Consider the following 134,663-nt stretch of genomic DNA (forward strand, 5'->3'; position numbering starts at 1 on the left):
GGCGACATAGAATCTTACCTAAAACTGCTGGCTAAGGATAAGTGTAAATACAGTAAGATTGTTATTCACGCTGGCGGTAATGACACCCGGTCACGCCGATCGGAGGTCACTAAAGTTGGTGTTGCTTCGGTGTGTGAGTTTGCTAAAGCAATGTCGGACTCCGTAATATTCTCTGGTCCCCTGCCTGATTTGACCAGTGATGACATGTTTAGCCGCATGTCATCATTCAACCGCTGGTTGTCTAGGTGGTGTCCTGAAAACGACGTGGGCTACATTGATAACTGGAGAACTTTCTGGGGAAAACCTGGTCTGATCCGGAGAGACGGCATCCATCCTACTTTGGATGGTGCAGCTCTTCTTTCTAGAAATCTGGCCGGATTTATTAGTCCTCCTAAATGCTGACAACCCAGGGTCCAGACCAGGAAGCAGAGCCGTAGTTTAACACACCTCTCTGCAGCTTCTGTACTGTTACCCATCCATTATCCTATTGAGACGGTGTCTTTCCCACGGCCAAAACTTAACAGATCAAAAACTTATCTAAAAGGAACAAATCATAAAAACCTAATAAAAATCAATACGGTTCACCTTGAACCTAAAAATAAAACAATTAAATGTGGTCTATTAAATATAAGGTCTCTCCCTCCAAAGACTTTGTTAGTTAACGAATTGATTTCTGATAAACAGATTGATTTGTTTTGTCTCACAGAAACCTGGCTACAAGAGGACTACGTTAGTATAAATGAGTCAACTCCCTCCAATTATTCAAATTTCCACATTCCCAGATCTGTGGGAAGAGGAGGAGGAGTGGCAACCATCTTTCAGTCTGATTTATTAATTAGTCCCAGGCCAATTAATAACTACAGTTCTTTTGAACATTTAACCCTCAGTTTCCCTCATCCAAACTGCAAAGCAATAAAACCTCTTCTGTTTGTTGTTTTGTATCGTCCACCAGGCCCTTACACTCAGTTTTTGGATGAGTTGTCAGATTTCTTATCTGATTTGGTGTTAAATACTGATAAGGCTATTATAGTGGGTGATTTTAACATCCATGTTGACAAAGAATGTGATAACCTTAGTGTAGCCTTTAAAACTATCCTAGATTCAATTGGTTTTGCTCAAAATGTGCATAAACCGACGCACTCTTGGCTCCATACTTTAGACCTTGTGCTGACATATGGCATTGATTGTGAAGAATTAACAGTATTTCCTCACAACCCTGTCCTATCTGATCATTTTTTAATAACATTTGAGTTTAATCTAACTGAATTCTCCACCCCCAAAAGAGGGTTCCATTATAGTAGATCTTTATCGGATAATGCTGTATCAAAACTTAAAGAGTCTGTCCCCTTTTTAATATCCTCCGTATTGCAGAAATGCCCTGTAGATGGCAGCAATGTTGTTTCTTCCAATTCACAAATAGATGTCTTTGTAAACGGTATGACTTCGTCATTGCGTTCTGCATTAGACAATGTAGCTCCCTTGAAAAAGAAGGTGATTATTCACAGGAAGCTGGCTCCTTGGTTTAATTCAGAGCTGCGTTCCTTGAAGCACAATGTTAGGAAATTGGAGAGAAAATGGCGCTCTACACACCAAGAGGAATCCTACTTAATCTGGAAGAACAGTCTATTGTTGTATAACAAGACCCTTCGCAGAGTTAGAGCAGCATATTTTTCATCATTAATTGAGGAGAATAAGAATAATCCTAGATTTCTCTTCAGTACAGTTGCCAAACTTACCCAGAGCCACAGCTCTGTTGATCCATCCATTCCCTTAGCTCTTAGCAGTAATGATTTTATGGGATTCTTCATAAATAAAATTGATTCCATTAAAAATAAAATAATTGGCATCCTCCCAAACATGATTACCTCATCCTTAGTAAGTGAGGCAGCATTGGAGGAATCCTTAGAACCTGCGCAGTGTCTGAACTGTTTAAAAGCAGTAGAGCTTTCTGAGCTATCTCAAATTTTAGCTTCATCTAAACCTTCTACCTGTATGTTAGACCCAATCCCAACCAAGTTGTTTAAGGAGTTATTCCCTCTGATCAGTGGTCCTATTTTAGACATGATTAATCTATCCTTGGTAAATGGATATGTACCACAGGCTTTTAAAGTAGCTGTTATTAAACCTTTACTTAAGAAACCATCTCTTGATCAAGATGAGTTAGTAAATTACAGACCTATATCTAATCTTCTTTTCTTATCTAAAATTCTTGAGAAAGTAGTTGCTAATCAACTATGTGAACATTTACAAAGTAATGACCTACTTGAGGAGTTTCAGTCAGGCTTCAGAGCTCATCATAGCACTGAAACAGCTCTGGTGAAGGTCACCAATGATATTCTCATGGCCTCAGATAATGGACTTGTGTCTATACTTGTCCTGTTAGATCTCAGTGCTGCATTTGATACAGTTGATCACAATATTCTCCTACAAAGACTTGAGCATACTGTAGGGATTAAGGGAAAAGCATTAGGCTGGTTTAAATCTTTTGGACAGATTCCAGTTTGTTCATGTTAATAATAAATCTTCCTCAAACTCTAGGGTCACTTGTGGAGTACCACAGGGTTCAGTCCTTGGACCAATTCTATTTACTATATATATATGCTTCCGATTGGCAAAATTATCAGACAGCATGGGATTAATTTCCACTGTTATGCTGATGACACTCAGCTATATTTATCCATAAATCCTGATGAATCCAATCAGTTACTTCGACTGCAGTCATGTCTTGATGACATCAAAAGCTGGATGACTTTAAATTTCCTGCATTTAAATTCTGACAAGACAGAAGTTGTAATCTTTGGGCCAGAGTCTTCAAAAAATAAAGTTCTTAATCAATCCCTTAATCTGGATGGCATTAACTTGGCCTCTGGTAATAAAGTTAAAAATCTTGGTGTTGTTTTCGACCAAGACATGTCATTTAAATCTCATATTAAACAGGTTTCCAGAGTTTCCTTTTTTCACCTCCGGAATATCGCCAAAATTAGAAACATTCTGTCCAGGAGTGATGCTGAAAAACTAGTCCATGCATTTGTTACTTCAAGGCTGGACTATTGTAATTCTTTACTATCAGGAAGTCCACAAAATGCAGTTCGAAGTCTTCAGCTGATTCAAAATGCTGCGGCAAGAGTTCTGATGAAAATCAACAAGAGGGATCATATTTCTCCTGTTTTAGCTTCCCTTCATTGGCTTCCTGTTAAATCAAGAATAGAATTTAAAATTCTTCTTCTAACGTATAAAGCCCTTAATAATCAAGCTCCATCATATATCAGAGCTCTGATTACCCCGTATGTTCCTAACAGAGCACTTCGCTCTCAGACTGCAGGTCTGCTGGTGGTTCCTAGAGTCTCTAAAAGTAGAATGGGAGGCAGATCCTTTAGCTATCAGGCTCCTCTCCTGTGGAACCAACTCCCAGTTTTGGTCCGTGAGTCAGACACCCTATCTATTTTTAAGACTAATGTTAAAACTTTCCTTTTTGACAAAGCTTATAGTTAGAGTGGCTCATTCCCTGAGCTATCTCTATAGTTGTGCTGTGATAGGCCTAGGCTGCTGGAGGACATCAGGGTCTAATTTTCTCACTCTACTGATTTCTACTGTTCTTCAGTCTACTGTTCTCCAGTTTTGCATTGTATTACATTGAAATGACTGTCGTCATTTCAGCTTTTAACTTTTGCTCTCTCTCTTTTTCTTCATAGTAGGTACACCTGGTCTGGCGTTCTGTTAACTGTGACATCATCCAGAGAAGACGGCTCACCCGCTACTTCCATCTAATGTAGAACAGATTACTAGATCAATGTGTGCTTCTGTGCTTTTTTGTTTCTCTTGTTGTGTCTCTGTTCTGTCTTCTGTAACCCCCAGTCGGTCGAGGCAGATGACCGTTCATACTGAGCCCGGTTCTGCCGGAGGTTTTTCCTTCCCGTTAATGGGTGGTTTTTCTTCCCACTGTCGCTTCATGCTTGCTCAGTATGAGGGATTGCAGCAAAGCCATGTACAATGCAGATGACTCTTCCCCAGGAGTGAATGCTGCTTGTCGGGACTTTGATGCAATCAACTGGTTTCCTTATATAGGACATTTTGACCAATCTGTATAATCTGACCCAATCTGTATAATATGATTGAACTTGACTTTGTAAAGTGCCTTGAGATGACATGTTTCATGATTTGGCGCTATATAAATAAAATTGAATTGAATTGAATAGTTGTATCAAACATTTTGTGAACAGGGAATTTATTATTATTATTGCATATGATATTATTGTAATATAAATCCGATACAGAGATCAATCTTAGATTCAGAGATTTGGTGAAGATTAGATCCTCATTCTTGATGTAATTGTTGACATATTTCCTAATTTTAGCTGATTTTACCTTACTTGATGAAGTGGACAGAGTTAAATATTTATCCACTGTGTTATTTAGCTCAACCCCGACACATCCTCAGCGGTGCCTCCTCAGGCCCGACAACATGCGTTTAACAGACCCCCAGGGGTCCGGGGACCCCAGTTTGAGGGCCGTGGGGCCAAAGTACCAGCCTCACCCACTGAACATCTTGAACACTAAACAAAGCAGAAGCAGCAGCCAGGAAGGGCGGAGACTGCTCATAGAGATCAGATCATGGTACATGACTGTTTAACTTTATTTTGAACAAATACAACATGAAAAAAAGAGAAAAAAACTCTGTAATATCCAATCATTTTAAGAGTTAATTGAGTATTTAGATAACCTTAAAGTGTAACCTGGGTCAAATAACTACACAAGCAAGAAAGGCCGACATTGTTCGGTTTAGTAAATACATTTAACGTAACTGGTGAACAGATAACGAAGGGGTAAATTTGCCATGGAAGTCCTGCCAGGACATCCTGCTCTGCTTCAGGTGAAAACTTCCTCCCACCTGAGATATCTTGAAGCGGATGCAGACTCATCACCTTATTAGAGGAAGCTGGGACACAACCTGAGGACTGATGCAGCTGTGATCCAGCAGTTCTACAATGAGCCACATTCTGGAGCTGGCTGCCCTGAAGAACCTGAGATCTTTGACGTACAGACTTGTCTTCATCCTCTGCGTTACGCTGCTGCTCCTGACCTTCAGGTGGGTGAATAAATAAGGATGGTGTTGTTAGCAGAATAATGGCTTCATGAGGAATATCATAGAAAGACACGACGAGTTAAATTTTCTTCACATCGTCGATTCAGAGCATTCAGGTTTCCAGCCGTTTGTTTCTGTTCCACTCTCTTAGGATGCTAGCACAGCTTTTCAGATTAAGATCTGCATTGTTGATGGCTTTGCAGCAATCCCTCATACCGAGCATGCATGAAGCGACAGTGGAGAGGAAAACTCCCCTTTAACAGGGAGGAGAACCTCCAGCAGATCAAAACACATTAAATCTTCTAAAATATTTCACTAATGTGCTTACAAACTCTGAAATTTGTGATTTCACTCAAATAATGACAACATAAATACACAATACATTTAAAGCCATGCACAAAATCTAAAATAATGGATTAACTGTAAAAAATTCGATCTGAGGATCGGTGCGTGAGCAGGCAGCTTTTTCCAGCAGCTCGTCTCTCATTTCACGAGACACGAGAACTTCCCCATGGAAGGACTAAAAAGGTTATTTATTTTTATTCTGTTAATACGGTTCTGAAAGATTATCATCCGTATCAGATTCTTTTCATCAACATGTTTCTCAAAAATAGACGGAAGCTGAAGGATCATCAGGTGGCTTGGCTTTGTTTGCTCACCTGGGCTCCTGTAGATCAGATTAAATGATGTTCAAAGGTTCATTGTCTGTGATGGGTCAGTCAGTAACAATACACTTTTAAACGTGTTTTTAAGTCCACAAAAGAATCCTTTTCAAACTTTAGAGGTTTATAGAGAGCGGGATAGTTATGGCTTTACATTTGTTCTTAAAAAACAAAGGAAGGCAAAAGATAATGAGTTTCATTGTGTTTCATTAAACAGAGGTTTTGTTTTTGTCCCACTTAGTTCAAAAGATTTGGAACTGAATACATCGCAGAACTATCATCTATTATCTTCCAGCATTCTCTTTGTCTGTTCCAGGCCCTTCTACCCTTTTAGGTTGCTTTAATTCACAAATTTAAATATAATAAAATTGTGTTATCTTATTTATTCTCATTCAACCAAACAATGTGCCAGATTTCATGAGATAGTCGTCTTATACCATCGACACAGAACAGTGAAGTGAAGTTTACTTCCACTTGTGTCCCATTAATTATCACCGACTGGATAAGAACTAAAGCCTGCTGCTCCGTAACGTTCATGAGTCAGAGAGGTGTTTTTGTTGACCTGCGGGTAAGACAGAATGTCCCGGCTCCAGGCTGTAACTCGTCCTGTGGTACAACCATCAGTGCCAACTGTTCTCAGAACCCAGTTGCAGGGAATACAGGTCAGACTGCAGCTACCTGATACTCTGCTTTATAAAACGTGCTTTATGGGGCGCGCTCGTGACCCGGGTTTAAATCCAACCCACGGTCCTTTGCTGCATGTCTCTCCCCCTCTTCCACCCCCTTCTTGTCAGCATACGTTCATAAAAAGTGAGCCACTAGAGCCACAAAAAAATAAAATACAAATAAGAACGTGCTTTATGCAGCAGCGCTGCTCGGGTGACTTTGGTGTAAAAATCTTTCGTACGCATTGCCAAAAACCTTCCCAACAAACCTGCGGAGCGCAAAGAACACGGTATGGTCCGGGATGTATAAAGTATGTAAAACAATCCAATCTGCAGACAGACGGGCTTCAAAGAACGCCACAATGTCAACTGACAGGACTTCAGGACTTTTCTTTTTCTGACAGCCACCACTCTCACTCATGGACCAAGTTCTATCCCATTCAACATATTGTTTCTGGGTGGCAACGGCGTTTGTCTCTTTGTTCACTCAGCCTGTAGCTTGAGTGCAGAGACCTGATGAGCTTTTTAGTCAGGAGTGTTTTTATTGTTTTTACCAAGGTGAAATTTCTCTCTGGCCACTCTGGTTCACATTACACATAATGACGGCAAAAACTCACAAACAAACAAGCAAGGGTTACATTTCTTTTGTGGCGTCCAGGAGAGTCACAGATAAAGATAATGAGTTAATAAGGTACTAATTGTGCTATGATAATTTGAGGCTTCATTTACAATAATGAGCATTTAGTTATCCTTAGATGATGGTGTGCAGTAGGCAGTAAGATTAAGGTGATTTTAAAGCGTTGGACTGCAGTCTCCCATCAGGAGGCGATTGCCCTCACAGCTCTGGGGAAGAAGCTGTTTCTAAGTTTTTTTGTTTTGGCTTTGAGGTTCTGCAGTGTTTACCTGATGGGAGAGAGGCAAACAGCGTATTGCCTCGGTGGGTGGGTGGGATCAGTGGAGATGCGTCTGGCCCTTCTTTGGACTTGTTCTGCATAAACTTAGTCTAGATCCTGCAGACGGTATCCTGTTCTCACCACCCGTGCTAGGTCCTTCCTCTCCTGCACTGTGCAGCTCCCATACCACACAGTATGATAATTATGCTGATAATTAAAGACACTATCTATGGTAGTTTGACCAGCTTCATGTTGCCTCCACCATGATTGTAGATCTGACAGAGCCAGAACTACTGTCGTCTGGCTCTGCTTTAGACAGCCATGCTATAACACTGGCAGAAGGTCCGTCTAAGAGGAAATTTTAAGTTGATCAGATGGAACAAACTTTAAACTAATTAACCATTAATGGACAATTAATTGTAAGTTGATTATTTGTTTGATATCTGTGTTTCCCTGGTTGTGGGTGACACAATTTGAGCTAAATTGATAGGGCCTCACACTAATGCATGCTCTCAGTGTGACATGATGAAGTTGTCGATGTCAACACTTGTCTGAAGAACGGTACGGACTGGACAGCTGGGATAAGGATGACCTGGGGAAGCACAGCAGTGTCTCATCTCTGGGGAAGAGGGGTCTTGGGTTTGACCCAGAGACACTGCTCCCCATCATTCAGTCTCAGTCACGGGTTCCATCTCGATGTGAAATATACAGATCAGAAACCCAGACTATCCTTCCCCAGACATGAAACAGAACAAAGACAACCAAACTGCAAGCCGGTACTTCTTCACTTGATGGCCCCTGGCTTTTCAAAAGAGCCTGAATGCTCAGAATCAGACGTCACCAAATATGATCATTTAAACACCACAGTCTACCTGAGCCTTGCTGCTGACCACATTATGCCCATCTTTATTATTTTTTGAACTTCGATTTTATGATTTTAAAGCTGCATCAGAACCGGGGCATTTAAAAGGAAGCAAAGCACAGGCGTTACTGTCTTAAATAATAATCCATGGATTTTACTTCCTCCTCACGTACAAATATACCACAGTGCTAGCTATTAAGAATTCCTTTTATTTGAAGAGGTATAAGGTGGGTGTTACGCTCACTAGCTCACATTGCACAGGTAACACACCCAATGACTATATGCTTTGTGGTTTTGAATTCCTGTCCTGAATTTCTGGTTTAAAGGTATGCGAGGATATACCAACATGACTCAGGTATGATATTAGGTACCTGTGTACTAGGTAACTAAGGTGACATTAACATGGAAATTAATTTAGCACCCAACTATTCTCCTTAAAAGGAGACAGGGGGCACAGACAGGACAGGTTCTGGAGAAGCTATGGTGAACATGATGATGCCTGCCTAATTGTTCAGCATGATTATTTTTGGGGATGCCCTGGTCAGGATCTAGGAGGACATACCCTCAGAACACCATCTTCTCATACAGAACAGCATTTGGGGGTCAAATAAACTACAGAGGACCGTTTGGAGTTGCTCCAATGGCTGTTAAGAAAATTGGTCTAGTCTACTGAGTCCATTTTTAAGTTTCACCTTCTCTGTGACTCCGGGTTAAGCGCTCTTAACCCGGAGTCACAGAGTCAAGAGGTATAAGGTGGGTGTTGCACAGGTAACACACCCAATGACTATATGCTTTGTGGTTTTGAATTCCTGTCCTGAATTTCTGGTTTAAAGGTATGTGGGGACATACCAGCATGTGATATTCCAGCACTGTGTGTACTAGGTAACTAAGGTGACATGAACATGGAAATTAAGTTAGCACCCAACTATTCTCCTTAAAAGGATAATTGCTGGGGCTTGGTAACCTGTTTCACCTGTGCATGCTACTGGGCCCACCTGCAGCCGGTATGGGTTTAATGGGGAGCGGGTGAGAGGGCACAGACAGGACAGGTTCTGGAGAAGCTATGGTGAACATGATGATGCCTGCCTAATTGTTCAGCATGATCGTTTTGGGGATGCCCTGGTCAGGATCTAGGAGGGGATACCCTCAGAACACCATCTTCTCATACAGAGCATGCCCCGAAGTTGTCAGGCATGCATACAAGCATTTGGGGGTCAAATAAACCACAGAGGACCATTTGGAGTTGCTCCAATGGCTGTTAATATAAGATAAGATAGGCTTCATTGATCTCACAGTGGAGAAATTCACATGTCACATCGGCTCAGTATTCATAGCAAGAAGGTATCAAGTAGGACAAGATGCATCATGTATATACAGTGTGTCCTCATTTATACAGTGGATCAAAAAGAAGTAGATAAGAAAATAAAAATAAAAATACAAAATAGAAATAAGGCAGAGGATGTCTTATGTACATTCACGGTGACTTATACGCGTGTGTATTGACATATATTCAGGTGCAATAGCAGCAGAAGTCACTTCTTTCAGGATTATTGCACAGTGTATTAAATAGAATTGCACATTAGTTATTGCATGTTGGTTATTACAGTTACAGTTATAGTTACAGTTGTGGTTACAGTTATAATTACATTTATTATTACAGTTACAATGCAGCATTGTATAATCTGATGGCAGCAGGAATGAATGACCTACGGTACCGCTCCTTTTTACAGACAGGGTGTCTAAGTCTGTCACAAAATAGAAGCTGCTCAGCTCCTCTACAGTCTCCAATGGCTGTTAAGGAAATTGGTCTAGTCTGCTGGGTCCATTTTCAAGTTTCACCTTCTCTGTGAATCCGGGTTAAGCGCTCTGTGGGTTAATAATTTTTATTTTCATCAAACGATGTCACATCCTTTTTTCCCTAACACGTGACCCATTTCATATCAGTATAGATACCCAGCAGGATTCCTTTTTACAGTTGAGACATGATGTGTTTTCAAAGTGTTCCTTAAAGGAGTTATAAGTAAGATATTTACTCCCATCATCCCATCATTAGTTAAAAATGTTGATTATAGCAATTAATGCTTTAGTTGATTAAGGTTAAACATGAGAATAACTTAGAACTGGACCTGATTAAACTGAATTTTCATACTTGATCTTGATTTGCTGCCACATCCTTTTAATGCCTGCCGGGTTACACCTGGACACGTAATTAATGCCCCCCACTCACCCACCCCCTTTGGGTGTTGAATGAATGTAGTGTGAGAATACAGCTTTAATTCTTCATCAAATAACTCTGACGTCACTCATGCATTGACTTTTTCAGCAATTCTGTCTCTAATTATTTATTTATTTTTTTTACCAGCACCAGCATTGTTTCTTTTAATGGTTTATTATCCTCCATATGCCTTTATTAAAGATTTCTAATTCCACTCGTGGGAAATGCGCACTTCCTGTTTCCTGCCATTACCATGGTGCTCAAGTGTGAACAACATAGGGAGCTTCGGCAACAAGCCCGTGGGCTCCGCTGGCAGCCAGCTACGCCGGAGTGGATCCAGCCATGGGTCCATAAAAAAAAAAAAAAAAAAAAAAAAGGGACGCAGTACACACACTCGCACTCCCCACACACATCCTACACTCCCAGGTCGAGTCACCGGTACCCCAGACGAGTATCTAGCCCCCAGACCCGGGAGGTGAACCCCAACATCAGGATTGGGGAGGATTACTCAACCTAGCCAATTCATACTATGGCCCTAACCCCCCTCCACAATCCCAGCCCAGACGACCCAGGGGGTCATCTACCCGGGGGGGATGGGCCAGCCCGCCAGAGCCCCACTCCATGAACCCTGAGGCGCTACCTCTCCCACACCCTGCCCTCCATAAGCCCTAGTCCCGTATCCCAGGGGAGAGCAGAAGCACCAGCCCAGCCGACCCCCGGGACCCAACGCCAGCGGGAGAACCGCCCTGAACATGCAGCCACAGATATTATGGGATGGTTTGGATCAAAGCAGATTCAGGTGTTGGAGTGGCCTCATCAAAGTCCAGACCTAAATCTAACTAATAATCTGTGGCAAGTTGTGAACATGGCATGTTCAAAGATGCTCTCTATTAAATCTGACTGATCTTGGACGATTTTGCCAAGAGGAGTGGAGAAAAAATCTCAGTCAGTATAGATGCATAGAGCAGGTTGCATTGAGTCAGACTTGCAGCAATCCCTCCTCCTTAACTGGAACGAGAGAGAGAGAGAGACGACTTTAAAAGCTGCTGTACAAATAGGACCACAGACAGTTAGGTTAGTTAGTTATGTTCCAATAAATTATTTAAAATATGATTGCATTTGATTGGTTCAGCATTTTTAACTTGTTTTATTTGTCCTCAAGCCTTTTAGCTGTTATTATTGTGTTCTGCTCCGCCTTGCATTAGTTATTATAATTGTATTCAAAAAAATGATGGTGGGTAATTATATGAATTATTATTTGGCGATAAGTTTAATTTGATAGTTACACACCTTCCATTAAGTCTATGCCCATAAATATAATGGAGGTGAGTAATCTCAGTGAATTCTTAAGAACCGCCATGGGTAAGAGGAGTGTTTGTGTTGCCCTGCAGGTTTGACGAGATTTACTCTGTGCTTGAACCACCAGTACCGCCATCGGTGCCTCACAACACAACCACAGGAATTACAGGTCTGTTGGCAGGTACTTTCAATAAGGATCAACAGCAACTTTCATTCATACCCTCACAGATAAAAATCTCCCGAGCACCCAGAAGAAATGGTCTGATCTAGATGTAATTTGGTCCACAGATCAGCAACTGATCCAGGTCCGTATAAGCAGCCATAGTTGCCATAAAATCAATCAGCTGTACGCCCTGCATTCCCACATTGTGGCCTCCAGGGAACCCTGGGGCGTAAAGATGTCGCCTGATGAATCCTTAGAGCATCGTCTGTGTGTGGCTGTTTGGTTCTGACTGCATTACGCATTTGGACCAGATTACGTCTAATTAAAACTAGGGCTGGACGATACAGAATAAAAGCGTATCAATAAAATAGAAATCATATTGAGTGACGATAATCATCAACTAATTCAAAACATATATTTTAAGTGCAGCCCTGGCCATTTTATGCTGTTGCAACCCAGATACAGACACACAAACACTAAAGTCAAACTCAACCCTTTATTCAACCAACTTTTTACCAAAACTGCAAGTTTTTGAAAATGAAAAAAGAACGCAAGCTCTCTGAAAATCTTTGAAGGGTCAGAGCTTAGATCCTGGGTCTGCATTGTGATTGGTTGGGAGGATGTAATGATGTAATATTAACCTACATGGCTAGAAATCAAAAAGAAGGAAAAATTTTATTCTATTGAACTTTTTATCCAACCTTTTTTTATTATTATTATCGATAGACATCTATCGATTATCGTCCAGCCCTAATAAAAACCATTCCTTACGGGTGCTCAACAGCTTCCCATTTACTAAGTCTGTTGTGTGAGCGCAGAAGCCCGAGCCTTGTCGCTGTTGTTAAATCAGTTTATATATATTTGTGTTTTTTTCTCTTTCAGTTCTTAAAGGAGAATCAGCCCAACTGATTAGAATCAATGGCTCCAGAACACTCCTGTCTTCTGCCTATTTGGAGCATCGGACAAGTAAAAAAGAGGTCAGTTATGTTACAGAGTCACAAAAATCTCCCTCTGCTTGACAAAAGCAGGAAACTGTGACATGAAAAGCAACCAGAAAAATCCATCTTACGTAGGTGTGTGTGTGTGAGAGAGAGAGAGAGAGAGAGAGAGAGAGAGAGAGAGAGAGAGAGAGAGAGAGAGAGAGAGAGAGAGAGAGAGAGAGAGAGAGAGAGAGAGAGAGGAACAGCGGTTTTATAGAAGGTGCTCTGGTCAGGTGGAAAGGATATGAAACAGTGACGGACGAAATGTTTTCTCAGTTTTAGAGACAAGGTCCAAGTTTGTTTCCATGAAAGAAGCAGAAATCCACACAGAGTACGCAGCACAGACAGCATGTCACTGAGGCAGAGGATGAATGGAGTTATATTTGGATTTATTTCATATAATAAAAACATTTTTAAAGCATCAAAACTGTAATAGGTACTCAAGGCGTGCATGTCAGTTTCCCGTAAAATTTTGGATTTCTGAGTTTAAAAAAGCACTGGATTAGTATTTAAAGACTTCAAAAGGGCTGAACACAAATTCACATCTCACTCTTTTAGTTCTAATTTGTGACAAACTGTGAAAATTGTGTCTCTTATTCCTTCAGCTTCAACATTCTGCAAAACCTTGTGTTGGTCTGTGGTGCTGGAAGTATGTAGAAAAATGTCAATGATTCTTAGGTGTTTGAGTTTTGATTTTGTTGTTTCCTGAATCATGGTCTGTAGTTGTTTTTGTCTTTTTTTATATTAGTTCTAATTAGTAGACTAGTTAGTATATTAGTTAATATGTCTCCCTCAACTCTCAACCTTCATTGTTCTCAGCTGTCACCCATAATCGCCTTGTTACTTTCACCTGCACTCCATGCTTCCTCACCTCTCCTCCCCTGTATATAAGCTACACAGTATTCACCTCCCATTTACTGGTTCCTCTGTTATCTTTCCTCCAGTTCATTCCTCCTCTGCTTATGTATTTTCTGTGCCCTACATTTACCTGTTAGTTCATTTGTTAGATTTATTGCTCAGATGGAACTGGGTAGCAATGCCCTCTGCAAATGTGTTGAACAGAGTTTGCACATCTGAAAATAAAACCCCTCAGGATAAAGTAAGAATGGCTCAATCATAAGTGGCATATGTTAGCAATTAAGATATGTAAAAGTACATAAATGTGTAAAAATGTTCTTTCTTGTGACAGGTTCGGGTTATAGCAATACGATTTCGCAGTGAGAAGGTAGAGCTTTGGTGTCACCTGCACTGCCAGGATCAGCTGCGCACCTCTAAAGCTGCCATTGAAATCTACAAGAACCACTTTAAATTTGCCTACGGGACAGCCAGCATCATGTGTCCCATCCCTGCAGGCTGTGAGACGCCTTCTCATGTGGCCATCACCTCGACTGCCACCAACAACAAAGGTAATGAGGCACTTCAGAGTCTAGCTGTGCTCATGAAAACGCTCAATGATGCTAGTTGTGGGCGATTCTAGGCTGTTCTTAGCCACGATCAGCACTTCTAAATGTTACTTTAAAACTCATAAAAAGTAAAGAAGCTATTCTAATGATTTCATGGATGAAAAACTAATTCTCAATCATGAGGACATTTCTGTTTCTGATAAATTATTGCATTATATTTCTTTTTAAAGAGAAAGGAGCTATTGGTGGTCACCAGTTTTAGATTCTTCAGCTGTCTCGGTTCCTTGTTTATTGAAAAAGAGATGGAAAGTGAACCAATGGCATGTCGCTTTGGGGGCATGTCTGAGATGCATTTATTAAAGACACAAATCAATCTCCAAATATCAGTATGGCTGAAAACCAAAAACCAAGTACCAGAGCTCAGTGGGGATGTTCTTATAGGTGTCTAATTATGGAAACAGCCAAAAAACAGAGAACTCAACCAAATTTCCCCCAAAAAACACACAAAAAAACAAACAGAAAGAAATGTAGGAAAACTGAACATTTTTTTGTTGTTGTTGTATGCCATTGATGTGCAACAGAAAAGGCTGACCTCAAGTTTCTGGAGGTTAACAATCAAAAAGCACGGAACAACTCCTTTCCTTACAACTTCACCAGCTGTTTCTCCACCATGTACAACTACACCAACGTCCTGCAGGTAACAGCGCATCATGTTTTCTTTCATAAAAAAGCAAACAGTAAAAATGACGATCGGAATGAACCGATGACGATCTTTCATGTGGTCCTAATCATGTGCTCGGTGTTGCAGCTGGTGCAGATGTTGGAGATGCTTCAGTTACTGGGAGTGAACAGAGTCGTGGTCTACAAGACAAACTGCAGCGCTGACGCACAGCGTGTGCTGAACTACTACTCAGGCAAAGGTTCAGCATGGAGATTAATATCTGTGTATGTCTTCATTCCAGTATTGATCAAACAACAGCTCAACAAAAAGCGGTTATCAACATTGTGCATAAAATGTAGAAACACTTTGAACATCTTTTGAGCAACTTCTATGTTGTTGATGTCAGTTTTTTATTCTGTACAAAATAGCTCAACATTTATAAACATGTTTTCACGCCTCGCTGAGGATTCTCAGTTTACTTTATGTCTGGGCTTCGACTGGACCTTTCTAACACAAAGACATGCGTTTCTCTAAGCCTGTCTATTGTAGCTCCAGCTGTATGATTGGATCATTGTCCCAGTCCAGGCTTTTGCAACCTTTTGTTTTAATAAATGGTTAGCGGGGCTGCTGGTGTGTGAAAACAATAAAACCTGCCTTCTACATTTGAGCTTCACCATGTCACCAGATTCACTTTTATACAGAATAATCCTTTTAGCTTTGGCTGTCGCTAAATATATATTTTTTGGTGATGTTATCAAGGCGTTGGTTGTTTACTAGTGATACTTTTTCTGTTGGTTTTGCTGTTTTTTTTTTTTACATCTCTTTCTGCAATTGTAGAAGCAGACTCCGAGGATGTTATCTTGTACTCTCTTTTTGCTCTACTCTATTTCTGTCACCTTTTCTCCCTTTTCACATTTTGCCTCGCCTTTTTCTCTTCTTTCTCTTTCTGTGTCCATTGAAATTGAAATAATCCCAAAATATAAAATATTTTTTTTGCATCTATTTCAAACAATAGCAAATGCATCACTGCTCTACTTGTAAAAGTAAATAAAACAAGACAGCTAAAACCATTCAACCTTCCTGTGCTTTTTCAGGTTTAGTCGAGGTGATTCCTTGGTCTTTGTCAGAGTATCTGAAAGTGTCTCGAAGAGCTAATCCTTATCAAGATCCTGGTGACATCCACTACTACGGTCAGGTCCCTGCTCTCAATGACTGCCTCTACAGATACATGTACCGGTCCAAATACATCGCTCTGCACGATCTTGATGAGCTCATCTTGCCGCAGTCAGTCACCAGGTGGAGTTTTTGTTTCACGTTGAACAGACTTTATGCAGTAAAGTCATCCATTAAATGTTTTAAATTTGTAATTTAAAACATTTAATGGATGTAAAAATTTGTAAGCAGAATGCCTCTGAACATCTCATCCAACAGCTTTTGTTCTTACGAGTTGTTCACCCATTAAAAAAAGTTTTTACTGTTTTCAACCATCTTCTCTACAGCTGGTTGGAGTTGCTGCCACTACTGGAAAAGAAATACGGCGCTGACAAGTGTTACGAGTTTGAGAACAACTGGATTCCCAGTGAATTTGAGTTGCCTCCTCCGAAACCCAACACTCTGCCTCCACAGGTCCAGTGGCAGAACATATCGGGGGTGAACATCCTGACTCACCTGTACAGGGAGCCCTTCAACCCTATTTTGAGACAACGCAACTTTAAAGTCATAATCAACCCCCGAGTTGTGTTTGTCACATCTGTCCATCGAGTGATAAAGTCGAAGAAATCCTGCGTGTGGGTCAACAGGAAAATAGCCCGGATGTACCACATTAAGTAAGCCGATGCCTCCGTACTTCAAACCTTCCCAGAATTGTGTAATTATTTGGCAATCCTTAAAAAAAAAAAATTAAAAAAAAATCATGGTAACTATTAGTCCGTATACTGTTCTAAGATGATTTTCATCTCTATTTGACCAGTGAATATAACGGTCTAACATTTTAACAAGAATATTTTCAACAACTTACCTGTGCAAATTGTCAGTTATCCGGGTCATCGCAACATCAAACAGGCTTATGTTGGAGGCAACCGGACTTTCTCTAAATTTTTCTGAAAACATTTCAATACCTATCCATGAGCTTGTTGCTCTGAAGCTACTGCTAGTAGTGGTGTGAGAGCTGATCCACTTCTAAAATCTGTTATCCTTAGCAGAATTTATAGCATTTATGCTTTTCAGTTTCATGCCTTTTCAAATTTGGACCGTAAAATACCAGTCCTGCAAAAGACCACCGTTTTATGTGAACTCAGTTTCAAACTAGTTTACTAAGGTTATCTGTATTGTTCTGTTTAAATGTAACATTTCCTATCTAACCAATATCATTTATACATGGCTGAAAGATAACCACTTGGTTTTTGCTGTGTTCCTGGGACGGACTGCTCAGTGGTGCAGCTGGTAGAGCTGCTACCTTGCAGCAAAAAGATCCACAGGTATTTTGGCATGGAGTTTGCATGTTCTCCCTGTGCATATGTCGGTTCTCTCTGGGTACTCCAGCTTCTTCCCACAGTCCAAAAACATGACTGTTAGATGTCAGGATTTTGTCGTGGATGAACCCGGATACAGCACGCACACACAAAGCTGAGTATAAGAGAGTGGGTGAAAGAAGTGGGTGATGATGGCAAGTGGAACCAGAGTTTGTTACCAGGTGGAGGTGAAGGATGCAGGAGCTGACTGACAGGTGAGAGAGTACACAGCTTTTCAGAAACAGGTAGCCGGACTAACCTTGAGGAGAAGCAGAGGTGGCAGAGTACCAGTTATGCAGGAGACAAAAACAGACAGGCGCGGAGTGGGTGTTGAACGACGACGGACCAGCAAAGAAATGTGCACAGATGTAGGTTTAAATAGGGGAACTAACAGGTGGAAAGAGTCTGACTGATTGATTAGAAAATGGCTAACAGGTGCGACTGACTGCAGAGGGAGTGAAGTGAAGGCAGAGAGAGAAGGGACGATGAAACTGAAAACTAACAATAAATAAAGTCAAAAACATAACTAAAAACCCAAACGAGGAAGAAAAGTGACAACTAATGGAAAACAGAAGCCAAACCAAAACTAAACTATGACATTAGGTTTATTGGTCTCTCTAAATTGCTCATACCTGTGTGTGTCTGTGTGCATTGTCAGCTGAATAAAGAAAAGCAACCTTGTCCAACCCATCAGATGCTTGATCTCCACCTTAAACCAAATCTGCATCAGTACTATCCCTGTCTGATACGCAGGAGCAGGCTGTAACTGCTTTCTCTTCTCTCTGCGTCTGTAGACCCCGTGGACCAACCAGTCTGAAGCCCAAGCAGCTTGTATATGAGGGCAGACTGCTGAGCTACAGTGCTCACCTCACATCTGCTGTCAACACTGTGCTGAAAGAGACTGGACTTCTACCTGGAGACAGCATCAACTAGACTCGGTGGATCTTCCTTGGCTGGATTTTGCGGCAGAAATAATTACCCAAAAGCTCTGAATCTATAAAGCTCCTGACATAATGGTCATGATTCTGTACTTTTCAATAGGCTCCAAAATATACACAAGACAGCATAAAAGAAAGAAACTAAGCAAAATGATGCTATAAACGGAACACTGAACTGGGAATCAAACACTCAGGTAGACGTAATTTCTGCTCTGATTGTGACTCTGATGTTTATGGACTCATTCCAACATGCCTCCCAACAACAATGTAGTCAATCTTTTTATTAGCGTGTTGTCCAGTTGTGTAAAATTGTTTTGTCCAAAGTTAGTCCAGGGCTAGAGTCCTGCATGTTTTAGATGTCGCCCTGATTCAACACATCCAGGTCCTGTGAACGGTACATTAGCAGGCATTTCATATACGCCGTCAGGATTCTGCCAAAACGGTACACAGACTGCAATGAAAGGAAGCCCCTTAAAGTCTCGCTTTTCTACACATAATCACTTTACATTTTACTCACGACGCTTTAAATGCAATAAAGCTGGGGTGTCAAACTAATTTCTATATTGGGCCATTTTGGCATCATGAAGCCATTAAAAGGGCCTGTTGCACCTGTATAGATGAGACTTTTGATTTGATTTCGGAGCAAAATGCACAATAACATAAAAGTACCACCCTTAGACCCAGTCTATACAGTTTACCTGCAAAAAAATATTATATTGGGGTGAGTTACACTTTAAACTCATCATTCTGCATCACTTTTCCTCCTTTTGGACATTTCTGGGTTGGTTTATTGTGTAGTGGGAAAACTGACGCCTAGTGGCAGGATGCTGTTACTACACAGTTGAAAAAAAGGTTTTAGCCACTTTATGCACTTTAAAAAGGATAGATGCCTATACTTTATGACATGATATTCCTTTTTTTTTTGCTCTTGAGGGATGGACAATTTTCCTTGACGGGCCATATTTGGCCAGCGGGCTTTGAGTTTGACACGTGCAATAAAGTAATGAAACTCTCAGAATGTGGTGAGGCCACACTAAGAAAAAATTGTGGACGTTGAAGCCAATTATTGGGGGAAAACATGCAAGGGCAATGTTATTTACTTATTTTAAAAATTCTGTGATGTTACAGCAGATAACAATAGAAACAGTTACTTATTTACAATATTCACACACAAAAAAGGCAGAAGAATAAACACATATTAGCCCACCCCTTCTCCTGCAACATTATAATGCCATCCCTTCTTATTCATCAGTAAAAACTGATTGATTTATTATTCATTTTAATTATTAATACAAAACAACCATTATAAGAAAGTGACAAATTTGAATGTATTCATTCAACTGGAACCCCTCCAACTATTATACTAACAAAATAATACAATGTGCAATAATAAATAAGATAATAAAAGGCAACAATGGTAGAATTACTAATGATAAATTTGCTCACTTTGAGCAAATATCTCCCAGCTTCCCCTTTGCTTTTATTCTGTTTTATTTTGCTATAGTTTAATCATGTAAAGCACTTTGCATTGTCTCTGTACTGAATAGTGCTATATAAATAAATTTGCCTTGCCTTGCTGCTGTCTGACACCTAAATAACTTTTCTCCTACTGTACCATAAACCCTCTAATCCCACAGCACTCTATCTTTTTTAAACTGTAAATTGTGATTTATTGTGTCAAAAGCTTTTTTTTATATCAACAAACAGCAGTTGCTATTTCATCTATTGCTTCCAGCATGGCTAGTGTTGTTTATTGATTTTGATCTGAAATCAAAATAAAATAGTGTCCCAGCTCTGTTTCATTAGATCACTTATTCATAGATTCTTCTGCTTTAACTTTCTTGAATTTTGATTGTCGAGGAACCTTCAGAACAACAGCTTTAATGTATTAAAACAGAAAATGCTAAAAGTTTTTGATCCATTTTGCTGGGATGGGGAAATGGGAGATTTTCCTTCGTCAAAGTGGAACGCATCAGAAATTTGAGAAGCACTGCTATAAACTGTGTGTAAGTCTCTATTGTGGGGCAATAAAGGAATTTCTAAACTTTTTTTTGATCCTGTGCTGTATGGTCTCTGTTGACCCTTCCTGTCAATATTCCCCATACAGGGAACTATAAGCACTGGGGTCTGTTGGGTGTAAGGATGACATGGTGATGTATGCCTGAAGAAGCAGGCCCTGATCTGTTAGTTCATCCACAAATACAAAAGAATAAAACTTTATTCAACTGTTGTGGAAAATTTAATTGATGTAACTGTGATCATATCTTGTCCAGATGCGCCTGCATAACTTTCCAGTGTGAAAGAAGCTCACATGCTTACAGAGTGAATTATAGTTTCTTTTAAACAAGGACTCAGAGAGGAGTTGTGTTAGATAAGAACTGGATAGTACAAGTGTGTGCACTCCTTTTATGTCAGATGAAGACTACTCCCACTTACTATGTTAACCTAAACTATAATAAAGTGTAGTGTGCCCTTTTCCCCTCACTCTGTTTTCTGACTGCGTTGGGATAGAGAAATTCAACCGCTCTATCCCATTGAATACATTTGTAAAGACAAAGATGCATCTTTATCTAGTTAATGAGTAGTGTGCTTTCCTTCTTGATAAAGATTAATATCAAGCACAAAACCCAGAAGGGAAACTCCATAGTTCTTTTTAATCAGGTTGTCCAGCTGCTTGTAGTTCTTGTCTGTGAGGTTGCCTCTCCAGCACACTGCCACATAAAGACGTGTGCTTGCTAACGTAGTGTGATAGAATATAGTTAACAAACATACACATATACAAGATGACATCGCCCTTTGCAGGAAGAATGGGTCACTCAGGCCCCTTCTGTAGAGGGGCTACAGAAGGACCCCCAGGTGTTTAAAAGGTGTGCGCCACCTTGATGTCATCCCCCAGGGCTGACATTGGATGATGCTGCTCCCCTTTCTTCACAAAATCAAAGGCCATTTATTTTGTTTTAGCTGTGTCCAGGTGAAGACAGCACTTGTTGCACCAGTTCCTAAAAGATCCCACCAGGCCCCTGCATTCCAAGTCCAAGCCACATTCATCCGAGTATTTTAATGTGTGACATGACTATGTTGTATTGAAAGTCTGCTGTGTACATTGTGAACAGAAACTCTGCTAAAAATGTCCCCTGTGGGACACTAGTGCACCTCTTGGCCATCCTGGAGATCCCGAGCCTGACATGCTGAGGATGCCCTGTCAGTGCTCTGGCCATAGAGGGGTCTTCTCCCATCAAGACCAACTTTTCTCTCAGGATGAGGGGCTGCATCATATTAAAAGCTCTTGAAACGTTTAACCCATCTCATCCCATCCCCTTGGTAAGTTTTAACTTTATGCATTAATTGCTTTTTTTAAATGACTTGTAATTTTTATCAGTGTGATGTTTTAAATGTCTGTCTGTTTCCATTCTGGCTGCATAACTAATTGCCTCCTTCGGACACTTAAACTCTGCAGAGGTTGCCAACTATGGCGCACAGTGACCTCTGCAGGTGAGAGATGTTGAATACAATTAATAACTGCCTTGGGTACATTTAAGACAGGAAATGCAGATTTTGTGAAATATGCTGTAGGAATAATCAGGTACCTCATCACTTTTACACAAGCATCCCTGAACATAGACATGTTGAAGTGCACTATAATCCTAACCCTAAAGTGGCCAAATTGAACTATAAGGTTTCTCATTTTAAGACTCAAGTGTAAATGTTTGATTTTTTTGTGACCAAAGAGTTTTATTCACATAAAAATTATTGTAGTTTGGATTTGTTTGAAGTAGATTTATTGTAATTTGTCAAATTGGGTCTTCTTGAAAAAAAAAACTCAACCCTGCAGTAAATGGCATCAACAGCCAATCAGATTTCAACCTTGCTTGATCCACCTAATGCATACAAAAGATAGAAGGAAATATTGATGAAACAGCAAATGTCTATGATTTCATGTCTGTTTTACAGCAAACTGTTTATAGTAGCACGCCTTTTATAAAAGATGTGTGGAAATCCATTAAAGAATTTTATCTTTTAATCAAGAAGTATAGTTTATGAATATCAGAAAAATAAACAAGGAAATGTATTCAGTCAGGAACTCTTTTTTCCCCCAAAATCACTGATGCCAAACATACTGAAACTCCTGCTGGTAATGGAAGCCACTTTTCACATTAGGAAGTTTGATTTGCCGTCAACCATTTCTGTGTTGCATTGGCCATATATTGACCATATTTTTGAGCATTTGTTTCACATTAAATATTTTTCCAGTTGAAAGACTTGATGATGACCCCTTTTCTGTATTGTGGCCACATTTGTATTGGTAATTTCACAGTTTTTACATCAGTTCATAGTGCCATGCACTAATGATATTACAGTATCACAACATCACATAAACAAAACCAAAATAAACACATAAACTGACAATCAGTTTGGTATCACCTAGAAATAAATGGAAAGCTGATTCAGTAGAAATCTTTAGTTGCGTTCACACTGCAGGGTTGATGCTCAATTCCAATTTTTTGCTGAAATCAGATTTTTTTTGAGGTAGCTGTTCATGCTACTATTAAATGTGACCGCCATCAGACTTCTGTCTGAACGGTTCAAGACCACAAAGCGACCCACATACGCAAATAACAGAAGGAGATGTCACACAGCAGCACACTGTTTAAGGAAGCAATGGTGAATGTAATTGTTTCTAAAAGTTTGTTTAAAAAAAACAATAAAACTCAGATATCTGCTAGCATCTCCCCTTGCTATTATTAGAAAGCTGTTGAGCATTGGGAGCTGACAATATTAAGACCACATCATAGCAAGATGAAATAAGGTAAGAAGAAAGCAGTAAGATAAGATAAGATAGGCTTTATTGATCTCACAATGGAGAAATTCACTTGCCACATCGGTTCATACAAGAAGGTGCAAAGTAGGAAAGGTGCATTCAGTTGCATATACATTTGTGTATACATTTCAACATACATACATACATACATGTGTACTGACATATGTATGTATGCTTACATACATACATATGTATGTATGTAAGCACACGTGTGCTTCTGTGCTTTTTTGTCTCTCTTGTTGTGTCTCTGTTCTGTCTTCTGTAACCCCAGTCGGTCGAGGCAGATGACCGTTCATACTGAGCCCGGTTCTGCTGGAGGTTTTTCCTTCCCGCTAATGGGTGGTTTTTCTTTCCACTGTCGCTTCATGCTTGCTCAGTATGAGGGATTGCTGCAAAGCCATGGACAATGCAGACGACTCTTCCTGTAGCTCTACGCTTCTTCAGGAGTGAATGCTGCTTGTCGGGACTTTGAAGCAATCAACTGGTTCCCTTATATAGGAAATTTTTGACCAATCTGTATAATCTGACTGATTTTCACTTTGTAAAGTGCCTTGAGATGACATGTTTCATGAATTGGCACTATATAAATAAAATTGAATTGAATTGAATTGAATATGTTTAGGTGGTGATAGCAGCAGAAGTCACTACATCAGGATTATTGCATGGGTTGTGGCCCAGTGTATTAATTAGATTATTGCACATTAGTCATTGCACATTAGTTATTACTATTGTGGTTACAGTTATAGTGCAGCATTGTATAGTCTGGTCGCAGTAGGAATGAATGACCTGCAGTAGCACTCCTTTTTACAGGCAGGATGTCTAAGTCTGTCACTAAAGGAGCTGCTCAGCTGTTAACAGTGTTTTATGGAGCGTTAGCTGCTATTACTGTGATGATGTATAGTGAGAGACAGGAGACAGTGATGTGAAAGAGGGATAAAATGCGACATGACCGTTCAGGCAGTAGACGCTTTGAAAAAAATCTCTGTGTGTGGTGAGTGGGGCACAAGGGAGGGATTGGGTGAATGAGTTTTCCATTTTTTTTTTTCCCCCAGGTATGGGGGTGGTCCGCTCCCTCTCCCAAGAACATCTCAAGTCTCCGCTAGGTGCGGAGCCCATCCCCCCACGTCCTGCCCTCCTCCACTTCGTTGGCGGGCGCCTTAGCCCCCTGGCGCATTGGTTGGCTTCGGGTTTGGGGCGGGTTCCCAGGCGTGCGCCGGCCCACTCCCGGCGGCCTCTTCGCGGGGCCTGGCCCCCCGGGGGGTGGCCGGGGCCCCCGTCGCGGGGGCAGGGCGCACCCTGGGGCCTCTGGCCCTCAGGGCCCATGGCCGGGACCACTTCAGCGGGGCTAGCTGCCGGCGGAGCCCACTGGCTCGTCCCTGCGGCTCTTGAGGGCGTCGGCATTGTGGTGGCTGGGGGATTTCCTCGGGGTCGTCTCTGCTCCTTCCTTGGGGGGGGGGGGGGGGTTGCAGATATCCTGTGTCGGCCCCTCCTGGGCGACCTGCTTTAGGGACCCCTTTGGGAGTCCGGGGTTACGGGTCCCCTGACGCCTGCCTCTGTGCTCGGGGAAGGTGGGTCTTCGGTTCTCCACAATCACTATCAAGCTATTTCTGGATAATCTTCACCTAAACTAGTGCACTTTCACATCTCCCACAGGTGCTGGGTCCCAGGTATTAAGTGTTCACTTATATACAGTAATCTTATAATTTATTTATTTATTTATTTATTTATTTATGTTCTTTCACTTTCTTTTTTCAAATATCACATTACACATGTCAGCTTACATAATAATATATATGATTTAGCAATGGCATCTAGGTGTTATTCGAGTGTATCTGTTGCTTTATGTCTGTTGGTTGTGCTGTTCTTTTTGTGTCTCTTTCCAGGTGATGGAGCAGACAAAGAAGGTTTTATCATTCTCTCCCTTTTATCTCCTCTTTCTTTCACCTCTACTCTTTTTTTTTCTTTTCTTTCACTTTTTGTTCTTCCTTTACTCTCCCATTGTCATGTCCATATAATTTGAAATTCTCCTTGCAGGAATCATAATAAAGCTATTTACAAAGATCAGAATTGGGACATTCACACTGCCATGAAAAAGATGGCGATGGGTTGCATATTGGTAAAAAGATCGGATCTGGGGTCGCATTTTTCTGCAGTGTGAATGTAGCTGTAGTCCTCCAGATGTACTCCAAAATGTTGGCAAAAATTACATTCTACAATAATCTAATAATTTTGAGCAGCTAGGTATAATAAAAGTATCATAGCCTTCACTTTGTATAATACTTACATCTTAATTTAATTGTTTTTATTACTATTTAAGTGACCCCAACACCAAAGATAGGTCAACCATCTTCAGGCAGACATTCCTGCGACACCCTGAGGGGGGATTTATGCCCCGAGCAGCTCAACAGATCATATAAAGGACTGATTTGCTGCTTCAACCTCTATGGATCACCAGGACACAGTCTTCTCTCCTTCACACAGATCATCAATTCCACCTGCAGTGAAAAAGAAGAGCAAAAGAGATTACTGTCTGCTTCCACCTTCTCTGTCAGCTGTTGGCTGGGGACGTCCAGCATAGCGAGCAACACGGAGCTGTGGAGACCCGCCAGCTTCCTCTCAGCTGCCATGTTAGCATGTTGGAGCTAAAACATCAAGTGAAGGTACAAATCTGCAGAGGCATCAAGCACCATAAATCTCTTTTCTCTGCCAGTTCAGGTCCACATTGAAAACAAACTGCTTAGAGTAACGAAGGCTTTATTACGCAGACACTAATGATGGTTTTACTGGTGCTACATGTTAGCTGCTGCTCAGTTTAAAGCTACAAACTTTCGGTGAACATCTCTGTTTCTGAAACACCAGCTGACGGATCAACACGGAGGCCGTCACTGAACACATGTGGATGAAGGATAAATGTATAAATCTGATGAGTGGACTTCAACTGAGCTTCTGCTTAGTATAGTTCTATTTTTTTGTTTATTGGATCTTGAACAAAAATGTTAGAGTCAAACATCAGTAAACAATCCATCAGCATTCAAATACATTCATCAAATTCAAATTTAGATTTAGATTTAGACAAGATTGAAAGGGTATAAGCTGAGGCTATTTAGTTTATAACTGTCTATTCTTTAATGAATTCTGATAAGATAAGATAAGAAAAGCTTTATTGATCTCACAGTGGAGAAATTAATTTGTCACACATCAGCTCAATAATCAAAAGAAGGTGCCAAAACGTGGAAAAGGTGCATAAGGTATATACAGTGTGTCCACATATACTGTATACTGTGGATCAAAAATGATAAAAAAATAAAAATAAAAAATACGATTTAGGATGACTTATATACATTCACGGTGACTTATATACATATGTACTGACGTTGTACCTTAAAGTGGTACCAGGTAAAGAGCGACAGTGAGTTAATGAGATAAATAACAGCAGCAGTCAGTTCTTTACAGGATTATTGCACAAGTTATCGCACATTGCATTAAATAGAATTGCACATTAGTTATTGCACATTAGTTATTACAGTTATAGTGCAGCATTGTATAGTCTGGTTGCAGCAGGGATGAGTGACCTGCGGCAGCGTTCCTTTTTACAGACAGGATGTCTAAGTCTGTCACTAGAGGAGCTGCTCAGCTCCTCTACAGTCTGGTGCAGGGGGTGGAAGGTGTTGTCCATGATAGATGTGAACTTGGACAACACCCTCCTCTCAGCCACCGTGAAGCGGCAGGTTCACAGAAAACACTGGACCTTTGCTTTGGCACCGGGTTTGATACCATAATTAGTAATGGCAGCCTGGACCGACTGCAATGGTTTACTTACTGGAGAACCTTCAGTTCATAGTCTGGACTCTTCTTAAGCTCCAGCAGCTGATAGACATTTGAGTCCTGCAGGTTGTTCTGGCACAGGTCCAGTTCTGTCAGACGGTAAGGGTTGGACTTCAGAGCAGAGGCCAGACAATCACAGCCAATCTCTGACAAACTGCAGTCCATCAGTCTGCATCAAAAAGAACATTTAACTTGACTGCATGCTTTATATAAGGTTCTTTTTTTCTTTTTTGTATAATAAGGGTGTCATAGCTGTTCTGTTACCATCTGTTTTCCACAGAATAAAAATTCTGTCAAAAGCGATGTTTACAGAAAAAGAAAAAGGCTGACCAATCTGTATAATCTGACCCAACCTGTATAATCTGATTGAATTTGACTTTGGAAAGTGCCTTGAGATGACATGTTTCATAAATTGGCACTATATAAATAAAATTTAATTGATTTACTAGTGTGTATCAGCCATGTGTTTGATCTTGGCACTGTTTTTATGTGAACTTTGCCACTGAACTAAAACCTGGTATCATACCTTAAATTTGTGATTCTGTTGAGTTGGTTCTTCAGAAAGTCGATGAGTTCCTTCACTCCGGTATCTCCCAGGTCCTTGTTCTTGCTCAGGTCCAGCTCTGTCAGTTGGGAGGGATTGGACTTCAGAGCCGAGGCCAGAGCAGAACAGCTGATATGTGACAAACTGCATTCTATGAATCTAAATGAAAAGATAAAATGTGTGAGCCGACTCCAGGAACATGCGCGCTAAGATGGTCAAACTCTTAAAACTCAAGTCCACCTGCAGCTTCATCTATGCAACTGTTTCACCATTAGATTTTTAAAGTTAAATAATTTTACAACAGAAGTCAGGAGGAATTTCAAAGGAAATATGAAAGCATGTATATCATTTTCTAAAATTTTGCTGCTCATTCGTGAGCCTTGAAAACAGCATGTAATGTAAAATGTTTTAGGTATCATATTTTTTCAAGCTGAGAACACTTAAAAACTGTTGAACTATTATTGTTGTTTCAAATTAAATAAGGACGTAATTAAGTTTGCTGCTGCATGTCCGAAAAATACAGAAGCCCTGAAAGACAAGTGAGGAAAAAAAAATCTAGATTAAAACATTTCTTTGTTTTATTTCTTTGTTCTGCCCTAAAAAGGCTTCTCGAAAAAAATTCAGTGGACGAAAAAAATGGACTTAGAAATCTAAACCAAGAGTTTTTTCCCCCCACTCTGTTGTTTTAAGTTAAAAACTTTTAAAATTCCCCAATGAGTTTTTATTTTGCTGTTATAACTGAACTATAATTAAACAAAGTAATACATATAATAATCATTAAAGCATTTATATTTAAATGGTTGCCTTGTTATTTATTTCACCCATGTCTAAGTATTATTATTATTATTATTATTATTATTATTATTATTATTATTATTATTATTATTATTATTATTATAAGCATTTACTGACAGCTAGTTTTAAGGTTATTTGGAGAATGTAGTCTTGGTCCCAAGTAAGTGCAGTCATGATGTTGTCATTAGTCTTACTAAATTATATCCTTGATCCTCTGTAGTGAGTAAGCCAGCTCTCACCTCCACCTGCATCTGTTTGTTCCTGCAGAGGATCTCTGATTGTCCTCATGAGTTTTGTTAATAAACCTTTGAAACATAACACCAAGTCTGGATCGCATATCAGGTTCCCTGTCTGTTTGCCATGCAACAAAATCATGTGAAGAAATTTGAAAACTGTGATGTCATAAAGTTGACATCACCTGTATCAGCCATGTGTAAGTAGCTTAACCCCAGCACAGCTTTCACACCTTACTGACCTTAGAGCCTGTATCTGACACATGGGACTCTGCAGAAAATCACAGAGCGCCTTCACTCCAGCATCTTTCAGGTCCTTGTTCCAGCTCAGGTCCAGCTCTGTCAGATTGGAGGGGTTGGACATCAAAGCTTGGACCAAAGAAGAACAGCTGATCTCTGTCAAACTGCAGTCCATCAGTCTGAGTAAATAATAAAATGTAAACTGAGACCCACATATTGAGGTTGAAACAGTCAGAACAAGTTAAACATCTGTCATCAAAATAAAATACAACAGGCATTGCCAAACTGGGGATCAGGGTTTTTGGAGTTCATCTGTAACTGGCGGGTTGCCGGTTTGATCCACCGCTCCATCCATCTCAGTTGTTGTGTCCTTGGACAAGAAACCTCACCAGCTTTGTTTGCTGGATGATGGTCAAAGGGTCTGGTTGTGGTGATTGTCTTGCAGCCATGTGTCTGTTAGTTTTCCCCAGGCAGCTGTTGCTTGGATGTAGCTCACTACTATCAGTGTGTGAATGGGTATAGTAAAGCGCTTTTGTGTCATGGTATAAAGCGCTACACAAGCACAGGCCATTTACCACCAGTCCTGTAGCATAGCCACTAAATAGAATCTGTTGGTCAACATGAATTAGTCATGTTAAGTTGGTCTAAAGAAAAGATAGATAGATGAAAAAGTATTAACTATTATCCAAAATGGAGCAAAGAACAGCAAACTCCCCCGGAAGTGGCCGGCACATCTAAATTATGCCACGAGTACAGCAGCAACTCATCCAGGAGGTCATGAAAAAGAGCAGAACAACATCTGAAGCATTGCAGATCTCCCTTGCCTCTATTTAAAGGTCAGCAATCCTCATTCAACAATAAGACAGAGACACAGGTATTTCACCTGATACAATTTAATGTTTGTTACTGGTCTCACAACCAGTGACTGTTTCCATGTGTTTATGATGTTTGTATGTTTTCATTATGTTTTTTCATCTTAGTTTTTTCTGTTTATATATTAGTTTATGTATGTATGTATGTATGTATGTATGTATGTATGTATGTATGTATGTATGTATGTATGTATGCATGCATGTATGTATGTATGTACATACGTACGCATGTGTGTGTATATATATGTATGTATAAGTGCAGTATATATAGCTAATATATGGATATATTAGCCTTGTGCATTGTCTATTCATTATTATACCTGAATGTTGACATTTTCCTTAAAAATGGTTGTTGGTTTATTTGCACATAAACTGTTGTGGTACCTCTTTATTTTGGCTGTAGCTGCTTAGCAAAGTTATTTTGTTTTTTGATTAAGGGCAAACAAAATAAGATTTTATCTTCTTTCTGCTCCCTTTTGCTCATAGGAATGTATGACAGAATATGACCGTTTTTGTATTTTTTTTGCCATGAAGCAATAAATCTGATTCTGAATGTAAAGCACTTTGAACCACCTTGCTGTGTAAATGTGCTACAAATAAACTTCACTTGACAGGTCAAAAATGGTATTCAAGACAAAACCCACTGCTGATAGGAAAGGACACAAAGTCACATTTCCACAAAAACATCTGGAGGATCCAAAAGAAAATATTCCACGGACTGACAAGACAACAGTGGAAATTCTTGCAAGAGTGCATCACAGCTGGCAGAAAACAAACCTATCACACTGACAGCAAACATGGTGCTGGTAGAAAGGTGATCTGGGAATCATTGGTCCGACTTGCTGATATGTAACTGATAGAACCATGAATCCTTCTCAGTACCAGTAAATCTATTTGGAGAATATCGAGCCAGCCATTTGTAACTTAAACGCAGTCAAACCTGGGATATGCAACAGGTTGTTGATCAACAGCACACCAGCGAGTCTACGCCTGATAAAAACTAAGGTTTAGCAGAAGCTTGTTAAAGTCCACTTTTTGCAAATGCTTGATGGTAGCTGTTTCTGCAACATCCACTGTTGTCTGATAGATAATGAACTGGAAGAACATCTTCTTTAAAGCTCTCATCCAAAATTTCAGAAGTTCATATGAGAAACTTAACCTGGCTTTCATCTCCTCCAGATCATTGCTCAAATACTACCGACGATTCAAATTAGTATTATTTCTGAGCTAAAGTAATGCTTACCTGAGATTTATTCATAAATAAATGCAGCATATAATATGTAACATTAAAGTGTCTCAAAAATATAACAAAAAAAGTGTACATATTTTCATAGAATGGTAAATTCATTGAGTTCTGGGATGATTAGGGACCAAACTAATGAAAGAAACTGAATTTGTCATTTAGATGCTCAGTGACTTAGCCAGATGTCAACAGTTTTGTTGCAACACAACTTTCACATGACCACGAAATTAAAAGATAATGTCTGACCTCAAAGTCTCGATTCTGCAGAGGGGATCTCCCAGGAAACCACAGAGCTCCTTAACACCAGCATCTCCAAGCTCTTTGTTCCTACTGAGGTCCAGTGCTGTCAGATGTGAGGGATTGGATTTCAGAGCAGAGACCAGAGCAGCACAGCTCACCTCTGACAACCTGCAGTAAAACAATCTGTAAAAATAAATAAGGCATGTAAGCTCAAGCCAACAGGAGGCAGTTTAAGGAGAACAGAATATGAATAAAATTGAAATTTGTAGACTTTTTAGTTCTCTCATTGTTTTTGAATGTGACATTTAGTAAATTGAAGTTAAGTCAAACATCTGTTTCAATGGTGCCTTTTGTGGTTTTCTGTTAGAATTAAAATAGAAACGATCAATAACTGATATCAAAGTATTAGCACTGTCAACTGTTTTGCTTGAACCGAGTGATTTATCTGAATGATCAATGTAATTGTAGTGACTTGCCCTTAATAAAAACAAACCAAAAATGAACCTAAGCCACAGTGAGGCTGCTGTCTGGCACTTGATGCATCGTCCTCCTTAATCCAATGAATAAACTTCAGGAATGATGGTAGAACATTTATTGACCAGGCACTCTCACAGATTATGCAAATTGTAACATTGCACACTGGTTTACAACCAAAGGATGTTACATTTTCTGCAACGCGGTGATCAATAACAAAATGACGACGACGGTCAAAAACTGTTTTTTTCCGCCACAATCAGCACACCTGCTGTGCGACTACCTGTGACTCCATTTAAACATATGAAGCCACCCTCTGTAATTTTTATGTATTACACCAAACAGGAAAATGAACACAAAAACTCCAAAATATGGCTCTAATAGTAATAATCAAATTTCCTTAAAGTGGTTGCAGTCTGGTTTAGATCGCTGAGGCTTCACATCAGGGCAATAAGCATAATCAGCACTGATTTAATCTGGTCAGTCGCCTCCTTTAACATCAGGCCATGTGTGATAAATAATGTAGTTTAGGCTTTTTGGTTGTGTGGTGGAACATTTTTACTGATCATGCCTTGTCTAGGTATGAAAGAAGCTCACATGGTCACAGAGTGATTTACTCTGTTCTGTCTAACCAGAGAAAAAGAGAAGAGGTGTTTGATAATGACTGGATCGTACCAGCTGTATGCAACTCCTGTGTTCTTGTGGAAGAATGCTCAGATGAAACGTACTAACTAAAAGTGCTCATTGATTAACGATGTATGGAAAAGTGTATTGTGTCTTTTTTTATTGCTCTTTTTACAGAGACATTCAAACGCTCCATGCCTTTGAATAAATTTGCAAAGACAAAGAAGCATCTTTCTTTGATTTACTGAGTGTTCTTTTCCTTTTTGATAAAGATAAAATCTTTAACAGTGATGTATTGTTTATTTTAAATAGGACTTACTGTTATTTATTTTTGCACAGCATATAATTTCATTCTGCAGATATGTTATTCTGTCGATGTTGTGATTATGCTAAGATTTTCTTTTAGCAGAGACAGCAAGGTGTTGCAGTTGTATTTACCATCATCCCTGCATACTTTATTTTGCAATGGAAAAAATATCTGGAAAATCTCTTTGGACCCTGTATTCAAAAATGTATACATCTCTTAGTGTGTTTTCATAAATTAATATATGCATAAATTTGTTTTAAATAATAAATTTTCTAAGTATCAATGAAAGACTGTACTTGGGAAAAAAAAACTTCAGTGAACTGACCTCAGGACCTTAAGCCTGCAGTTTGAACTCTCCAGCCCAGCAAACAGATACTTCAGTCCGGAGTCACTCAGGTTGTCGTTAACGCTCAGCTCCAGTTCTATCAGATGGGATGGATTGGACTTCAAAGCTGATGCCACAGCTTCACAGTGGGCATCTGAGAGTCTACACCTAACTAATCTGTGAGTAGACAAAATAAAAAATTACTTAAAATGAAACATGTTCATTTGTTTGAGAGAAACAGATTCAGACAATATACTGGCCAAACAGTAATGTCATTATGTGTTTAACATTACGACATTCATGGTTCATCTCAAGATATGTTGGTGCTTTTGACATGACTCCATAAAGCCTCTTTAATACATGCAGATGCTTGTGAAAAATCTTTGCTTCAATCTGCAGATGCTGAAGGGACCTTGTATTTGATCCCTGGCAATACTAAAATGGCAGCGTTTTATTTTACACATTTACAACCTCAAATTGGACCTTAGTGATTAAGTAAATTTAAAGAAGCAAACAAGAAACATGCAAAGTAATTAATTCCCTTTGCAGCAGTGGCAGCTGGTGATAAACTGTGTTTGGGGGTGAGCTAGAAGTTACAGATTACATCCCAAAAATAAATTCTACTTGAACCTAAATCTGTTTACAGCTACCTGCCTGCTGGATTTCTAACTCTGGCTGATCCTATTAAAGTTCCTTTATCCTCTGGCAAAAGCCACATAAAATTATTATTTTAAAAATAAATTACAAAATGTTCTTTTGATGTGCCATCTTGTTGTCTGACTACGTACATCATGTTTAAGTGACATTCCCACATCTGAGCTGCCAGTAGTGGGACAGGTATGAATCAACCTGACTGGATGAATAATGACACAAAAAAACACGGACTGACTAGAAAAGCAAAGAGCTGAAACTGAAGGAGTAACCAATGAGAGACCTACATAAAGTCACATGGAAGCCAAAAGTGTTAGGATGTACAGACACATGCATTGTCTGTTGTCCCTTGGCATTAAAACATTACCCCAAAATGAAATGGGAATGATTAAAATCAAAAGTCAAACACTTTTTTTTATAAAAAAAACTGATAATTATTTTATTTGGTAATTTATGTTTTCTCTGCCTATGCTTTTTTCAGGAATTTTGAGGCCACTTGTTTACAATGCATGCAGAGGGAGAAAATACCCTAGGCTGCATTTTGAACCCAGGACTTTGCAGCAAGAAGGTCCTGAGCTATTTACTTGCAAGTCCAGACTCTCCCTACCTGTGATTTTTTTCATCACGGAGTTTGCATGTTAGAGACTTATTTAATGTTTAGTTGCCTTAATTGACTTGACTTCAATGGAATTTCTCAATAACCACTATTGTCAGAGATTATTCGTTGCAATATTTGAACTTTCTCATGTTCATAGATTCAAACTGGTGGAAATGTGGTAGAATGTATTATCTGACATTTCAAACATTGTGCTTTTGGCCTAAAGCAGGGATTTCCACTGTTACAGCTCTGTGCGTGAACATAGAGAAGAAACCGCTTCCACCCCCCCCCCCAGCAGCAGCGGAGGCTGCAGCGGTGTAGGCGTGTCATGCGCATCAATGGATGTCGCGGTTGAGACTCACAGCACCATGGCGGCGCTGTTTGTAGGCACTGCGCAATCAATAGAGAGACAGTCACTAAATTTGATCTCATATATAAAACTTTCAACCCAAATTTAATTTTTCCTCTGCTGACGTAAACAATGTAAAGTCAGGAGAGAGAAAAAGCCATTTTCTGATTCTCACTCGTTTTCTTCTCCTGAATCCGTTGCAACTCTCTCCTCTGTTGCCTCCAATTCCTCTCTCTCTCTGTTTCTCTCGTCCATCACTAACTTTGACCTTAGATGTCTCACCTGCATATTTGCTAGAATGCATGAAGTAGAGGCCATAAGCCAGGTGCTCATGGAAAGTACAATACGGATATTTCATCTTAAAATGAAGCGTAGAAGAAGATTTCTTTTAAATAAGTACATTTTAGTGTGAATACTATATCGTTCTGTTATGACACCCAAGCCCCAGGAATAGGTTTGCTGCTAAAACTTTATTTTAGGACGAACAAAACGGGACAGCTTTCACGCTGCCAGTCCCCCGAACCACCACTCCTCCCCCCGAAAACCACACATTTCTTCTGGTATAAACCCAAAACAACCTAACTTAAAGAAACAGTAAGTGTGCAACAGCACTTAGCAATAAGGTCTAATACAGATCATTACAATGCATTTTATTTATTCATTCAATTTACAGTTTTTGATTTTAATCTTTACAAAAGAAATGTTTATTTACATGTCTTTATGGTGTGGGGAAAAAAAACACTGTCAGACTGCCATTACAGATTTCATCTTGCGCACACCCTAGTGGCAGCTTGCGCAGATCTCTGTCCTAAAGTATTGTATTTTATAGAAAATAAAGGATTGTTTTTATTTACGGAATTAACCCACAGATCTACACAGATTTATAATTTTAATGAACACATGTGGTCTCACCGAGCCTTTCGGCAGTTCCTCACAGCCGGAATCAGTCTCCGCCGTCCCTCCTCTGATGTTCTGTACTTCCACAGGTCCAACTCACCCAGAACCTCCTGTGACATCTGCAGCATGTAGGCCAGAGCCGAGCAGTGGATCTCTGAGAGTTTCTTTGTTGATCTTTTCTCAGTCTGCAAAAACTTTTGAATCTCTAGATAAACTGAAAGGTCCTTCATCTCCGTCAGACAGTGGAAGATGTTGATGCTTCTGTCCGAAGAGATATCATCAGTGTTCATCTCATTTAGATTGCTAATGACTGTCTTAATGGTTTCTGGACTGTTCTCTGTTGGATTCAGCAGACCTCCTAAGAGTTTTTGATTGGACTCCACAGTAAGCCCATGAAGGAAGCGAACAAACAGGTCCAGGTGGCCATTTTTACTTCTAAGGGACTTCTCCATGACTATTTTCAGGAAGTCCTCAAGAGATAATTCACTATATGTTTTTCCCAGGAAGTTCTTCATCACCTCTGTGTTCCTGCTGGTGAAACAGTTGAACATGTAGACTGCAGCCAGAAACTCCTGAATACTCAAATGAACAAAGCAGTAGATTGGCTTCTGAAAGATAACACTCTCTTTTTTAAAGATCTCTGTACAAAGCCCTGAATACACTGCAATATCTGGGACATGAAGACCACACTGCTCCAGGTCTTCTTGGTAAAACATGATTTTTCCTTCCTCCAGATGCTCTAGTGCCAGCTTCCCCAGATTCTGAAGACGTTCCCCGTCACATACCAGTAACTCCTGTGGACTCCTCGTTTTTCCTTCATGGTACTTGATCCTCTTCCTCTTCGTCTGAACCAGCAGGAAGAGGGAATACATCTCAGTCATGGTCTTGGGCAGCTCTCCTCTCTGCTCTGTGATCAACATGTGCTCCAGAACCGTAGCAGTGATCCAGCAGAAGACTGGGATTGCACACATGATTTGGAGGCTCCTGGAGGTCTTGACGTGGGAAATGATTTTGGCGGACAGCTCTTTGTCACTGAACCTCCTGCTCAAGTACTCCTCCTTCTGGGCATCAGTGAAGCCTCGTACTTCTGTTACCCTATCAACACATAAAGGAGGGATCTGATTGGTGGCTGCAGGCCGGGATGTTATCCAGATGAAGGCTGAGGGAAGCAGGTTCCCCTTGATGAGGTTTGTCAACAGAACATTGACTGGTGACTTCTGTGTTACGTCAGAAACAAGCCGACTGTCGTTGAAGTCCAGCGAAAGTCTGCTTTCATCCAGGCCGTCAAAGATGAAGAGAAGTTTCCAGACAGTCAGCTGCTCTGCTGGAAGCTTCTGGAGGGTTGGATGGAAAACATGGAGCAGCGTGAAAAGACTGTGGTCCTCTGTTTTAACCAAGTTCAGCTCTCTGAATGAAAGTAACACCACCAAACAGAAATCTTGGTTTTCCAAGCCATCTGCCCAGTCCAAAGTGAACTTCTGCACTAAAAAGGTTTTTCCAACACCAGCGACACCATTCGTCAGAACAACTCTGACAGCTCTGTGTTGGTCAGGTAAAGATTTGAAGATGTCTTGGCACCTGATAGGAGTATCATGGAGACGCTGGATCTTGTAAGCTCTCTCCAGCTGCTTCACCTCATGTTGAATATGAATCTCTTCACTTAGTCCTTCTGTGATGTAGAGATCAGTGTAAATCTTGTTGAGAAGGGTTCTACTTCCTTTTTCATCATTTCCTTCAGTTACACATTCACATCTCCTCCTCAGACTGATCTTATGATCCTTTAAAACGTTCTGCAGACCAACATCTGATGAAAAAAAACAGAACAATTTAGACATAAAGAAAACTTCTTCCTTGTTGAAGTCACATAAAACAGTTAAAGAAACGTTCCGATTGTTTTAATTTTTCCACTTCCAGCACCTCCAATTTTGACAGTACAGGTATTCATTTTGATTTCCTACCACATCTTCAGAGATTTGTCACAACGTGGAATGTCTTGAATTTTTAATTAGACCTTGTACTATCGTAACCTTGAACTTGAAGACATATTATGTCCTTATAGTCTTTCCTGATTTAAGCAATCTGATATAAGTTGACTGTATTAAGTCATGCTGCCTGATAGAAATATGAATACCCAGATAATCAGGTTTTCATCTTTGGTCAGTCGATTGGGTTGATCTCAATACCAAAATTTAATCAGAGCCCTTTTGTTTTATTCCAGTTGATATTATATTCTGAAATAAAGAAAGCTTGCACATGAGTTTTATTGTCACAAAAAAGTAAAGGATTAAGCATTTTGGAGGAAAAGTATGACATAATCTGCATAGAGACTAATCTTGGGAGTCGGATTGGTTGTTTTATTTCAGTTGATGTTGCTGCCTTGTCAAAGTGCAGCTGCTGCATTTCAATGAATTTAGCAAACAGTGATGTGGAAACTTGACAGCCTTGCCTGGTGCTACTTAATTGGTGGAAGGTTAAAGAACTTTTAAAGCAGGACTTTTGCCAGAAACTTTACAACCCAAAAAAATCTCCCAAGTCTTGATTTCTTGAAACTCTTGCTTACAGTCAGACTGAATTTTGAGTCAGCCGCATATATGTATAGAAATAGATATTTTTGTAAGTATATAAGGCATCTGAAACTCAAACAACTTGTTGCATTTTAACCTCAACCTAATGAAACAGTTCCGCAATCCTAGCCTAAGGGCACTTCATAATTACTTAGAGGGTGTCCAAAAGAGTCATCATTAAAATTAACCAGCCTCAGTGCGCGGTGGAGAGCATACTGCCATTTAATACTGTCAGTTAATGCAGTCCAGTCTAACTAGTTCGTTTTATGAGTTGTTTTTTATTTACCAGCCAATGTATTACATTTAATTTTAAGATCTACATTTATAAGAGATATTGAATAGTAATCAAAGATCTTTCTTGAGTTTAACTAAAATATTAACATTTGCACTGTTCTAAAGAAGTCCAGAATTTTCTTTGATCTCTGTAAACATCACGTGCACTAGTGGTGCCATAGGTTCCAGATTTCTTTGTAAAACATTTGGCGTATGTTGAAACCCATCATTAAGTTAAATTATTGAGAGGAGGGACTCTTGGAAGAATTTTTACACCTCCTGAATAAAATGAGTAAAAACTAATGGCCATGTCAGCATCACTTGGGTCACAGGTTTCTATTCAAATCCCTCATTGAATCACCAGAAAGATGTAGATGTAAGTTGTATTGATGGTATAACTTTTATTTTTTTTTTTGGCTTTAAGAGTTTGTTGGAAGTTAAATCTGAACAATCTTTACCGTAGTATTACTAGCGTTGAAACAGAAATATCTTACCCAGCACAGAGTGGCTCTGACCGGCTGTCTGCAGTTCATCTCTGCTTCTGGATCTTTTGCCACAACAGGGTTGTCCTAAAGATGCAGACTCATCGCAGCATGAGCTGATGCGCTGTTGGCAGGGCGAGTGTCCACAGCTGCTAGAGACTAGATCCTTCAGGACATTTTGACACAAAGGACAACGGGACAGCTGCCCCTCCACACACACACCACTCCCCTCCCTCCCGCTGTGAAAAAAATTCTGGTTAAGATTGCTCCATTAATACCAAAAGGTAGAATAGCTTTACGGGGAGATGCAAACAAGATGACGTCTATTTTACAAACAGTGCAAAAAGGAACACATAGCAGACCGCATGTTAAAAACTTTCTCAAGGCTCCAACATTCAGGACTTCTAGAGAAAGGAACAATTTATACATACGAGAAATTTAAAAGCAAGCCAACCTAATCATTCTAAGAATAAATGCATTCAAATGGAAAAAGCTATCCACTTTGCCTGCTTGGTCTACAGGGATAGAAGAGGCTGCAATTGCTCACCAGCCAAGATGACCATTAACTATTTGGTTTACTGCTTTTATCTGCTTTAAAATGTTTGGCTGAACCATGACACCAATGAAGAAGATAAAATATTAATAAAAATAATTTTATTCATTCATTCAATCATTAGGGGTTGGTCAATATGAAAGTACGAGGGTTTCCTTAAACAGAACAAAATGCTGATGAGCCTTTTCAAACACAGCTATTATTGACAGATAGGCTCAGCATATTGTATAATAAATCATGTCAGGCATGACATCCCTACTAATAAACAACTGGAACTATTGTAGCTGGAACGATCAGTTTTAACATCTGCCACACCTGGATAAGATTAGATAAAGTGCCAAAAAACATACAGGAGGTGACAACTGATAGCCAGTTTATGATTCTGGCTGAATATCAATCAAACTTTATGTCCACGGGCATAAAGATGGTCAATAAACAACAGAACTACTGCTTTGGACAGAAACAAAGGAAACAAGGAGGTCTATTGCAGCACCACCTCGTGTCTGGAATCAGTTTCCACCATATTTTCCTTCAATAACTCTACTTGGCCTTTTAAATCAAACCTCAGGACTTCTTTTATTCAGATAGGCTTTAAAACATGTTAATAAACTGTGGTGGCAATTCTGGTTGTATCTACCTTGTTCTATCAATTATCTTTGATCTACTTGTATTTAAAACAAGTATTTATCTGTTGTTACTGAACAGTGGTCAAATCAGCATTGTATTCTAATTTAAAGTCAAATATGTGAACCCAATATTGATTAAAGATATGGAAAATAAATAGGCAAGTTTTCCTACTTTGTGTCCGAGGGTCCATGTTCCTTATTGAGATCAGGAGGTTGGTAGATGGAATTGTTACTCTTCATAGATAAACAGTCAGATCCTGGAGACCCAGACCTTCCTCTGTCGTCCGGACCTCTGAAACACAAACATGTTGTTCAGATCACCTCATCAGCGCCTCTAACGGTGTTTCAGCACAGATGTGGGGGAATCTGGAAGCGGGGGCCAAGTTTAATTAGCAGAGCTTAAAATCCATCCACTGGTAATGAAGGTCAGATGATTTCTGTTTGTACAGGTAATGGACTCAGGGCCCCACTTCCTGCTAAGACCATCAGTAAGTGTTTCAACACAGAATCTGGAGGTAGGGGCCAAGTTTAACAGGGCATTCCTCAAATAATAAGAAATTACAAAATTTAGAAGAGCAGCAGACATTCCTTGCGGCCATCTTGTGGTCGTACAAGTGAGTCAAACTGTCCTGAATATCCTCTCAACAGACATATCATGGAAACAACAAAACACGGCACCATTGGTATCTGCAGGAGTGACTCTCGATATGGTGACCATATGGAAGTTTTTTTCATTGATTTTCCCAAACCCTGAAGGATTGCAGAGGAATCTCGGTGTTGGATAAGAGCTTGTAATCAAGAGGACTTTAGTGTGCAATCTGACCAAAGACACTGATGTGCTCTTTTTATTTTCTCAGTGACAAGTCAGCATCTGTACAGGTAGGCTACGTTTATTTGGCTTTTTCTCAGTAAAATTAAAACATCATCATACTTTCCATGAGGGGTGTTCATGTGAGCTTCAGTGCAGAATAGTTTATTTATTATAAGTAACCTTGTGTTTGTGTTTCTCTAGAGTCGCTTGCAACCTTCATGAGTAGGCGGTTGCATTTTCTTGGGTTGGTGTTTGAATGTGAAGTCGCTTTTGGGCTTTGCTTTTTTCCCGACCGAACGGCTTTTACCTATTACCGTGCCGCGCAGCAAAACTGGGGCTCAACTCTCTCATGGTCCCTAACAGCTATTCTACAAGCAGGAAAAGTGCTAGTATGTATAAATACCAGCTAAATACACGCACCAGTAATGATTAGAAGTGACTTCTGTATCAGAATGCAGTGGTTTTCTTGCTGGTCTTCGGCTTGTTTCACGGATCAAGTCGATTGTTTCTCTTACAGTGCAGAAAGTCATTAACACAGAGAAACCAGTCACATAATGTAATCTGCTGTTAGACCACATATATCCGACCTTAACGCTAACTTCTTCTTTTTACCATCAAGGTCTAGTTACCCTAAAACAGCTTCAATCTGAACAAATCTGTTCACATTAGTTTTTCTCTGTAAATCAGAGCGTAAATGTTATGATCCCTTTAGTCAGTTATTCTAATATATTTTAGTATTCAGGCAATGCATGTCCAGCCAGCTTCTGTATCCCAGATTTTAATGTGTTTTGGTGCAAAATATGCTAAACAACCCCAGAATAAAACATGAAGATGATGGATTCGGCTATTAGGAGAGTCTATAGGGTAAAATGGCCCAGAATAATACTGCAGCAGGAAATCCCACAGTGGAAATGTACCTTAGTGGTACCTAACAGCGGTCCAATCCATTTTCACACCTTATTCTAGTTTAAAATTAAACATGTGAACATGGGATTCATTTAAGATATAGAAAATAAATCAGCAAGCTTTCCTACTTCGTGTCTGAGGGTCCAGGTTTATTACTGAAATTGAGAGGTTCCTTGATCGACTCGCTTCTCCCCGAGTGGTTCTGACCTCTGAAACACAAAAATGTTGTTCAGATCAGACCAGGCACTGAGAAAATCTGAACATACAAAGAGCTGCAGAGAATCTAGATAAGAAAAGATTTTATTAATCTCACAATGGAGAAAGTCATCCGTTGCATCAATTCACATAACAAATAGTTAAGAAACATAAAACAAAATAAGAAAAGAAGCTATGTAGATAAAAAACAAAAAAACTAATTAATATGTGTACACAGACACATACACAGACTTACACATGTATGTGTATATGAGGCGAACATGCTAGATTGGCAGTCATTGTAGTATATAAATACTGCACAAGTTGTTATAAGGTAGATTTAAATCTAACAGCAGTGGGGATGAAGGATCTACGGTAGCGCTTCTTTCTGCACAGAGGGTGCCTCAGTCAGTCACTAAAGGAGCTGCTAAGCTGCCCTACATTCCAGTGCAGTGGGTGAGAGGTGTTGTCCATGATGGCTGTGAGCCTGGCTAACATCCTCCTCTCCCCTACCACCTCCACAGAGTCCAGTGGACATCTGGGTACAGAGCTGGCCCTCCTAACCAGTCTGTTCATAGCAGACTCTACCATATAATCATAAAAAGGCCTGCTCACGCCAAAGACCTCAGTCTCCTCAGAAGATGGAGGCGACTCTGGCCATTTATGTATAGCGCATCAGTATTACGGGACCAGTCCAGCTTATTATTGAGGTGCACTCCCAGGTACCTAAAACTGCCCATTGATGCAATGTCCTCCTCCTGAATGTTAATCGGTAGGTGAAGCACTGTCCTTCTCCTAAAGTTGATCACCATTTCCTTCATCTTATTGGTGTTCAGGCTCATGCCATCACACAGGTTCAAAAATATCCATCTTGATGTTAGGGTTCACCTCCCGGGTCCGGGGCTCTGGGGTTCCGGTGCCTGGACCTGGGAATATAGGATGTGTGGTGAGCATGTGTAATGCGCCCCCCCCCCTTCTTTTTTCTTGATGTCCGGGGCTGGGTGCTGGGCGAGTGCCAGCTCGCTCCTGGTGGCTGCTTCCTGGGGCCTGACCCCCCGTGGCTCTGTTGGGGCCTCTGCCGGGGGGGGGGGGGGTCGCCCCTGGGGCCTCCTGATGGCTCCTGGTAGCTCCTGATGGTTTGGGGCCCTCAACAGTAGCATTCAAGCTGTGGGCTCTGAGAGGACTAAGTAGGGTGCTGATTTCTCTGTTTGTAACTTTAACATATGAGCTTGTTACTTTTAGATGACTGTAATCCTCTAGATTGGTGAGAAAGTTTCCTCTCTAAGGAAACCCAGCAGGTTGCATCAAGTCTCTCCAAGCAGCATTCACTCCTCCTGAAAGAGCGTAGAGCCACAGTGGACAGTCGTCTGCATTGTTGATGGCTTTGCAGCAATCCCTCATACTGAGCATGCATGACATGCAGGTTCCCACAGTGGATACATACCTTAATGGTCCAATCCACTGTCAGACCTTATTCTAGTTTATCATCAAATATGTGAACATGGTATTCATTTAAGTTATTTAAAATAAATCACCAGGTTTTCCTACTTTGTGTCTGAGGGTCCAGGTTCATTACTGAGATCAGGAGGTTGATAGATAGAATTGTTACTCTTCATAGATAAACAGTCAGATCCTGGAGACCCAGACCTCCCTTGGTGGTCTTGATTTCTGAAACACAAAAATGTTCAGATCAGATCAGTCACTGAGAAATTCTCTGACCAAAACCATTAAAGAAAATCTTAGCCTACAAAGAGCTGCAGAGAATCTAGAGGTTTCATGTCAGTAACGGTGCTCAGATTACAGCTTCTATGGTTCAAAGATGTTCAGATTTCTGTTTTTACAAGTAGAAGACCTGACATGATATTACACTCGGATTATACAGAGCTCTTTACATTTTTTGAGCAGTCTATTTTGATTTATCTGTATATAAGCTGTCACTGCTGAAACTGACTGGCATATTTTTCGGACCAGATTATAAAACACATTAAATATTCTTCCCAAGTGTGTAATATCACACCACCCCTCCGCATACACAGTTGTAGATGTACAGAGTAGATGGACTACACTGCCCTGTTTCTAACAAAAGGCCAAAATAAACACAACTTTTATATTAAATTACTATTCTAGACTTATTGTTGCTAGTACGTATTCTGGGCACGGGCTGCCTTGTCTCCTAGTTTAGACATTACAGTTAGGCAGTTTTGTAGACAGCTCAGGGGTCCTCAGGTAGTGACACAGTGTACCGTAATGCTTCGAATATCTATTCAGTGGAGCGTCTCTGTTGCTAACCAAAGCTATACTTACACTTTTTAACAGATTTTTGAGCGCATTAAACCGCATAAAGCACAACGGTGATCATCTATAAAGGTGCACCGGATTATAAGGCGCAGCATACATGTTTGAGAACATTTCAGGATTTTAAGTGCACCTTACACTCTGAAAATATGGTAGTTTTTACTGTGCATTGTAGGTGTATTGTTCCTGTGGTTTAATAAATTCCATTTGTAGCACCTAAAAGCTGAATGTAATGTAATACAGGCACACATATGTATAGGTACTGCTTAAATCAGCTCAACCAACACTAACGGGGCTTGAAAATATCGCTTCCAGTGGGTGAGAGTGTCTTACTTCATGTCCGAGGGTTCAAGTTTTTTCTTGTAGGCTGAATGGTTGGCGTTGTCCTCTTCCTCTATACAAACCTCCATCTTCTGGGCTTTAGTCACTATGATAGCAAAACAGATGAAGCTACTGTGAGTTTTATACAAGTTTAAAGTAGTCTAAGGTTTAGTATTAAATACCGATGATTACATGTTGGGATTTCTCTGTTCAGCAACCCTTTATTGACATCTCTGACAGATTGTGAGCAAGTTCCGTAGCAGGACCAGACATTGAAGGCGTTTTCACAGCTGTAGTTTGTTTACTTTGGGTCAAATCATTTGGTGAGTTTGTTAATTCATAACTTCTTCCGTGATTTTGGTTTCTTTTCACACAGAGGGAAGTCCAAGCAAACCAGAACCTGTCTCTACAAAGCAGGCTTGAACAAACCACAGGTCTCAAACTGCAGTCCTCAAGGAGTCAACGGGCCTGACTCTAATACCAGCTCGTTAGCAGAGCTCTGCAGAGTTCGACTGCATGCTAGAGAATCAGTTTAGCAATTTGATGCAGGTGTGTGGTGCAAGGGACACAGCTAAAAGTTGCAGAACACTGGCCCTCAAGATTCTGAGTTTTAGACCCGTGTCATAACCAAAACTGTTCTGGAGTTAATTTGGAACTGTAACAAGACCGTTTGGAGGATGCGGTCTCGGTATCATTGTTTTGGTCCGCACCCTTGGGTGACTGCTTTGTTCACATCTACATAAATGAACCCTAGTTAGTTATTAACACACTAAACAACTCAGGTGTGAAAACACCCAAACACATGGGAGTGCATTCACCTGTTCTTAGATCTGTGCATCAACGACAAACTGCCATACCTCCATGTATCGCTAACCCCTGTGCTGGATTTTGGTTCCCTCTGACTAGTAGAGAAGTGTGGTTATTAAAGCCAGTTAAGCCCAGAGGGGTTTAGGAGCAATTTCCACCTGAAATTACATTTCTGATATAAATCAAGAACAGCTCCACAGCTAAGTGTAAATGCAAACTTTTGGCATCTGTGTGAAGGGTAAGGCATTAAAGAATATTTCTCCAGGGGAACCACTATTGCAAATATCATGACTGATTATTAGGTGATTAAACAAAGTAAAAATCCAATTTTTTGAGCCTTGCTTAATTCTTTTTAAAAATAAACATTGCATTAAAACCCTTTATAGAACAACATCTTAACTATGACAGCAGCAAGTCTGGAATTAATCAGCTAAACTGTGTTTGTTCCACAAAAGTTTTAGTGGGCAGTGTGTCCAGTGGACCTGCGAGTTTGACACAATTTAGCCAAATGTGTTTTTCTCTTCATAAAGTGGAACCTGTTCAAACAAAAGTACCAATTTTCATTGTAGGACTCGTTTTACACATGACAAACTTTTGCTTATAAGATTTACACTGCATCATCAAAATGTACCATTGTGTACTGCATAATCTCAATAAAATGAAAAGAAAAATGTGTTGAATTGTGTGCTTTTGCCTTATAACTTTTTCCAAAGCTTCTAGAGCTGTCAGCTTTGTCTTCTGTGCCACTATAATGATAGAAGTTCAGAGGAAGAAAGAAAAGAAATGTACATATTTAATGAGCTGCAGCTGTCTGCAGCTCTGGAAAAGTCCCTGGGAAATACATACCTGTCTGCTCGGGCCGACCGGGCTTGACTTTAAACTGTAAAGTTCAACCGCTTTAATTCTGAGTATTAGCAGCTAGATAAGATAGGAAATTCCTTTATTGTTCCACAGCAGGGAAATTTGGGTAAAGACACAATTTATAGTATTGTAATGAAAAAACAAGCCAATCTAAAATTAGTAGTGAAGCAACAGAGAATGAGCTTATCAGAAAATCCAAAGTAAAAATAAAAAAATGAATACTGGAGTAAGTACTGTTGCACTTATAACTGTCCTTTTTTGGGGTCACATAAGGTGTAAAGTACCTTACATGTAAGTCAATGGGAAACGGAACACCTGGAGATTGCTTTTTAGATTTAATTAATTTACAGGATAACCTCAGACACACACATTCATGTCTTTTCAGCTGAACTGAAGGATGGGTTGCAGAACAGTTCAATGGAGCCTGCATTGTTGGTTGCAGGTTTAGAGTATGTCATGAACAGAGACAGAGGACCCAGTATTCAGCCAGACACTCAGGTTATGATTTAAGACAGTTTATTAAATAACAGGTGTAAGGGTCAGAACCAGGATGAGAGGCAAGCAATCTAACCAACAGGATAAAGCAGAGTTCATAGTCAGAGGCAGTCCTAAGTAAAAAACCGGGTAAACAGAGGTGCAGGAATAAACAGAGCAGAATCCGTGAGCAGAGTCGGGTAACAGATCCAAGTTGGGTAACATGCAGGTGGGATAAACAGACAGGGATCAGGCAGGAAAACAGGTAATTCAGGGGTCAGGCTAGTTCAGAATATCCAGAGACAAAATCGGATCAGATCTACAGGTCAACAAAGAAACAGAGAACGCTGGACTAGACTCACCGAAAGGCTCGAAATAATCTGGCACTGAACAGAGGTTTGGGGCTGGTATAAATAGAGGAGTGCACAGGTGACCGGACTTGAAAACTAATTACAGGTGACCAGTGAGACTGATGAGAGGAAGTGTGGTGGCTAGAGAAGAAACTGAACTGATCGGTAGTGTCTGGTCACAGGGGAGTGGCAGACAAACTAATGGGGTAGTGGCTGGTGGCTGCGAGGTGAGCTGGCTGATTACAGGCTGGTGAACTGGTTAAATAAAGCAAAGTAGAAAACTAAACCAAAACAAAACCAAAACTATGACAGAGTAATGATAAAAACAAACATGCAGTCCTTTGATCTTACTACTGCCACACCTACAGCGAGTTTACAATTGAAGAATGAAGACAAACCGGTCTGTCTGAGATTCTCACTCAGTTTTGACATTCTGATTCTCAGTCTGTTGGTTTGAGCTCATTCTCAAAAAAAAAAAGAAGAGAAATGAAAAGTCTTTTTATTATCCTGTGAAGCATCAGATTCGGTCGGGTAGCAGCAAAACATGTGGACCAGCTGTCAGACTGTTATATCGTCTCTGTAGTTTGGATTTCCACAGTTTCTGTTCTACCGAAGATCTGAACCGGATAACAAATGAAAACACTGATAGTTGAAGCTGATCTGATCTGACCAGATCAAACTATTGGGATGTAGTTTGATTGGTTTTGGATCTAACATGTATGACTATGAGAGGAAAACAAGAAGAAGAAGTAAGTACCTGTTCAAGTGCTTCGTTTTTCTTTCTTCTCCTTTGCCCCGACACGATGCGTCTGAACGCCTGAAATATTTGTGCCAGTTTGACCTGCTGTGTGGCTCCACCCCATTAAATGTTAATTGCACGACTGTGTGTGGCTTTCTATCGATATCTGATTGAAGGGTTTTTAAATATGTTTGGACTCATCAGTGTTACTGAGCGGGTGTGTGAAAGGATCAGCAGGGGTAAAACATCTGCCCCGCCACCAGGACACAGAGTCTGCAGCCCCCAGGTCAACATGGACCATGTAAATACAGCGTTTTACTGCAGATCACTCCATATCTGTTGTTTAATAACTATGATCAATACAGGGGACAAAAATAAAAACCTGAGAGAGACATTCCTGGATATTTCCATGAAAACTAATTACAGCTCGGTTCAAATCTCCATGTTGTTGGTCTGTCCATGAAGCGTCTCAGTTAAATAGAAGGCTGTGTACAGAGGAGATCCTGTTCACACCATCAAAGAATAACGAGTGTTAACTTAAACCTAATTATTGTACCAGGAAGACTTTTTCAGAACGTGTTTCTCATTGACATACATGAGAAAATAACTATTGTCTCAGCTCTTTGTTGCAGATTGTAATTTACTCACAACTATAATTAACAAAGCAACTGGACTTGTTTTTCATAGTAGAAGACGTTTCGCTTCCTCTCCACGAAGCTTTCTCAATTCAAAAAGTCTGGAGTAATGTGGAGTAACAAGCTTTATACTACTGCCAAACAAAGGCTTTGTAATGGCTTAGATAACATGCTAATTCAATTAATTTGGTTGAATTTGAACTTTTTTTTTGGAATGACCATGACCTGGATGACTGAGAATCTTCACCAGCAACTATAATCAGTGAGAATGCTATATAGCATTCTCACTGATTGTTTTCCTGTTTTTCTTTATTATTGTTATTCCGCACGTTTTTGTGCATCTAACTACTCCTGCATACTTCAACCGATTTCAACGATTTTCATACCAAAATGTACGGCTCGTTCTCGACATTACTGCTATATCTCATGGTTATGGTACCTTTTATACTTAATAAAGTATTTGTACTTTTTGTGCGTTTTTTGCTCCCATTGAAATGAATGCAAATTCCTTCAAATTCTTCAAATTTTTCATATTCCTTCAAATTCTTCTTATTGTTCAAATTTTTCAAATACTTCAAATACTTCAAATTCTTCAAATCTTTAAAATTTTTCGAATTCCTTCAAATTCTTCTGATACAACTGATATTACCACTACTACTACTACTACAACCGATACTACTCCTACTACTACTGATACTACTACTACTACTGCTACTACTACTACTACTGATACTACTACCACTACTACTACTAATGATGATACTACTGCTGCTGCTACTACTACTGATACTACAACAACTACTACTGATACTACTACTATTACTACTACTAATACAACTACTACTACTAGTCCTACTGATACTACTACTACTACTACTACTACTACTACTACTACTACTACTACTACTGACACTACTGCTACTGCTCCTACTACTACTACTACTGATACTACTACTGACCCTACTACTACTACTAAAACTGTTACTACTACTGATAGTACTACCACTACTACTACTACTGATACTACTACTACTACTACTACTACTACTGATACTACTACTACTACTACTACAATTTACTTCAAATTGTTCAAATTCTTCAAATTGTTCAAATTCTTTAAATTTTTCAAATTCTTCAATGTTTTTCAGCTATTTTTTCTCTTCTGCATGGATCTTCTGCATCTTCTCCTCAAATAATTCTGCAGATTAGCATTCTCACTCGCTGTTACGCAGGAACAGCTTTTTCTAGTTAACAGAAAGCAATTGTTCAAATTCAGTAACTCTGTTAAGGACCGTCTTTAACAATGTAAATAATCATAAATTTGGATGCACTATGTGCAGTTGGCACAAATATGTCCATTTAGCACTGAAGGTTGGATTCAAGTTACTTCATTGTCTTAAAAATTAAAGCGTGAATGAAAGTTTAGTGAATCTAGACACTATTACAGTGGGGCAGCTGGTAACACTGTTCCCTTGCAGCAACAGGATCATGGGTTCTAATCCCAGCGGGGGCGGGGGGTTCTGCATGTTCTCCTAAGCCATGTGTGGGTTTTCTCTGGGGACTCTGGCGTCCTCCCATGGTCAAAAGACATGACGGCTAAGTTAATTGGTCTCTCTAAATTGCTGTTCGGAGTGCCTGTGTTGTCCTATTGTGATGGAGTGGTTCCCAAACTCAAAATATGCAGGACAGGGTTCTCTGAGGAACACGGTTGGGGGACCACTGCTGTAATAAACTGGCAGCCTGTCCAAGGTGTACCCCACCTCTTACACGATGACCACTGGAGATGAGCACCAGCCCCCACCCTGCAAGGACAAGCCAGTATCAATGACGGAGGAATGGATGTTATTCTGTAGATTTTTGTTTTAATGATATTTAGACTGTTAACCTCACTGAGTCATATTCTTCAGGTTGTGTGTCTATGTCGGCTTTATCTCCGCTGGATGCAGGGTGCGACTGGCAGGTGCGTCCGTTCAGCTGGGACTCGTACGGTTCAGGTGGGAGGAGGATAACGGGGACTGGACTCCCTAAGGTAAATGTCAGATAGTTGCCACTCCATGTTTGGTCACTGAGCCACAAAATAGTTTGTACGTTATCAGGTTACTTCACTAACCCCCTGTGTTCTCCTTTCACAAAGAAGCTGTCCTCCAGTCCTCGCTCTGATTCTCAGTTCTCTGCTCTCTGGAATCCTTCAGAATCTCCTTCCTTACAGAGTGGCTCATGTTACCCTGAGCTATCTCTATAGTTATGCTGCTATAGGCTTAGGCTGCTGGAGGACATCAGGGTCTATTTTTCTCACTCTGCTGATTTCTACTGTTCTCCAGTTTTGCATCACATTGAAATGACTGTTGTCATTTAAGCTTTTAACTTTCTGTTCTCTCTCTCTTTTTTCTTCATAGTAGGTACACCTGGTCTGGCGTTCTGTTAACTGTGACATCATCCAGGGAAGACAGATCACCCGCTATTACCATCTAATGTAGAACAGATTACTGAGTCAATGTGAGCTTCTGTGCTTTTTTGTCTCTGCTCTGTCTTCTCTAACATAGAAAGTACTCCTGGGTCAATGTGAGCTTCTGTGCTTTCTGTGTCTCTGCTCTGTCTTCTCTAAGCCCCAGTCGGTCGAGGCAGATGACCGTTCATACTGAGCCTGGTTCTGGTTCTGCTGGAGGTTTTTCCTTCTCGTTAATGGGTGGGTTTTTTTCCACTGTCGCTTCATGCTTGCTCAGTATGAGGGATTGCTGCAAAGCCATCAACAATGCAGATGACTCTTCCTGTGGCTCTACGCTTCCCCAGGAGTGAATGCTGCTTGTCGGGACTGTGCAGCGATAAACTGGTTCCCTTATATAGGACATTTTTGACCAATCTGTATAATATGATTGAATTTGACTTTGTAAAGTGCCTCGAGATGACATGTTTCATGAATTGGCGCTATATAAATAAAACTGAATTGAATTACCGTTCCTCTGGTTAACAATCTTTTAATCTATCAACGTGTTCACGCTCCCGACATGGCTGAGGCAAAAGATCTCATGCAAAGCTTTAAATTTTAGCTCCATGACTGAAAACACCGTTATGTAGGGAAATATTTACGGTAAACGTCTTCGTGCATTTGAGGAAAAGAACGGGGTAGCTAATAAATATTAAAACAGGCGGATACAGCTTCTAGATGCAGCCCGGAGTAAACAGAACCAAGAACCAGAGACCAGCTTTTAGAAGATGTATGTTTTATTCAGAGCAGAGTTGATTCATCAGTTGTCCAGTTTTTTCTGCTCCTCCTGCAGATACAGCAATGTCATTACGTCATTTATGTCTTTCATAGCAGTTCCTCTGTTATTGTGAAGAAAACAAAAGATTTCACAGCACATTTAAACAGCAGTGACGTCATTTAAACAGCTTTTCACTAATTCTGCTGATATTCTTCATGGTGTTCAATGGTCACACAAAACTCATTACAATCACACATTGTTCACATTTTAAAAACTGTACAGGCTGTTAAACAGAAAAAGAAAATTACACTTGATGAATATGATCTCACAAATCTGAGAAAAATAAATAAGATAAATCTGCTAAAATAATAACTGTATTAGGGTTAAATCTTTATTTTGCTTAATTCTCCATGGATGGGAGAGGGCAGCACAGTGAGTCACTGTTTTCATCGGTCACTAATTGCTTTTTGGCAGCTTTTACTCGCTCACCATCACATACTGTCACCGTTAGTCTGGACTGGCTGACAGGAGACTGGAAGGAGGGTATTTATTCTCAATCTGTGGCCTAGTGGTCTTGTTTTCTGTTTAGTGAAAGCCTGGAGAGCTCGTTGGAGAAGCAGTGACTTTGTCCTTGATGACTTTAGCAATTCTCTAGTTTTCTTTTCCCATCTTGAGAAATCTGCACATGTACGCAACCTTACGTCGCACCATCTGTTGTCTCTTTGTATCACAACCTGACCTGATGGTTGTACTGATGATGAACTGAGCCAAGCTGGTACCTAACGGAGGCTCGTCCAGCTTATGAACCCTGCCGACCCGGACCCAAAGAGCCGAGGTGTGACCAAAATGTGTTCTCCTGACTTTTTGTTTTGACTATCGACTTGCTGAAGATACATCTGTGCTCATAAGTTTAGAAACTATGGCAGAATTTCAAATAATTCCAACATTTTGTTTTTTTATGTGACTCATGGTTAGTCGATCGCCGAAACCTTTCACTATCACAGTTTAAATCAGAGTTTAAAGCAGAAACGGGCCATATGAGCCTGATCAAAACTGCACCAAACCTGGAAGATGAAACCGGCTGCCTGGGATCTGTTTGCCAGCATTTAGTTTGGGTGCAGAAAAAGTTGGACAGTTTCCAGCCTAATGAGAGACTCCAGTATGTTTCATGCAGTGCTACGCCAGCACTGCTGGACCCAGAGCCACGGGTAGAGCAAAGGGGCTGCATGGTCCGGTTGCCAGAGGGAAGCTTAAAGAAAACTGGCAAACAAAGTAATTTAGAGCAGCGGCCCTCAAACTGGGGTCCCTGGACCCCCAGGGGTCCCCGAACCACGGGTTGGTGGTCCGTGAAACACATGTTGTTGGGCCTGAGGAGGCGTTGCTGAGGATGCGTCAGGGCTGAGCTAAGTAACACATACATAATTCCTAATGTATTTAACAGTACATAAGGCTGTTTAAATAAACTATCAGTATGAGGAATTTAAAGGGGTCCTTGGAAAACTTTTACCAGAGCTAAGGGGTCCCTGGCTACGAAAAGTTTGAGAACTCCTGATTTAGAGTGAAGAGCCAAGAACCATCAACGCTTCATCTGGGGAGAAGTCTTCAAAGCCTAACATCCATTCCTGCTGTGAACCACGGAGGTGGACTGACGATGGTGAGGACTGTGTGATAATCAGAAGAAACCAGAGGACACCCTGGACTGGGACGGACTAATGAACTTTAACATTCAACAAACACCAGTTAGGGACGCCTCTGATCGCGCTCATTTGGAGAGTTTCTGCTGGAGTATAAAGAGAGCAAACTAAACTGTTTGATAGTTTAAGACTTCATTCAAACAAAACCATGAGAGACAGAACAGTTTTGTTCCCATATTTACTAAAAAACATGTATGTAGACTGTTTCTAGACTTCAGATTCAGTCTGCCTTTATTGGGTTGGATTAGCAAACAACTGGACTCAGGAAAACGGACCTCAACCTCACGGTTCATCCTGCATCGCCGGTTCTGGTGCTGCAGGATGATGCAAGAATGTTTGATTTATTTTCTGCTCTTTCTGTTCATTCTGAGACTTTAACTTTAACTGTCCTGCTGTACGTATGATTTATCTGTTCGTTAGTACAGAGAAACTTCTGCTGCTGGACCTGGACATCCCAGTTGGAATAACGGAAAACACCACAGGTGATTCCTGTTTGGGTGAATGGAAATGCAGCTGTTTCGTTTTAGACCAGGTGCCAGAGCCACCAAAGTGTTCGTTATCTCAGGCTGACCCGGCTGCGCTGCCCTGCGACCCACGATGGGAATCAGATTACTTCTTATTATCTCACTAACATAGAAAAGTCTAAAAACAACACACCGATGTGCTCTGGGCTCACATGCTTCCACATCAGACCTGATCTGCTCCCGGTGTCTGAACCGGATCCACTGCAGCTCTTCTTCTTCAAGCTGTGTAGAACGGACACGGGTGAACTATGTGTCCGGGTGGACTGGACCACGAGGAGGCTGCAAAGGTTCTGGCAGTGTATCATTAGACCTCAGTGGTCCGGATCCAGTCGTTGGATCCTGTTGAACCAGATTCAGACGTGTAGGAGCAGATCGGGTCTGGGCTAAAAGTTTCCTGAATTTAAAATTTGTTTTCGTGTAAAATCGGGATGTCCATGGCACCGAGCATTTACTGAAAGACTTTGACCCGGAAAGTGACCCGACCCAGATACTTGTCCCGGTCGTCGCTGTTGCGCAGGTTGGACCCCTCCACTTTACATTCCACCGTCTGCTCCACGTTGTAGTCTTCTTTAGTGAGCTGCAGCTTGACGGCCACCAGCGGCTGGACGTAATCAGGCTGCACACACAAACAGTCAGACGTGAGCGTTCTGATCGGCTCCCAGATCACTCAGACCCGGCAGAACCAGGATCTGTCAGTGATCCGACATCTGAAGGCAGAATGTGCAAAATAAAACATGAAAGCTGAACTTTATCAACTTTATTTTGGTGTAACTTATTGGAATATTGGTTAAAAGCTCCCAAACTCTGACTAAATGTAAAACTTACTGCTAACAAAATAACTTTGGATTTTTCAGTCTGTTTTTCATGAAGTCGGGTTGATTTCTGGCTGAACTCTCAACCGCCTTATTTACAGTAAAATAATGTTAATGCTGCAGCATTTAAAAACTTTACTGGGACATTTTCATGATTCTGTAGGAACAGTTTTAACACAAACTTTACGGCATCTCAACCAGACAAAGCACCTTCCGGGGGAATTGGAGCGGGGACTCTGAGCCTGGCCATCTAGTCCACCATCAGTGTCTGACCTCACAACTATCCCCCCCACCCCCCAATCAGGTGGAAAACCTGCTCAGACGAGTTGGAGCTGTCGCAAAGCGTGGACCGACATCATATTAAATCCTACGGATAAAGAATGGGATGGCACGCGCTTGCATTTGTTAAAAACTTTTCCCTCCATTTCCCTTTGGCTCATGAAATGAAAATTTCCAGGAGACAAGGTGTGTTGCTCATAACGTGTTGCAGTACTGTTTAAAACAACTTTGCCATTGTTTTCATGTGCTTTGCATGTCTATTTCATAAAACAAAGCTTGTAGCATTATATAATTTTCTGTGCACCACAGCGTTCCCTTATTGTCCCATGGCTAATCTCCCGTAGCTAAAACCAACAAGGAGCCCCTTTCTCTAGTTATATTTATACTAGTGGGATACAAATGATTCATCTGTCCAAACCTACGGTGCTGAACACGCACCTGTTACCTGTTCCCCAGAGTCATCTAGGACGGTCATGAGGGAAACAGAGCAGGGTAACTGGGTAACTTTAATGTCTGATCCAGAGACCAAGCTGCTGAGGTGTAAAAGAGTCTGGACTGAAGACCAGCGGAAACTTTGTTTCATGCTGCAACTTAGTGTGAAACTTCTGGTTTAATTCAAATGGAATCAGTTACATGTTTCACTTCTACGCTGGCCACGTGCAATGACGTGTAGAAGATGAGCGAGAGGAGAAAACACGAAGGAAAAACTTTTCCGGTGTAAAAATATGTGGAGGTTTTACTGTCTGTAAAACGTCCAGAAGTTGTCCTCCACATCCACTTTTCAGTAAAGTCAGTTAACGATTAGCTAAAAAAAAATAAATAAGAAGAGGATGGCACCCAAACTCACCTGTGTGAGGGTTAGTAACCCAGTACATTTGCAAGTATAACACATCAGCATGTCTTCTCATTAAGATATCACAGCATCACATAGCATGGCAGGCTCAGACAGTGGCGACACCGTGTGGCCATTCATGGTATTGCATAAATTATTATTTAACCCCAACATGTTTCCAACCGCTGGAAACCTGACTGACTGAATTATCTCTGCAGTCAACTGCAAATTGTCAAGTGTTACTGAAAAGTTCCAGATAACTGGTGTAAAAATGAATGACCTGAAATTACCTGAAATATCTCATGAATTCATATTCGTAGCACAACATTTTCAGTTCTTATGTGCATGGACACCGGCACGAAGCATTTTATTTTTAAAGACACGTCTATGTTCACCTGGATTAAACGCAGTCGCGTCGATGCGAGAAGCAAACGGTATTTACTCACGTGAGCGATCTTGCCGTAGTAGGGGAAAAACATTTTATCCAGACGACCTTCAGGCGGGAAGTAAAGCATCTGCAGGGGAGTGTTTCTCTGCCGGGCAGCGAAGCAGAAGCTGTGAGTTATCAAAGCTCTGCTCATTCACAGAAGTGAATTAAACAGAAAGAGTGCGTTACCTTGACGGTGCAGTTGATGTATGGATCTCCTTGTGGTTTCAGTCCGATGACCTGCAGGCAGAAACGTGCACCTCAGTCCAGCACTGTTGCTCTGAAATTAGTGTCTCTTGTTTTAAAGATAGCTCAGATTTCTAAATAAAGTAAAGAAACTTGAGAAATTTGCTAATGAGCACAAAAAGACCGACATATAAGCAGATGCCTAATGGGTCTTTGCCTTCATGGCTACACAACAAGCCCAAATCATAATGATGATTAAAAGAAATAAGGATCAATTTTATTTATAATGCACTTTACATTTACAGAAAATCTTAAAAGTGCTGCAGTCATTAAAACAATTGAGAAACTGTATTGTTTATGATTATAACTCACACTTTTTTCATAGTTTGGCTGATCCTGCAACTCAGTTAGATGTGACATATATATCAAGTCTAACATGTTGCTAAATGTTATTTCATACTGACCAACATGAACCAAGGAGAAATATTACCATCTATAGCCGCAAGATGGCGCTGTAGGATTGTGAAAACTATATCCTGCTCCTGTACCATTTAAAAATTAATGGAAACATTAACTTATAGACAACAAAGAATGAACACATTTGTATGTTGTTTCACTGTTTCAGTCTGCATTCACGCATCAGAGCGTTGTGTGGTGCAGCTCTAAGGACTCAGACCGAGACAGAAACCTGTGACTGGGCTGTCTGTGAAGCTAACAACAGCTAGCGCTAGCTGCTATTAGCTTGACAGTCTGTGAAGCTAATAGCAGCTAGCGCTAGCTTATGTTGTCCAGGCGGTTTACAACTTCACTGATGCACGTTTAAGAGCCTTACTGACCTTTCCAAATTGCTCTAAAATATCCGTGTCATACTGTTAGCTTAGCACATATAGCACCGTTACGCTCACAGTCCTAATTTCAATGTAATTTACCTGATTAAATGTCACTTTTTAGTCTGGGATTTTGTGAAATAAATTATTAAATAAATGTGATTTATATTGTTTTTTGTTTTCCTCTTTATGATGATTTTTTTAACTGGTGTGACTTATATTGCTGCGCGACTTAGAGTCCGCAAAATATGATAATAAAAACAGAAACAATAAAATGCAGATAAAAAACACCCTTAACACACACAGTGCAATAAAAGCAAAATAAATAAACACAAGACAAAGCAATTAATAATGAATGGATAGATTTGGTCATAAGTACCAAACTGAATAACTTCTGTTTCTGAGCTGTTTAGGTGAAGGACATTTTGCAGCATCCATTCCTTTAACTCCTCCACACAGGTTGTAAGTGTGGAAACTGAAGAGAATGGAGAAGATGGAAAGGCTGCGGATGAGGAAGGCGAACTACATGGGCTCTCAGACACATTACTACCCAGCGTAAGGTACAGCTGAGTATCATGACAGCAGCGAAATGAGACCCTGTAGGTGTTGATAAATGGCACCATGTACAAATTAAAAAGAAGGGCTTCCAGAACTGATCCTTGGGGGACACCGTATGAGACTGAATGGCTCAGTGACCCGACACTCTCAATGGAGACAAATTCAAAGCTAGTCTGTTAGGTATCATTGGAACCACTCCAAGGCCGTGCCAGTGAGCCCTGAAAGGTTCTGGAGGCGGTGGAGAAGGATGTGGTGGTCTACAGACTGTGTCAATGGCTGCTGACAAGTCAAGAAAAATGAGGAGAGGAGCCACAGTCAGCAGGGATCAACCCCCTTTCACAGTGCTCGACAGATGGTAGGAGGTTTATGTCCTTGCATCGATCCAAAACAGTTTCTAAAAAAGAAATCTTGTGCCCAATTTAGATGCAGCCTTCTAAACAAGCTAGAACATTCAGTCTTTTTCTAACTGTGGACATTAACATTTGACCTGCTAGCTGAAGCCTGTACAGTCTGAGATGGCGCTCTGGGGTTTTCACTGAATGCTCTGGGAGTTTGCAGGGACATCCACACCTGGAAAGGCCGTCAAATGCCTTGAGAAATAACCTTTGTACATTGATAGACTTTGGATTGTTGGGAAATGGTAATCTAACTTTTCTAGACTGATGGGCAGCATCATTTACTTTTGCTGCTGATGTGATGGGAGGGGGGGAGTAATGACCCACATCCATCATTGTTGCTTCAATTCAGTAACAACAGACTGCTGGAGCTCCTTCCTCCACTAAAGTTTCATGAAAGATTAATGCGTCTTCCAGGTTAATGTCAGGTTAGCAATAAAACTGCTGCAGGTATGATCTGCTTGGACTCCTTGCTGGAGTCTGATTCAGTCTACAAGCACGCCAACTTTAGCCAACAAGACAAAAAGCTTGATCAGTTCAAACACACGCAGCATACTCTGCTGAGAAAAGGGTTTATATGCTTTGTTTTATTCTGATGATTCAGGAACAAAAGCTGATTTTCCTTCATTTCATCTCAGTAAAGATCGTCTGAGGGCCACATCTTTGAGGTAAGTGCATTAAAACTCTTCCAGCTGTTTGCTCACAGAAATACACCATAACCTCCTGCTCTGACATGTTCAGAAACAGCAAAGCACTTCGGATTTAGACCTTTAAACAACCTTGCTGCACGTGGGTTAAGGCTCGGTGCTGTACTGACCCGGTTCATCTTGATGATGATGCAGGGTTCCCCTTGAGCGTAGCCGAAGCTGGTGTCTGGCAGGCCGGAGCACTGACGCAGGAGGCTGCGTTTAAACTGACAAACCTTCTTTTTGGGCTGATCATCCTGATCCGTGTATTCACCCACCAGACACAAGTCGTTCCCCTCCTGGATGCTGTCGTTGTACTCTGGAAACAAGCAGGTGTGCTTTTATTGTGAAAGTATCGCCACTAAAATAAAGTTACTTGCTGTCCTGAGCTGACAAGTCTGCATGCGAGGTCTCTGCAGCACACACAAGGTCTAAACATGTTATATTGGTTGGCTTTGGTTTGACTCACGCTGCAGGAAGTCGTGCAGCTGCTGGACGTACGGCTCATATTTTGTTGGATCCGAGCGGTTGTAGGAAATCTCAATAGCATGAGGACGAACAACCAGACCTAAAATAAACCAAAGCAGTGATGGAACGGTGAAAATACAGCTGAGAGCAGCATTGGGTACAAGCTAGCAGTGGCAGCTGGGGGTAACCTGGATTGGCCAGTCGGTCCTGGTGCCGTGGGACGTTATCATCCAGCGTCTGCAGCATCACCCACATGGTGAGAGTAAACATTCCCGCCAGGAAGCCATAAAAGATGAGGTAGAAGAGGAAGATGAGACCTGCAGAGAAAATGAAACATTTCTTTGTTCACATCTGCAGAATCAAACAAGAAGTGTTAGTCTTGGTCAGATAACCGCGGTTAGCTCAGGAAATATGAACAACTCAGTAGAGTTCTGATGTTAAATAGTTTGATTCTGGTTCTGGCGTTGAACCAGTTCATCTCTTGGGACTGCTGAGGTGGATTCCAGCTCTTTCAGACTCTCATGTTTAACAGGATAAAATGTTCAGTTCAACTCCTTGTAGATTAAAACAGCATCTCAGTCAATGTTGCGCATGCATACCATTACTGCCTGTTGATGCATATTCAACACATTCAAATTATCAGATTAAAGGTATTTGCTGCCATCTAGTGGAAAGACGTTTTCCAAATTATGCCTAAATTAGATTATTTAAAAACTAACTATGTGACTCCTATATTTTATGTTCCATAGCTGCACAATGGGAACACATGGTAGCACTGTTGCCTTGCACCAAGAAGATCCTAGCTTTGAATCCTGGCCTAGGCTCTCTCTGCATTTAATTTGCATGTTTGCATGCATGGGTTCTCCAGCTTCCTCCAATGGTCCTAAAACATGACTGTTAGAAGAAATATGAAATCTTTATTTGTCCCTGTAATGCAGATTCCAACGAAATATGTCTTCCATCCCTCAGAGAGCAGAGGGCAGCTTACAGGACCCAGAGAGCAATCTGGGGCTTGCTCAGGGACCCATAGTGGGGGTCTGTGGGGTACGTACTGCCTTCTCAGAATGTAAGCGCACTGCTCTAACCACTCTGATTGGTTGATCTCTCTAAATATTCCTGATGAGTAACTGTGTGTCTCTGTGCTGTCCTGTGACGAACAGGCAACCTCTCCAGAGTGTAGCTCTTACACAACAGAGATAGGCATCAGACCACCAGGCAATGGATGGATGCGTTTAAATTACAACTCTGCTTAATTTGAAATAGGGCTGGACGATAATTCATTAACAATATATATCGATCGACAGAAAGAAAAGGGTCAATAAGAGTAAATTTTCCTTCCTTTTGCATTCTAGCCATGTAGGTTAATATTACATCGTTACATCCTCCCAGCCAATCACAACGCAGACCCAGGAATGCTCCGCCCCCTTCAAATACTCTTTTTCATTTTTTTAAAACTTGCAGTTTTGGTAAAAAGTTGGTTGAATAAAGGGTTGAGTTTGAATTCAGTGTTTGTGGGTCTGCATCTAAAAATAGGTTGCTAAGCAACAGCATAAAATGGCCAGGGCTTCACTTAAAATGTATGTTTTGAATTTGTTGATAATTATTGATATCGATCAATGTGATCTGTATTTTATCGATACGCTTTTTCTTTCTATATCATCCAGCCCTAGTTTGAAATCTGCTAAAAAAACAAGAAATTAAAATAACGTAATGTTTTTGATGCAATTGTAAATCTGTTCAGGCAGTAGTGGGTTAAATTAAATATCTTTTCATGAATTCTGGCGTTACAAACCAGTTTTTGAAGCAGCCCAGGAGTCGAATCTGCACATTTGACTTCTGGGCTCATTGAGAGTCGATTTGATTTGACAGCAGATTTAATTGTTAACACATTAGTGACATATCTCTGTGTTCATGCCTGTCTTCTGAATTATGCATGAAGCTGCATAAATCAGAATAACTATAGAGCTGCGTTGTGCAGTTACTTAATACATGTTCAGCGCTAACTGAGCCATCGGATGTTGCATTGGTCGGTTGGTTCTGGCTGATTTGAGTGAGCCGGGCAGTCAGACGGTTTCTGGTGACGGTTGGTGTAGCGGTTGGATGACTGAAGCAAACACTGACAAACAGTCAGGCAGCAAATGAACCAATAAAAAACATTCTGACTGTGATTTTAAACATTTCAGCAGGACCAGGCAGAACAGAAACATGGAGGAAAGTTGAACCTGTTGTGACAGCGAAGGAAAACCTGCAGATAGCAGGTGATGAGGGATCATTAACAAACAGACTTCAGGTGTGGGAAGCTGACAGGCATGATAGGAAAAAAAAAACCCAGAAAAATCCCAACTTTATTCCAGGTGAGCTGATCAGAAACCAAAACAGAAAGTGACCATCCCGAAATAAAAAGGAGCTCAAATCGCCAGAGGAGGGTTTCATGAAAATAAGTGTTTGGGAAGTCCTGATTAAAGTAGGAATAGAAGAAATAGAATATACTTTAACGGCCTTAGTCGGGAAATTCAGGTGCTGCTGCAGACAACGGTAAAAAACGTAAAACAAAAAATTAGGAATAAAAAGCAAATTTAAAACATGTAAAAACTGTAGAGTTATTAAAAAGTAGCATAATCAAAAAATATTAAAGACGTGTGCAAATGAGTTGGGTGATTTTAAGAAATGTGTAAAACATGTTTGTTTGCATAAAAAACAATGGACTATTTACCAGACTAAAGAAAACATGTAAAAACAGCAGGGTTATAAACACTTTTGGGAGTTTTTCTGGAGCAGTGATGGTTATAAAGTCTAACAGCTGCTGGGAGGAAGGACCTGTGATGACGCTCCTTTGTGCACCAAGGATGTAAAAAAGAAGGTTTCCAGTTCTGCAACAGCTTCATGTACAGCGGGGGAGACGCTGACCAGCAGTAACAACATCTTTTACCAAAGTTTTCTGTCTCCCACCACCTGCACTGTGACCAAAGGACATCCTAGAAGATGGTCTTCCCGATAAGCTTCTCTAACCGCTTCCTCTCAGCGACTTTTTTCAACAAAAACAGGGAAGGGGACGAAGCAAAGGGGCTCAGATGCCACGCAGAGGTTGCTGCTTTCCTTCTGGACAGGTAGATTGAATGTTTGCTAATGCTAACCAAAGGACCTGGCAACCGGCTGGCAAGTGGACGAGTGCACCACCTGCTAGCCGGGAGGAATTAAAATTGTAGCTATCTCCTTTAACTTAAGATGAAGATTTAATAGCAAAATCAGGAGAAACCTGTAAGGGGGCAAATATTTTTTGAATAAACCAAAATGTTAAGCAAAAGTTTAGATGGGTAATCTGATTGATATGAACAATCTGAATGGCTACTTAAATGACAGCATTGTTAGTTTAGAAGCTTAAAGTTTTTGTCTGCCCCCATAACGGTATGTTTTCTCTGAAAACAGCTGCTTTTAAAAACGTCCCCATGTCTGTGGTCAGGTACAGAGGAAACACCAAATCTGTATGGGGACGTCCTGGCAGCCATGCTGTATGACTCAGTGGTGGCGCCGTTTTACGCATGTGGTTGGGTTTTAAGGAAATGACACTGTCTTTAACGTTTCTACTAGTGTGTGGTGCTGGAAACAGCAATTAAAACATTATGTAGCTCCTTGAATCCTTGAATGTGGATGTGCCAGAAGAAACGGAAAAGTAATTGTTTTTTTTAATGGATCATGGCCGTGTCAACCGGGTCTTAGCGCTTCAGCTTGATCTTGCATTTCTGGAACTGCTCCCAGAGGGAAGAATTGGTTCTTGGATAGTTGAACAAGTGCTCTGCATGTGGGGGTCAGACATCAAATGACCCAACGCTTGTAGTGATGGTTTCATGAAGGATGCAAACTTCCTCGGAAAGAGTCTGTCCAACTTACGGGGCAGTGAATGCGAGCTTTCAGCCTCATTAGATCCACATCCGCTCGGCTAACGCTGAGGCTACCAAGCATCCTCTGGTTCTGCTGGTCTTCCTTCACTCACCGACTGTCCAACGCTCTGGTTACTGCCTGATTACACCATCAGGCCTCTCCTGATCCCACCACTGCTGCCCTCTGGTGGCTGTCCCAGCCATGTCAGTTCGGCACCGGGACCAAATCACAGCTGGATGAGGCCTTTGGTTCTGGTTCTGGCAGCTGAACTGGTCTTCTCAGTGACGGCGTAAATGTTCATGTTTCATTGTTTGAATCAGTTCTCACATCAACCCTCCCCCCCAAAAAAAACGTTTTCATGAAGGGAATATTTTTTAGGACTAATAGCTGCAAAATGTTTTTCTCTTTTTATTATTTAATTCTACGGCAAGAAGGTGAGATAAGAAAGTGTCTGCAACAGAATAAAAACTGATAAATCCGCTTTAAAGTCAGATTTTTTTTTTTTTTTTTTTTGCTTTTCATTTACTTATAGTTGCACCGTATCACAACAGCGTTATTTATAGAACACTTTAACAGAATCAAAGCACTGTACACAGAATAAGTGAAACAGCAGTCCTAACAAAACCAACAATAAAATCTATTAAAACTCTTCTCTTTAATAAAGGAGGGCAGAAATTTTATATTTTTAATATGAATTACATTTTTTTTTTATTAAAAATAAAATTCTTCTCAAGGAAAATATAATTAAATACTTAATATTTTGTAAATGTTAATAAAAATAAATTTTAGTTCAGTGATGGAGGGACAGAAAAGCAGAGAGAAAGAATCCAGTCAGACAGAAATTACTGAAAACCTTTAGTTTCATTTATTGGTTCACACATTTAGGTCAGAACTCCGTGAAACCCACAGAAAAGATCAGAGCTGGGCCGGTTCTGCTGGGAATCTGGGATGGTCTACTAATCTGGTTCTGGTCTAATAATCTGAACTGGTCTAATAATCTGGTTCTGGTCTAATAATCTGGTTCTGGTTTAACACACTGGTTCTGTGGTGTCTGTAGGCAGATGGTTCTGCTGGGAATCTGGGATGGTCTAATAATCTGGGATGGTCTAATAATCTGGTTCTGGTCTAATCATCTGGTTCTGGTTTTGATCTGGACAGATTTGACACCTTTAAACATTCATTTTCCGGATATTGTCTCGGTTCGGCTCGGTTCGGTTCAGGCCTCAGCAGCAGGAAAGCCTTTCCGTGAGATGAGCCGCACCGAAACGAGCGTCGGTTCGTTTGAGCTGATCACAGAACCGTGCGTGTGCGCGGCCCAGGCCGCATCTTACCCCAGCTGCTGGCGGTTCGGCCCAGGAACTCCCCGGTCCGCGGGTTGTAGATGAAATCCTTCCAGGATTCTTTCTTCTGCTCCTTCTTCTCCTCCTTTTTCTGCTCCTTCTTCTCCTCCTCCTTCTTCTCCTCTTTCTTCTCCTCCGTTTTCTCCTCCTTCTCCTCCACCTTCACCTCCTCCTTCGCCGCATCCTTCTCCTCCCCTTTTACCTCTTTCTCCTCCTGGTTCTGCTCCGCGCTCGTCTCTTTGGGAGGCTCCTGGTTCGGTTCTTGGTTCTGGGCTTCTGACGGGGACGACATGCTGGTGCGGCGCCGGGCTGATCCGAACCGGGCTAATTAATCTGCGCTCAAAGCGATTCCGTCGGATCCGTCAGCGATGCGCGCTCTGGAGCCCAACGCACACACGCAAACACACACTCGACCGCGCGCGCGCGCACGTCAAGATTGCGCGCGCACTCACCCACACAAGGCGGCGCACGGACTGCTGCAGAACGCGGCGCATGCGCAGTGCGGAGTCCGGAGGGTCTCCAGAGATGGAGTCAGCGCAGCAGAAAGGAGATGGAGCAGTTTGATTAATTAATTAAAGAGCGGCAGCCAATTAAATCACAGGATCAATTAAGTCCGGAGACTCTGATCCCATCACAGATATTATCTGTCTGACCTCAGGATGACTCACACCCACCCTCACATGATATAATGAATAATGATGTAGTATAATACAGCATAACATCCTATAATGGAATATAATATGATGCATGTCCCAGGTGGCCTGTGTGAGGAAAGATTCACACAAATTAAACTGTATGTGAAGTTATATAATCACACCAGAGGTGACAGTCACATGACTGCAGAAACTCAAACTCATTGGGTACAAGCTGGGTGATGTCACACTGATGTCAGATACGCCACAAGGTATAAAGTCACGTGATCAGCCGGGGTATGGAGCCAGGAAGGGATGAGAGATAAGAAGATGTGAAGGAGCAGAGCGACAGCAGAACCCGGACAGCCTGTGTTGGTCCTGATGGGTCCATCCGCTTCAACTGAGCCACCGCCGGACAGCAGAACCCGTCCCAACCCAAACATTTACATATTAGCTCACCTTGATAAAGCAGTGGTGAACCTCCAGGTTCAGTTAAAGCTGAATTTCACAAAGCCTAAGGTGTGTGACATGAAGCTGGTTCCGTCTGACCGGTTCCACGTTCCTGATCAGTCTTCCCCTCACACCCAAATCAGAGTTATGGAGTTCTCACTGTCTGAGTTTCACAGAAACCCCAAACAGGCCTAACTTAAACCCAAGAGTAAACGGGTTAATTAAGAGTCGCATTTGATCTTAAAACATAGAGTCTGAGTTGATATTATAAAACATTTCAACCAGTCAGAGTCAAGACAACCAGAGGAAAGCCCTCCTGATTGCATCAACCCGTTGACTTTCCTGCAACCTCTCCTCCTGAGGAAGCATGTGGCAACAGTGGACAGGAATAACTCACTTTTAATGGGCCAGAACCAGGCTGAGAAAGAGCACTGTCTGGAGGCCTAGATGAAGGAGCAGAACCACGCAGAAGAACCAGGAGAACGGTCTATGTTAAAGAAAAGATCAGAGAACACAAAGTTAATGGATGGAAGGAAAAGTTGGAGCAGATTCAGACGACAGGAAACAGCACTCCTTATAAAGACAACCCTTTTATTTGTTCATGTTCATGATTCTGTTTACCTGTGTCTCTCTGAGACATGTTTTAAAAGTGAAGCTCGTGTGTAAAAACTACTGATCCAGATTCTGGTTCTGAAAGATCCACGAGGATCTAAACTCTGTGGAATGAGTTCAGTGAACCCATTATTGACCAGGACAGGGTTTTGACGAGACCTGCTGAACGGATCAGGTTCTGATCATTGGTTCCAGCGGCACACGTGGTTCTGTTAGTTAGTTCTTATCGGTTCGGACTGGTGAGGTCAGCAGAGAAAATGTTCCTCCAGGTTCTGGATCTCATTATGAGCCCATCATTATTGAAACCATTAAAACCTACTAGGTTCTGCCACAGCTGTCTCTCTCCTTGTGTTCTGCTTCAGGTTCTGCTCAGTCACGCGTAAAAGATTCTGCTCAGCACAGCAGAACCCAGCAAGAACCAGACCGTGTCCGGTTCCGGGATCCGAATCCACGGATGAGTTTTCGTTAAATGATCAGACGACCAGTGAGCTGTGACATCACGCAGTGGAGAAGAAGCACCGTGTGACATCATCACACACACACACACACACACACACACACACACACACACACACACACACACACACACACACACACACACACACACACACACACACACACACACACACACCGAGCCACCGGCAGCAGGGGGAGGAGCCAGCGGGCCGAGGATGCTGAGGATGCTGAGGATGCTGTCAGGTTGCCGTGGTTTCAGCCTCCTGTCTCCTGTGCCGACCGTCGTGTGCGCAGCCGAAGGGTGTGAGTGCGAGGATTTATGACAGGACGGAGGGAAGGAGGAGAGGAGGAAAGGAGGGGAGGAGGAGGCTGTGACAGCAGGAGGTGTTGAAGGGTGGATCGTCGCTGCTGCAGAAAAACATCAGAGTCATCGTTTCCTCTGAGTTCCGGCCGTCAGGAGGCTCCATCCCTCCATCTGTGAGCAGAGGGAGGACTGACGGACTGAAGGAAGGGCTGAGGAAGGATGGAGGGAGTCTGAGTCCCCGCTGTTCCTCAGGTAAGCCTCCTGCTTCATGCCTTCAGCATGCCTCCTGTCCTAATGCTGTGTTTTAGCTGAATATGGAGCTCCCATGAGGTGTCAGTGGAGTCTGTTCAAAACACATCCGGCTCCTTTCCACGCCGAACCCTTTCCCTCCAACATGGACGCCATCTTTGATCCGCAAACAGGAAACACTCTTTAAACTACTTCAATTTAAATAAGTTCTTGTTTTGAAAGATGAACGAGGAAGTTAAGAATGGAAATAAAAGCAAAAAAACACACCTGAGATGTTTCAGACAGGAAGTGACCCAGGCATGATCCAATATGGCTGCCTGGTCAACGTTTTCCAACCAAACCAAAGGAACACAGGACTGAACAGGTCGTTGTTTCATTGAGTGAAGCTTCAGATTCATCCATCATTCAATTTTCCATTTCATTCACTCACAAACCACCGACTCACAACATCTGTCCTCTCAAAGCCCGTTACAGAAATATGGTTCCAACTGATTTACAGTCCCAAAGAAATTCCCAATAACTCAAATTCATACCAGAACAACATGATTATGTAGACAGATTAGATTTAGTGACACGGGGAGCTTAAAGATTCATCAGGCAATCACAGCAAAGGGTGAAAAGTTTCCTAACGAAGCTCCGCTGATTGATTGAGTCATTAACCTCGCAGCAATCCAACTTCCTGTTAACAGGAAGAAACCTCCAACAGAACCAGGACCAGAACCAGGACCACTGCTGCGTGGCCATCTGCTGCGACCGGCCACCCATCATCCATCCATCCATCCATCCATCCATCCATCCATCCATCCATCCATCCATCCATCCATCCATCCATTTTTTAGATATATGTGTCCTGTACCTATCATATTGCTCATTTACTGTAATTTGGTTACTGTCCCTATTTTGTTCTAACTTCCTGTCTTTGGTTCCTGTTTTCAGTTTCTGTCCTTGTTTCCTGTCAGGGGGTTCTGTTCCCGGCTTCTGTTATTGGTTCCTGTTCTTGGTTCTTATTCTTGGTTCCTGTCCTTGGTTACTACCCTTGTTTTTTTGTTCTAAGGTCCCGTTCTCGGTTCTGTCCTTGGTTCCTGTCGTTGGTTACTGGCCCAGGTTCCTGTTTTCAGGTTCTTTTTCTGGTTAGCACACTTTGTTCCAGCCTGTGGTTACTGACTGCGCTTCCTGTTGCCGGTTCCTGTGCTTGGTTTTAGTTCAGGCGGACTTTCTGTGGAACCACAACCAGCTAGATTCTGGTTCCATTTGGACTCCGTGCAGAACTTGGAGAACCGGGCATTTTTCAGCCTGACAGCTCAGGTTTTGCTTGTTTCACTTCCACTTCTTGCTCGCAGCATTTCTTCAGAGCGTTCTCTGCTGTTTTTCCACATGCAGCAGATTGTCCGGTTCTCAGGACCTTAAAGCATTAGCAGGGAGTCGGAAACGATGGCAGAACCGTCAGGAAACAGAACTCAGAGTAAAGCTGGGTTCGGGTCTTTGGGCCGGCGGTTGGGAAGACGTTACCTAAATGAACTGACTTTATGTCTGAACATGATCACATCAGCAGCAGATGAAGCGTCAGGCAGCTCTGGGTGGAGCAGCAGGAGAGTTTTATCTTCCAAACATTGACCCGCCGGTCACTTAGAGCCTCGTTAGGAGGAACATCTGTCCCTCACCGCCTCCTCTTCCTCTCTTCGCCGTCTCCCCTTCATCAGACACGTACAAGGAAGCATTACATCATGCTCCTCTGAGAGATGCTCCTGTTGCTAGGCTACAGCTGGCGGACTCTCTCTTCCATTTTTAGAAGGATGCTGAGAGACGAAGGGTGGGGGAGGGGACGCCGACAGAGAGCAGAAGGATTCAAAAAGACTTTATTAACAAGGTACTTTTCCTGCAAAGACCGTGGATTGAAGTTTATCGTGCCTTTAGTGGGTTTGAATATTTTCAATCAGTAAATTTAGCTGAGCATAAGTGCCAGTTATGTCCAAGGCATCGCAGATCAGAGGATTGAACATTTCTGAGGAATTTAGGTCTGCCTCTGGGTGACAGCCAGTGCATCAGAAATCTGTCTTAAACCCTTTGCAGCTGTGATCCAAAAAAAAAAAAAAAAACAGCATCCAGTCTGACTCTGGTTCTGGTTCTGGTTCTGGTGAGGACGTGTTTTAGGTTTCAGAGTCAAAGTGCAACAAGCAGGAAGTGAAGCTGTTTTCACTGTTTCCATCGCTCATCTTTACTCCATTCGGTTATTTAATTCTTTTACTTTTCAACATGATTTCAATTTGAATCCTAATAAACTAACTTTTGTTAACTTCATGGCATCTATACTCCAGGGCAGCGGCGTCTCTGACAGTCATGATAAGTACGGCACAAAAACTCAACACCTATTAGCAGCAACTAATTTTGTGTGATTAATACAACCTGACTTTGATCAATATTAAATGAAACAGATAAATTAGCATACACCAACACAGTAGAAAATACGTTTTATATAAGCAAAATTTATTTTTATACATAAAATTACAAATAAAGGTTCACTCATATTGTTCATGTATTGAACAGAAAAGATTCACATCAATCCTTCAATGATCCAACAAGGACAACCAACACTACATTGATATTTGCTTTTAGATTCCATTTCCTATATTTTATTTTGTTTAAATTTTCGTTTTTTTGTTTACTTGCTTTTATTCTGTTTTTATATCCCAATTTGCATTGTCCTTGTATTGAAATGTTCTATACAAATACATTTGTCGTAACATCTGCATTTCCAGCATTCTGATTGGACGATTTGAGCCTGGGGCCGGAGGATTTGTGCCCCACAGCTGTTTACTGAGAGCGTACTGGGCATGCTCAGTGTGATTTCAGATGATCATTAGTTAAACAAACGTTGGTGGGCTCCAGGGACATGAAGATCTCAAGCTCTTAATTCAGCAGCTCTGTCCTGCCTCAACATGTGTGACCACATCTTTTTTCACATCTCAAATCGTCACACATGAAGTTTCACCTGATTCCATCCCAGAGAGAGACAGAAGCTGCTTCTCAGCAGAGAAATCCTCCTTTTACGGTGGAAAACCGGAGCATTTGGTTTCTTGCTGTGCATGTTAGTCAAATATCTACTTTGGTCTCATCTGACCAAACATCTTCTGCTTCATTCCTATGCGCCCATGTTCTGTCTAGAAAGAAAAGTACTTTTGCATCAACCCTTCTAAACGATCAATACTTGTTCAGTCTTTTTCTAACTCTGCTATATTGAACATTAACCTGCTAACGGATGGCTGTAGAGTCTGATATTGAGATTTTTGTTGCATTTTCAGCATCGCCTGCTCTACCTTAGGCAGGATTTGTTGGGATGTCCACTCCTGCAAAGATTAACATCTGTCTAAAATGTTTCCCTCTCTGAAACAGTTTGTCTCCATAGAAACATGACGTGGTTTTAAAATTTACTCGTAATCTTTCCCAAACTGACTTCTCTACGGTTTCCTGATATCTTTCCTGACTTGGCATCAGTGGCGGTTCTGGCGTGATCTACGCCCTGGGAAAGTCCATCTTTGTCCCAACACAACTGAACACAAGCCAACCCAATAATAATAAAAAACATTTTATTTGGTAAAGTTGTATGAAAAAGTAAAGATATTTCTTATTAACTGAGTTAAACAAATTAGATATTCTGTAGATTTCAAAAGTGTTTTCCCCCCAGAGAAATCACATTTTGAGATATCAAAAACCTCATATTTTGTTTTAAAGAACCAGTAATCAGTTTAACCAGTCTATTCTACTGTTTACACTTCTCTAAATCCAATGGGTTCTTAATGCAAAGTAGAAATTGTTTATTTTTTATTTTGTGCGTTTCACATCCAGAAGTAAAGTTTTCATACTTCCCAAATCATCTTTTAAAGGATCTCAGCCTAAATATGCAATATTTGAACCAGAGGGGGTCAAATGCTCTTCAGATTCCTGAAATATTCCCTAAATTGTCCCTAAATTTAGCACAAAAGTAGAAGCTGCAATCCAAAAATAACCTCAGCATCATTGGGGGGGGGGGGATGCCTGTGGACGAGGCAGAAAAAAAGCAAGAGAATCTTTTCTTATGGCAACAATTACAGATAACTTGCTGTGCCATGTGACGCCCCCTATAGGCTAAGATGTCCTGGGCAGAAAAATCTTCAAACGAAAGATGTATTCAGCTTTTATCAACTATGTTTCTTGATTTTAAATAAGATTTAGTGACCTTTACCTAAAATTAGACTTGAGCATATGTTACATTTAGCAAAACAAGGCAAAAGCCGCATAATGTTCTTTTTGAAATAAAATGCAAATGTGAAGAAAAACAATCTAGACAAAGATGATTAACATGAAACATTTATGACATTGTTGCCTTTCTTATAACCTTTAAAACACTGTATTACTGTTTCTGGCCCCCATAGAAAGAGGTCAGGACTGTAGATCGATGCATCTGCTTCTAAAGCATCTTTATTTCCGTTTGGTCGCTCTCTGCTCAGCTCTTCCTGCTTGGAAGCATTTCAGCACGAGTCTTTTCAGCTCTGGCCCGGATTTTTCTGACCCGGCTCAGGAGCTGGGCCAATCAGAGAGGAGCACAGCTGAGATGTGATTGGCCAGCGGCGAAGAGAAGCGAGAACATTTTCTCAAAGGAAGTTAAACTGAAGAGTGACAACATTAATATTAACAATCACCATGAACAGAGTGGGCCAAACCTGATATAATTTAACTATTTCCAAACCATGAACCACGCCTGCAGGAAGCAAAAGAAAAGATAAAGGACTCTTCAGCTTTCTGTACGCAGCATGGGATGCTGTATTTAATAACCTAAATCAGATCTGTGGATTCAGTGAGATGTTCTCTCATCTTAAACACACTGAAAGCTATTAAGTTTTGTCTCTAAGGAGGGCCCAGCCCCGATCGAACCACTGAAGGCAGGCTCTCTCCTTTGCTGCCGATGCAGAAAGCAGAGGATGGCAGAGGCGAATCAGCGCAGCGAGTCTCCAAAATCCAACCTATAAAAATAATGTCACTGCGTTCACAAGTCCACAGTTTTTTTCTTTAAAGACCTTTTCGTTGTTCTCGCCATGGCTGAGGCAAAAATCTCCTCATAAAGCCCTAAATGTTAACTCTGTGAGGCAAAACTTCCGATATTCCAGTGGATTATTTTATCCTTAAAAAATATTCAACACCTTCGTGCATTTTTTTTTTTCATTTGTATTTTTTAACTATGTTTTTGTTCTTAATGATTTATTTACTTTTTAATTCTTTATAATTTCTCACAGAGTTATTTGGCTGGTCTGTTGAAAACCAAATCAGTGTAAAAGGCGCTCAATTTGCCTCAAAATGGAGGAAACGTGGTTTGATTTGGATGCTGATTCAACGTCTTTACATCATCATGAAACCAAATGACATCCGATGGCTCTAGTTATAGCTGAAGGTGACGGTTCCCAGGTCACCAAATGTTCTTCAGATGTTCTTCCACTGAAGCTCTGCTTTCAGAGCTGACTGCTGGAACACGGTGAACTAACAGCCTTGCACTGAAATGTGCTAAATTAATTAATTTGCCTCGCCTAAAGCTAACCCAATAACCTTCGCTCTTCCTCCTCTCAGATCGGTAGGGAGTCATGAGCTCTCAGGAGGAGGCGTCTTCCTTCAGGAGGTTCTTTCAGTACGTGGAGGACAGCGGGCTTCGGACATACGACGGTCTGGTGATCCAAAACGCTTCTGACATCGCCAGAGAGAGCGACCGCGTACGGAACCAGACCAACTGGACCTACCTCCAGGAGAAACACCAGAAAAAGAGACGGCAAGAAGAGGCTATCAAGAGGTAAAAATGTTAATTTGAAACTCAGATCATCATGTTCACACTCATTTCATTTAACATGTATCACTTAGTCAGCTTTTATTCTTATAAACTTTTAAGAAGTTTGCAGGTTCTGTTTGCAGGTCTTAAATGGAACGTTTTATGTCTCAGACTCCATGAGTTCTTCTAAAATCTCCAGTTTCCTTGTTTATGGGATGTTTTGTCATAAACCAGGAGTTTTGACAGCCGGTCGTTTTATGTCCAAAGAAATGCCTGGCGGTAACCTTGGCCTGAGTTTAAACGACAGGCCAAACGAACAGGAGGAAGTTTAGTTCTGCTGCAGAGATTGGATTGGGGACAATTAGATGTGTTAACATGAAGGAATCTGAACAGGTCAGTGATAAATATCCATCTGCTTTGGGACTGAGACAACCTTTACTAGGAGCTTAAAGGTCTGTATGTGATTCAAGGTTCTTTGACTTTATGCCAAGGATCTCAGTGTCCTGCAGCTATTAGAAGCGTCTCTGCCTCAGAACACCTGAATAAAATAATTAGCTTATTAGCAGAACTCTTCGAACTTAATTCGTGCTAAGGAGGCAATTTTTGATCCACATTTAAAGGCTGCAGGACACCAACGTTTAAGAGCTGGACTATTAGGCCCCTGCCTTACAAGGATCTTAGCTTGTCATCGTCTTTATTTTCCTTTTTACATTTAATTGGATGTCAAAATCGCTTTATGTTTAAAGGTATACTATGCAACCGGGGTTGATTTTCCAGCGAGGCTCCCCCCAGAGGGCGAAAGTAAAAGTGCACTGTCATAAAGATGCTCAGCTGTTCTCCTGGTTTCTCCGTCAAGCCAGGCGCGGTTGTTTTGAGCTTAGCAGACAGGCGAACGCAACGAAAAGTGGAAAAAAACGGCAGTACAAACAATGACTAACACAGTGAAAGTATGAACATGCACAGAGAGAGAGAGAAACCATTCCAATGTTACTTACAATCGCATCAGCAGAAACGCGAGGTCCGCGTCAGCCTTGCAGCCTTCTTTTTCTTTTAGCTCTCGCCATTCTGAAAAAGCTTGCCCGATGTTCCCCCGTGTACGACTCCTCTCTCTGTCCAGAGCCCTTTCGCTGTTTTCTCGCTGGTTCCGCCATAATAACTGCACAAATATCGCCACTGCGCTACCAACGAGCACACCTTTCACTGGGGGCGTGTAGCAGTTCTCGCGGTAAAGCAAGACCGACTCTCGCGATGCACCAGACTTCTGAGCCTGTGTGTGCGGGCCGACTGCTCCTGCAATGGCAAGTGCGGTAATTCCCCCACAGACCACCAGGGCGGCCGAGAAAACCTTTGTTCGACCTGAAATGACTCATTTAATCATCCAAAACGGTATGGAACACATTAATTACCTGAAAAATGTTGCATAGTATGCCTTTAAATTTGTCTCTGGATTTTGTTCTTTGCAACCTTACCGTCCTTCTAATCCTCAACGTCCACCACTTTGAGACATGGACCTCTGTCCCTTTAAACCAACCAAATCTCTTCTTCCTTCTGTCCGTTGATGCTTACCAACCAAATGTTCTGGTCTCTTCCAGGATCGGGGAAGATGTTGCCATGGCTTCAGACGGGGCATACGCAGGAAAACACTTCAGGATGGGCTTCATGACAATGCCGGCGCCACAGGACCGACTGCCCACGTCCAGCCAAGGCTTCACTGTCCGGTCCCAATCTCTTCACTCGGTGGGTGGAGGGGAGGAAGACTCCAACCACAGTCGCAAGCAACCCCCACCCAAACCTAGGCGAGACCCCAACACAAAACTCAGCAGCAGCTCTGAGGCGGTGGATGGAGTCTCTGGCTTCATAAAGAGAGAGTATCAGGAGACTAAAGATGGTGGAGAACCTTCAGAAGGTGAGAACAACACTGAACCACATATTGAAGAAGAAAGTCTCCATGTCCTTTAGGACAGGGGTCCAGAACTTGTCCTGTAGGCTTTGGTTCAGTGGTGTTCTGCATGTTTTAGGTGTTCATCTGGTTCAACACACCTGCATGACTGAATGGATGGGTTATTAGCAGGCGACTGCAGAATATGATGTGCTGAAGAGCCACTTCAGCCATTTGATTCGGTTGAGTTGGAGCGGGAACATACAGGCCGCCTGGCTGAGATTGTTCTCTGTTGCTAGCTGCTGATTTCTAGAACCTGTGTCATTAGCAGGTTTCTGCAGAACCTGACGGCATGCTAATTGGTTGCTGATGTTAATTGAATCGGGTGTGTTGGATCAGGGGACACGTCTGAACCATGCAGGACAGTGAGCCGATAAAACCAGGTTCAGGTTGAACAGGTAGAGCTAAATCGTGCTTTCCGCCTGCTTTTGGTCACTACTGCCATCCAACATGAAGGGTGAATGAACGGAGAAGGTTGTCTGGTTTTCAGCTTCCTCTGTTTGTCTGCAGCTCGATACCATCACCACACTGAAGAATCCAAAAAGATGCCTCCGCCCAAACCCAAAAGAGACCCAAACACTCAGCTGAGCTCCTCCTTTGATGAATCCTACATCCGTAACCACTGCAGCAAGAAGTCTTCCCTACACGGCGACAAATCCTCGTCTCAGAGTCAGAGTCCAGCATCCAGAGACACGGACGACGAAGAGCCGGTTTATATCGAGATGGTGGGAAACATCCTGCGTGAGATGAAGGGTCAGGAGACCGTGGACGATGAGCAGAGCGAGTCGGTGTATGAGGAGATGAAGTACCCAATGTTGGAGGACTTTCTGCAGGATGTGCAGTCCACCATCATCGACAGCGAGGCGTGGTCGTCCCGGGGCTCGTTCTGCGACATTCCTCCGCCCTTCCCTAACCTCCTGACCCACCGTCCACCGCTGCTCGTCTTCCCACCTGCCCCGGCTCAGTGCTCCCCCAACTCTGACGAGTCCCCCCTCACCCCCCTCGACGTAACTCGTCTGCCTGTGTTAGAAAACGTTAGCTTGAATAAACCGGGCGGTGCAGAGCAACCGCAGAGCTCCGGTCACCACCGCAAAGATCGGGATCGAGATCGAGACCGGGACTTGTCCCACACTCACACGATCACATCCTCTGGTCGCTCATCTGCCCCCCCGCTCCCCTCCAGCTTCTACAAGTCCTCTAGCTCTGCCCACAGCGGTCACGGTTACCCCCGCAGCCAGTCGGCATGTCCGTCTCCGGTCAGCATGGGGCGCTCCTTGACTCCTCTTAGTTTGAAGAGGCCGCCCCCTTATGACACTCTCATAGCTGGAGGAAGCATGCCTCGCTCCTCCTCCTCATCATCATCATCCTCGCAGAGGGCGGGGGAAGGCGGGGCTAAACTAAGCAACTCCTCCTCCGCCCACGGCTCCATGCACAACGTCTCGGCGAGGTCACAGACTCCGACGAGTCCATTGGACGAGCTCAACAACCTGTTTGCCTCAGGCAGGCAGGTGATGAAGAGAGGCTCTGGGAGGAGGAAGAGCCGAGAGGGTGAAGGTAAGAATGTCACAGAATGCTGAAGACCTGATGCACAAGTACTTTATCGGAACTGCAGCAGAACTTTACCTCAGCTAAGGCGTTACCTCTCCGGTAGAGGAAGGTCGAGAGGATGAGGAAGAAAGTTAGTCCATTGAACATCGATACAGCAGCACCACGATTTTTCATAATACACCACATAGACGGAGGAAGCAGCGAGCCGAGCAGGCAGAGTACTACAGCAGTACCCCAAAGGTACAAAACAAAGCTTCAGTAGTACACATTCCTGATTAAGACCAGAATAACAATGTGGCCTGACGGATTTTAATAAGCCTCTTATCAAACTGACATATTTATTGTTCCTGAAGTCATGCTGGTGAAACTGGGCTCCATTGGCTGAGACGATATTAAAATCTTATGTTGATTTGATGGAGAAACATCCCCGGTTTCCCCTTTTCCACCAATCCAGATCATCGGTGCTCAAACTGGTCGTTTTCATGTCCTCAAGCTCTGGTTTTGTAACCTGGCCTCCGAGCTGAACTCTTGCGGTATTTGTGCGTTCACAAACACACGAGGATCCATCTTGTACCGCTCCGGCTTCAACCGTTTGTGTCCGAACCAAAAACGGTTCGGGCCAATCACGTTGCAGTATTGAGGCTTAAGGCGGGACATACCAGCTGTGATGAAATCAAAAGCTGTAGAGCCCACAGCCGAACCAACATAAACATGGAGGACGCACCGTAGCTGCTGCTTCACATCTGTTTCGTAAGAAGGTCAATAGCGTACCGCTCACGTGACGTCACCGTCTCAAGAGCAACACCCCTTTTGCCGCTTAGGTAGGGCACACAGGTAGAGAACGCCCGTAGCCACCAGCTATTAGACGCACAACAGAAACAGTGATATGACCGACTTTGCAGCCGTTAAACTTTCGCAAGACGATGTTCCAGGCGCACGGATTACTGGTCGCACTGTCGAAGAACACACCAACCTTCAGCTCAAACGATGGCTTGAGTGTCGAGGGCTTAAAAAGACTGGAAAACTGGCCGAGTTGATGAACGGTAAGCTTTGGGGTTTTTTCCTGCTCGGCGTTCATGGCGTCGTCAGCTGTTTATAATCACCGTCCAGGAATCGGTATATTTTGCCAATAGTTAGCTACAAAACAACTGTTTACATCTCAGAATCTTTCCCTTAAGAAATTCCAGCTGTACTTCTCCAGCTGAAATGATGACAAAACAAACAATCATGGTCAACTTAGGGACCTAAGCCAATGTCGCGAGACAGGATAGACACGCAGAAATGACAAAAGTGTAACAAAGGATGGCTCGTTTCGTCGTGAACTGTTCGACGTATGATCAGATTTAAGCTTCAATAAAACACCAAAAAACTCTTACCTGTTCACTACTAGATGTCGCTGGAATTGGGTCTGGATGTTCTTCGGTTGTGCCCTTTCCTCCAACAAAATGCTTGCTACATATGTACGTGAATTTGGTAACTTTTTCCGGGTTGAACTGTTGTGTAGGCTGACCGCACCGGTGTACCCAGCGCACACATTTCTCCTTGGCAGTCTTGAATTTCGGGAAATTATTGAAGAAAACATCCTTCATATGCGGCCAATCGTAGCTCGAGTCGCTGTTGCACGTTCCATAGCAACAATGTTTAAAAACCATGGTCTTAGATTTGGAAAAAGCAGTCGTTTACCGAGTAAAACCAAGGCTAACGCACAGCTCTTTTACAGCGAAACAGCGGAGGACACAGCAAGCTTGCCCTACCGCGTACCACGTGATGTGACGTTACGTTTCTAAAAATAGCTCGCTCGCGGTACGCCATTCTTCGATACAACAGGAAGAAGCGCCTTGACTAGCTTACCTTTATGTCGTTTCTCAAATGCCTGCTGATTACGTATTAATTTATTTATTATTGGCTGAAACCAACCTTTGGTAGGTGGGCACTAGGTGTCGGTTTCGACCAATCAGCTTGGGCAGTTCTGCTGAATGTCTCTCCTTTCCACAAACGGATTAAAATGGAGCAGACCCAGATTGACCCAGAACTAGAGTGCTACACGTTATCAACGTGGCTGGCCGGGTTACTGGTTCTGATTCTTTCTCAGGATCAGCTCTCAACCAGGAGTTCATGGAGACCATTAACCAATCAGAGATCAACGTCTGTGCCTGCTGTAGATGTTGTGTCTTTAGGGTTTAACATCACGCCCAGGATGAGAGCATTCTTGTTGCAAGTTGGAAAACAGTGAGATCTGCTGTTGCTGCGGGGCCAGTGGCAGATTTTGATATGAATCACGTGGGCAGTTGCTCAGGGTGACATCATTTCCTGTATTTTAAGTGGTTAAGGGGGCAGCAGAAGAGGAGGGGATGTCAAGGACACCATTCATTCATGTGAGGGCTGCCACTGTTTAGTGCTAACTCTCAATAGTGATAATAACCTAAACTCAAAGAGAAAGAGTTGACAAGTAGATGCACTCGAAAAAGTATTTTTTTTCTTGAAATGAGTGTATTTGTATTTGATTTGAGCAGCAAGATTAAATTATCTGCCAATGGAATAAGATTTTTGCACTTAAAATAGGAACAACTCATCTCCATCATCTTATTTCAAGTGCAGTATATCTAATTATCTTATTTTAGATATTAAAATACTCATTCAATTGGCAGATAACCTTATTTACATGATCAAATCACATTCATTTGAAGAACATATTACTTATTTTTAGTTCCCTGTTCACAGTGTGTTTAACATCTCTATGTGTGTCATTGGTTTAAAGAAATAAAAACCCTCAGAAAGGCTTAGTTTACACTTTATTCTAACAGGGATGGCCCAATGTTGTACAGGCCTTAAGCAGACTCTAATGCTGGGACCCTTGTCCTGTTTAGACCTTCACCATCAACAGCAGCCACTCAATACAGATTTGGTGGAATCTGGGAGTTGTGGTTAAAGGGAACCCAGAAATCTTAAATTCAAATTTAAAACAGATCTTTCAATTTAAGTTTAAAATGCAAGCATTTATTGGAGGGCCTGATGGTTTGGAGGCCCTAAGCAGTGGCTTAATTAAATTCTGCCTTGGGCCGGTTCGGTTTACCCGTAACATTAACCCTATTCTCTGAACAAGAAGCCGTATCAGATACTAAACTCTGCTAACTCCAACTTTCCTGGTCAGAGGTCCAACTTTAGCAGGTTTCCTTAATGCAGTTTATGACAGGGAACTCGGAGTATTGAGTTTCAGAGTAAAGTAAGAACGCGCCATAACGGGACAGTGGTGGCGTGGGGAGTGGTGCACACAACTCGTGTCCAGCTGTCCGAGGTTTGTCTCCAGACCTGTGGACCTCTGCTGCTTCTCTCTCAACCCTATTTCCTGTCTGTCCACTTTGGACTAAATGCCACTAGATTTCACTGCAACTCAACTATTTGAGCGTGTGTGGTAGGAAAATCAAAAAATAACTGACTTCCCAGACTTATTGAATAAGGAAACGGCGAAGTGCTCAAGTTCCAGCACTTTATTGAGAAACAGAGCAGAGATTACGTAGATGAAAGTAATCGCACCCAACGGTCCGGCTGCAGCCTTCGTCTGCCCTGTCTCTGCCCGGCCTTCGCTCTCGCCTCTTACTAACACCTGACAGCGGCCTCTCCCTGAGACAAAACAAAGACACTCATATCCTGCTCAGTAAATTGACCTTGTCAATCAGCGGACAGTAGAGCTAATATGCAGTTCTCGTGTCTCCAGTGATCACATGTTTCAGGTGTCGTCAGGTCATAGTGACTTTAGGAGACAAGCCATAATAATCCAATAGCAGCGTGCTGGTGCAGGTGAGAGATCAGTGGCTTAAAAAGTGTGACGTCAGGCTAAAAAACGTCAAAAACAACCAACGTGTTTCAGTTACGGCGAATGCTCAGGTCATTTCCGTCAAACCTTCTCACTCAAAAAGGTTCAATGTTCTGTTGTATGCGCTCACATTTTCTTCTTCAAGTTTCCTCTTGATTAAACAACTCTTTGCGGTTTTGTTTGCCCTCTGTGTAAAACAAACAGATTAAATGATGAGATCTGTTGGCTTCTTCATGTCTGCATGGATGTGCTTCTGCTTCATTTCTGCAGCAGACTCAAAGTCTTTGCCCAGACACGACAGTAAGGACAGAGACGGTCAAGCAAGTCCCGTGTCCAGCAGGATGGGGAGGTCGTCTGTGAGCCCCACCATGATGCTGTCAGGAGGAGGAGGAGGAGGAGGAGGAGGAGGTGAGTGGATCCTCCAAAGCCTGAACTGTAATATCAGCAGGAGACCAGGCTGGATGGATCCAAACCCGAACCAGACCCACCGCAGACTCTGGCTGGAGTCAGACAGACGGTTTAGTTCAGTTTTTGTTTAAAACTGAAGCTGGTAAACTGGTTTCAGTTTGTTTAAATTCATCTGAGGAACGATGAGAAATGATCCACGATTCAGAGAAACCTGCTGCTTCTGGATAGAGTTGACCACAGTTTGTTCTGAGTGACAAACAGCAAATTGACAAGCAGACAAAAAATATCTAGATTTAAGGAATTCAGCTACATTTATAATATCTCAAAACAAAAAAACGTCTGTGAGCTTCTCACAGCTTTGACAAAACGGCCGTCCGTTCCTCTCCAGCTGGGTCAGCTGTAGACACTCTGTATGGACAGTTCATGTTTTAACATCTAAATGTATTTATAAAAAACATACTGTTCTTTCTAAAACTGCTTTGACAAATCACTTAATTCTAACTATTCTGCCTGTCGACACTAACAACACTGACAAGTTAAACGGGTTCCTTAATGAATCAGAATTAGCTTAGTTCACCAAATTTCTACAAAGAAAGAAAGATGACTTTGTTTCCACTTTGCTGTCAGTGTACAGATATTTTAAATATATACGACACACACATATAAAATTACTTTCCTTCTTGTAAATACATACATTGTGTTCAAAAATAGAGGAAGACAACATTTTTTGGTCTGCTGAGGCGGCCATTTGTACAGAGAGAGGAGGAGGGGGGAGAGAACACACCCCTGGGGGACACCGGTTCTGATTGGTTCTAGTGGGCCTGTTGGCCTAGTAAGCAAACTGCAGCGGGTCATTTAACACTGAGGTGGTGCTTTCTTGGGGACCGGGATGATGGTGGAGCATTTAAAGCACGAGGGAAGATCACACAGCTTCAGACACTTATTAAAGATCTGGGTGACGATGGGGCCAGTTGGTCAGCACGAGTTTTCATTCAGAAAGGGGAAATACCGTCAGGTCCTGGAGCTTTCCTGGTCTTCTGACACTAAAGGATGAAAACAATGTGTCTGTGTAAATTCTAAGTTATCCACGTCACAGCAACCTCAACCAGGATTGAATCAGAGGCAAAAGGACTTTCGCTCAGCTCTTTCTGGAAATGTTTCCAAACCTATCCAGGAGTCTTTGTCGGTTCTGGGGACAAAAACTCCTGGATAAGACTCAAAATGTTTTCATAATAATAACATGTTTATAAAAAGGCATGAACCATTAAATTATCAATTAAAGAAAAAATACAAAATGGCATCACTCATAAAAACTGAGAGTATGAAGCCCAATGAAATAAAGGTAGTATAGCAGCACAAAGTTATACAGCTACTGCTTACCATTGATAAACAGGAAATAGTAGCTTTTGCCAGAATTACTTTGTGATCGTTTGTCATGTTCTCTCCTTCTGGTATAACGTTTGTTTTTCTCAGGTTTTAGTATTTTTATCATCCTTGTTTTTTATTGTATTCACTGAGTTCAGGTTTTCTGATGCCAGTGTTTAGTCCTGTTCCCCAGTCAGACTCCCCATACAGCTGCAGAGCATTAAGCTGATTGGACTCACCGGCTCCTCGCTCCAACAACCCCCACTCAGTGCGGATAAACATCTCCTTTCCTTCAGTTATTCCCCAGTTCATCCACTCATCTTCATGCCTGTGGTGATCAGTGTTTTCCTCCACCGTACTTCCTATTGTTGCTTTGCATGTTCAGCCTTCCTTTCTGGTACATTTTAATTGATTCCTTCCTTCCTTCCTCCAGATGACTCGAGGCCAATCCAACAAACTCGTGACCGAAGCTAAGCGTGCTTATCTGACATGATAGTTACATAAATTTACATTTAAAAGCAATTCTGTTAAGCAGCTTTATGCGAGCCTCTGAGATTAAAGACAGTTTCTCTGTTGTTATTCTTACATTTTGCAAAGATAAAAATGTTGATAATCCTAACTGCCATAACACAAGAAAAGGTTTGGTCTGATTTAATGCCAAACAGCAGGAATACGGTGGTTAAACGTCCTCCATACACTGAATGTAAAATCTTGGTTTCAATTTTACACTCTAAGTATTTTGGTCGTTTCTAAAGTTTCTGAAGCTAAGGTGAACCTCAGGTTGTCTAAAGCTGGGCGTACACTGTACGATTTTATTCCCTTTTTCGGCAGATTTTTCAGTCATGCGATAATTTATTGGATCAGGCCAAGTTTCAGCGGCATCACGCGTCCTGCATGGTGAGGCATCCAGGGGGTAACGAGGGGCGATCAGCCTCTGACCACCACCTGCTGATCAGGAATCAGACGGTCAGATGAAAATCAAACATGTCTGAAATTCAGTCGGCCCTCGTGAGGAGATTGTGAGCGCCTCCTGCTGGTGAAGCAGAGCTACGAGCCGATTTCCCCCAACCTCGCGCACTGAGCATGTGCAGATAAGGGAGTTCTTCTTCTTCTTCTCAGATGAAAACACAGGAGTGGAGAGAATCATGGCAGCGGTACGTGTGACATGGAGTCAAACTACGGAGGAGAAACTCATAGAAATACCAAGGCAGTGCGTTTCGTTCTAGTGAGCCTCGTGTTTAACAGAGAGCATCGACACTTACGTCTTTTTCTTCTTCTACTGTTTACAATTGGGCTTCCGAATAAACGAGTCCGAGTAGCGCCATCTCTCTACGGCGCTGAGTACGACGTTTGGTTTTTAGACGTACAGGTGAGCAGTCAGACCATCAGAGCGTCGGACCGTACAGAACAGAGATGGAGAGCTGTGAACTTTTAAACGCTGCGGTTTGAGCTGTAGCTGAGTACAACGATTGAAAACATCGTACAGTGTATGCCCGGTTTAATTGTGAACCCTGGAAGTGGACTGATCTAATGTCGATGACCATTTGGACAGTGTCTGTTTTTGTTTTCAACCATCCTGAACCTCTTAGCGCTTCATAACCAACAGGTCTAACCACCAATACCTTCTTCTCCAGGATTACTAGTTTTCTCAGGTGACCAGCTGATGTCTGTCAGGTGACTGATGTCCTGCTGTCTGGTTCTGCAGAATCAAAGACTGTGAGTAAACTGGGCCGATCTGCATCGACGTCAGGGGTCCCGTCTCCGGGCGGAACGCCACAACGCCACCTCCATGAGTCCCACCATCCCGCCCTCAGCCAGGTAGGACACCCGTCCATCAACCCTCTCACCTGTTTCCTTGTGTCAGCGTCACCTGTCCTGACCACATGTGTTTGAAATGTTCACACAGGACTGAACTTTGGTGAACAATCAGAGAGCAGAAGCTTCAGACCTCCTCCTGAACCTAGTTGTCAGTCTTAATCTGAATTTTAACCACTAACAGCCTGCAGCTGACCCTTCGCCGGCTCAGTAACACTTTACTACTAACATGCTGAAGTTTCTAACAGCAGCACTAATACCACACTGATGCTGAACTAACAGTGAGTCATTCTGAAGCACTTTAACACAATAATACTCTTTAAAAGCTCTTCACGAAGTGTCATAAAATCAACAATCAAGGCAAATTCCCCAATTTATCTCCTCTGATACAAACTGACCGTGCCCCATTCCTATATTTACTCCGCTCCGCTCTGACCCATGCTGACCAACTCCATTTTCACACATCCTGACCATGCCGACATTTTAAAGCATTTTGACTCAGAACCAGCTGATACATGACTCCACCATTTAACACCATTTCCATACCCCTTCCCATTCTGATCCCCACCGCCCCCGCCCCAACCTGATCTGTATCTGACCCTGTTTTTGTACAAATGTGCTCCATCCTGTTGCTACGCATTCTGCACACCATCACTGGCCCAGTTTCAGTCCGGTCTGTACGGCCCGCCATGTGTCGCAGGAGTTTTTCACTACCTTCAACACAGTTTCCTTTAGTTAGAGCTCGTTCAAAGCAGAACAGATCCTGCATGGCGCTAAACTGTCGAACCGGACTGGAGCTGAGCCAGACCTCACCTGGCATCAGTCACCTTGTCCTGTGGTTGTGTTTCTGTGTCAAATGTTTTCTAATAAAACATACATGTTGTCTTGTCTGCTGTTTGTTCTGTCTGAGTCTACAGTGTCACAGTTTTCATGTAAGTTTCTTCTTTTTGTACAAATCCTTTTGTTGCAACCACTGCTGTTTATGTTCTGGTTTCTTCGCATTAATGGTTGGCTTCACATCAGAACGGCTGTTCGGTCCATTGTTGTCACGGACCGTGAGGCTTTGGCGGGACCATAGGGCACACAGGACCTCAGACGATGCAATCAAGAGTTTGTCCTAGACTCAAGAAAGGTCCAAACGTGCAAAATAAACTCAGGACAATCATCAACAGGCATGGACTAAATAACAGAGTAGCACAGAGTGAAGTCCAGGGAGGACACCAGCGATGACAAATGAAAACCAGGGAGTTAAATACAGAGGAGCATGCGGGGCAGAGTGAGACAGGCAGAGCTGAAGGTAACCAGGAGGATATGGAGAGCAGCTGAGACCAAAGAAGACGAGATGAGATGAGGACAGGAATCCAGTGAACAGGAACTGAAGGGAAACTCCCCTGATGATGTCACAGCTAACAGAACACCAGACCAGGTGTACCTTCTATGAAGAGATAAATGACAGAGAGAACAAAAAGTTAAAAGCTGAAATAACAACAAACAATGCAGATTGGAGAGCAGTAGGAGAACTCAGCAGAGTGAGAGAAATAGACCCTGATGTCCTCCAGCAGCCTAAGCCTATAGCAGCATAACTATAGAGGTAGCTCAGGGTAACATGAGCCACTCTGACTAGAAGCTTTGTCACAAAGGAAAGTTTTAAGATTAGTCTTAAAAGTAGACGGGGTGTCTGCCTCACGGACCAAAACTGGGAGTTGGTTCCACAGGAGAGGAGCCTGATAGCTAAAGGATCTGCCTCCCATTCTACTTTTAGAGACTCTAGGAACCACCAGCAGACCTGCAGTCTGAGAGCGAAGTGCTCTGTTAGGAACATACGGGGTAATCAGAGCTCTGATATATGATGGAGCTTGATTATTAAGGGCTCCTACAATCGAACAATGAGGCAAGATAACCTGAGTAAATCCAAACATGTAAATGAAAAACATGAAAAATAATTCAGGAATAACTCCTCAATTAACCACACTTTTGGTTTAATTTCACTCATTCCTAATGCTGTTGGATCAAGAAATCACTCAAATAAGACCTGTTTGACAATATCAAGTAGGCTAAAAGCTTGCAAAAGGAAATCAGTGTGAGCCACAAATAGAGAAAGCGCGGAACAGTAGGGAACCTTCCCAGGAGAGTTCGGCCCACCAGAATTACTCCAAAGTGCTTCAGCGACTTATCTAGGAGATCCCAGAAGAACCTAGACAACATCTAAAGCTCTGTGGGCATGACTTGCCTCAGTTTAAGGTCAGGATTCATGAATTAACAACATGAAAGAAGCATTGGGCGAGTTCCACGTACAGAACCCCTGCTGTCCCAAAAGAACGCAAAGGTCCATCTCACATTTACCAAAAACATCTTGATTTTCTCCGAGAACTCTGAGGAAATATTCAGTGGACTGACGAGACAAAAGTGGACTTGTTGATAGTTGTGTTAACCATAAATTTTGCTCAGAACCAGGTCTGGCCGTTTTTTGACCATCAGCCATGCAGTAGAACGTTGTAGAATATTGTACTTGCACACCGGCACACCGGCAAGAACAACAAATCTCTGAACGGCCCAGAAAATGTGGCTAGCATAAAACCCAAAGGTGAAAGGGCCAAAAATGCTCCATGTTAATGACTGATTGAGTTTCACACAAATGCAGAATGCCAGGTGAAAAAGCTGCCAGTTAGAAATATTTAGAACACGGATCATTCAGCTTTAGTACAGAAAAGTTAATCCGACCCTTGACTGCTGCTGGGTGAGTGTCTGTGCTGCCACATTTACAAACTGTTACGGTGTTTGTGTCTGAAACTAACCCTGAACCCGCACAATGAGGCTCAGTTTGTGTGGACAGCAGCATGTGGTCGGTGGTGTGCTGATGATGACCAGCTGTTCTTCATCACCAGATGCCGTGGCTCTGCGGCGACGCCACTATGATGGAGATGATCGAGAAAAAGAGAGTTTTGTGCCGAGAGATAAAAGCTCGTCAGCGGCCAGAAAAGAACCTGTGCAAACAGGACAGCATGCCCAACCTGCCCAGCTGGAGGAGGAAGCAGCCGCCGCCGTACTCAGCCCCACCCACCACCGCCGGACACGCCACCACCGTCTTCTGGGACACCGCTATATGAGACCTATGAGACACCCAGAGGGACATCCAGAGAAATGTTTTCCATTGGCTCAGAGAGAACGATGATGATGATGATGGTGAAGATGATGTGGAGGAGGAAGATGGTGAAGATGTGGAGGAGGAGGAGGATGGCAGTGTTGGCAATGATGATGATGATGATGATGGTAATTACAACACCATCATGGTGGTGGTGGTGATGATCTTGAAGAAAAGGAGGATGGTGGTGGTAATGAGGAAGAGGATGATGATGATGATGATGATGAGGAAGAGGATACTAGTCATATGTTTGGGATGATGATAATTAGGGTGATGATAAGGATGATGATGGTGATGGTGAGGATGATGATGGTAATGAGGAAGAGGATAATGATGATGAGGATTATGGTGATGATAAGGATGATGATGGTGATGTGAGGATGATGATGGTAATGAGGAAAAGGATAATGATGATGAATGTGATGGTGATGATGGTAATGAGGAAGAGGATAATGATGATGAGGATGATGATGATGATGATGGTAATGAGGAATAGGACCCTAAAATAATGATGATGATGATGATGATGAGGATGATGGTGATGATGATGATGGTAATGAGGATGATGATGAGGATGATGGTGATGATGGTAATGAGGAGGATGATGATAGTGATGGTGATGATGATGACGTTGATGATGATGATGGTAATGAGAAAGAGGATAATGATGATGAGGATGATGATGATGGTAATGAGGAAGTGGATGACGATGATGATGGCAATGACGATGGTGATGATGAGCATGATGAGGATGATGATGATGACGATGATGGTGATGATGATGATAACGATGATGATGATGATGGTGATGATGATGATGATGATGATGATGATGTTTCATCATCCGACCACGCCAGCTGCTGACAGCTTTCAGGTGATCCCAAACCAGATGCTTTCTTGATGAGTCTGACTTTGCTTTCACACAATCATTGATTCAGTTTAAAGACGATCCACCTGAAGATCCACCTGAAGATCCACCTGCTCCCAGGTTTCCTACTTCCTGTCATGTGACACTGATCAGAACACTGTCATCAACATCGTTAATGTTCCACAGGTTAGCATAAATCATGTGTTCCTGCCAACCTCACCCTGAACCCACGCAGCTTTATGTTTGTCTGTTATATCAGTGAGGAAACTCACTCAAAAGATGCAGTTTGAGAAACGGACCCTGGTTCTGATCTGGGTCCGGTTCTGATCCTTTCAGCCAGGCTTGATCTCCAGACAGCGGTCCGCATCACGTGCTCGTGACGTCATCCTCCTGCGGTCCAATCAGAGAGCAGAGAGGAGGCGGGCGCGCTTGTTCTGGTGTAGCAGAGATTTCTGTCGTCTTTCTGGTTCTTATTTTTTTATCTGTAAAAGATTCAGATGTTTTTTTTTTTTAAGTCTGACAGTCGTGTAGCAGAAAATACGAAGTCTATGTTTGAAAAGAAGATTAAGCACGTCTCTGCGATGTGTTTTTATATTTCTGGAAGAAAAGATGGTGACGTCTGTGTGTGGAGTGTAGTCGGAACGTGAACATGTTTTTATATTAAAATATTTTAAACTGAGGATATTTTGCAGGTTGTTTGTTGGTTTGTGCTCGTCTGCAACTTGTGAACTTTTTATTCATCCCGAGGTTGGTTTTCAGTCTCCCTTTGCTAGTAACCCTTTTCCACCGGCTCTACTCAATTGACGTCTGGAATATTGTTATGGATAAAATAATCCACCAGAATAAATATGAAAGATCAGCCTGAATTAGTAAATAATAATAATAATAATAAATGTCTGGGTCATAGATTAGCCTGAACTGGGAAATAAGGCCCAGATCTCTCTACCTGCACGGGTAAGGGAATGCAGTGGTACAGCCGGAGGGCGCCCCCTGTAGGAATAAACTGAGAAGACAGAGATCTCCCACTTCAGTGCTTCTATTGGCGACCGACAGCAAATCTGTGAACCAAACACTCTTTAGAAACAAAACTTTATGGATTTCAGAGTAAAATGAGGAAAAGCCTTGCTAAATTGGATCTAATTTAAGCCGGGCGTACACTGTACCATGTTTTCAATCGTTGGAGCTCCAGCTCAAACCGCAGGATTTAAAAGTTCACAGCTCACCATCTCTGTTCTTACTGTACGTCCAAAAACCACGTCAGACTCAACAGCGTAGAGAGATGCCGCTGGTCGGACTCGTCTATCCAAACGTAAACAGTAGAAGAAGAAAAAGACGTAAGTGTCGATGCTCTCTGTTAAACATGAGGCTCACTAGAACGAGACGCGCTGCCTTGGTAATTCTACGAGTTTCTCCTCCGTAGTTTGACTCAAGGTCACACGAACCGCCATCATGATTCTCTCCACTCCTGTGTTTTCCTCTGAGAAGAAGAAGAATTCCCTTGTCTGCACATGCTCAGTGCGCGAGGTTGGGGAAATCGGCTCATAGATGCTTGTAGTTCTGCTTCACCAGCAGGAGGCGCTCACCATCACCTCAGGGGGGCCGACTGAATGTCAGACATGTTTGATTTTCATCCGACCGTCTGATTCCTGATGGGAGGTGGTGGTGAGAGGCTGATCGCCCCTCGTTACGCCCTGGATGCTACACCATGCACGATGCAGCTGAAATGAAGCCCGATCCAAACAATTCACACATGACTGAGGAATCGGCCCAAAAAGGGCAAAAAGTCATACAGTATACGTCCGGCTTTAGTTTATTAAATACAGCGCACCCATCTGAGTCCTTCAGGTGTGGTTCATGGTTTGTAAATAGTATATTTATATTTCAGTTTGACACGCTCCGTTCATGGTGGTCCACATTATTAATGTCGTCGCTTGAAGGTGTTTTTCTTGGACTTCCTCTGAGAAAACCTTCTCGTTTCTCCTCGCCTTTGGCCAATCACTGAAAAGCAGCGTGTTCTGAGCAGAGCTGGAGACACCCTGGTGGACCCTGAAAAAAAAAAAAAAAACGGTTGGCGAAATGCTCAGAAAGTGGGCGGAGCCGAGTGGAAAAGGGGCTAAAGAGTCCAGCGAGAATCCAGTTTAAATTTCTAGTTAAACATTAGCTTTTCATGCCACTTTTGCTTCTGATACATCACTCTATGATTATTTTTTTTTTATTGATTCTGGTTTCTGACACCAGTTTGATTCCAGTTTCCTAAAGGTTTGAGCCTACAATCTCAGATCCTGGTTTCAGAATCAAGTTCAACTCCAACTGGTGCCCAGTTCACATCCAGACTTGCTCCGGTCTGATTCTAGATTGACTCCAGTTTGACTCCAGTTTGACTCCAGGCTAACTCCACTATAGGGAGAAGGCGGTATTTTGCTGCTGGTTGTGTGAGGCTTCCACTCTTCCAACATGAATAATTATGAGGTTGTAAATGACCCACTCAAACTACTTGTCACTAAAATAATTACCTCTGACACAGATCTGGGTCAGCCTGCAGCTCCAGAGCCACATGTGGCTCCTTGGCCCCTCCACTGTGGCTATTATAAAACCAAATAAAATGTTTTCAGTTATGAAGTGATTTTAAGAGTTCTCTATCTTTTTATGCAATATCTGCACATAATAGTTACAACAGAGGGAAACTAAAGCTACAAGGATTTTGATAGTAATTTGATATTTTTTTAATAATATCTATGTGCTTTAAATCTTTAAATGGGCTACTTATCTTTCTTTGTTTTCCATATTTATTTCCATATTACTCAGATGGCCTCATTCTATAAAATAAAGAGGATAGAAAATATGTTTTAATTTAACTTCCTTAGCCTTCGAAATGAAACATTTCATTTAGTATATGTTTATAAATTGATATTTTGTAGCAGCTCTTTGAATTGAAAAGGTAGCTGACCCCAGAATTAAGCGTTGTCTTTTATTTTGAAGCCAGGGTTTTCACATACTCCCTCCTTGAAGACCTAGACCTAAAGTGTTGCCAAGTCTGCTTATTATAAGAGACTTTGCGCTTCTTTAATGAAGTCGTTTGTAAATTTCAAAAGTCAGGGTTGCGTTCCTTTTTGACTTGTTTTACACTGCATAGTCGGGCTAATTCGGGCTACAGAATACGACTATAAACAAAAGCCTTAAAGAGACCCTGCCCCCTTTTTCCTCAGAACAGGAAAAGTTGTGGTGGGCAGGAATTCAGCTCTACATACTGTACAGGAACGCACGCTGCATTACAGTGTGGTGGGATGTTTTTTGCGCTTCTTCTGGGCTCGTTTTAATAGTTACTGTCTCAAGATCTGGCAACACTGACAAGCACTAGCAAGAAATTGTGGGTGGCTAATGCTACCAAGTAGTTACAATCTGTATGTGGAGGAGAAGCAGAGTTTCTTAAACAAAGCTATTTAATAAATGTTTAATTTCTAGAGTCAAAACTCACAGTTAGTGAAGCAAACCTAAATCTAAGGACCCAGCAGCAGAACCCTGCAACAAAATAAAGTCCCTCCATCGAGGGAAACTAAACACTGGGGGAGCAGACCCATACTGACCCGGGTTCAGCTTCCTGGATGTTGTCTGAAAACAGTTCCCTCTGGGTGTCCTGCTGGATAACAGTCATTTACACATCACAGTGTGTATCTGCTCAAACGGCTCATTAGGATCCTCACAGTCACCTGACCTCCGTCAGGTGACTGTGGGCGTGGATAATCTGTAGGTTCCTGCAGCGGATTGATCCTGATGAACCAGCAGGAACAAACCTTCCTGCGGTTTGTGACCAACATGAAACAACCTGAAATCCTCAAACACTTTTTCCTCCTTTTGCACATCAGAAAACTAAGTGCACTTCCTGAGTTTGTAAAGGTTTTCTCAAACATGACTCTGTTGTAATTAATATTATATCGGCATATATTATTGTTATTTGCAGTTTCTTTAGATGATCTTTAACTGTGTTTCCTCAGATCTGTTAAAATGCTGAATACTTTTGAGCTCTAACCTGTGCAAAGATCAGCTAACAAGCAGAGATGCTGGAGACGCGGCTCTCTGATTAGTTCATGGAAGCATTTCAACGTATTCTGTGAACGGCAACATGAGTTACCCGAGTTTCTTCAGCAGAGAAGCAAAACCCTTCAGGATGAAGAGCGCTCCAACTCTGAGGCTGTTTCACATCAGTCCTGTGTGCAGGCAGGACTAGTTCTGATGGACCGGCACTGTGAGAATCTGATGGACCGGTGGGGTTTCCTGCTCTGAGATTATTGCACTGTTCATTTTTACTGAATCTGTGAGAACAAAAAAATATATATATATATATAATCTGATGCATTTGATTCTGTTTTCATCCAGGAAGACAAAATATGAATAAAGTGGATTTTTCTGACCCAGAGTCCAGCTTGTTCTCTTGGTTCTGGTCTCCTGGCTGTTTGTGGATTGCTTTCCTGTTGCTCCGGCTGGAGATGCAGAAAACGTGCAGGTGTGGTTGTCAGGATTCAGCTCTTCAGAAAAATGTTTCTTTATTATTCTTTATTGTCATCATGAAACCATAAAGACATTTGGCCAGACTCCTGCCTTAGGCTGCTTACATATAAAATACAAACAACATTTTAAACACTGGAAGAAACGATAAAACACCCTTAGAAGGGAAAGGATGTGCATAGAAATAGAAAATGTAATGTGTAAATAAGCAGTATGTAGTAGCGTGTTCAGTCCTGTAGTCTATTATCACCTCCTTGGTCTCACTGGTGCTCAGGATCAGGTTGTTCCTGGAGCTCCACTGTGTCAGACTGTCAGGTTCACACACCTACAACATTCATTAAAACAACACAAAAAGGAAAGACAACAGATCTTCGCTTGCAAGGAGAACGCCAGGAACACATCCAGGCATGTGTCTCCCATCGCTCTGAAGTGCATCCGTGCCGTCCCTTACTTTTTATTTTCCCAGGGAAGCAAACTCAGTTACATTTACATGAGTAACATTTTTAACATAATGTACTTTTAGGAATAGTTTCATTGCACTGTACTTCTTAGTTTTACTAGAGTAAATATTATAAAGAAGTGTCGCTACTCTTACTTGAGTAAAATGTCTGGCTACTCCACCTGCTTTGAGTAACTTCACTGAATAAAGAACAAGAGACACGTCTGCAGTTTATATTAAGGTGAGACTTCTTGTTTGTTCACAAGTTTTGTTGTTTTAACTGTATTTTCTATCTTCTGACCTCATGGAGCCAGTTACAGGTCAATTAACCGCAGTAAACCGTTAGATAATGTTTTTACACTGCTCTAACTTACTGTAAATGCATTAACTGCTTGAATTCATACGTTTTATGTTGAAAAACATTGTTTAGAAAAGTGCTTCTTCAGCCTGAATTTGTTACTTTGTAATTGTTATTGTCTGTATAAAAAATTATGTTAAAATACCAGAATTTGTACATGATCTAATATTTTTTGCCTGACCAATTACATAATTTTTAAATATCAAATCGGTTATAAATATTTACTCTGTACTTAAGTTGCTTTTTATTCTTATTTGAGTAATTTCTTGGTTGGGTACTTTTTACTTTGACTTCGGTACAAATATGTTGAAGTAGAGTCTTCTAGCCACTCTGGTTGTTTCTGTTCTTGCTGCTGATGAACAACAGGCGGCGGCCGCCAGATGGCAGCACTGCGCCTCCAACAACCTGAAGGTCACCAGAAACAGGATGAGGAAGAAGAACTGCCCAGGATGTAAACAAAGGATGAGTCGCCATGTTGGACTGATTGACCGCGGATTGTTCGTTTGGGTCGGACCAGAACCGGTCCGTTAGAACAGTTGGTTGTCTGAGAAGAGTCCAGACTCCGGTTCGGTTAATCATGCAGCATCTCAGAACCGCAGAGGAAACTTTTAGCCGTCAGACCGAACTGGTCCTGCAGCTGCTGCTGGAGGCTGCTGTGGAAGTTCTGCTGGGACGGCAGGAACCAGCTGCTGAGGAGGTTCTACTGGGTCAGGAACCAGCTGCTGAAGAGGTTCTACTGGGTCAGGAACCAGCCGCTGAGGAGGTTCTACTGGGTCAGGAACCAGCTGCTGAGGAGGTTCTGCTGGGTCAGGAACCAGCCGCTGAGGAGGTTCTGCTGGGTCAGAAACCAGCAGCGGAAGAGGTTCTACTGGGTCAGGAACCAGCCGCTGAGGTGGTTCCGTTGGGTCAGAAACCAGCAGCGGAAGAGGTTCTGCTGGGTCAGCAGGAACCAGAAGATAAGCGAAAGCAGGTGAGTGCTGGTTCGGTTCTCTTGGCAGCTGCGTTTCCCGAACAGAACTTTATGCTGGTTTGAAATAGCTGCCGTCATAAAAAGCTCAGGTTCTGGACCCATTTCTGTTCCTCATCGTTACAGTGAAACTCTGAAATGTTCTGATCCAAGAAGTCACATAAAGCCTCCTTAACTAGCTTACGCGTGACACCGAGCCGCCGAATAGACGATCTTTGAGCGATTCTGCCTTTTCATTGGTCTGAATGAATCAGCGCCTGGTTCGGCCCGAAGGTTCCGATCGTTTCTGTAGAACCCGACATTTATAAACGGCCACATGGCAACAAAAACACCTTCAGCATTTTTATAATAATAATAATAATAATACGTATTCTGTTGTTTAAAGTTAAAAACTAAAATTTTCACAATGAGTTTTTATTTTACTGTTGTAATAAAAATAAAATTAAATAAACTAATACATATAATAATCATTAAATCATTCATCATTAAATGGTTGCCTTGTTATTTCTTGCACCCATGTCTAATTATTATTATTATTATTATTATTATTATTATTATTATTATTAATCAGAGTTAGTTTTTGTTGATGATGCAGGAATAAAGACTCCAGGGAAACGGTTGTGGAAGAACATCTATCAGGAACCTGTCTGACTCTGGAGGTTCTGGTTCTGCTCGGCTCACGGAACCTTGGTTCTGCTAAGCTGGTTTTTCTACACTTCGCTCAAACTGAACCTGTGACTTTCTTTCGCCCTGCAGCTGAGCAGCATGTTGGATCTGATGTCCAGGGAGGCGGTCCGTAAGCTCTGCGGCGTCTTCAGAGAACTCTACCTGAACGTTCTGACGGAGAACAAAGCTCTGAGGGACAAAGTGAAACGACTGGAGGGCGAAGAACCACAGAACCTGAAACCCTGTGCAGCTGCCAAGAACCTCAAGGTTTCCAAAGCCCGATCTTCAGGTGAGTTTCTGAAGAGGAACCTGCAGCTCTGTCCTTGTAGAAGTGAAAATGTTCTCAGCTGGAATTCAGTTCCGTTTATTGATTTAGCTCCACTTCACTACAAATATCCCACCAAGGCTCTTTACAAAGATATGATGTACGTAGAAAAATACACGATTCAACCAATCCAGTTATCTGAGCCGCTCCCTCCTTGTGACCAAGCATGTGGCGACAGTGGAAAGGAACAACTCCCTTTAAACAGGAATAAACCTCAGAACAGATCTAAACAGACTTAAGTTCTGCAGAACCTTGATCAAAATGTATATCAGACCAAAACTCCTACTGAAAAACCTTTAATCCACCAGTAAATAAAAATACTTGTTAAACAGCAACGAACTGAGCCCCATCAACTGAGGGTATAAATGAACTTAGTCAAACTTCATATTTGTAAAAAAAATAAAAAAAATAAAATAACCTTCACCACCAGAAACCTTTAGAACTTGTTCAGTTCCGATTGTTTCTATGAGTTTGAGTGTCGCTGTGGATGAGCTGGAAGGTCCTGCGTATAGAGAACAGATGGATGTGCATGGTGATGCCTTCACTGCCTGTCCGTTTTTTATATTTTTCTGTGGTTTGTCTCTATCTTTGGGCCCTTCAGTCAGATCTGCTGGACTTCCTTTGGTCTCCGACCCGGTTCAGTCCCCCTGCAGTGACCCAGTTCCTGTGGTCCTCACCCAGCCGGCTCTCCAGCAGCCAATCGGGAAGCAGAACGGCTGCTGCGCTCAGGAGGAAACGGATCCAGCTGTTCCAGATTCAGCTGAGGTCGAGGCTGAGGTGGTTTTAGAGACAACCCGGGTCTCTCCAGAACCCATGACCGAAGATGAACCGGCCAATGAGCTTCCAGGTGACGACCCGGCCCACCAGGAGGAAGATGTGACCGTGGTGAGTTCATGAGCAGCCCGCAGAATCAGAACATTCAACTTTACACTAACTGTTTCTTACTGAATCCTGGTTGAAGCGTTAAACTCGGCTCTCTGATGTCTGCAGGCCGCAGAAACAACAACAGAACCAGAAGAACTGGACCACAGAGGTCCAGTTGATCCGGAGAGCCTAAAAGGTGAAAGTCTGTTTGAAGATCGATCTTCATGTAGAAACCTTCACACTGCTGCAGTCAGACTGGACAGAACCGGGTCTTAGACTGAACAGAACCGGGTTTCCTGTAAGGCGATTACCACCTCGTCTGTGGTTCCATGTGCCGGTGGATACAGTTTTTTTTCTGGTATAATTCAGTCTGGGTGAACCAGACTCTTTGCCATGGTAATTGTTTCTGTCCATTTCATTGGTTAGTTGGTACCACCAGAACCTTTGTGACTGTCTCTGTGTTTTGGTCACCCTGAGGTCATGCAGAGAACCCGGTCCGACCCGTTAAGGTTTCATTTTTTCAGACCCGCGAGGACTTGAACTCAGGTTCTGTGTAGTTATTCGTCCATTACCGGTCCGGTTCAGTTGAGAGTAGAACACATTTTAAGTTGTTGGGTTCTTGTGTTTGGACCTCAGCGGGCCTGGTTTTTGGTTGTTGGGCTTCAGGTCATTGGTCCATGAAGGGATTCTTGTTGTCTGATCAACAGGTTTTCCCAAATGGATCCAATCTGGTGGGTTTTTCTGGACCGCATCTTATTTCAGATGGTTCTGTTAATTAGATAAGAACCCAAAACCCAATCTGGTCTTGTTTGAACAAACCATGTGTTCTAACAATATAGATCAAAATGTGTCAGAACTGAGCGGTACCGCCATAGACGTTATATACGTAGACGCCTGGTTGGGCAGGTTCTGCCTACGCTGCGAATGCGTCAGAGCGTCCGCCATGTTGAATGTGGCAAATCTGCAGTTACTCAGTCACATAAACAGTATAAGAGGGAGTTTAATCTCAGAATATACTTTGTATTCGTAATATTTTTATTTTTGTAATATTACGAGTTTATTTGCGTATCCCTTTGGCTTCATTCTCCTGACTTTATTCTCGTAAAGAAGAAAAAATAATTAAAAGAATCTAACCTGGCCCTATTACTCCAGGACTAACATAGTTCTGCAAACTGTGACTATTCTGAAAATGTTCCCCCTTAATTGTCATAATATGACGTTTTTGTCATATTATTACCACTTTTGTCTTTTTTTTTTTTTTTACTTTATTCACCTATGACCTTTTTCACATATTAGTAATTTTATCTCTTTAATGGTCCCCCAAAAAGTCTGTTTGTATTCTGTCTATACCAGATCATAGAAGGTTCACATGGTTTTATAAAATAATGAAGACCACAATGTTTAGATTTAACCAACACATTTTTTATCTTCATAACACATACACATATCTATCTATCTATCTATCTATCTATCTATCTATCTATCTATCTATCTATCTATCTATCTATCTATCTATCTATCTATCTATCTATCTATCTATCTATCTATCTATCTATCTATCTATCTATCTATCTATCTATCTATCTAGAAAAAAAAATCAGGACATATACTTATATAAAAGTCTATTTATTTATAATACTTCAAAATCTGGCACCAACCGTTTGTCTCCTGTGGTTCTGCAGCTCTGAGCGCGGAGCAGCAGAAGGAGCAGGAGCGGCTGAGGAGGCGGCAGCTCTACAAGGAGAAGCGCTTCTTCTGTGAGCTCTGCAACAAAGGCTTCCACCAGAACCACCAGCTGACCAAACACATGGCCAGCCACCGCAAACCCTTCCCCTGCAACTCCTGCGACAAAGGCTTCTACAAGGCTCAGACGCTCCACAAGCACCAGCAGAGCCACCGGCTGAGGGAGGCGCAGGAGCGCGACCCGGACAAGCTGCTGCAGTGCGACCAGTGCAGCAGGAAGTTCCGGCTGCTGCGCCAGCTCCGCGTCCACCAGGCCTCCCATCGGTTGGAGAAGACGCCTCTGGAGTGCCACGCCTGCGACCGCACCTTCACCTCCGCGGCCGCCCTCAGGTCCCACCAGGTGTCGCACGCCAAAGTCAAGCCGTTCATGTGCGACGTCTGCGGGAAGAGCTTCACCCGGAAGAAGAGCCTCCGGGAGCACCAGACGGTCCACACGGGGGCGCGGCCGTACCCCTGCCAGACCTGCGGCAAGCGGTTCTCCACCAGCGGGAACCTGCGCGTCCACAAGCGCTCGCACTCCGACGAGCGGCCGCACAAGTGCGGCGAATGCGACAAGGCCTTCAAATGCAGGATGGGGCTGATGCAGCACCGGGTGGTCCACTCTGGAGAGAAGCCCTTCACCTGCCACACCTGCGGCCTGAGCTTCGGCCTCAAGTACAACCTGCAGCGACACCTGCACCTCCACAACGGAGAGAAGCCCCACAGGTACGCACGCACCGGCTGGCCCAGCTGTGGGATCAGTCAGAGGTTCGCTTTGGTTCAGATCTTCTCACTCTGCTGAGTTCTCCTACTGCTCTCCAGTCTGCATTGTTTGTTGTTATTTCATCTTTTAACTTTTTGTTCTCTGTCATTTTTCTCTTCATAGAAGGTACACCTGGTCTGGCGTTCTGTTAGCTGTGACATCATCAGGGGAGGCAGATCATCCTCTATTACCATCTAACATAGAAAGTACTCCTGGGTCAATGTGAGCTTCTGAGCTTTCTGTGTCTCTGCTCTGTCTTCTCTAAGCCCCAGTGGGTGGAGGCAGATGAGCGTTCACACTGAGCCTGGTTCTGGTTCTGCTGGAGGTTCTCCTCCCTGTTAAAGGGGAGTTTTCCTCTCCACTGTCGCTTCATGCATGCTCAGTATGAGGGATTGCTGCAAAGCCATCAACAATGCAGACGACTGTCCACTGTGGCTCTACGCTCTTTCAGGAGGAGTGAATGCTGCTTGGAGAGACTTGATGCAACCTGCTGGGTTTCCTTAGAGAGGAAACTTTCTCACCAACCTGGAGGATCTGATGGAAGCTGACTTTGAAAAGAGCCTTGAGATGATGGGATGTTAATTGAATCTATATAAATAAAGTTGAATCGAACTGATGTCCTCCCCTCTGTCCCCCCTCAGGTGTCATCAGTGTGGGGAAGGTTTCTCGGGGACCTGGGCTCTGAAGACCCACATGCTGGTTCACGGGGTGGAGAAACCCTTCATGTGCGACTGCTGTGGGAAAACGTTCTTCTACAACTGTCAGCTGCAGAAGCACCAGCAGCTGGTTCACGGCGACCCGGAGGGCCGTCTCTCCCGCGGGGAGCCCGGGCGCCGCAGAGCCGCAGGGGTCAAAGCGTTCAGCTGCAAAACGTGCCTGAAGAGCTTCAGCAGCAGCAGCACGCTCAGGATGCACGAGAAGAGCCACCAGCAGAACAAGGAGTTCGCCTGCAGCACCTGCGGGAAGACCTTCCACCTGCGCCACATGCTGCGCTACCACCAGCGGCAGCACAGCGGGGAGCGGCCGCACGTCTGCACCTTCTGCGGCAAAGGCTTCCTGCAGGCGTCGCAGCTGAAGCAGCACGAGCTGCTGCACACCGGCGTCAAGCCGCACCGCTGCGAGCAGTGCGGCAAGGAGTTCAGGACGCCCCAGAACTACCACCGCCACCTGCTGGTGCACACCGGCGAGAAGCCGTACCAGTGCAGCGTGTGCGGCCGCAGCTTCCGGCAGTCCAACCAGCTCAAGTCCCACATGCAGATCCACACCGGCGTCAAGCTGTACTCCTGCGACCGCTGCCGCCTGGGCTTCTCCGACTCCCGGCAGCTGAAGAAGCACCGCTGCGGGGACGACTCCCAGGACACGCCGGAGTCTGGCAGGAGGCAGAGGGAGGTCTTCCCCTGGACTCCCGACTTCAGCTAGGGAACCAGAAACTGGATCAGCCACAAACACAAAGCTGCAAAATGGGACCATCTGACTTTCCTGGAGACCAACCAGATGCCCGACTTCTCTGTCCAGACGGAGTGGAGGAGCTGTGCTCTGCAGAGTCACTGAACATGACAAACCGTGGACTCCGCTGTGGCTTTCTGCTCTTCTTCTTCTCCCCGGCTCCACAGAGATGCAGGTTCTGGTGGGATTCACGGAGACATCCAGGCAAACGTTCGGCGCTTCGCCTTTAAACTCAGGGAGGAATTATTCCGGTCTGCTCGGATGGCCGTGTGTCGTCTTCGTGTTTCCGTTTGTCTGCCGTTCTGCTCAGATTCACCTGAACGTATCCAGCATCAGCTCCCAGTTCGGAGTTTCTGGCAGATCTAAGCCGACTGAAAAACTCTCACATTCAAGTTTTGTTTTGAAGAACAGAATAAAATCCTTATTTCCACCTGCAGGAGTCCGCTTAGTGCTTCTGATTTTATGTTTTACATATTTAGAAAAGGTTTGTGGAGAGTAAAAAGGCCAGAATTTGAAGAGAAATGATTTATAAAAGATCAGAGTTATTTAAAAAAAATTAACTAAGGTTTTGGGTAGAACCCGACTCCCTGAAACCCAAAGGATTAAAAACAAACCCGGGGACTTCATGTCTACACTGTCCTGCTGGGTTTCTGGATCAAGAATCTTTATTGTTACCACAGTAAAATGCTTTTGAAGACAGACACCAGCTCGGGCTGCACACGTGGACCTTTATGCAAACAGAACCAGACTAACTCAACCCTCCTCAGGTTCCCAGGTGCGCATCATTGCTCTCGTTCTGCCGGTCTGTTATTATTCCTTTATTTAACCAGGAAAAGACCCATTGAGATTAACTATCTCTGTTGGTGTCTGCTGGCTGCAGCAATAAGCCGGTAGAACAAACCTGTCTGTGCATTAGACCTGTTATGACATATTTATGACAGTTCATGACTTCCTGGTTAATGTCAAGTTGTCATACAAAAGACATTTTAAACCAGGGAGCACCAACCTTTCAGAGGTTGAGTGCTACTGCATTGGTACTGTGTCACACAAAGTGCTACCTATACTGACCTTTGTACTAGAAGAGTCAGAGCTCACCTTAAACATGCTTTTGATGCATTTATCATTTTAAATCTATGTAAATACAAGTATAACTAAAAGGGAAGAGCAACTAAATAAAATAACATTTTAGATGTTATATGTTTGAAATGTTACATTATTCTGAGCTGGGTTCAGGTAATCTTGCCGACTTTAGACAGAAACATCAGCCAACATCTGTTTCCGCCCAGTAGTGGTTTAGGTTTGAGACCGACTGATTGATGTTCTTGGAGACGGCTCAAAGAAGCGCTGAATAAACTCAGTTTTAACTACACAACTGAAATTTTTTCCAGATTTTATAAAAGCTCACATCATTCAGTTTCTATAAAACATAAATCTATCAGGAAAAACAATTTTCTCTTTCTGTTTATCTTTTTCTGTTTATTTCCTGTCCACACTCTGGGCCAGTAGGTGGCGGTAATGCGCAATTATAATTGATCTGCTTCCCGCCATGAAACAAATCAGAACCCAGCTAAGGAGAGGGCGCATGCGCACATACCTGCCAACAGTCAGCTCAGGCGGGTTCGCTGTAAGGCTACGGTTAAAAACCCACTAACGTTTAACTCCTGGTTCTGAACCGAACTTACGAGTCTCGGCTGAAAACATGCGTCCCCGGAGCGGCTCGTTTCCGGTGGCCACTAAAGTTTGGATCAGCTGTTCGTTAGCTTCCTGCTAGCTTCAATTAGCTAGCTTCCGGTTAGCTTCAGTTAGCTAGCTTCCTGCTAGCGTTAGCTTCAGTTGGAGCTAAAGCAGGTAAGGCGGGATACATCTAGAAATCTCTTCTTGGGGGTGTTGTGTGGTGGTGTTGGTGTCTGTGGGGGGTGCTCTGTGACAACAGGAGGCGATGTTCTCCCTGTCAGTCAAAAGTTCAGCCCCGGTTGTCTGATATTGAAGAAAGTATCCGACAACCGTTGGGCTAACCTCTGTTTTTAGCTCAGAGCCGTTAGGAACAATCTGCAGCGATGCTAAAATGTTGTTGTTTAACACCCAGCTGTCAGCAGAACGGGTGTTACTCTGTCTGAGGGGTTTTAGTAACCTACCGTAGCATCTGTCATTGCAAACAAAACCCTGTTAGGGTGCAGCCCCGTCCCACGTCATCATGGTGGGGAAATGTGCACATTTGAACGTAATTTGTTTATTTATGTTTAAAAATCGCTCTTTGTTTACTGGCTGCTGAACGCCATTGGCATGCCTTATATGGCAAATGTTGATGAAATAACGTGATGAGTGGATTAAAAAGAGAAAAGGGGGAAAATCTGTTAATATAGTAGTCGTGTTACATAAGTTGCAGGTAAAATAACTTATTTCTTTAATAAACTCTGGATTCCCTTCACTTGCCAAACTTGGGGAAAGTGTAGCTTCCTGCTGTGCTTCGTGTATGGGGGTTCTCTCCAAGCCCTGCCGGTGCAAATTCTCAGTTATCCCGGTCATCACAACAGCAGACAGGCTTAAATCAGAGGAAACCGCCTGTTGGCTGACAACTATGGAGGACCAAGTCTTCCATATCTAAAAATAAATACAGAAATAAATAAATGCTCAATAAATAAATAAGCATACAATTAATTGCCACCAAATTAATAAATGTAGGTAGAAATTAAATTATACAGTGAGACATAAATGTATATATCTCTTTTAATTAGCTTATTTGTTTATTTGCCTTTGTAATAATTACCTTATTTATTTATTGTGCGTTATAATCTTCAACTTTATTTATTAATTACTTATATTTTTTAAGTATTTATTTATGTGCATGTTATAATATTTTTGTCTGTTTTATTCTTCCTTTGTATTTTTTTACCCTATATATTACTGTGATGCTATTTATTTCTGCCTGTCCTTTTTACATTTCTGCCTGTCCTTTTTACATTTCTGTATGCATTTCTGCCTCATTATGCAAATGAGGAGGGGTGTGTCTTAAGTGCTCAACTTCTTCCCATTGGTTGGTTAGCATTTTACTGCGTTGGTCAAATCTACATGGCTTTTCCCCGCACTAAAGCTTAAGTAATGTCAAACTCAGCAGGCAGACGTTCAGTGTCCGACCTCTTAAGGAAAGCTGCTAATAGACTGGAAGAGTTAGAAGGCTGTACGTTTGGGATCTGAATGTTTTTTTATGGTTTCAGATTCGGTTTTTCCAGATCAGTAACTCATCGGCGAAAAATGTATTCTACAAAACAGACACCTCTCCGCAACCACAGCAAGGCAGACATTGAGCTACAACCATAGTTTCCTCAAAACGAGTCTCCCATCGCGCTGGGTGAATTACATTGGACCCTATGCAGAGCTCGCTTGATAAGAAAATACTGTAGTTGATTATAAAAGTCCCGTTGACTCCACGGAGTCATCAGGATCTAGCTCATGGTTGATCCGGTTGAGGGGCTCCGATTTCGGCCAGTGTCTCTCAGCTGCTCCCTCCTCCCACACGCGGTGGTGCAGTTAGAGGCCGTCAAAAAACTTTATAACCAAGCACTCTTGAGAAATAAAAACCAATAAATGTATTATCTTGTGACCAGCTAAGATAAACTAATATAAATTGATGTCAATAGATAAAATCTGTAAGGCACATTTGTTTTTATTCTTTTTTAGCTATTTTCAATTTTCAAGACAAAAATTGGGATATTTCCTTACAGATGTTTTTTTAGTGGCTTGATTTTATATTAGTTTTGTCATAGGTGGTCACAAGATACGGAATTTATTTACTTTTGTTTCTCAAGAGTGCTTGGTTCAAATGTTTTTTGACGGTCCCTAAATGCACCACCGCGTGTGGGAGGAGGGAGCAGCTGAGAGATGCTGGCCGAAATCGGAGCCCCTCAACCGGATCAACCATGAGCTAGATCCTGTTGACTCCGTGGAGTCAACGGGACTTTTATAATCAACTACAGTATTTTCTTATCAAGCGAGCTCTGCATAGGGTCCAATGTAATTCACCCAGCACGATGGGAGACTCGTTTTGAGGAAACTATGGTTGTAGCTCAATGTCTGCCTTGCTGTGGTTGCGGAGAGGTGTCTGTTTTGTAGAAGAAATGATCCGCCGATGAGTTACTGATCTGGAAAAGCCGAATCTGAAACCACCGAAAAACATTCAGATCCCAAATGTACAGCGTTCTAATTCTTCCAGTCTATTAGCAGCTTTCCTTAAGAGGTTGAACACTGAACGTCTGCCTGCTGAGTTTGAAATTACTAAACAATTCTTTAGTGCGGGGGAAAGCCATGTAGATTTGACCGACGCAGTAAAATGCTAACCAACCAATGGGAAGAAGTTGAGCACTTAAGACACACCCCTCCTCATTTGCATAATGAGGCAGAAATGCATACAGAAATGTAGAAAGGACAGGCAGAAATGTAAAAAGGACAGGCAGAAATAAATAGCATCACAGAAATATATAGGGTAAAAAAATACAAAGGAAGAATAAAACAGACAAAAATATTATAACATGCACATAAATAAATACTTAAAAAATATAAGTAATTAATAAATAAAGTTGAAGATTATAACGCACAATAAATAAATAAGGTAATTATTACAAAGGCAAATAAATAAATAAGCTAATTAAAAGAGATATATACATTTATGTCTCACTGTATAATTTAATTTCTACCTACATTTATTAATTTGGTGGCAATTAATTGTATGCTTATTTATTTATTGAGCATTTATTTATTTCTGTATTTATTTTTAGATATGGAAGACTTGGTCCTCCATAGACAACGACTACTGGAGAGGTGTAGAAACGTTTTTCAGAAACTGACCGAAAGTCCGTTTGCCTCCGATTGAAGCCTGTTTGCTGTCTCCAAGCATTCCTCCAGGCTTCCTCCATCAGTGCCAAAGCATGGCTGTAACCTTACTTTGTCTCTAAATTGCCCTTAGTGTGTGTGTTGGTGGTCCTGTGATGGACTGACCACCTGTCCAGGGTGTGGGTGTGGGGAAGAGCATGCATATACCGCTGTACAGCTGGGGGTGGTGATGGTGATGGTTTCTGCTTCAGCAGTGTTCAGTCGTTCCCAACCCAAAGGGACGAGGAGGAAGAGGAAGAGGAAGATGTCTCTGGTGTCTGAGCTGAAGGAAGGCGGCAGGAAGGACTCGGCTCTGTCCTGGGAAGACTGTCTGTGTCCTGTCTGTCTGGAGATCTTCATAGAGCCTGTCACTCTGCCCTGCACACACACCTTTTGCAAGGTAACCACGGGAGGATGTAATATTAACCTGCATGGCTATAATGCGTAAGGAATTAAAACTGTTATTCTGTTGAACTTTTTATTGACCCTTTTGTTTCATCATCGATATACGTCTATCGATCGATTTATATATTGTTACTGAATTATCGTCCAGTCCTAATATGGAGGCAAAGTTAATGTGACGGTAGAATTATGACAAATCAAGCTCCGATTACCATAAATAACTACCATATTTTTCGGACTATAAGTCAAACTTTTTTCATGGGCCGTTTCTCAATTCGCGAGAATGCGAGTACGGACTTGACAAGTCCGTCTGTAGTTGCCAGGGGGCGCTCTAGGCTTGTGAATATATATATATTTGCTGCTATTGTACCACTTACACATTTATAGAAACATTAACTTATAGACAACAAAGAACAAACGTTTGTATGTTGTTTCACTTTCAGTCTGCATTAACACAGCAGAGCTTAAAGGAACCATCACAGAACCTGTTATTGGCCTGCCTGTGAAGCTAATGGCAGCTAGCGCTAGCTTACAGCTCTGCTGTCCGCAGGGTTCACACCAGCGTATTATAGCGTAATGGACCATTATGCTGAAAGTTGTCAAAGTTACACTGAAATTAAACCGTTACGCTCAGTTGCGGAGCGGTGTGACACGGATGTTTGAGAGCAGCATAGAAAAATCAGTAAAGCTCCTGAAGGTGCATCAGCGCAGCTATAAACCTCCTGAATCACATTAGCTAACGTTAGCTTACATTAGCTTGATGAACAGCCCCCTTTGAGCTGCGCTACACAATGCGCCACTTTGAGAGGCAGGACCTGGTTTCTGCTGGTGAGCTCGATGATGCGGCGTCATCTTCTGCCTCTCGTTAACGTCGAGGAACACCTGCTGCGCTCTCCACCAGGTGGCGCTCTGATTGACGCATCATCCTCCCACCTGTCTGTGTTGCAGAGCTGCTTCCTGGAGTCGGTGGATAAGGCCACGCTGTGCTGTCCCATGTGCAGGAAGCGCATCTCCACCTGGGCCCGTCTGAACAGCAAGAACAAGACGCTGGTGGATCAGCAGCTGTGGGACCGGATCCAGACCTTCTTCCCTCTGCAGTGTCAGCGGCGCCTGAGCGGCGAGGACCTCGAAGATGGCGAGTGCACAGGTAAGCTGGTGCAGCGTTTGGGTTCTGATCATAAGACTGACCTGGATAAACCCAGCCGCTGACATCGTTTGTGTTTAGTCTCCGTTCCCAGAGTCTGCTCTCCTGGAGAGCTGCGGCAGGAGTACGAGGATCAGGTGACCAAGGTGAGGCCAGCATGGCAGCGGGGCGTTGATTAAACTCATTCAATATTTTAACCGTCCAGAAATTATTTTTCGTCAGTTTCAGGGAATTTTGTCTTATTTTGATTTGCTGATAATGTTTGAAATTAAAATATATTTTCTTGGGTTAAATTTTCTTTGTGTGGGGTAGCAACACAACCTGGATGACGTCACTGTGATGTCATCCAGGTGTGAACGCTCTGTGAAGCGTTTATGCTCCTGTCTGCCGTCCGTTTGGAAACGTTTAAATAAAGTTTGGTTGAGATGTGAGTGACGATGGTGGTTGTGAGGTCACATGACCGTGTCTGTTCCCCGTCAGCTGATGGAGGAGCGCAAGGCTCAGGATGAAGAAGAGCGCAAAGCTAGCGAGGAGCTGATCCAGAAGCTGCTGGCCGAGGAGCAGCAGCAGCTGCAGGAGGAGAGGAAGAGGAAGGTGGAGGACGAAGAGCTGGCCAAGCTGCTGAGCAACCAGCTGGTCAGTGACGTCACACCGCTGTCTGCATGCGTGATTACGGCTCGCCCTAAGTTGTCCTCCTCCCACAGAACTCCCAGGAAACCGTTGGCGCTCCCGTTATCACGCCTTTGAAGAAGACGACGAAGAAGAAGGAGGTGTTTGTTGGAAACATGGACAGGTGAGTCACACCTGAGGGACGACTGCTTAAAACTGATAATACCTCAGATATTAACAAGGCAGTAATAATATAACAACACATTAGTTTGGCTCTTTACTGTAATCACCAGGTTAACTAAAGTGCTTTACAATGAGGAATATAAAATTAAAACACAATAAATAAAACGGCGTTAAGCCAGACGTCGCGCTGTTGCTGACGGCGAGGTTAATATCTGTCCACATACGTACTCCCCGACAATGTTACAGGCAGGAAAAGTCACTAAATGCATTTATAGAAACAGGTTGTGTGTTACAGTGTGGAGGGCTGGTACTTCTGATGGCGTGTTGCTGGCTGGGACTGCGATGCAGCTTCCGTCTCTAACCCTGATCAAATAAAAATGCTCCCAGGAAGCAGAAACCACGTATCCACGTATCGGATCCCAGTTCTGTCCCAATCACAGAGATGCCTGATCACGGTGGATTAGTTTTATCACAGGACCTGGAAACTCAGCAAAATATAGTCGTTAGATTGTGGGGAAATCTTTTTTATTATTACTGACGTGGTCGATTCGCGCAGGATTAACAACACAGAGAATCTCCCCAATTAATACAGTGATTACTGAGAGCAAGTACAACTTTATGTGCTAACGCCCTGAACCACCATCCACATCATGCTCCCACCACGACCTGAAAAAAAAAAGCATTTTAAGCTTCCCCAGCTCTATGATGTGACTTGCAAAAGTATTTATACCATTAATCTTTTTACTCTTTGTTTTATTACAATCACAGGCCAGTGACAAAATGACAGTGACAAAATGTTCAACACGGTTTAGGCTAGAAATCAAAGAGATATGCAACAGTTTTCATTTTATCTTTTCTTAAAGTGATCCATGTCAAAGATGACATTTGATTATTATGTTTATTGGTCCATCTAATATAAAGAAATTTAATGCAAAGCGCATTAAAGATCTGGTCATTGTGAAATTGTAGAATCGCTTTACAATTACACCTTCAAGTTTTTTGTGGTAAAATGGGTCAGTGATACTAGATGGATAAAGTCTGTGGACCTCAAAGGTTGTCGGCTAGGACTAGACGATATACACAATCACATGTGATCCCTGGTGACAGTAATCCCGTCAGAATAAGGCTTTTAACACCACCCGTCTTTCCAGTTTCCCAGTCCCTGCTGCTGGAAAACATCCCACAGCCTGATGCTGCCACCACCGTGTTTCACTGTGGGGACGGTGTTGGGTTTGGGCCACACACAATTTTCCTTCCTTGGAGGCTGAAAAGTTTTCATTTTACTCTCATCTGACCTGAACGTCTTCCTGCGTACATCTCAGGCGTCTCCTTATTTTTAACACTCCTCCATGAAGCCCAGCTCTGTAGAGCGTCCGGCTTATTCTGGTCCTATGGTCAGATCCTCCAGTCTCTGCTCACCAGCTCTGCAGGTTTTCATGCTGTGACGCCTCCTGCTCAGAGGTGCTGCAGCATCTGGGGCCTTCCGGAAAAGATGTTCACATTGCCAGGTCATGTGACTCTTAGACTGCACAAAGGTGGACTTTGTTATGGGACTTTAAAGGTTACTAACCGCACCAGAACGTGTCGGGGGCTTCAAAGCAAAGGGGGTGAATACATATGCACGTTTTCTACATATAGTTTTTATTACTATTTTGTTCACATAAGATCAGATTAACAAATATTAAAATTACAACTGGAAAAGCCATGTGGGGTGAATATTTTTGAGAAGCACAGTAAATAGTTTTAAATTGACTCCTCTCTCACACAGTGTGACGTCTCCCCTGCTCCCACCTCAAATAGAGAAACGTTTTGAATCCTCTAATGAGAGAGTTGAGCAATCAGCTCCAGTCACCAAGCCGGTCCCACCGGGCCGCTGGAGCCCGGTTGGTTTTGGTGCTGATAAATCGGTCGGGTCAGTAGAACCCGCTCCTCGGGCTCCAGCTGCAGGGTCGTTTGACAGGAAGTGATGCGTTTAACTTGTTGGTTTCAGGTTCCTGTGTCCCCGCCCGCCGCTGCACAGCTCCGCCCCCGCCTTCATAACCAATAAGGTCAGTTCAGACATGGCTTGGAGTTCCAACAGCCGACACACGGCGACTTTGTGATAACTCTTAACTTCCTGTTTCAGGAGAACGTCCTCCTGCTGGAGGCGGAGCTTCACGTGGAGCAGCGCTGCCCGCTGACCGACAGTCAGCTGATCCGATCGTCGTCATCGAAGAGGAAGAGCTCAGAGCTGGGCGCTGCCGAGGAGCAGGAGGACAGGACCGCCAAACGGGTCGCGGTCTCCACCTCCTTACCTGTGGAGGCGGGGCCGTTGCCCGACTGGGAGGCGGAGCTTCGGTTGAAACGGCAGCAGGAGGAGGCGGACCGACGCCTGGCGCTGCTCCTTCAGAAGGAGCTCGATGAGGAGGAGAGACGGAGAGCCACGGACCGCAGCAAAGGGTCCTCTGACGCCTACCTGCTTCGCCACCAGAGAGGTGAGACAGAAGAGGCGGGGCCATCACACGTACCTGCAAGAGGAAGACGAGGGGCCGGACCTGTAAAACCCCCCAGAACCTTCCTCAGCTCCTCCTCCTCCTCACGCTCTGCCTTAACTACCAACACTCAGCTTCGCTCCTCTTCATCAAGCCGAGGAGGCAAACAGACGACACTGATGGAGATATTCTCTCCTCCTCGTCCTCCTGCTCAGCTGCAGCCCCAACAAACGGCAAATAAATAAAACATTTTATTTTGAAAGGGCGCCACTTCCACCTGATCTCCGATTGGTCAGTTTGTCTTTACTGAAGTTTATTTTTTATTTTTTCCTTTGGTTCGGAGGTGCCTAACCCCAGCAGTCATGTGATCAGTCATGTGATGCTCTGACTCGTCGTCACATGACGGCGCCTGAGACAGGTCTGTGGAAGCTGCTAAACTTCATCATAGATTAAACTGAGCAAACAAAGTTGCTGGTGATTATTGATCTCTGTTCAAAATGAGAGCATCTGGGAAGGCCCGCCCCTTATTTGGAGGCCCCGCCCCTTTGTGGAGGCTCCGCCCTCCTGCTGAAGCAGGAGCATTGATACTTTTTACTGCTCAGGAAGAAAACTTGACGTCCTTGGAGCTGATTGCGTAGCAACACTATCATGGTCCGATCCTGCAGTTTACCTTTAATTTATCATCGGACCGGTTTTGTTTCTTGTTTTGTTAATTGTAGTAAAAAAGAAATACTTTGGTTTTGTAATAAAAAAAAAGTTCTGACGAGTTTCTGCTGCTGCGCTTCTTTTAACCCGCCTTTACGGTCCTCCTTCCTGATTATCCAAACAGACTGAACTAATCAGAACCAGATCAGACATGTCGACCCACGGTCCATCCCGGTTCTGGTCCATACGGATTTGGTTCTAATGGATCGGTTTGTTCTTTTAACCAATAACTTAAGTTTCAATCAGAAACTTCGTTGTTTGGTCTGAGACATCTGTTCCATCTGACCCCATGAAAATTTACCGGACCCTGAACCCGACCCATCAGTGGAACCAGGAGAGCGTGCTAGTTTTGCAAGTTGACATGTTTAGCTTAAGGATTGAACAACTAGGAGGCGACAGGAAGAATTACAGGACTAAAGAAACAATGATAGGAGACAGAAGAAGATTTAGTGTTAGAGCTCAAAAAGGAATAAATGCTTTTAATAGGACACATTAAATAAGTTCTTTAACAATTAAGCAAGTAAATAATTTTAAATTGTCAATTAAACATAAAGACTGAAAACCCAAAACAAATCTGCTTTTAAAAACGGTGGTCTCTGCTGATTTCTGACCTACAGGAAGGCTGGGGATGATGTCTATCCTCGGGTTCTGGATCTAACTGGGCTTTTTCAGAACACCCTGAAGATTAACAAATGGCAGATCTCCTAGATGTGCTGAAACTTCCAGGGTTTTAATGTGTAGCTCAAATGTTTGGAAACAGGCCAATAAAATAGGTCAGACTCATGATGAATGAGGGAATGAATGAAACCAGGTTTGTGGCTCATAATTGATCTCCGGGTGTCACAGAAAACCTCAAATAAACAATGAATGTCTAAAACTGAAGGGAATGCTTTCTGGAGCAGAACCTGGTGGAGGAACTCCTAGGCTAAAAACTTCAGAGAAAAACGCGGTCTTCTTCACAATGTGGGTTTTAGTTTAAAAACTGCAGATAAACACATTTCTACCTGAGGTTGGATTCATTTTATGATCTGCAGTTATTAAAGTCAGCTGGACCAGTAGAACCGGTGGGGTTCTGGTAATGTTCTCTAGGACAGGCGTGTCCAACTCATTTCTACTTTAGACCACTTTGGCATCATGAAGTCATTAAAAGGGCTGGTTGCACATGTACAGATGATACTTTTGATTTAAAAAAACTTCACTACAATTCACATAGAAATATAAAAGACATAAAAGTAGCACCTTAGGCCCAGTTTTAGCAGTTTCTCTGCAAAAAAAAAGTTGATATTGGGGTGATTTACACTTTAAACTCATCATTCTGCATCACTTCTTCTCTTCTTGCACATTTCTGGGTTGTTTTAATGTGTTGTGGGAAAACTGACATCTAGTGGCAGGATGCTGTTACTACACAGTTGGAAAAATCAACATTTCCCACTTTATACACTTTAAAAGGTTATATGTGTCTATGACATTTTATGCCTTTTTTGGCTCTGGAGGGCCGGTAAAATTGCCTTGACGGGCCGGATTCAGCCCGCGGTCCTTGAGTTTGACACGCTGTAGGGGATGGAAAATGTTCTTTACGTTTTCTAAAAGAAACGTAATAAAAAAAACAAGACAGACTGGAACAGAGAATGACACTAAGATTTCACGTTGAAATGAATCCAGTCCCAGAGTTTTACTGGCTGCTGCTCTCCAGCTTGTGTTCAGATCCCATGTTCCTCACATCCGACCTGCACCCAAAACAAGTCCAGAACCCAGAATAAACAAACTAAAGGTGTAAACATGTTCCCCTAAGACTTCGCGGTCTAACTTTTCCATCCAGTGTGCGATCCGGGGCCTGCAGGCCATCCGTTCCCAGGAGGTTTCGTCATCACGACGTGTGTTCTGTGGTTTCCCTGCGGCGGGTCATGTGACCCCGATGAGTCGCCTGGTGACGTCTGAGCCGAACCATGAAAACCAACAGTCCTCGAGGACCTCAGATGTTCTGGTCCTCCTCATGTCTGTGGGATTGCGGGTCAGGAGAGGAACAGAACCGGCTGGACAGCAGATCAGGTCCAAACTGCATCCGGCTCACTGGTCTCAGATCTGTGCTACTGTAGTTTCTGTGGAGGATCCAAATGGATCCTGAACTCAGAATTTTGATAGGTTTGGTCTGAAATAACAACTAACCGAATCTGGAGGTTTTACCAACATTTTCACTGGTTGTTTGTTAGTCTGTGAGCCCGTTTCCAGATTCTGATGATACCTTCCCCTGGGCCACAACATACCAGTTTTACAGAACTGAAGCCGATGCAAACAGAACTAGAACCGGTTTTGTGGACCCACAGATCTGACGAGGTATTGTACTCCCTGAATCCCGGACCAGGACCTGGACCAGCAGAGGCGGTCGTCCTGCGGGTCAGGGCCGGATGACGTCAGTGCTGGGCTGCCATGAGACAGCACGTTTCCCATGAGTCTTTGCTGTGCTGTGGTGAATCAGAAGGACAAAAATAAGTTGTTCTCTTTTAGAAGGACTGAAAATAGAAACAAACGTGAAGTAAAGACCGGCAGCCTGTCCTCCCAGAGACAGATCTGGAGTCGTCAGAACCGGATCAAACCAGAACGACGGACCGATCCGCTAGATGATGCTGAGCAGAGTCTCAAAACGACACGTTTTCACAACAGACGGAGCAGATTTCAGAACCATCAACTGTCCCAGATTGTGGTTCTGACCATCTGAGAGAACCACAGACAATTGAGACTTTTAAAACGGACTAAAAACATTTCTTTTTAGATTAGATTAGATTCAACTTTATTGTCATTACACAGGTACAGGTACAAGGCAACAAAATGCAGTTTAGGTCTAACCAGAAATGCAATAGCAGAACTTATGAGTTTTAACCTTACACAACAATGTTGTTGCACTATTTATACATAAACATGTTTTATATTGATGTTTTTGTCTATCTGACAATCTCACTTGTAGCTCTTTGAGTTATTTTTAATGTAAAGGATATTACAAATACAATGTATTATTATTATTATTATTATTATTATTATTATTATTATTATTATTATTATTATTATTATTATTATTATGAATTGACATTGGGTCGGTACCAAACGTCCCTTTTCTTGCATGAACAGTCAAGGATGAAAGGACCAAAACTTCTGAAGTTCAACGTTCTGAAAACAAGAAATGAGCTCCAGCATCTTTGGATCTGGAATAAAACCTGGAGTCAAAATTAAAAGTCCAACATGGTCCAAAGACAGCAGACAGGTCCTCAGACCTGTCCTCGGTTCCATCCACTGATCTGTCATAAGACATGTCCTCTAGCTGTGTTCTGATCCGTCTGCAGGTCCAGATCACAAAAGACAGGATCGCTTCCATTCTCAGGGATGCTCTCTGATCCATGCCATCTGTCCCCAGGTCCATCTTCAGACCTGTCTTCAGGTGCTTCCCACAATAAGCTTCAGTCCATGCAGAACCACGTTTATCTTCCAGATTATTTAAAGTTCTCTGTTGCTGTTTCTGTTTACATGTTTTCATTGATGGGTTCTGGTCTATAATCAGAACCAATTCTCCAGGTGTTCTGGTTTCCTGCCCTGATCTCAGGTCAGCTCTGTCCCCATCCCTTGTTCCTTGTTTTGGTCATCCTTCCTGTCCTCAGACAGCAGGCGTGTCCTGTTGTCTCAGATTATAAATGGGGATGTGTTTTCCTCTCCTTCTAAACCGGGCAGACGGCGTTCACGGTGAGTTCTGCTTTTCCTTCATGACTCCATGTGAGGCTGATTCAGTTCAGCGACAACTGAACTCAGATTTTCAGAAACATTTCAGCCGCTAACATTTACTTCCAATAAGAGTTTAAAATGTTCAGATTTCTGATTCGGTTTCTGTCAAACTGTGTATTTTTTACCTGAAAATTGGAAATAAATCATATTTCAGCTTCTTTATAAACTACATTTTTGTCAAAAACCTAAATATCCAATACCAATCAGTTTAAAAATCAGTGATATTGTTCTGCATTTCTACAAAAACAAATGTATTTTCATTCTTCCTGATCTGAAACTCGTTAAATCAGAGGAAAAGTTTCTCTATGGAAGCTCAACCTAATTCTAAACAGAAGAAGCAGGATTTGTTTGGAGTTTGCTGCCTGTAGAAAATAGCAAAAGATGGGTGTGGGCTTCTGTGATTGGCTGCCCGGCTCTGACATCACACAGGTAAACAACAAACAGCTGACCCGTCACTGTTGCTTGTTTTTAACCTGCCGTCGACAGATGTGCGTGTCCAGGTTTCTGAGATGTGTGGGCGTGTCTCTTGTTCCGATGGCGATCATCTGTATGCTGTCCAACATCCTGCTGCTGCTTCCTGAGCTGAAGCCCCGCTTCCTCCTGGAGGGTCATGTGACCAGAGAAGCCACCTGGGCCACGGGTCTGTGGGGCTCAGGCCTCCTGGTGAGGTCATCTGTGTGAAGGGTCAGGCGTGTGCTTGCCGTGTTTTCTCAGCAGTCATGTTGGACCTCAGAGCTGTTTGCTTTCAGGTCTTACTTGGAGCACGAGCCTTCGTCCAGAGCAGCAAGACCAAAGGTTGCTGCGCTTTCAGAAGTCAGGTGAGCGCCCCGCACCTCAGAACCTAAGAAACTGTTAAAATCAGAATCAGAAATACTTTAATAATCCCAGAGGGAAATTACAGTTCCAGTACAACCATTCATCACATACATCACAAACATTTCGGGGGAACCACTGACTGAGGCCTTGCTGCCGAGGACCCCGCCTGACGTGGTTTCCACAAGGCGCTGCCTTTAACCCTGTGGAAAGATAGGAGCCACATTTGGGGAGGGAGAGGGGGGAAAAAGGCATATTTCACACTTTATTCTTTTCCAGGATACAGTTTGAGATATCAACAAACCTCACACAAGAAAAGCATATATGACGAGGCAACATTTAAGCAGAAGGTTTACATTGGAGACTTGTCGCATGTAAGTCCATGTAGATTTGTGGCCGTCAGTTGTGTGTAGTGAATGTTCAGTTTGTCCATGAACACTGTCCAGAGGGCCATTGTCCTTGATACGATGGAAAGTTTATCAACTGGCGCCATTGTTCTGAACGCATCCACAGATGTCCGCGGGGGAGGAGGGAGCAGGGGGAGTAGTTCTGGGCCCTCTCGCCATAACATCCAGGGGAGTTTTAGATAAGGGGAAGCCTAATCCAAATACACAGTTTGTTTTGAGAACAAGCTGCATCAACTTTCCTTCAGCTTTAAAGTCCTTTGTCACTGGCTCCACATCTCTAATCCAATATTCCAAATTTGTTTGGCTTTTTTCCGCATTTCACATCCAGATTTTATCCCATCTCACCCCTGAGTTCAACCACTGTAGCCATTCTGCGTTCCAGCGCATCCAGCTTGTGGTTCTGCTCGTTCACGGCCTTAAGGAAATTTGTTTCTGAATTTCTGAATTTGTTGGTACATCAGAAATCCTCCGAATCCAAAAAGAAGAAATCCAAGTATCGTGAATCCAAACATGTGTACGTCTTCAATGTCCTCGATAGACAAAAATCGAAAAACACGCCATTTTCCACCTGTTCCAGGAATCTAGGGTGTATCCCACGAAGTGTGTCCCATCAGGACAGGATGGGTCCCCTCTTCCCTGCCTTCCCGTCGAAGAAATTTGATCAATAGCATTGAGAGACCAGCTGACCAGATCCATAGTTTTCAGAATTCGGGTGATATGAAGAGAGAGTTCAAAAGACAAAAACACAGCAGAAGCTGGGACAGCAAGGGAGGGAGGAAAATGTGACCTTCTCTACCAAGAGACAGAACAGAAAGGAAAACCCAGGTGGATCAGATGTAGTCAGGTGTCACCAATCCTATACTAACTCCAACAAACCCAAAAGTGTTTCCTTTCCCGTGGTTGCTCCAGGTGTAACAGGTGTGTCCGTGTGTTTCCAGATGTTGTGTCAGGCTCTGTACTCCTGCGTGGGGCTGCTGGCTGCCTCCGGCTGTTCTCTGGTCAGCGCCACAGGTCTGTCTCAGGGTCCTCTGTGTCTCTACAATTCGTCTTCTGGTCTTACCTGGGGTGTCCCCCTGCAGCCACTTCCTGACAGGTGAGAAAGGATTAAAGGATCCAAACCAGATGTTGGAGTTGGGTCTCCTGACTGGGTCTCTCTCTCTTTCTCTGCAGACACTCAGGGTACTTGTACAACCAAACTCTGTGGTCAGGGGTCTGTATGGCCCCTCGCTCCGTGGTTCAGTGGAACGTGGTTCTGTTCAGCATTATGGGAATCACCAGCGCGCTGCAGGCCGTCCTCTGTGGACTGAACATCCTGAACTCTCTGCTGGGGCTGATCCTGGGTCAGGGGTTCGGCCGTAATAGGGTGAGTGTGCGTGGTCAGATCTGAAGGCGACGCCATGTTGGATATTTGAGGAGAGGCTCCAGTGGTTCCTCAGGCATAACTCCACCTTCCTGTGTTTGTTTCAGGTCGCTCCAGTTTCAGTGTAAGATTTGAATCTTCACAGGAAACCAGCTCAACACTTCAAAATAAAAGCACTACAGCACTTTACCTAAACAGTAGCTCTGAAATGCTCAGGGTCAATGTTTCCAGAGACTCTGACTTATTTATGTCTGTCACAAATGTGATGATGGCGATCCAAATCAGATTTCACCTGCAGACTGATGATCCGAACGATCCAGATTAATGAACATTTTATTTATTTCTGTACTTAATAAAGTAATACAATCCAAACCTCAGTTTGATCATTGACTCTAATAGCTAAAACATTCTGAGAAGCAGTATAAAAATGTAACATAAAGAAATCGGCACTAAATGCAAAGCAGATGTTTTTCCTGTGAAATCGTGAGACCAGGAAGTCAACAATGAGAGTGAAGCTGAGGCTCAATCTGAATACCCAAAATAACAACTCCTACCTCCTGTTCCTTCACATTTCACGGGGTCAGCAGTCAGATTTCTATCTGCCGAATTCGGACAACCTTTAACTCTGACGTCATTACGTGACGGAAATTCTAATGGATGATTCTAGTCAAATCCAGGCCTACAGCCTTCTGAAAATGAACTACAAAGCGCCACGTTCTCTTCTCTCTGGACATTTTCGTTGATTTCTGTGAGGTGGGCTGTGCTGATACGTCATGTAACGCAAAGAATTGTGCGATACCCAAAGGGTTCTTAGCGGCGGTAAGGGACGTCACGGAGTTTCTAGGCTAAACTAGCCGCGAGAGGGAGCATAGGCTTCCTTTCCTACCTCCTTCCTCACTGACTGCACTATTCAGACAGAACGTACCATTGCAACCACTGACGCAAAAAACAAAACAACTGGACTTCTGTTCTGAAGCTGAAGACATTTCGCCTCCCATCCAAGAAGCTTTCTCAATTCAAAATGTCTGGAGTTGTGTAGAGTTTGTTTTTTTAACCTTTTTTTTTGGATTGAACATGAACTGGATGACTGAGAATCTTCACCAGCATTCCTAATTAGCATTTCCGTTTCCTTTTATTTCTTTTTTGCGTTATTTTAAAAGTTTGATAAAAATTCACACAACAGCTGGTTGGAGGCATGACTTAATTACTCAATGCAATATGCTCGTTTTCCTTAAGCAGGGGTGTCAAACTCCAGTCCTCGAGGTCTGGTGTCCTGCAACTTTTAGACGAGTCCCTGGATCAAAAGACCTGCATGAAATGGCTGAATCAGCTCCTCAGCATGCAGTCAAGAGCTGCTTCTGAAATCGTCTCTTGGGTAAAGACTCTTCAGCCGAAGCGAAGTGCAACAGCGGTCGCCATGATCAGAGTTGTCTGAATAGTCAGTCAGTAAAGAAGGAAGTAAAACAAGCCTGTATGCTTCCTCTCATAGCTCCTTTAGCATAGGAGCCTCACAAGGTCCCTTACTGGCTAAGGAGCTATAAGGAATCCCATAATCCTTTGCGTGACATGACATATGAACAGCCACCTCACGGAAATTAACAAAGATGTCCGGTCAAGGAACATGAGCTTGGAGCTATAATTAGAGCATTATGGATGGAGCTAAGCTCTCCAGAGTCCTGATAAAATGACTCAGGTGTGCTTGACTCCCCTGACTTAAAGTGTAACTCACCACGATGTAAAGATCGGACCCTGCTGCAGATACATGTTGAAAGTTGCCACCAAAGTGGGTGTTTCCAAGAGACATGGAAGAGCGATGGGAGTTTTAAGCGGGGCTTGTTGCTGCAGCGGTCAGGACGAGGGAAAGTGACCTGTTGAAAGATGGGGCGACCAGGGCGACATCTGGTGTTTTTACCACAGAACTGCCTTTTGAGGCTTGCTATGGTGATGAAGACATGTAACATTTGAACTAATAGAAAAATTCAACTGTAATAGCCACCGTTCAACCCTACATTGGCAGCACTAAGACGGTTTTAAGACAAATATTGCAGAACTAAAGTTCACATAAAAATGTAAAAAATTGCAAATTGTCATTAAGGTAGCACTCTTAGGCCAGTTTATAATGTGTAACTGCAAACAATGTTGATTTTGGGCTGATTTACCTTTAACGGTTGACTTTGTAAAGCGCCTTGATATGACGTACTGTGAATTGGCGCTCTACAAATAAACTGAATTGAAAAATCTGTTTACATCCACTGAAGCTACCAATGAGAAAAAAACATTAAAATCGGAAACATCTAGTTACAGTAAAATGAGGGGACATGGTAGGAATTTATTGGAGTACAGTTATGGCTTGTGTATATATATATATATATATATATATATATATATATATATATATATATATATATATATATATACAGTGTGCGATTTGCAAAAAAAAAACAGAGGGGGGGATAATTTCAAAAGTTGTATTAATGAATCAAAGTTTTATTAATAATGGTTAGCTAGCAGGTGCTCTTTCAGGTAGCTAGCTAGATGCAGTAGGTTAGACTTGTTTTTAAACTTGCGCCATCTACTGTCGGGACTCAGGAGTGGGTATTAATTTACTTTAACTGCTTTGAGCAGAAAATGTAATAATACTCTTTAAATACAAACAATAAAATTAATTTACAAATGTGAAGGACACAAGACATGTATTAATATCAATTTTGAAAAATCCATCATATTCAGGGGTTAAAGCAAAAACAATCAATTTGACTGAAAACACTTTCTAGTCAGCCCATATATTCCCGGGCCGTGGACGTCATGCCACCTTAGTAACCTCATTTGCTTATTGTAACAAGTCCACTTTAACCAAATCTGACATTTCCATTGACAATTCCTGTATCTCTCCCACCTTCCGGCTTCAGAGCCTTTGCACCATCAAGGACAGCCCTCTGCATAATCTCCTTCACTTTCCACATCCGTAACATAACCTGGTTAACTTTCATATTTGCAGCATCAAGCAAGTTCTTCCTTCGCACTTTTGCCAATCTGGTCCACTGTCCACTCATCTTTCCACTTTACAATTTCAAAACCCTCCATAAACTGCAGCTGATTCAAAAGACAGCAGCTTGCATCATTGCATCATCTTCTTCACACCTGTACATTAACTCCACTGTCACATTCAATATAAATCAATCCTATATACTCTGTGTCCCTACCTCTCGCTCATTGACTGCTGGAGATGGTCAAGAGCCCCTCCACGACCTTCTTTGTTACAGAAAAGCGCAGGTGGAATAATATTTATGATTTTTTTTTTTTTACTTTTTCCGAATCAGACCCCAGTCAAACCGGGACATCGTTTCACATTCCGACCCTCCTTCTTCTTCTTAAAAAAAAGCGCGTCATGCTAAATTAGCCGAGCTACAGCGTTACTCTTTCAGTTTTAAATAAAACATAATAGCGACAGGCACACTTACTGAGGGAAGTTGTTGTCAGCTGTTTTATGCACTGAACTTTCTGACCTGCTGGTTTACATAAATCCAAAGAAAACCTTTCATTTATGCATCTGTGGTCAGTTTGAGATTTTCTTTTAAAAGTTAAAATGTTTGAACACCGATAAACCTCAGACTGGTAGATTTCCGCTTTGCAAAGACCCGCCCTACTCTCCTTCTGATTGGCTAATGTCCTGGCTCTGCCAGATTTCATTGATTAAGCGCAGCTTCTGTTTAAAACCTTGAATAAAAAGTCTACACAGAACATTTTGCGCTCATTTTCCAAATGACGAAAGTCCCTCACAGCGACGGAGAACATTAAACCCCTGATAATATTATTTATTCAGATCAGAAGGGGGAGGAATGTATCCCCCCCCCAGGGATAAAACACGAATGACCAGAGGGGGGACGTCACAACCAGAGGGGGGGAAAATCCCCCCCATCCCCCCCCAGCAAATCGCACCCTGTACACACACATATATATATATATATATATATATATATATATATATATATATATATATATATATATATATATATATATATATATGCATATCTATATATATGCATATCTATATATATGCATATCTATATGACATCCATACATATGGATGTCACAGCAAAGAGATTAAAGACATCATCAGGGGAGGCAGATCATCCACTATTACCATCTAACATGGTAATAGTGGATGATCTGGGTCAGTGTGAGCTTCTGTGCTTTCTGTGTCTCTGCTCTGTCTTCTCTAAGCCCCAGTGGGTGGAGGCAGATGAGCGTTCACACTGAGCCTGGTTCTGGTTCTGCTGGAGGTTCTCCTCCCTGTTAAAGGGGAGTTTTCCTCTCCACTGTCGCTTCTGGCCTCTGAATGGAGACCAGATTCTGAATGTGGAGCAGAGAAATCCGGACTCTTTAGTTATTGTCCTTGGCGACTTTAACAAAGGTAACCTTACTCATGAACTTCCTAAATATAAACAGTTTATTAAATGCCCAACCAGAGAGGACAGCATTCTAGATCACTGCTACACCACAGTTTGCACATTGTGCAAACTGTGGTCATAAGCGTGACTGCTTATCACGCTTATGATAAGCTGTCAGACATGCTTATCATGCCGTTCCCCGTGCTGCACTGGGCCAGTCTGACCACGTCATGGTTCACCTGTTTCCTGCTTACAAGCAGAAACTAAAGCTCTGCAAACCTGTAGTGAAAACATCAAAGATGTGGACTAGCGAGGCTGTAGAAGATCTTCAGGCGTGTTTGGATTCTACTGACTGGGACATTTTCAGGGCTGCATCCACCAGTCTAGATGAGTTTACAGAGTCATATATCAGCTTCTGTGAGGACTGCTGTGTTTCATCATGAACCAGGGTGTGTTACAATAATGACAAACCCTGGTTCACAGCCAAACTCAGAAGGCTAAGGCTAGACAAAGAAGATGCCTTCAGAAGTGGAGACAAATGCAGATTCAAAGATGCAAAATACAAGTTTAGCAGGGCAGTGAAAGAAGCTAAACGACTGTAGTCTGAAAAGCTGAAAGACCAGTTTGCAGCCAACAACTCTGCTTCCATCTGGAAAGGTCTCAGGCAGATAACAAATTACAAGCCTAAACCCCCCTCTCCATGAACGACCAACAGTTAGCAAAACGACCTGAACTCCTTCTACTGTCGTTTCGACAGACAAAGGGACAGTCCTGCAATCACCCCCCACGACTCCACCCAACAGATCACCTCCACCTCCTCCTCAGTGACAACTCTTTCCATTCATGAGAGAGATGTTAAACTCTTTAGAAGACAGAAACCCAGGAAAGCTGCTGGACCAGACTCTGTGTCTCCATCCACCCTGAAGCACTGTGCTGATCAGCTGTCTCCAGTGTTCACAGACATTTTTAACACCTCACTGGCGACATGTCACGTACCAGCCTGCTTCAAATCCTCCACCATTATCCCTGTTCCCAAGAAGCCAAGGACCACAGGACTTTATAGGCCCGTTTACACTACACCTAAAAACCGAGCCAATGCCGAGACCAGTCTGAGCTTGGATCAGTTACCCAAGACAAGCCGACCCGTTTACACACCAAGCTTATCTCGGTTCCCTGGTTGCTCCTTGCCTCCTAGTGGCGATCTGCAGTACTACCGCTCTCTGAGATTGAAGGCGGAAGCAGCAAAACAAAACGGCGGCGCCCATAACATTCAGGAAGTTATGCTTGATATTGTGATATTTCGGTGTTTGCGGAGAGTGAGGGGAAGAAGGCAACCACTGGTGAATTTACTTGAGAAAGTTGGCTTTTTGGGAAGTGGATGAGACAAACGAACGTCTAATAAGGATTTACAGACGCCGGAAACATCGACAGACGCTGAGGTTCATCACACTGCTAAGCAGAATCATCACTGGAAATCATGTGGCACGGTAAGGAAGCTAGTATTATTATGAATGTCTGAAATGTGTCTGAATGGAGTGTGAATCGGGACGTGCAGCCAGACACGCCGGAAAAACGTGGACAGTCAGCTGACTGTAAGGGGATGACGCGGTCTGCTCATGCGCTCTTTATCAGAAAACCGGACCAGAAAAAAAACCAGGCCGAGACCTGCTGAGGAACTGGTCTGCAGTTAGCGCTGTCCGGTTCAGTCTGCTGACCGTTTACACACAAGAGTTATCTCGGTTACCGAGCTCGGACTGGTCTCGGCTCGGTTAAAAAAGTGTAGTGTAAATGGGCCTAATGACTTTAGACCCGTCACTCTGAAGTCCTTTGAGCGCCTTGTGCTTTCACACCTTAAAGAAATCACTGATCCCCTCCTGGACCCCCTACAGTTTGCCTACAGAGCCAACAGGTCTGCAGACGACGCTGTCAACTTGGCCCTTCACTACATCCTCCAGCACCTGGACTCTGCAGGAACCTACGCCTACAAGTGGGAGGCTGACCATCTGGTGACCTGCAGGGAGAACAACCTGGAGCTCAACGCTGTAAAAACAGTGGAGATGGTTGTGGACTTCAGGAAGAACTCATGCCCCAGCTATCCCCCATCACCCTCTGTGACTCCACCATCGACACTGTGGAGTCTTTCTGCTTCCTGGGAACTATCATCTCCCCAGGACCTAAAGTGGGAGCTGAACATCAACTCCCTCACCAAGAAAGCCCAGCAGAGGATTTACTTCCTGAAGAAGGCAGCTGAAGAAATTCAACCTGCCAAAGACAATGATGGTGCAGTTCTACTCTTCCATCATTGAGTCCATCCTCACCTCCTCCATCACCATCTGGTATGCTGGTGCCACCGCTAAGGACCAGAGCAGACTGCAGCGTGTCATCAGGTCTGCGGAGAAGCTGATTGGCTGCAATTTTCCAACTCTCCAGGACCTGTACGCCTCCAGGACTCTGAGGCGTGCAGGAAGATTGTGGCTGATCCCTTCACCCCAGTCACAAACTATTTCAGACACTTCCCTCTGGCAGGAGGCTGCGCTCCATCAGGACCACAACCTCACGCCACAAGAACAGTTTCTTCCCATCCGCTACCAGCCTTATCAACAAGGCCCAGAGCTTCCCGTGACACTGGACACTGCCTCTCTCCCCCGTTCAGCACTTACAAGCTTCTGTGTTACATTAATGCACAGTTTACTGAGTGTATACAGCTTCCGTGTATATATCTTTTACTTCTCTTTTTACTGTATTCTTATTTTTTGTCTGCACCATCAATACCAAGTCAAATTCCTTGTAAGTGCAAACCTACTTGGCGATTAAACTTGATTCTGATTCGGATTCATGCATGCACAAGTTTTTTTTTAATAATGGTCCAACTGGGTTTGTTCTGGCTGAATCTGGGTTCTGCTACCATCACCCAGCTTCAGGGACATGGATGGAGAGCCCCCAAAAACTGCAGGACTGATTGTAGACGAGGACGACTCTGAAGAAGAGGAAAACCAGCTTTGAAGAATGGACATTTTTTTATATATAAAATATTTTGTTGAAACATCTTGGAACTGGACAGAATAAATGCAAACACTTTAAAACCTTTGAGGGAAAAAAATCGTACAATCTGACGAGCTTTGCATCAATTCTCTGAGTTTGAGGCGCATATATGTTAACCTGACGAACCAGATGAATTTCGTTCTGCTTAGCCCCGCCTAGCTTCACTCACATCCATCTGGGACCTCTTCCATAGAGAATGATTTCTCCAACCCATTTTATTGTCCAGCCAATCAGGACGCAGGGCTGGAGTTTCATAGATGTGACGTAGTAGAGAAGCGACCGTGAGACTGTTTTGATACTAATGGCGGCTCGTTGAGGAAGCAAGCGTTAACATTGATGCTGCAATTTCTTCCGTGTCGTCCAATCTATCTGATATTGTTTCATTAAAAGAACATCAGAGAACGGCTCTGAAGGCTTTTGTTGGTGGAAACCATGTTTTTGCCCTTCTCCCGACCAGATTTGTTTTTGTTTTTTCCTGCGTCGCTCTCATCAGCGTCACGGGTTAGCTTTGGTGTGAGTGATTGAAATAGCTTGTCGATAAAGATGACAAACAAGTGGCTTATCCAATCATATGCAAGGATTTTTGATAAGGCCCAGCCTTCTGAAACGTCACTCCTATGGATCTGATCCAGATGGATGAGTGGAGCCAGGCAGAGCGAAATTCATTTGACTAGGGTCAGGTTACATATATGGAGGCCTTAGACCCCAATGAGGTTGTTGTGGGTTTGATTCCAGCCTGCTGACTTTTGCCGCATGTCTTCCCCGTCTCTCTCAGTCCATCTTCCTGTCAGCCTAGTTTCAATAAAGGCCACTGGTGCCATAAAAATGACAAAAAAGCTACAGCTCACAGTTTGACCTTGATGTTGTGCTAAAGGACACTTCATTGTTGATGTCCATGTTCCTCAGCTGCGCTTCACCTTCTGTCCTGGCTGCATTCACCCTCTGATGGGTGACTCTAAAACCCCTGAGCCTCAGCTTTACCTGGACCCGGAAATCCTTGCATAAGAAGAAGTAAACAAGTGGATCCAGGCAGACATTAAGAACCAACATGATGGTGGCCAACTGCAGGAGGTAGTAGAAAAAAACAGCCTCTTGGTAAAACATTGAGGGAAGTCGAACCAGGTGGTAAGGAGCGAAGGAAACACAGAAGACGCAAACCAGCACCAAGATTTTCTTTCGGGATCTCAAAAGCTTCTTGGAGCTGGAGGAGAAAGACTGTCTCTGGTCAGCATGCAACAACTTGCGGGAGGTGCGGTAGTAGGAGAAGATCATAGAGATCAACACCAACAGGAAGGTGGTGAAAGCACAGACATGGCTAGTTATGTAGATCTCTCTGAGGAGCTCACTGTGGAAGTCCTCACAGCTGCAGTCAGTGGACCGCTGCTGTCTGCCGTCGTTTAGCAGCATGGTCATGTATGTTGTCACCGGGACCAGGAGAAAGACCCAAGTGGCCGTGGAGATGATGCATGCAGTACGTGCAGACAACAGGAAGCAGTTTCTGAAAGGATGGACCACCTTCTCATACCTGGAGAGACAGAGGTAAACGCTTCAATCAGGGAGTTTCAGGTTCAAAATAAGTCAGAGGTTTCACAGATAAGCTACTTGAAACACCTCAAACATCTACATGTACTGTAGATAGAGCAAAGGAGACCAAAGGGCCTCTGGTTTGCTGTAAAGACTGTTTCACCTGTTCCACGCAATGTAGCCCATGAACAGGATGCTGGCGTACATGTTGAGGAACAGCATGGAGGCTCCAAAGCTGCAGTAGAGCAGGTGGGCGGCGGCAGAGCTGGTGGCGTTTTCCATGACGCGCAGCGGGAGGCTGAGGCAGAGCAGGAAGTCAGCGACCGTCAGGTTCTTCAGGTAAATCATCAAGCTTTTGGAGCTGCTTCTCAGAGGTTGGCAGCAGTGAAACCACAAAATGAAGCCGTTGAGGATCAAGCCCACCTGGCGATGGAAAACATCAGAATCTTTGATTTGGGCATGCTCTGAGTGGATGGGACCAGATCCCTGAAGACAGTGAGAAGACATGGAGCTCACCAGAAACAGGACACTGTAGACCACTGTGAAGGCGAGGTGGTCTGACCTTCTGGCTAGGCAGGAAGTTTGGATGCTTGTGTTCTGGGTGGCACCTGAGACATTGTTGACTGCGGCGGTAACAAGGCCTTGACCGGACATGTTTCTGTAAGGAAGACAGTTTATCAAAAAATCAACATGGTCCATGGAAGATAATTTGCTCCCCTCATCTAAAGAAAGTTCACATTTTCAGCATTTAGATTGCAGTTTTATAATTGTACAACTAAAAGTGTCTAAACCTTTCCTTTATTGGCAGACAACCCGTCTACTTTTAAGACTAATCTTAAAACTTTCCTTTGTGACAAAGCTTCTAGTCAGATTGGCTAATGTTACCCTGAGCTACCTCTATAGCTATGCTGCTATATGCTTAGGCCGCTGGAGGACATCACGGTCTATTTCTCTCTCTCTGATGAGTTCTTTACGGAAGCCCTAAATAGGCAAGTGAGAATTTAGTTTTTTAGATTGGAACATTTTTAAGGTTTTTTTAAGCTTTATTCTTAAAATGGATGGTCAAAGGCCTGGTTTCCAAGAATCAGTGTCCCATTTTCTAAATTAGATTTCAGTTCAGTTCAGTTCAGTTTATTCGAACAACAAAAACAATATAAGATGTGTAAATACAACACAACACAATGAATACATAAACCATAATAAATTGTTCGATTTTTGCTAAGAAAAATAATACATGCCAAAAAGAGCCCAACAGTTTTTACTTTCACATGTGGAGCCTTACTGCTTTTGCCAAAGTGCTCTGCTTGATTTATATATGCAAGAAGCTTTATTAGATTTTATTCTGGGACTATTTCATGTTCAATGGACACAAAATGGAAAGGTAGACGAGAAAAAAAGAAGAGAAAAAGATTAGATTCAATGCTGAAAGGAAGAAAAGGTGAAATAAAGAGGAGAGGGAATAGAGAGAGCAATATAACATCCTCTGAGTCTGCTTCTACACCTGCAAAGAGAGATATAAAAATAACAACAGAACCAGCCGATAAAGTATTACAGGTAGAAACAACCAACGCCTTGATGCCATCACTGAAGAATATACAGTATTATTTAATATGACATGTACAGTATAAAGCAACAGCTAAGGTAATGATAGAGATTTTCTGTATAAAAGTGGGTCTGTAAGCACTTGAATCCAAGCACGTGTAGGTTTTTGTGAGAGTGCATTTGTGTATGTGAGGTTTATCCATAGGTAAAAACCATAATTTTAATTGAAGCAACCCTACCCATAAGTGAAATTGGTAGCAAATTCCATCTGTCAATCTGTCAATGTTTAACCAATTTATAAAAAAAAAATCCAAAACCAAATTTATGTAGAGTAGCAAATAAGAATTTCCGTTTAACTCTGTCAAATGCTTTTTCTGCATCTAAAGACAATATATTGGATTCAGTATTTTTACTGTAGGAATAATCTATTAAATTAAGTAATCTGCGTGTATTTGTGGATGACTGCCTTCTTTTAATGACACCAGTTTGATCAGGGTATATTATTAGAAGAGTGACTTTAACTAACTGTTTTGCAAGAACTTTACAGGTTATTTTAATATTCATATTAATAAGGGATATGGGACGATAGCTGGTAGGAAACACAGGATCCTTGCCTGTTTTAAGCAGGAGACTAATGGTAGCAGAATTCATATTAGCTGGAAATCTGCCATTTTCCTGAGTTTCCTGCAACATTCTGTGGAACGTTGGTGCCAAAATATTCCAGAATTCTTTATAAAACTCAGCAGGGAATCCATCTGGACCTGGAGCATTTTTTTGGGCATGCTTCTTAGATCTTTCTGAACTTCGATTGTTGTCAGCGGTGAATCCAGGGTCAATCGTTGACTATCTGATAATTTAGGAAGTGTTATTTTATCCAGAAATTGCTTGATGTCATTATCTGATGGATTTATCTGCGATGTGTATAAAGATTTGTAGAAATCTCTGAAGGTGTTGTTCATACTTTCAGGATCATATAATATATTACCAGCTGAGTCTGTAACTACAAATATAGTTGTTTTTTCTTTATTTATTTTTAGCTGATTAGCTAAGAAGCTTCCTGACTTATTATCATATTCAAAGTTTTCTATTTGAAGTCTGTATTAATTTTTTTTTTTTGCTTTTCTGTATGTTAGTTTAATTGTAATTTAGCTTTGCGGATTTTACACAGCTTTGCCTCTTTCTACTTCATCTATTTCTGATAGAATTATTTTTACTATTTTCTACATATTTTATGTTTATGGTATTTACTATGTTCATTGCATTTATCATATATATTTACTCTTTACTACTAAGAAGTTTTAAGGTTTTAGATATTAAAGTGTATTTCATGTGACTGATCTCTCTCTCATCGCTGCAGAAGGCCTGCAGAAAGCAGAGAAATATGTTGTGACAATATTTCTTTAACCAATTAAACAAATATTTAATTTATATATTTATGTTGTGACGATAATGAGTGTTTTTATGAACTCTATTCAGCCATCCGGAGTGCGTACACACTAGATGAAGTAGAAAGAGGGAAAGCTTACGCACAACTGTACTGTGTGAACTGCTTGGTATTATCTGGAAGGTCACATAGTTGTTTTGCTTTTCCCTACCCCTTAACGTGACAAATGTACCAGGGATTCCTTTTCCTAAAAAAAAGAGGAGGCGACGGATTTGCTTCAGAGCGAATTTGGAGATCTGTATCTCTATTTAGCTCTCATCGCAAGTTTTGAAAATCAACTCTTCTGTTGTCTCTCCTCCTTGTGTTTGTTTAATGTTTTAGGTGTTTGAACCTGACAATTTCATACCAATGTGCGCTCTCTAGATTTGGCATTAAACGACTGACATAAAATAGAGTGAAAAAAAAGAGGAAAATACGGAGGGGCGCCTCTGGCCTCTCAGCTCTGCTTAGTGAATAACGTTGATCTTACCAAGGTAAAAGTCTAAGAAAAATCGTAGAATTCTGAAAATATATTTCCTAAAATGTCGTCACTAAGAGCTACCTTTAGTCTTAGTATTCTGATAAATTCACCACAGACTGGCTGAGAATTTAGAAAGTGAAATATCCAAAGTATATTCTGATTGAGTTCTGATGCCACGATACCAAGGGACATGATGTGTATTAAGAAAATATCCTCCCTGTTGCTGGATCCATACTTTCTGCTAAGTTCTGACCCGACCATCTGAATGTCATTGTCCAGTTGTAGAGAGCCTGATGTGTGAATTTTAGTGTCAATTTTCTGCTGCTGCAGCACATCTCCAAGGAGGTTCCACGTGTTCTGCATTCAGATGACGTTCTGAAGACCTTGGTTATAACGAGTGCTTGTTTGAGCTAGCGTTGCCTTTCTACCAGACCAACCATTCGCCTCCAACCTCTGTGTTATTGGAATATTATCCTAAAGTCACTATGACCTGACGTCATTTCGGACATGGGAGCACTGGAGACACAAGAACTGCATAACCAGCGCCACGGTCCGCTGATTACCAAGGTCAATGTTGGCGTATTTTCTGTGCGGGATAGTGAATAGGATGACTGTCGTTGTTTTGTCTAAAGGCAACGCTGCTGTCAGGTATTTAGGGAAAGGTGAAGCAGAGGGGAGTCAGAAACAGGGCAGCTGCAGACAGCGGGACCGTTGGGTGCGATGACTTTCCATCTATTTGATCTCTGCTCTGTTTCTCAATACAAGTGCTGGTACTTGACCACTTCACTGTTTCCTGATTCAATAAGCCTTGGAGGTCAGTTATAGGTTTGACTTTCCTATTACACTCTGCCATCAACAAATGATTGCCCTCTACACAGCTGCCGTTACTAATTCTCTGCAGGTTGTGGGTGAAAATCCCTACAGATCAGCAGTTTCTGAAATACCCAGACCAGCCTGTCTGGTATCACTAACCATGGTTCAAAAGTTTTCTTTAGATGCACTGAGTTGCCACATCGTCATTAGCTGATTTGCTCGCTGTGTTAACAAGCAACAGTTTTCACAAAATAAAGTGGCTGGATAGCTTTCTCCTAAAAGCGTAACTTTTAAAGGGTTTAGATCTCTCCAGTTGGGTCAAGTGTTTGCAGGTTGTAAGATGGACCTTTGGAGGAGCATGGTTGTGGTTTTAATACGTAAACATGAGGTCTTGAACACAACAGGACATGCAGACAGAGAAATAGGCCATTTAACAGAAGAATCATGCAAAGAATAAGGAAAACCAGCGGCTTCAATCACGTAGCGAGAGTGGAATGTGACAAAAGAACCAGATAAGCAAAGCAGAGATGTATGAAAACTGAGGAAAACAAAGGGAGCTGAACTAAAAAACAGAGAAACTACTAAACCAAGGCGAAAAGACTAACAGTGATCTCAGAGAAATAAATCCAAAGGCTCAAATAACAGAACAGGAACTAACTAATATGTTAAACACCTATCTAACAACAATGAACACAGAGAAAGGAACTGAATATAGTAAGACCTAGAGAACAAAAATAGACAGCAAGGAAGTGATCAAAACACAAACAGTCAAAGAGCGCAAACAATGTGGGTCAGTCGGTGTGTTTTAGATGCAACATAACACCTCAGTTTTTTTCCTCTTGGTGTGAGTCAGAGTGAGATGCTGCTCATCAAACCATCAGTTTTACATAAACCACACCACATCTTTCTTACGTTGAAATGAAAAAATAAAACAAGCTTTTCTCTGGAGTTTAAAAACTATGAAAAACCAGCTGCAAGAAATAATAAAATGTCAGTAACCAAGAATGATGAGTTCTTTTAATGCCCTCGTCATTTATTAAAATTTTCCTGAAGGTTAAACACAGAAAAATGTGAAGAAACACAAAACAAATCCAAATGTTTGGTCAAATAAATCCATCACTGTATTGATGTTTATGCTGTAGACTGTTTCAAACATTAACCTCGAGTTTAACTTTAAAGAAACTACAACTTGTATCTTTTTAAGGTGGTTTAACACCAGTGAATCCATGAAAATGAGACCCCTGCTGTTACTTACAGGAGTTTGTTCTTCCTGTTCTCGGCTTCAGGACCGGGTTCCTCCTGCAGCTTTTAGAACTGACTCGGATGACCGACTCAGTGCAACGACATCATTCAGATTCTTCTGAAGAACACAGACAATCTACCTGAAGAGATTCGTCATGGACGGTCAAAGCTGTTCAGCTCTCTCACCCATTCCTTCAGCTGCGTGCCCGCTCTGTTCTGATTGGTTGGCAGTTCAAACCAGCGGCTCTAAGCCATATAGTTCTGTTGATTTTTTGGTTTTCAACAGAAGAGAAACCTGCACCTTGTACTTCCTGCTTATTTTGTGCACCGCATTGCTGCAAATGGCTGAAGCAGAAATGAGAAGCTCTGAGGTTGGCTTGTGTAACAGCTGGTTTATATTTCAACCCTCAAACAGCTGAATTTGTATTACTTTATAATACCTGTGCATTGCAAACTTTATTTATATAGATAAAATCACACAGTGCTTCATAAAAGAAAACAGAATGTATATCAAAATATAACATCACAAAGTAAAACTTGAGAACAAAACACAACCAACCAAAGGCTTGCCTAAACAGTAAAGTCTCCAGCTGCTTCTTGAAGGAGTCAACAGAGTCAGCAACATGATAGCTAGAAAAGACCGGTTTCTGGTTTTTAATCGGGTCCTTGGAACCATGAGAAGGTTCTGACCTGATAACTGAAGGGTGCAGCCGGAGGTGTCGGGGCGCAACAGATCGGTGACATATCTGAGCCATGCAAGGCTCTAAAAGTGAAAACTAAAAGTTTTAAAGTTATCCAAAATTTGATTGGTAGCCAGTGCACGGTGGATAGAATAGGAGTAATGTGAGTCCTTCTGCTAGACCATGTTAATAAAAGCCTTGCAGCGGCGTTTTGGACCAGCTCAAAGCGAATTAGAGCAGCTTTGTTAAAACAAGTAAAAAGAGAATTACAATAATTCGAGCCAGAAGAAATAAAATCAGGAATCACAAGATCAAGATCACAGTTTGACAGCATTGGCCTTAACTTGGCAATTTTGACAGCAACAGTTTTTCCCCAAAGGCCTAGGGCAGGGGTCACCAACATGGGGCCCACAGGCACCAGGTAGCCCCCAAGGACCACATGTGGTTCCCTCAAGACTGTTCAGGAAAGTAGCCCAATCTTCCAGTGAGTTGCATCTAAAGTGTTATTTTATTCAGTTGCTCTTCCTTTCTTAATCATACTTGTATTTGCACAGATTTAAAAATGACAAAAGTATTTGCCAAATGTTTACATTGCATATAGTTAAGGTGATCTCGGACTCTTGTAGGTCAAAGGTCAGTACCGGCAGCTCTTCGTATGACGCAGCACTGATGAGGTAGCTCTTAGTTTCTAAAAGGTTGGTGACCCCTGGCCTAAGGTGGCAGTGATTGGTCGAACCCTACACCAAGATTTCTGATATCTGAACAGAGGAGCTCAAAGAATCGAGGTGAACCACAGTTAAGGGCAAAGGTCAGAGTCTGGAATCTTCTGCAAAACAGACAAACACAGATAAAAATAAAAATAAACGTTTTCCACACTGTAGAAGCCTCTAACCTTTAGAAATAAAATATCAAATAAGAAACTGCTGTTGATGCCCTCTGTGTTATACCCAATCTGTATAATATGATTGGACTTGATTTTGTAAAGTGCCTTGAGATGACATGTTTCATGATTTGGCGCTATATAAATAAAATTGAATTGAAAATTGAATTGAATTGTTCAGTGACTATATCCAATTCAATTCAATTCAATTTTATTTATATAGCGCCAAATCATGAAACATGTCATCTCAAGGCACTTTACAAAGTCAAGTTCAATCATATTATACAGATTGGGTCAGATTATACAGATTGGTCAAAAATGTCCTATATAAGGAAACCAGTTGATTGCATCAAAGTCCCGACAAGCAGCATTCACTCCTGGGGAACCGTAGAGCCACAGGGAGAGTCGTCTGCATTGTCCATGGCTTTGCTGCAATCCCTCATACTGAGCAAGCATGAAGCGACAGTGGGAAGAAAAACTCCCCATTAACGGGAAGGAAAACCTCCAGCAGAACCGGGCTCAGTATGAACGGTCATCTGCCTCGACCGACTGGGGTTACAGAAGACAGAACAGAGACACAACAAGAGAGACAAAAAAGCACAGAAGCTCACATTGATCCAGTAATCTGTTCTACATTAGATGGTAGTAGCAGGTGAGCTACTACATTATATTAAATATTAAACATTTTGTCCTTTAAACCACCATACACCGACACAGACCAGTTCCTCTGACAGAGTGGATAATTTTCATGATTTAATGAGAGCTTTTTCACTCTGGCTCAATGCAGATGACCGTATAATTACATGTCTACAATTTAAGATTACTGATAAACAACTGTCTCAGGAATCAAGAATCTTTATTTTTACCATGATTATGGTGATTCTGAGAGTTTAACTGGTTTTTGCAAGAAAGATCTTGTTGTTATAAAAACAGCAAGCTCTGGTTTGCAGCCAAATCCAGAAGGTTGAGGCAAAAGAAGAACAAAAACAAACTGAACAGGAGACAGAGATGGATTTAAAGTTCAAGTGCAGATTGAAAGAGACGCTGTTCTCCAAGAACTCAGCTCTCACCTGAGGACTCTTCTCTGAGCTGGAGAAAGTTCAGTAGGTTAACAGCCTTCAGCCCTGCAGATTTTAGCAAGCTCCACCACCACACCAGAGTCCTGCCCCCACCTCCCCATCCCTCTCTGTTGTTAAGAGAAGTGTATCAGAGCGGGTCACAGAGGTGCAGGAGTTTGTCTAGCAGGTTTGATCCCCCGCTCCAACCGTCTCAGGATGTGGCTATTAGCACAGCTCAGCACCTTGAGGGTGTGAATGTGTGTAAAGTGCTGCACAAGTACAAGCCATTTACTATACGCTCCTTAAAGACGTGTTTCCACTAACCAGGGTAGTTCTTTGGGGCCATTCTTTTATTCCCAAAGTTTTCACCTCAGGAAACCTTTCCAGGATTCAGAGTTATTTAGGTACAATCTTTACACCAACATCCTTACTACTTGTCATCTTTTTGTTAAGGCCTACATGCAAAGATTATCTCAGGAGATGAGTTAAAGTTATTAATATTATTGTTGGTTTCCACATTGTCAGGAGAAGTCCTTCCAGGGAACAGGAACCGGGTCCAACTAGAGAAGCAGGAGTGAGGTGAGTAAGTGAACTGATAACAGTGAAGATGAATCAGGAGCAGGAACACATCCAACCAGTATAGTTAAATAGAAGAAACATAATGACGATGATGATGCCATGGTGTGTAGGTTTCAGCAAAGCTGGCTGCGCTGCGCCCTCCAGTGGCTAACTAGATTAAACACACAAACCCTGAAAGCTTTTTAATCTTTTTGAAGACTTATTTTTCCAAAAATGTATTATTTATCAAGACCCTGAGATGACAAGGTGTCTAAGGCAGAAGTCTTCATTGTCCGGGTCGTAACCTATAGGTTGGTTGCAAAGGAACTGCAGGGGGTTTGTAAGTCCCCCCCCCCCAGCCTCAGCAAAAGGGGCTCAGGGGGTCTGGACAGAAAATGTTGAATGCAAAAAAGCTCAGTTTAAAAGCAACATCTCCACCTCTGCTTGGAAGGTGAGCATGGTGTAGTTGTGCAGCTGCACTCAGTT

The 134,663-nt window shown here is 42.5% G+C and overlaps 7 protein-coding genes across 14 annotated transcripts; 4 read left to right on the plus strand and 3 right to left on the minus strand.

The window, feature by feature from the left end:
• Nucleotides 1-25,181: 25,181 nt before the first annotated feature.
• On the minus strand, nucleotides 25,182-44,492 carry LOC110367318 (NLR family CARD domain-containing protein 3). Its single transcript, XM_036131601.1, has 12 exons — nucleotides 44,409-44,492; nucleotides 43,329-43,448; nucleotides 41,714-41,794; nucleotides 40,041-40,160; nucleotides 38,702-38,928; nucleotides 35,386-37,174; nucleotides 32,876-33,052; nucleotides 31,152-31,328; nucleotides 28,793-28,969; nucleotides 27,505-27,681; nucleotides 26,974-27,147; nucleotides 25,182-25,648 (listed from the first exon to the last, which is right to left on the minus strand). Exons 1-12 carry the CDS (start codon nucleotides 44,483-44,485, stop codon nucleotides 25,639-25,641), a joined length of 3,306 nt encoding a protein of 1,101 aa, XP_035987494.1. The 5' UTR covers nucleotides 44,486-44,492; the 3' UTR covers nucleotides 25,182-25,638.
• A 6,970-nt stretch (nucleotides 44,493-51,462) lies between these two features.
• LOC105920661 (sodium/potassium-transporting ATPase subunit beta-3) lies at nucleotides 51,463-64,816 on the minus strand. The gene is made up of 7 exons (XM_036131535.1): nucleotides 64,364-64,816; nucleotides 59,342-59,470; nucleotides 59,155-59,253; nucleotides 58,817-59,004; nucleotides 56,223-56,273; nucleotides 56,053-56,139; nucleotides 51,463-54,299 (listed from the first exon to the last, which is right to left on the minus strand). Exons 1-7 carry the CDS (start codon nucleotides 64,662-64,664, stop codon nucleotides 54,132-54,134), a joined length of 1,023 nt encoding a protein of 340 aa, XP_035987428.1. The 5' UTR covers nucleotides 64,665-64,816; the 3' UTR covers nucleotides 51,463-54,131.
• Nucleotides 64,817-66,691: 1,875 nt separating this feature from the next.
• Nucleotides 66,692-87,227, plus strand: nyap2a (neuronal tyrosine-phosphorylated phosphoinositide-3-kinase adaptor 2a). 5 transcript variants are annotated; one of them, XM_036131534.1, is made up of 7 exons: nucleotides 66,692-67,078; nucleotides 72,671-72,887; nucleotides 74,456-74,769; nucleotides 75,313-76,356; nucleotides 80,435-80,572; nucleotides 83,643-83,755; nucleotides 83,844-85,212. In XM_036131534.1, the coding sequence occupies exons 2-7, from the start codon at nucleotides 72,685-72,687 to the stop codon at nucleotides 83,847-83,849; spliced, it is 1,818 nt and encodes a 605-aa protein (XP_035987427.1). In that variant the 5' UTR covers nucleotides 66,692-67,078; nucleotides 72,671-72,684; the 3' UTR covers nucleotides 83,850-85,212. The 5 variants fall into 5 exon arrangements, with proteins under 5 accessions (XP_035987427.1, XP_021168436.2, XP_012711747.2 ...); XM_021312761.2 differs by lacking the exon at nucleotides 83,844-85,212 and adding an exon at nucleotides 86,638-87,227 and having other exon boundaries at nucleotides 66,693-67,078; nucleotides 80,438-80,572; XM_012856293.3 differs by lacking the exon at nucleotides 83,844-85,212 and adding an exon at nucleotides 86,638-87,227 and having other exon boundaries at nucleotides 66,694-67,078.
• A 6,224-nt stretch (nucleotides 87,228-93,451) lies between these two features.
• On the plus strand, nucleotides 93,452-100,251 carry LOC105920663 (zinc finger protein 708). Of its 3 annotated transcripts, none has more exons than XM_036131528.1 (7): nucleotides 93,452-93,759; nucleotides 93,793-94,032; nucleotides 94,786-94,984; nucleotides 95,622-95,905; nucleotides 96,011-96,080; nucleotides 97,567-98,332; nucleotides 99,011-100,251. In XM_036131528.1, exons 1-7 carry the CDS (start codon nucleotides 93,640-93,642, stop codon nucleotides 99,786-99,788), a joined length of 2,457 nt encoding a protein of 818 aa, XP_035987421.1. In that variant the 5' UTR covers nucleotides 93,452-93,639; the 3' UTR covers nucleotides 99,789-100,251. The 3 variants fall into 3 exon arrangements, with proteins under 3 accessions (XP_035987421.1, XP_035987422.1, XP_035987420.1); XM_036131529.1 differs by having other exon boundaries at nucleotides 93,826-94,032; XM_036131527.1 differs by having other exon boundaries at nucleotides 93,452-94,032.
• Nucleotides 100,252-101,374: 1,123 nt separating this feature from the next.
• Nucleotides 101,375-110,256, plus strand: rnf168 (ring finger protein 168). 2 transcript variants are annotated; one of them, XM_021312762.2, is made up of 8 exons: nucleotides 101,375-101,663; nucleotides 104,894-105,081; nucleotides 106,032-106,230; nucleotides 106,309-106,373; nucleotides 106,708-106,863; nucleotides 106,932-107,020; nucleotides 109,010-109,067; nucleotides 109,145-110,256. In XM_021312762.2, the coding sequence occupies exons 2-8, from the start codon at nucleotides 104,947-104,949 to the stop codon at nucleotides 109,733-109,735; spliced, it is 1,293 nt and encodes a 430-aa protein (XP_021168437.2). In that variant the 5' UTR covers nucleotides 101,375-101,663; nucleotides 104,894-104,946; the 3' UTR covers nucleotides 109,736-110,256. The 2 variants fall into 2 exon arrangements, with proteins under 2 accessions (XP_021168437.2, XP_035987413.1); XM_036131520.1 differs by having other exon boundaries at nucleotides 104,897-105,081.
• A 3,708-nt stretch (nucleotides 110,257-113,964) lies between these two features.
• On the plus strand, nucleotides 113,965-116,810 carry LOC105920665 (transmembrane 4 L6 family member 5). The gene is made up of 5 exons (XM_021312763.2): nucleotides 113,965-114,626; nucleotides 114,713-114,781; nucleotides 116,122-116,276; nucleotides 116,354-116,546; nucleotides 116,651-116,810. The coding sequence occupies exons 1-5, from the start codon at nucleotides 114,345-114,347 to the stop codon at nucleotides 116,669-116,671; spliced, it is 720 nt and encodes a 239-aa protein (XP_021168438.2). The 5' UTR covers nucleotides 113,965-114,344; the 3' UTR covers nucleotides 116,672-116,810.
• Nucleotides 116,811-124,556: 7,746 nt separating this feature from the next.
• On the minus strand, nucleotides 124,557-131,102 carry LOC118560525 (P2Y purinoceptor 14-like). The gene is made up of 4 exons (XM_036131585.1): nucleotides 131,015-131,102; nucleotides 126,017-126,158; nucleotides 125,664-125,923; nucleotides 124,557-125,501 (listed from the first exon to the last, which is right to left on the minus strand). The coding sequence occupies exons 2-4, from the start codon at nucleotides 126,152-126,154 to the stop codon at nucleotides 124,814-124,816; spliced, it is 1,086 nt and encodes a 361-aa protein (XP_035987478.1). The 5' UTR covers nucleotides 126,155-126,158; nucleotides 131,015-131,102; the 3' UTR covers nucleotides 124,557-124,813.
• Between the last annotated feature and the right edge of the window lie 3,561 nt (nucleotides 131,103-134,663).

This window comes from Fundulus heteroclitus, unplaced genomic scaffold (genome assembly GCF_011125445.2).
Source record: "Fundulus heteroclitus isolate FHET01 unplaced genomic scaffold, MU-UCD_Fhet_4.1 scaffold_44, whole genome shotgun sequence".
NCBI lineage: Eukaryota > Metazoa > Chordata > Actinopteri > Cyprinodontiformes > Fundulidae > Fundulus > Fundulus heteroclitus.

Excerpts from the sequence above, each read along its gene's own strand:
- LOC110367318 (XM_036131601.1), bottom strand. The coding sequence starts at position 44,485 with ATGGAGGTTTGTATAGAGGAAGAGGACAACGCCAACCATTCAGCCTAC. Across the intron at positions 40,161-41,713 it reads CCTGGACCCTCAGACACGAA|AGGTCCGGACGACAGAGGAA; the intron begins GTAGGAAAGCTT and ends TTTGTGTTTCAG. Across the intron at positions 38,929-40,040 it reads CATGGACCCTCGGACACAAA|CGGGAGGGAGGGGAGTGGTG; the intron begins GTAGGAAAACTT and ends TTTTTTTCACAG.
- LOC105920661 (XM_036131535.1), bottom strand. The coding sequence starts at position 64,664 with ATGTCGTCCCCGTCAGAAGCCCAGAACCAAGAACCGAACCAGGAGCCT. Across the intron at positions 59,254-59,341 it reads GGACCGACTGGCCAATCCAG|GTCTGGTTGTTCGTCCTCAT; the intron begins GTTACCCCCAGC and ends GGTTTATTTTAG. Across the intron at positions 54,300-56,052 it reads ACTACGGCAAGATCGCTCAC|CCTGATTACGTCCAGCCGCT; the intron begins GTGAGTAAATAC and ends TTGTGTGTGCAG.
- nyap2a (XM_012856293.3), top strand. The coding sequence starts at position 72,685 with ATGAGCTCTCAGGAGGAGGCGTCTTCCTTCAGGAGGTTCTTTCAGTAC. Across the intron at positions 74,770-75,312 it reads TGGTGGAGAACCTTCAGAAG|CTCGATACCATCACCACACT; the intron begins GTGAGAACAACA and ends GTTTGTCTGCAG. Across the intron at positions 80,573-83,642 it reads AGGAGGAGGAGGAGGAGGAG|AATCAAAGACTGTGAGTAAA; the intron begins GTGAGTGGATCC and ends CTGGTTCTGCAG.
- LOC105920663 (XM_036131527.1), top strand. The coding sequence starts at position 93,640 with ATGCAGCATCTCAGAACCGCAGAGGAAACTTTTAGCCGTCAGACCGAA. Across the intron at positions 94,985-95,621 it reads TTCCAAAGCCCGATCTTCAG|TCAGATCTGCTGGACTTCCT; the intron begins GTGAGTTTCTGA and ends TGGGCCCTTCAG. Across the intron at positions 95,906-96,010 it reads AGGAGGAAGATGTGACCGTG|GCCGCAGAAACAACAACAGA; the intron begins GTGAGTTCATGA and ends TGATGTCTGCAG.
- rnf168 (XM_021312762.2), top strand. The coding sequence starts at position 104,947 with ATGTCTCTGGTGTCTGAGCTGAAGGAAGGCGGCAGGAAGGACTCGGCT. Across the intron at positions 106,374-106,707 it reads ACGAGGATCAGGTGACCAAG|CTGATGGAGGAGCGCAAGGC; the intron begins GTGAGGCCAGCA and ends GTTCCCCGTCAG. Across the intron at positions 107,021-109,009 it reads TTTGTTGGAAACATGGACAG|GTTCCTGTGTCCCCGCCCGC; the intron begins GTGAGTCACACC and ends TGTTGGTTTCAG.
- LOC105920665 (XM_021312763.2), top strand. The coding sequence starts at position 114,345 with ATGGGTGTGGGCTTCTGTGATTGGCTGCCCGGCTCTGACATCACACAG. Across the intron at positions 114,782-116,121 it reads GCTGCGCTTTCAGAAGTCAG|ATGTTGTGTCAGGCTCTGTA; the intron begins GTGAGCGCCCCG and ends GTGTGTTTCCAG. Across the intron at positions 116,547-116,650 it reads AGGGGTTCGGCCGTAATAGG|GTCGCTCCAGTTTCAGTGTA; the intron begins GTGAGTGTGCGT and ends TGTTTGTTTCAG.
- LOC118560525 (XM_036131585.1), bottom strand. The coding sequence starts at position 126,154 with ATGTCCGGTCAAGGCCTTGTTACCGCCGCAGTCAACAATGTCTCAGGT. Across the intron at positions 125,924-126,016 it reads TCTACAGTGTCCTGTTTCTG|GTGGGCTTGATCCTCAACGG; the intron begins GTGAGCTCCATG and ends TTCCATCGCCAG. Across the intron at positions 125,502-125,663 it reads GGCTACATTGCGTGGAACAG|GTATGAGAAGGTGGTCCATC; the intron begins GTGAAACAGTCT and ends CTGTCTCTCCAG.